Genomic DNA, 143,360 nt, shown 5'->3' with positions numbered 1-143,360 from the left:
TACTTTTAAACATTAATCCTTCCACACCCTTGCTATCAGTAATTGTGGGATGGTTCTTACTTCTGCCCGCTTTGTGTAAATATATTCTGTCTTTTTGTCTCACCCCACTGTAAACCTTTTGAGGAAAGGAACCGTGACTTCTACCTTTTTTTTAAAAAAAGTCATTTGTTAAGTGCTTATTATATGCCAAGCACTGTTCTAAGCACTGGGGTCTATACAAACCAATCAGGTGGGGCATAGTCCATGTCCCACAATGAGGCTAAGAGTCCTAACCTCATTTTACAGAGGAGGCAAATGAGGTATACAGAAGTACACAGATTTACCCAAGTTCTTATTGTACTTCAAATATTTGAGTCTCCTGGTCACTTAGTTTAGTGCTGGGCGTACAGTAGGCATTCAGGGCATACCACTGATAGATGGAGGCAAGTGGATTGCCTTCATCCTTCCTTAGAAAAACAGAAATGGTTTACCTTCCAGTTAAATGTTAATTACCACTTGATGTGATTTACCACTAATAGTATCTCATGGTGACCCTGGCTGAAAAGCTCTGCTCTAGATTGAGGTCTTGAGTCCCTGCCAGCTTCTGGAGCCAGCTGTTGTATTGTACTCCCCCAAGTGCTCAGTACAGTGCTCTGCACACAGTAAGCGCTCAATAAATACCATTGAATGAATGAATGAATGAATGGAGTCCATGACCTCACTAAGGGTCTTTACATTGTGAGCAGATAATGGGTCAATTTATTGTTATAATGTACTCTCCCAAGTGCTTAGTACAGTGCTTTGCACACAGTAAGTGCTCCATAAATACGATTGAATGAACGAATGAATGAATGAAAACAGGATTTTTAATTCTCATTGTACAGAGGTGGAGATGGAAGCACTGAGAAGCTAGGTGACTTGCCCAAGGTCACAAAACTGGTAAGCGGTAGAGCCAGGATTACAACCCAAGGGTCCTGACTTCTAGTTCCATGATCTTTCCATTAAGCCATGATGCCTCCCAATTTAACCAAGTCCAAGAATGGATATATAGCTTTGGCTAGGTAACTTTGAGAAGCAGCAAGGCCTAGTGGCTAGACCATGGGCTTGGGAGTCAGAAGGCCTGGGTTCTAATCCTAGATGTGCCACTTGTCTGCTGGGTGATCTTGTGCAAGTCACTTAACTTCTCTGGGCCTCAGTTAAGCTCATCTGTCAAATGGGGATTAAAGGCTGTGAGTCCCATGTGGGTCAGGGACTGTGTCCAACCTGATTCACTTGTATTTAACCCAGTGCTTAGTACAATGCCTGCTACACAGGAAGTGCTTAACAAATATCATAAAATAAAAATAAAAAAAAAATAGAACCTGGCTTCCTGCTCAAGGAATCAGTCAGAAACCAAGAAATATTTGCATTTGATTTTTTGCACTTTTAGCAGTACAGCTTTATTCCCTCCTATGAGCTTGTTAATAATAATAATGAATAATAATAGCTCTTACTATGTACCAGGCACTGTTCTAAATGCTGGAGTAGATACAAGATAATTGGATTCGACACAGTCCCTGTCCCACATAGGGTTCAAGGTTTTAATCCCCATTTTACAGCTGAGGGAATTGAGGCACAGAGAAGTGAAGTGACTTGTTCAAGGTCACCTAGCAGACAAGTGGCAAAACTGGGATTAGAACCCAGGTCCTTTTAACTCCCAGGCCCGGGCTCTATCCACTAGGTCATGCTGCTTCTCCAAGTTACATATCCAAAATTGCATATCTTACTTATAGTTGTTCTATATTGATTGCTGTTCATGACTATAGTAAACTCGAACTTTCTTTAATTGTAGAAAAATATTTCCAATCTTTTGTTAAAGCAAAAAGCCATATTCCCAGGGGGGAGGGAGGATTCAGAAATCCCAGCATAGTAACAGTTTCTTTGAGGAAGGGACTAAGTTTTCTTCTTCTACTGTACTCTCCCAAGCACTTGGTATACTGCTATACACCAAATACTTACTCAATAAATACCATTGGTTGATTAACTGAATCCCTCCAACCAATTCCCAATTGACCAATTCCTGTCAATCCAACTGATTGGTCAGAGAACATGTTGGATTGACAGTTGATGTCCAAGGGTACTGATAACCCTCTCTTAATGGGGTTATGTCTATGGGAGAAGAGACATGGAAAAACCTGAACTCCTGTGTCAGTTGAGCTGATATGGGAACATCAAGTTTTTTGGAGAGGGTCAGAAGAGAAATTGATGGCAGCCATCTTCTTACCAACAAATTGTCACAGCTCTGCAATGCCAGATCTTGTATGTGAGTAATAATTCGTAATTATGGTATTTGTTAAACACTTACTATGAACCAAGCAGGTAATCAGGCAGGATACAGTCCCTGTCCCACCTGGGGCTCACAGTCTTAATCCCCATGTTACAGATGAACATGTAACATGTTCCCCATGTTACAGATGAGGTAACGGAGGTGCAGAAAAGTTAAGTGACTCGCCCAAGGCCACACAGCAGATAAGTGGTGGAACCAGGATTAGAACTCACATCCTCTAACTCCCAAGCCCATGCTCTTGTCACTAGGCCACTCTGTTTCTCTATCAGAGACTAAGTGGAATCAAACCTCGAGCGGAAATTTCCCCTGAAAAATTCAGGTGGGAAAACTGGCCCTTCCGTAGGCACAGTGTCTTGATAGAGTTCATTCATTCATTCAATCGTATTTATTGAGCGCTTACTGTGTGCAGAGCACTGTACTAAGCGCTTGGGAAGTACAAGCTGGCAACATATAGAGACGGTCCCTACCCAACAGCGTGCTCACAGTCTAGAAGGGGGAGACAGACAACAAAACAAAACATATTAACAAAATAAAATAAATAGAATAGTAAATATGTACAAGTAAAATAAATAGAGTAATAAATATGTACACACATATATGCAGGTGCTGTGGGGAGGGGAAGGAAGTAAGGTGGGGGGATGGGGAGGGGGAGAGGAAGGACAGGGATCAGTCTGGGAAGGCCTCCTGGAGGAGGTGAGCTCTCAGTAGGGCTTTGAAGGAAGGAAGAGAGCTAGCTCAGAGGATGTGCAGAGGGAAGGCATTCCAGGCCAGGGGGAGGACATGGGCCGGGGGTCGATGGCGGGACAGATGAGAACAAGGCACAGTGAGGAGGTTAGCAGCAGAGAAGCAGAGGGTGTGGGATGAGCTGTAGAAGGAAAGAAGGGAGGTGAGGTAGGAGGGGGCAAGGTGATGGAGAACCTTGAAGCCGACAGTGGGAAGTTTTTGCCTGATGCGTAGGTTGATTGGTAGCCACTGGAGATTTTTGAGGAGGGGAGTAACATGCCCAGAGTGTTTCTGCACAAAGATGATCCGGGCAGCAGCATGAAGTATAGATTGAAGTGGGGAGAGACAGGAGGATGGGAGATCAGACAAGAGGATGATGCAGTAATCCAGTCGGGATAGGAAGAGAGATTGAATCAGCAGGGTAGTAGTTTGGATGGAGAGGAAAGGGCAGATCTTGGCGATGTTGCAGAGGTGAGACTGGCAGGTTTTGGTGACAGATTGGATGTGAGGGGTGAACGAGAGAGTGGAGTCGAGGATGACACCAAGGTTGCGAGCTTGTGAGATGGGAAGGATGGTAGTGCTGTCAACAGTGATGGGGAAGTCAGGGAGAGGGCAGGGTTTAGGAGGGAAGATAAGGAGTGCAGTCTTAGACATATTGAGTCAGTGTAGACATACCTTTGTCTAAAAAGAGGAACTGCAAACATCTACAGCACACTTCTAGGTGGTTTCTACCACCTATATCCAATCTGTCATCCATTTTCATTAAGCTTAGGTTGAGCCCTGTCTCCACACTTTGCAGGAGGAAAGAGAATCATCTTTCATCTGAACCTTTCAATTACCAAGGAAGAGTTATCCTAATTACCCAGAGCTAACGGCCATGGTCTATTTTAATTAAAGGCTAAGATTTGATTTCCCTGCAGCCTCCAACTTTAATCACCATGGTTATTCATAGGAAGCTTTATAGGTATGTCCAGAAGGTAAACAAACTGGAACAAACCAGCTTAATGACGTAACTCCATGATTGACAGCCTTCCAGCGCAGGTGTGTGGAGGAATTTGAATCCTGTGAGTGTAACAGAGGACATGGCGGCTGGAGAAAAAAGACTATGATGTAGCCAGTCTCGATCCTTCGACACGTTATATCGTACTCTGTCAGGTGCTTAGTACAGTGCTTTAACACAGTAAGCACTCAATAAATATGATTAATAAAGAATAACATGGGCCTGAGTGATCCAGACATTTCAAGTCAAAGTGGGGAGGGGTTGGGAACAATATACTATAAATTTCTGGTGGGCAGGGAACATGTCTACCAATTCTGTGGTACTGTAATCTAAAGCATAGTGCGGTGGATAAAGCGCAGACCTGGAAGTCAGAAGGTTATGGGTTCTAATCTGGACTCCACCACTTGTCTACTGTGTGGCTTCGGGCATGTCACTTCACTTCTCTGGGCCTCAGTTATATCATCTGTAAAATGGGGATCGAGACTGTGAGCCCGATGTGGAATAGGGACTGTGTCCAATTTGATTTGCTTATTTCCAGCCCAGTGCTTAGTATAGAGCCTGGCACATAGTTAGTGCTTAACAAATACCACGATGATGATGACGATTATTACTATTACCAAGCACTTAGTACAGTGCTTTGCACATAGTAACCCCTCATTAAATGCCGTTGATGAATTCATTGACTGAAAAATCCAAATATTTGCTAGCGTGGACCTGACCATGAAAGATCAGAGTGAATTATACCTACTGTACCATGGGTGTGACCAGTTTAAGATTCACCCACTAGAAAGGGAGAAGCAGCATGGTTCAGTGGAAAGAACATGGGCTCAAGAGTCAGAAGCCATGGGTTCTAATCCAGGCTCCGCTTCTTGTCGCTGTGTGACTTTGAGCAAGTCACATAACTTCTCTGGGCCTCAGTGACCTCATCTGTAAAATGGGGATTAAGACTGTGAGCCCCGCGTGGAACAACCTGATCACCTTGTATCCACCCGCAGGGCTTAGAACAGTGCTTTGCACATAGTAAGTGCTTAACAAATGCCATTATTAATGGAGAGAGCACAGGCCTGGAAGTCAGAGTGTCATAGGTATTACTCTATTTATTTTACTTATTACTCTATTTATTTTACTTATTACTCTATTTATTTTACTATTACTCTATTTATTTTACTTATTACTCTATTTTACTTGTACATATTTACTATTCTATTTCTTTTATTTTGTTAATATGTTTTGTTTTGTTTTCTGTCTCCCCCTTCAAGACTGTGAGCCCGCTGTTGGGTAGGGACCGTCTCTATATGTTGCCAACTTGTACTTCCCAAGCGCTTAGTACAGTGCTCTGAACACAGTAAGCGCTCAATAAATACGACTGAATGAATGAATGAATAGGTTCCAATCTTGGCCACGCCACTTGTCTGCTGTGTGACTTGGGCTAGCCACTTCTCTGGGCCTCAGTTACCTCATCTGTAAAATGGGGATTAAGACTGTGAGCCCCAGGTGGGACAGGGGACTAAGTCCAACCCGATTTGTTTGTATCCACCCAGTGCTGAGAACAGTGCTTGGCACATAGTAAGCGCTTAACAAATACCCTAATTATGAATATAATTATTAGAGGGAGCTGGATGGAGACTGTGAGCCGGCCTGCTTCTTGGGCACAACACTCCAGAGGGCACCGCAATGCCCCCTGGTGGCAGGAGGGTGCTAGGAGTGTGCTCTGATCCATGAAGAGACCCATCGTTATTTGGATAATTTGCTAGTATGGCACATAGACACACTCAATTCAAGACGAATGAAGTTTTTCTAGGGCCCCTCAAGGCCAAGGAGGGAATCCTCTGGACTTCCTCCGTCTCCCAAAGGGTCACCCTTTCCTCTAGTTTCTTCGCTCCTCCAATGCTAACCTTCTCACTGTACCTCAATCTCGTCTGTCTCACCGACGACCCCTGGTCCACGTCCTGCCTCTGGCTTGGAACGCCCTCCCTCCTCAATTCCGAGAAACAATTACTCTCCCCACGACCTTCAAAGTCTTATCGAAAACACATCTCCTCCAAGAGGTCTTCCATGACTAAGTCCTCCTTTCTTCTTTCATTCATTCAATTGTATTTATTGAGCGCTTACTGTGTGCAGAGCACTGCACTAAGCTCTTGGGAAGTACAAGTCGGCAACATATAGAGACGGTCCCTACCCAACAACGGGCTCTCCCTTCTGCATCACCCTGCCTTGCTCCCTTTATTCATCCCCCCAGCCCCACAAGACTTCTGTACATATCTGCAATTTATTTATTTATATTAAGGTCTGTCTCCCTCTAGACCGTAAGCTCGTTGTGGGCAGGAATGTGTCTGACTGTTGTTCTACTGTACTCTCCCAAGTGCTTAGTACAGTGCTCTGCACACAGTTAGTGCTCAATAAATACAATTGAATGAATGAATGAATAGCTTTCCCCACCCCCTCAACCCTAGTTCCACCTCCTCTGGCCATGAGAAGAGAGGCATATCTTTGGCTAGTGTAGTTTTTAATAATTGTGATATTTGTCAAGTACTTACTCTGTGCCAGGCACTGTCACTGGGGTGGATATAAGCAAATCAGGTTGGACCAGTCCTTGTCCCATGTGGGGCTCACAGTCTTAATCCCCATTTTACAGATGAGGTAACTGAGGCCCAGAGAAGTGAAGTGACTTGCCCAAGGGTCACACAGCAGACACAGGGCACAGCCAGGATTAGAACCCATGACCTTTTGACTTCCAGACCTGTGCTCTATTCACAATGCCATGCTGCTTCTGCCTGCTGCCTACATAATAGGACTCCATGACTGAATTTAGCTCTATGTTACCGATGAAAATCTGGTTGTGAATGTGGTTTCTCTGCTGCAGGTGGACCCATGACTTCAGTTTTCCTCAGATTTGTCATCAGTCCACAGCTGATTCAGTAAAGTGGTTAACTGTGCTCTGTGTGTCATTAATAATAACAATAATAATAATAACAGACTTTGTCAAACACTCTGATAAGTGCTGGTGTAGATACCTAAAAGCTAATGAGGATGGACACAGTCTCTGTTCTACATGGGGGCTCACAGTCTTAATCCCCATTTTTACAAATGAGGTAACTGAGGCACAGAGAAGTGACTTTTCCGAAGTCACACAGCACACAGTTGGCGAAGTTGGGATTAGAACCCAGGCCCTTCTGATTCCAAGGTCCTTGCTCTATCCACAAGGCTAGGCTGCTTTTTGGGTGTGCCTGTATGTCATATGTATGCATCAATTCTGGAATGAATGATGCTCGGACCTGTTGGATTGGAAGAATTTCCCAGAGGAGTTGAAGTATATTTTTACACTTGCAATCAGGTTCTTTGCTGAAACCTCCAGGGTGGCTACATAGAATAAATTCAACAGGAGAGGGCCCACTACACATCCCTGCTTTATTGCATCATTTTATGGTTTTTGTTAAGGGTTTATTAGGTGCCACGGACTGTACTAAGAGACAAATGAATCAGGTTGGATACAGTCAATGCCTCACATGGGCCTCACAGTCTTAATCCCCATTTTACAGATGAAATAACTGAAGCACTGAGAAGTTAAGTGACTTACCCAAGATTACACAGTTGACCAGTAGGAGAGCCTAGACTAGAACTCAGATCCTTGCGACTTCCAGGCTCGTGCTCTGTCCATTAGGCCACGGGGATGGGGAACGGATCAGACAGCACACTCTTGACTCTGACAAATTCATCATTAGCTTTGATGAAATTCTCAGGGAAGTCAATAAGTCATAATGAATTTAAACAATATAGTGATAATAGTAGTTGTAAAGCACTTATTATGTACCAAGTACTATAATAATCACTGGGGTGGCCACAAGCTAGTTCATTCATTCATTCAATCTTACTTACTGAGCGCTTACTGTGTGCAAAGCACTGTACTAAGCACTTGGACAGTACAATACAGCAATATATAGAGACAATCCCTGCCCAAAACGGGCTTGCAGTCTAGAGGATAATAGAATTTTTTAAAGCATTTACTATGTGACAGGCACTATACTAAACACTGGGGTGGATACAAACAAATTGGAATGTGCACAGTCCCTGTCCCACATGAGGCTCACAATCCCACCCCCATTTTACAAATGAGATAACTGAGGCACTGAGAAGTGAAGTGACTTGTCCAAGGTCACACAGAGGACAAGTGGCAGAGGCAGGATTAGAACCTATGACCTTCTGATTCCTAGGCACATGCTCTATCCACTGGGCAATGCTGTGTCTCATAATCAGGTCAGACACTGTCCCTGTCCCACACGGGGCTCATGCTTAAGGAGAAGGGAGAACAGGTACTGAATCCCCATTTGACAGATGAAGAAATTGAGATCCAGAGAACTTAGGTGACTCGCCCAAGGTCTTCTGGAATGCTTGTCTTCTGACCCTTAGGCCCGTTTACTTTCCACTAAGCCACACTGCTTCTAGATAACTCTAGTTAAATGAAAGATTTTCCCTGATATATTTGGATTGTTAAATTATTATTATTATTGTAATTGTTATTATGCTATTTGTGAAATCAAAATGAATCCCACAGATAATTGTTACCCAAGAATCTTTAACTCCCACACCTCTTATCTTCCACATTCAGTCTGTCTCTAAATCCTCTTATAAGTGTATTTATTAGCCACTTCTTCTGTGTCCAGTTTTGTGCTAAACACTAGGGTAGACAGAGATAATCAGTTCAGCTATAGTCCCTGTTCTTCTCCCTGTCACAGTCTGAGACTGGGGAAGAGCAGTATTTTATCCCCATTTTACAGATGAGGAAACTGAGGGACAGAAAAATTAATTGACTTGCCCAAGGCCACACATTAGGCGAGTGGCAGAGCCTGGACTAAAGCTAGGTTTCCTGATTCTGTCCTTTCCACTAGCCCAGAAATATTCTGGAGACATCATTTCCAGAATAAAATCTAGTTTTGCTCTCACCCGCTTAAGGAAAAGCAGGGTGTGAAAAATATTAATGACACCTGAAACCTGCAGAAAGATGACTCCCTTGGCAGTCAAGGACATCAGCCTTGGCCTGCGCAACATAGAAACCCTGAGCTCAATTTCTGGACTGTATCTCAGAGTCTGGCAAGACACAATAGCTATTAGATAGAGGGAGGAGGTCAGGAGCCAATGAGAGGGTAGCCTGAGGAAATAATCCTAAAACAATTCTGTCGTCTACTTCTGCTTCTTGTTAGCACCTTGAAAGCAGGGATTGGATTTACTATTGTGCTCTAAATGCAGTCAGCGTTCAATAAATAACATTGATGATCATCAGCATGGGCTTGGGAGTCAGAGCTCTGCCACTTGTCTGCTGTGTGACCTTGGGCAAGTCACTTAACTTCTCTGTGCCTCAGTTACCTCATCTGTAAAATGAGGATTGAGATTGTAAGCCCATATGGGACACGGACCTTGTATAATTTGATTACTTTGTATCTACACCAGTGCTTAAAATAGTGCATGGCACATAGTTAATGCTTAACAAATACCATTATTATATGTTGACTCACGCCAACCTAGTTTTCCCATCCTCCGGGGTTCCAGATGGACCAGTGATATGGCCTAAGGCAGCAGCATGATATAGTGGATAGAGAACAGAACTGGGAGTCAGAAGGTCATGAGTTCTAATTCTGACTCAGCCACTTGTCTGCTGTATAACCTTGGGCAAGTCACTTCACTTCTCTGGGCCTCAGTGACCTCACCTGTAGAATGGAGATTGAGGCTGTGAGCCACACATGGGACAGGGACTGTGTCCAACCTAATTTGCTTGTATCCATCTTAGCGCTTAGTTCCGTAGGGACTGTCTCTATATGTTGCCAACTTGTACTTCCCAAGCGCTTAGTACAGTGCTCTGCACACAGTAAGCGCTCAATAAATATGATAGATTGATTGATTGATAGGCACATAGTAAGCGCTTAACAAATACGACAATTATATCTAGAAGGACCAGTCCAAAACATTCAAATGGACTAGAGACACGACCCATAGGATCCAAACGGACCAGGGACAAAACCTACAGCATCCAGGTGGACGTAGTACCTGAATTCTCTTTGATGTGTTTGCAGCCTTTGCCAGGTTCTCCTCATTCATTCATTCAATCGTATTTATTGAGCGCTTACTGTGAGCAGAGCACTGTACAAAACGCTTGGGAAGTACAAGTCGGAAACATATAGGGGTGGTCCCTACCCAACAACGGGCTCACAGTCTAGAAGGGGGAGACCGACAACAAAACAAAACATGTAGACAGGTTCCAGACACAGCAAACCAGTCTGCAGAACAGCTCTCATTCCGCATTCAGCCCCTGGGGTCTAGCCTGAATATGGGGCTAGGTGGAGCGGGACTTGGCTGAGGTTGGGACTGGAGCTGGATTTGGGTCGGGGCTGGGCCTAGCCTCGGAAAGGACTGGGGCTAGGTTGGGTTGGACTGGGCTAGTCCCAGGATTGGAGTTGGCTTTGGGCTTGGTCTGGGACAGGATTGAGCTTTGGCTGGGCTGCATTAGACTGAATTCTGGATCAGCACTCGGTTTGAGCTAGGGCTGGGCCTGGTCTGGGGCAGGACTGGGGCTAGGTTGTAGAAGACTGGGCTGGGGCTGGGACCAGAGCTGGGTTTTGGTTGGCGTTGGGCCTGGGCTGGGACGAAACTGTGGCTTGGTTGGGCTGGATTGGGTTGAGACCAGAAGTGGAGCTGGATTAGGGCTAGGGTTGGGCCTGGGCTGGGACAGTATTGGGCCTTGGCTAGGCTGGATCTGAGTTTGAGTAAATGCTGGGCATGGGCTGGGTCAGGATTGGAGCTAAATTGGGGAGGACTAGACTAGGGTCAAAATCAAGATTGGAGCTGGGAAGAGTTTTCAGGAATCTTTTTCAGGCCCCTCCCCACACCCCTAGATAGCAATGGGATTGCTATTTTATTTTGTTAACATGCTTTGTTTTGTTCTCTGTCTCCCCTTTCTAGACTGTGAGCCCACTGTTGGGTAGGGACCGTCTCTATATGTTGCCAACTTGTACTTCCCAAGCGCTTAGTATAGTGCCCTGCACACAGTAAGTGCTCAATAAATACGATTGATTGATTGATTGATTGATTGATTGATTGAGCCTCATCATCCCAACTCATCTGACAGCCAGCCCAGCCCAGGATGCTTGGAGGAATCACAGGCTGGTTCCCCTCCTGGACACCCACCCTCATGGTTGGATTTCTCTTTCTCTCTATCCCTTCCCCAGGGGAGAGTTGAGCAGAATGCTTTTAACCCAATTCTTGCCTCTCCCGCTCCCAAGCTGAGATAGTCACTAACTTTCTGTGTGACCTTAGGCAAGTCGCTTAATTTCTCTGTGCCTCAGTTTCCTCATCCGTAAAATGGGAATTCAATACCTGTATCCCCTCCTACTTAGACTGGGTACCCCATGTGTGACAAGGACTGTGTCCAATCCCAGTATTTAAAACAGTAATTGACACCCAGTAAATGCTTAACAAACACTATTATTATTATTATAATTATTGTTATTATTAGGCATTAGGCAGACAGTCCAGGCTGAGGCTGGATTAAAATCTTTAATAATGATGATAGCAGTATTTGTTAAACACTTACTATGTGCCAAGCACTGTTCTAACCACTGGGGTAGATACAAGCTAATCAGGTTGGACACAGTCCCTGTCCCACATGGGGCTCAAAGTCTTAACCCCCATTTTACAGATGAGCGAACTGAGGCACAGAGAAGTTAAGTGACTTGTCCAAGGTCACACAGCAGACAACTGTCAGAGCCAGGTTTAGAACCCAGGCCCTTCTGTCTCCCAGGCCCAAGCTCTCTCCACTAGACCATGATGCTCTAGACCGTAAGTTCACTGTGGGCAGGGAATGTGTCTGTTTGTTGTTATATTTTACTCTCCCAAGCACTTAGTAAAGTGTTCTGCACACAATAAGTGCTCAATAAATTCAGTTTAATGAATAAATGTTTCCCCATTTGAGTCATTCTGCTATCTGAGCCTGCCTTACCACTCGGGACCTCTGTATTTGGAAGAGTCATCAGGATTATTGCTCACTTCTCCACATCATTTGTCCTATGTAGATCTGATCCTGACAGTTGCTTAAAATGGACTTCACTGAAAGTGCCAAGAAATTATCCCTTGCCCCACTCATGATCCTGGAGGCCTGTTCTTCGAACTCTGAGGCTCTCACACTGATGCCTGGAGAAGCCTGCTCTGGTCAGCTGACTTCATGCATGGCTCTGTAGCAATACTGGTCAGGGGCCATTCTCCAGGAATGGATAATAATAATGGTGGTATTTATTAAGCGCTTACTACGTGCAAAGCACTGTTCTAAGCGCTGGGGGGATACAAGGTAATCAGGTTGTCCCACACGGGGCTCACAGTCTTAATCCCCATTTTACAGATGAGGTAACTGAGAAACAGAGAAGTTAAGTGACTAGCCCAAAGTCACACAGCTGACAATTGGCGGAGCCGGGATTTGAACCCCTGAGCTCTGACTCCAAAGCCCGTGCTCTTTCCACTGAGCCACGCTGCTTCCCGTGGATGAAAGTGTTTGCCTAAAGCCACCCAGACCTGAGGATGGAGGGTAAAGCAGATACACTGTAGAAGGGCACGGGCTTGGGAGCCAGAAGGAACTGCATTCTAATACCGGCTCTGCCACTAGTCTGCTGTGTGACCTTGGCCAAGTCATTTCACTTCTCTGTGCCTCAGTTACCTCATCTGTAAAATGAAGATAAGACTGTGATCCCCATGTGGGACAGGGACTGTGTCTTACCTGATTAGCTTGTATCTAGAGAAGCAGCGTGGCTCAGTGGAAAGAGCCTGGGCTTTGGAGTCAGAGGTCATGGGTTCGAATCCCAGCTCTGCCACATGTCTGCTGTGTGACCTTGGGTAAGTCACTTACCTTCTCTGAGCCTCAGTTACCTCATCTGTAAAATGGGGATGAAGACTGTGAGCCCCACATGGGGCAACCTGATCACCTTGTACCCTCCCAGTGCTTATAACAGGGCTTTGCACATAGTAAGCACTTAACAAATGCCAACATTATTTATTATTACCCCAGTGCATAAGACAATGCCCGACACATTGTAAGCACTTAACAAATACCTTTAGAAAAAGGTCTGAGAAGCAGCAGGGCCTACTGGAAAGAGCACAGGCCTGAGAATCAGAGGACCTGGGTTATTATCCCGACTCTGCCACATGTCTGGTGTGTGACCTTGGGCAAGTCACTTAACTACTCTGTGCCTCAGTTACCTTATCTGTAAAATGGGGATTAGCATCTGTTCTTTCCTACTTAGACTGCGAGCCCCATGGGGGACAGGGTCTGTGTCCAACCTGCTTAACTCGTATCTACTTCAGCACCGAGAATAGTGCTTGGCACATTCAAAGTGCTTAGCTAGTGCCAAAATTATTATTATTGTTATTATTGGCCAGCATGGGCTGGCGCAGGAAAGGTGATCAAAGATCTGAAGGGGTGAAAGGTAGGTAGGACACTGCCATTGGACCTGGGGGAGGGGGTGAGGCTTGGGTTGGGGGAAGAGTGGAGGGCTGGAAATGGGGTTGGGGCTGGGGGCTGCAACTGGGGTTTTGCTAAGGCTGAGATTGGGACCAAGAGTGGAGCTGGGCCTGGGGCTGGGTTGGGGGGTGGGGACCAAATTCTTCTTCCAATCAATCTGCCAAACTCACTCTAGGGAACTGTTTTCCAGGATGAAACCCCCAAGGATTGAGCCTGTTTCTTTTTTCTTTTCCTTGTCTTGAATTTTCTAGATCATAATTCTCTCCGGGTGCCCCCAGCTGGAGATGAACAGCTTATACAACATCCATTTCAGTCTTGAAATGATGGTTTTAATAAGTCGAGCTCCATGCAGGTGTCAACAGTAAATAATGGATTTTCCCACCCGGCAAGATGGATTTCTTCCTTGCTCACCGCAGCTAGTAACCCTGAGAAGAGGAGAAATGTTTTTATGTTAGTGATGTTTATTTCTAATCCCTGGATACCACAAATTACCTTCTCCCTCTTCTGACCGACTGTCCCAAGGTTTGGAATGGGCCTGATACTTGCCTTCCCTATCTAAGCCCTTATTTCCTCTTCTCTCACTCCCTTCTGCATTGCCCTTGTACTTGGATCTGCATGCTCTCATTCATTCAATCGTATTTATTGAGAACTTACTGCGTGCAGAGCACTGTACTAAGTGCTTGGAAAGTACAATTCAGCAACAAAGAGAGACAATCCCTGCCCACAACTCACAGACTAGAAGGGGGGAGACAGGCATCAAAACAAGTAAAGAGGCATCAATAGCATCAATATAATAAATAGAATTATAGATATATATATACATATCAGTAATATAAATAAATAGAATTATAAACTCTTTCCTCATCCCCACAGCACTTATGTACATATCCTAATTTATTTATTTAATTTAATGCCTGTCTCTCCTTCTAGACCATAAGATCCTTGTGGGCAGGGGGGAAGCAGTGTGGCTCAGTGAAAAGAGCATGGGCTTTGGAGTCAGAGGTCATGGGTTCAAATCCTGGCTCTGCCACTTGTCAGCTGTGTGACTTTGGGCAAGTCACTTCACTTCTCTGGGCCTCAGTTCCCTCACCTGTAAAATGGGGATGAAGACTGTGAGCCCCTCGTGGGGCAACCTGATTACCTTATATCTACCCCAGCGCTTAGAACAGTGCTTTGCACATAGTAAGTGCTTAACAAATACCAACATTATTATTATTATGTCTACCAATCTTGTTATACTGCACTCCCCCAATTATCATAATTATTATTATGTGCTCTGCACATAGTAAGCGCTCAATAAATACGATTGATTGACTTAGTACAGTGCTCTGCACCCAATAAGTGCTCAATAAATATAACTAATTGATTGATTAATTGAGATTTGGACCTCCACCCCTCCCAAGTCTGCCCCTGCCCCTTCCGTCCCTGTTGTTGCTTCGACCCTCACCCCCTGCCCTTACCCCTGTTCTAGAGCACGGGCCTGGGAGTCATAAGGTCATGAGTTCTAATCCCGGCTCTGTCACATGCCTGCTGTGTGACCTTGGGCAAGTCACTTCACTTCTCCGGGCCTCAGTCACCTCATCTGTAAAATGAAGATTAAGACTCTGAGCCCCATGTGGAACACAGTCCAACCTGATTAACTTATATCTATCCCAGTGCTTAGAACAATGCTTGGCACACAGTAAGCGCTTAACAAATACCATAATTATTATTATTATTGTTACTACCCCTGCTCCTGTCCCTTGCTCTTTCCCCTCCTCCCCACCTCGCCGCTGTTCCCCTTTCCCAGGACCCCCTTGCCAATCTTCTCCTGACAGTCCCTATCCCCGCCTCTCAGCTCATTTTGCCAAGCCCCCAAATCCAGACAAACCCGCCTTTGCATCGAAAACCCACATTAGTGAGAAATTTTAGGTGACAAACCCCACATCTTGAAATAACCGAATAGTTCAGGCCGCGGTGGGTTTGAATGAATCCGAGAACTCACCTGTGCAAACCCGGATTTACCTTCCACAGCCCTGGGAATTTCAGAACTGAACGCTACCAGGCCGGTCTCTACCGACCTAACCATTCGAATCTTTAAGGCAAAACACGGAATTTTTTTCAGAAATTCAGACAAAAAAAGGATTTTCCCCTTCAACTATTTGGATGCTGGGACGGTGCTGAACCAGAAAGGCGAACCAGTCTCTTGGCGAAGGCTTTGGGAAAGATAAATACGGTACACGTCCCCTTTCCGACCACCGAAAGAGGAGCCTCAGCAGGCGGGATTTAGTCCTCAGCTCGTTGTGGGCAGGGAACCTGTCTGCTAATTCTGTTTTGTTGTAATAATAATAATAGTAGTATTTGTTAAGCGCTTACTACGTGCCAAGCACTGTTCTAAGCGCTGGGGTAGATACAAGGTAATCATGTTGTCCCACGTGGGGCTCACAGACTTAATCAGTATGGCTTAGTGGAAAGAGCACGGGCTTGGGAGTCAGAAGACATGGATTCTAATCCGGCCTCCACACCTTGTCTGCTGTGTGACCTTGGGCATGTCACTTAACTCCTCTGTGCCTCAGTTACCTCATCTGTAAAATGGGGATTAAAAGTGTGAGCCCCACGTGATTACCCTGTATCTACCCCAGTGCTTAGAACAGTGCTTGGTACATAGTAAGTGCTTAAAAATACCATAATTGTTGTTATTATTATTATTATTAATAATCCCCATTTTACAGATGAGGTAACTGAGGCACAGAGAAGTTAAGTGGCTTGCCCAAAGTCACACAGCTGTCAAGTGATGGAACCTGAATTAGAACCCACGACCTCTGACTCCCAAACCCGTGCTCTTTCCTCTAAGCCTCGCTATTTCTCCCAAGCGCTTAGTACAGTGCTCTATGTACAGTAGGCTCTCAATAAATAGCATTGATGGGTTCATTCATTCATTCATTCTTTGAAGTTATTTGCTCTACACTTTGCGTCGGCTTCGCTTTCTCAACGAATAAAGAAAGCCTAACTTCTTGAGAGGTAAGGCAGTCAGAATCAAGCTAGGATCCGAAGCCTTGGGGTCCCAAGCCGAGCCAGAGAAGACAAAATCAATCAGTCCATCAGTGGTATTTATTGACCGTTTACTGCGTGCAGAATACTGTACTAAGCGCTTGGGAGAGTCCACTAAAACAGAGTTAGTAGGCGTGTTCTCTGCCCACAACAAGTTTCCAGCCCGTGAAAACTTCCCCCTGAACTCCACCGCTGGCCCAGGGAAATTGAAGGTGGGGGTCGTTGCGGGCTATTGTCAGAATGATCCGCTCTGTCAGTCAGTTAATCGTATGTATTGAGCGCTTACTGTGTTCAGAGCACTGTACCAAACGCTTGGGAAAGTACAACAGCAAACAAGACACATTCCCTGCCCACAACATAAGTGCTGTGGGGCTGGGAACATGTAGAAGGATGGGTGTTAGTGTGTAGAAGAGTGTGTGTTAGCATGTAGAGGGATGTATGTGAGTAGTGGGTAGCCTAGAGGGGGAGACAGACATTAATATAAATAAATAAATTACAGATATAATAAATCACAGATATTATTGTGGCTGTGCAGACCTGCGCCCCCCACCTCACTCCTCCTTTCCTTATCGGGGCTTCTCCAGGCAGGTCGGCACGGCCCCTGAGGGAAAAAGAATTGGCCGGAATTCCCGCCCTTATCCCTTGAGGCTGAGCATGAAAACCTCCTCAGCTCCTCCTCCCTTCCGCCTCACCTCGATTCGCTCCCTTTAATAATGATGGCATCTGTTAAGCGCTTACTATGTGCCAAGCAATGGTCTGCTCTTCCCCCCTCCCCGCCCCTCATCACTTATTCATATATCTATAATTCTATTTATTTATATTGATGTCTATTTACTTGTACTGATGTCTGTTCCTCACCCCCACCCCCCAGCCCCAGACTGTAAGCCCGTTGTGGGCAGGGATTGTCTCTCTTTACAGCCGTATTGGACTTTCCAAGCGCTTAGTCCAGTGCTCTGCACACAGTAAGCGCTCAATAAATACGATGGAATGAATTCTCTTCCGAGGAAGAGCCACTCCAGCCTAGCCCTTTCGCTGGAGACCTCGAGCTCCGTAGTCGTCCATTCCACCTCCTCGCTGGGCCTCCGGAGAGGACGAACTCAGAGGCCAAACAGGGTTGGGGTCGGCATAGCTGCCTTTTTCTACCTTGGGAGGGTGAAAAAGGGGTTATAGGATCGAACCATTTCCAGCTCCCTGTGGTCCTCAGCAAGTCACTTCACTTCTATGTGTCTCAGTTTCCTCATCTGTAAATGATACTAATAATAATATTAGGGAAGCTGCTTAGGGAAGCAGCGTGGCTCAGTGGAAAGAGCACGCGCTTGGGAGTCAGAGTTCAGGGGTTCGAATCCCGCCTCCGCCAATTGTCAGCTGTGTGACTTTGGGCAAGTCACTTGACTTCCTTGTGCCTCGGTTACCTCATCTGTAAAATGGGGATTAAGATTGTGATCCCCTGTGGGACAACCTGATCACCTTGTAACCTCCCCAGCTCTTAGAAAGTGTTTTGCACACAGTAAGCGCTTAATAAATGCCATTATTATTATTAATAGTATTATTATGGTATTTGTTAGGAACTTAACTATGCGCCAGGCACTATAAGCGCTGGGGTGTATACAAATACATTGGGTTGGACACAGTCCCTGTCCCACGTGGGGCTCACAGTCTTAATCCCCATTTTACAGATGAGGTAACTGAGGCCCAGAGAATAATAATAATAATAATAATAATAATGACATTTATTAAGCACTTACTACGTGCGAAGCACTGTTCTAAGCGCTGGGGAGGTTACAAGGAGATCAGGTTGTCCTACGGGGGGGGCTCACAGTCTTAATCCCCATTTTACAGATGAGGGAACTGAGGAACAGAGAAGTTAAGTGACTTGCCCAAAGTCACACAGCTGACAATTGGCAGAGCTGGGATACGAACCCATGACCCCTGACTCCAAAGCCCGGGCTCTTTCCACTGAGCCACGCTGCTTCTCAGAGAAGTGAAGTGACTTGCCCAAGGCCACACAGCAGACAAGTGGCAGAGCTGGGATTAGAACCCATGCCCTTCTGACTCCCAAGCCCGCGCTCTATCCACTATGCCATGCTGTGTCTCTAAATGGGAATTAAGACTGTGAGTCCCATGTAGGACAGGGACTGAGTCCAACCTGATCAGCTTAAACCCACTCCAGCGCTTAGTACAGTGCCTGGAACATAGTAAGCGGTTAACGAATATCACAGTTATTAGTAATAATAATGATAACCCTCCCACCTCCCGAGCAGCGTTGGGCTCTGAAACAAGTCTCTTGCTGGGAGGGGACGCTTCCGAGTGGGGAAAGTTGTTCTGCAATAATAATAGTGATAATGGTAACAATAATAATAGTATTTGTTAAGTGCCTACTGTGTGCCAGGCACTGTTCTAAGCGATGGGGTAGACACAGGCTCATCAGGTTGAACACAATCCCTGTCCAACATGGGGTTCACAATCTTAATCCCCGTTTCACAGATGAGGTAACTGAGGCCCAGAGAAGCGAAGTGATTAGCCCAAGGTTGCAGTTTCTGTCTTTCTGGGTCTGGGCCTGTCTTCCGGGCCTTCTTGGGAGGGACTCCGGGTTTCACTTCTGTCCCCTCTTTCCCACTCCAACACCCTCGCACCCCTGCCCAGAAATCAGCTCCGCAGGGAGTGGGGGGCTCTCACCTTGGAGGCTGAGGGGTCCGGCGCCCCTGACTTCCCAAATGTACAGGGAACCCCCTCCCCTCAACCCCCGTTCCAGCTGTCAAGAACTAGCTGGCTCAATGGGAAAAGCACGGGTTTGGGAGTCAGAGGTCGTGGGTTCTAATCCCGCTCTGCCGCTTGTCAGCTGTGTGACTTTGGGCAAGTCACTTAACTTCTCTGTGCCTCAGTTACCTCATCTGTAAAATGGGAATTAAGACTGTGAGCCCCACGTGGGACAACCTGATCACTTTGTATCCACCCCAGCGCTTAGAACAGTGATTCGCACATAGTAAGCGCTTTACAAATGCCATCGTTATTATTTGTAGCTGCCGCCCTCACCTCGGGTCCCTGGACAGAGCGACCCAAAGAGGCTAGAAAGACCCCAAATCCGCTCTATCCTGCCTTTTTAGCTCAGAGCGGCCTCCCATTCCGCCCCAACCCCGCAGTACTAACTTCCACTAAAACCCCCGACCCCTTTCCTCCTCCCTAACCCCGTGAAACGTGGAACAGTGCCTGGTATACAGTAGGCACTTAATAAATAGTTGGTAACTCTCAGCGTCCCTGCCCACAACAAGTTTACACTAATGTACACATCCCACTAATAATAATAGTGAGAAGCATCGTGGCTCAGTGGAAAGAACACGGACTTGGGAGTCAGAGGTCATGGGTTCAAATCCCGGCTCCGCCAATTGCCAGCTGTCAGCTGACTTTGGGCAAGTCACTTAATTTCTCTGTGACTCAATTGCCTCATCTGTAAAATGGGGATTAAGACTATGATCCCCACGTGGGACAACCTGATCACCTTGTAATAATAATGATGGCATTTGTTAAGCGCTTACTATGTGCAAACCACTGTTCTAAGCTCTGGGGGGGATACAAGGTGATCAGGTTGTCCCACGTGGGGCTCACAGTCTTAATCCCCGTTTTACAGATGAGGGAACTGAGGCTCAGAGACGTTAAGTGACCTGCCCAAGGTCACGCAGCAGATATGTGGCGAAGCCGGGATTAGAACCCATGACTCCCAAACCCGGGCTCTTTCCACTGAGCCAAGCTGCTTCTTGTATCCTTCCCAGCGTTTAGAACAGTGCTTGGCACATAGTAAGCGCTTAACATATGCCATTATTATTATTATACTTATGTTACTTGTTAGGCGCTCACTATGTGCCAAGCGCTGTTCTAAACACTGTCGTCCGGTCCCCTCCTCACCCCGCTCTGGCGGGAGCCGGTCCCTGAGGTCAGACCGAGGAGGAGGAAAGGCCTCTCCCGCCTCCTTTCTCCTCCCAGACCTCTACTCCAGCTTCCAGCTCTCTCCGCTGTCCGGTGGGCAGAGGGGGCCAGAAAATCCTCGCTGCTGCGCACCTGACTGGATATTCTTATAATTCAATCAATCGTATTTATTGAGCGCTTACTGTGTGCAAAGCACTGTACTAAGCGCTTGGGAAGTACAAGTTGGCAACATATAGAGACAGTCCCTACCCAACAGTGGGCTCACAGTCTAGAAGGGGGTCACAGTCTAGAAGGGGAACCTGATAATTGTTCAACCCCCTTCGTCTCCCTTGGTTGCGTGGATCGGAGCTCCGAACTAAATTCCAGATTGCACCAGAAAACCCCAGCCCACCCCGCCGCAATTACCGGGGACGTCTAAGGCAGAAACAAACACCAGGCCCACAAAAAACAAACCACAAAACACTCCACGCCTCTGCCTGGATTAGCCTACTGATTAACCCGCTGACAGTCCAGACAACTCGCCCTTTGGGTCTGAATTTTCCGAGTGATTCATCCGTTTTCGCTTAGATGAAACGCGATCATTCAAACAAACGCGAGCGGGTGTTTCCCCTTCGGAAACTCGGATTCCTGGGTCCGAGATGGCCGCGGAGGAATCTCCAAGGATATTTTGGAAATAACTGAGATCCCCGAGTTTTACCTCGCCTGCCTTGGCCTCCCCTGCTTCCTGCGGGGCCAGGAATGTTTATGGCCCGGACTCAAGTTCGTTGCCAAAAATCCGGGTTCTAGCCGGGCAGCGAAGGGGCCAGAGAGGGGGAGGAGGGGAACAAAGGGGGAGGAGAGGAGGGGCGGGGAGGGAAAATGTCTTCCAATGGGTCCTTCTGGATTTGTAGTTTTTAGAGTACATTGGTGATGCAATGTCTTCTGCACATCTAAAGGAGGAAGTGTGTGTGTGTGTGTGTGTGTGTTAGCATGTAGAGGGATGGATACGAGTCTGTAGAAGCATGTGCATTAGCATGTAGAGGGATGTATGTGTCAGTGGGTACCAATCAATCAATCAATCAATCAATCGTATTTATTGAGGGCTTACTGTGTGAAGAGCACTGCACTAAACGCTTGGGAAGTACAAGTTGGCAACATATAGAGACAGCCCCTACCCAACAGTGGGCTCACAGTCTAAAAGGGGGAGACAGAGAACAAAACCAAACATACTAACAAAATAAAATAAATAGAATAGATATGTACAAGTAAAATAAATAAATAAATAAATAAATAGAGTAATAAATATGTACAAACATATATACATATATACAGGGGTATATATACCGCGGTATGGGTAATGGATCAGCATAGAGAAGCAGCGTGGCTTAATGGATACAGCACGGGCCTGGGTGTCAGTCTAATTCCGGCTCCACCCCAGGTCTGCTGAGTGACCTTGGGCAAGTCACTTCACTTCTCTGGGCCTCAGTTACCTCATCTGTAAAACTGGGGATTAAGAGCACGATCCTCATGTGGGACTGGGACTGAGTCCAACCTGATTGACTTGTATCTACTCCAGGGCTCAGAACAGCGCTTGGCACATAGGAAGCGCCTAACAAGTACCATAAAGTATTAACATTCACTATTATTATTAGTGGGATGTGTACATTAGTGTAAAGTCGTTGTGGGCAGGGAACGTGTGTATCAAACTCTGAGAGTTACCAACTATTAAATGCCTACTGTGTGCCAGGCACTGTTCGAAGCGCTGGAGTAGACACAAGCTCATCAGGTTGAACACAATCCGCCTCCCACATGGGGCTCACAGTCTGAATCCCCATTTTACAGATGAGGTAACTGAGGCCCAGAGAAGCGAAATGACTTGCTCTTCCAAGTGCTTAATATAGTACTCCGCACAGAGTAAGCGCTCAATAAATACCATTAATTGACTGATTGATTGTGTGTAGAAGGATGTGTGGGTTAGCATGTAGAGGGTAGAGGGATGTGTGTGTAGCGTGTTAGTATGTAGAGGTGTTAATTTGTGCATGTTAGTGTGTAAAAGGATGTGCGGATTGTTGTGTGGAAGGCTGAATGAATTAGTCTGTATAGGTCTGGTCTGGGAGTTGGGAATGCCGATGAAGATGCGAACAGCACGTCTTTAGAGGACGTGATTCATATTTAATATGTATATTAACGGATAAGCAAATGTGTCGATACACAGAGCAGCGGACAAAGCTCGGTGGATGCGTCTTGCGGTTGCGGCGGTCAGTGGAGTGTGTGTATTTAGGGGCTTTTGGCGCTCTGAAAAGCCTTTTGTTAGTTTACCTGAGTGGATATGGAGTGAGCACGTGAGTCAAAGGCGAATCGTGGGTATAATTTCTGCTGTATGTATGCAGCGTGGCTTAGTGGAAAGAGCACGGGCTTGCGAGTCAGAGGTTGTGGGTTCTAATCCCGGCTCTGCCACTTGTCCTATGTGACTTTGGGCAAATCACAACTTCTCTGTGCCTCAGTTACTTCATCTGTAAAATAGGGATTAGGATTGTGAGCCCCATGTGGGACAACCTAATTGCCTTGTATCTACCCCAGCGCTTAGAACAGTGCTTGGCACATAGTAAGCGCTTAACAAATACCAACATTATTATTATTATTATGTGCGCATCTATGTTCGAGCGCATGCCTTGGTGGGGGCGGGGTGGATTTTGTGTTTCTGTGTACACACGACACTGAGGAGAGAGATATAAACGGGAAGACATGTGTAGAAACCCGGGAACACGGAACTCTCCAGACCCACGAGACACGTCCACCTCTCTGGGGGTTGAAAACCTCCGAAAGCAGGGAAAGGGCGGGCCGCGGCAGGGCTAGACGGGGCGAGGATTTCGGCAGAGGATGAACTGGGGCAAAATCGGCCGAGAAAAAGGCGGGAATCGTCCCTCTCCAGGTCTTCAGGACTACTGCTGCTGCCGGAAAGGCGAAGTGAGAAGAACCCTTAAAATCACACGCATTCGCTCACGCATATACACAGACAGCCACACACACGCACAAGCAAGCAAGCACACACACTCCGCTCGCACACACACACACGCTCTCGTACACACATGCCCGCTTGTACACATACCCTGCCTTTTCGGAGTAGGAGAGGATTTTCCAGAAAACCCTCCTGGTACGAATTGCTTCCCCCCAACCCCTCGCTCAGCTCTGGGTAGATCAAGAGGATTTCTTTGGAACTTCCCGGAGAAGAAAGGGAGCCAGTTCCTTCGAACTATAAATGAGGAAATTCCCAGGGAGTCTTTCACCTTTAAGAAAAGCATCTCTTTCCAAGAAGCAGCGTCTGGAAGAGTCGGCCGATTTCCCACACTCGAGGTTGCGGTGCGCTCGTTTCCACGGTTGAGTGGGAGACACTATCCTTGGTCCGAGTTTTAGCCCTCCCTGGGAGCCGAGAGGGATCCCCGCGTCGTATAATCTGGGTTCCCGAGTCCTCCCTCTCTCCCGCGGGACGGTTTAGACTGTGAGCCCACTGTTGGGTAGGGACTGTCCATATATGTTGCCAACTTGTACTTCCCAAGCGCTTAGTACAGTGCTCTGCACACAGTAAGCGCTTAATAAATACGATTGATTGATTCCCCCATTGAGCGGGACAGGGTCGCACAGAGCCGCACAGAGCCGGGGACGGCCGTGCCTCTTCCACGCTGATTCTCTTCTATAATTGATAATTATGGTATTTGTTAAGCGCTTACTATGTGCCAGACACTGTACTAAGCGCTGGGGTGGATACAGGCAAATTGGTTAGGACACAGTCTGTGTCTCACTTGGGGCTCACAGTCTCGATCCCCATTTTACAGATGAGGTTACTGAGGCCCAGAGAAGTGAAATGACGTGCCCAGGGTCACACAGCAGACAAGTGGCAGAGCTGGAATTCGAACCCATGACCTTCTGACTCCCAGGACCCTGTTTTACACCATGCTGCTTCACTAGAGAAGTAGAGAATTAATTAGAGAAGCACAGTGACTCAGTGGGAAGAGCCCGGGTTTGGGAGTCAGGGGTCATGGGTTCTAATCCCGACTCTGCCATTTGTCAGCTGTGTGACTTTGGGCAAGTCACTTGATTTCTCTGTGCCTCAGTTCCCTCATCTGTAAAATGGGGATTAAGACTGTGAGCCCCACGTGGGACAACCTGATCACCTTGTATCCCCCAGCACTTAGAACAGTGCTTCGCACATAGTAAGGACTTAACAAATGCCATTATTTTTTTTCATTCTTCTGTGGGGTCTTCACTCAGTCTCCGATCTCCTTCCCTCTCCAGCCTCGCCCCCAACTCCCAGACCAACTCCAGTGGATTACCGGCTCCCCCCTAACAGCCTCTAACCTGAGGAGGCCTCGCCCCACCTCTCTCCACCCTGGTGTCCCTCCCTTTTCTTTCCCTCCTTTTGTGTCGTTCCTCCCTCCTTCCTCCTCCCCCCTCCCCAGCCCGGGAAGGAGTCAGGAGACAGTCGACCCGGGGGAAAGCTTCAAGTTCAACGGCAAATCTTCGTTCCTCCTCCTTTTCTCCACCCGAACCTGATGGCAGAATAAAGGAGCCCCTTCTTCCCTTCATTCCAAAGTCGGCAGACACTATCTTTACTCATTTATCCTCCCCCCACTTCCCCATTTCAGGGAGCTAGTAGAAAAGTGAGGAAGCCCGGGGGCTGGAGAGTAACTCTTTCCCGAAGCTTGAGTTTCCATAAGGGATTGGGAAAGAGCTAGGGACTTGAATGTATAAATCTCCTTTCACTCCCAGGACTTGTGCTCTGGAGAGAAGGCGGTGGGGGCCCGGTTTCGTACCCTGGTTTCGTGCTCTTTCCCGGGAAAGAAACCGGACGTTTTGGTGAAAATCGGAACTGGAAAAAGCATTATTTTCTACAGATGATATCCACGCACTCCTCCCCTCTCGGAGAAGTCTCTGGCCGCGCTTTATTCTGTGAATTACTGGAATTAGTTCGTTTACCCAAGACGTTAGGGCGGTTCCTGGACTCCAGCCGACAAAGCAGAGGCAGAAACGGGGGCGGAGATCTAAAATCAAATTTTAAATATAACAGGATGGGGTGGGGGTGGGGGGAGTCAGTTTCCTTGAGCCCGCAGGTCGGGTTGGGAGGATTTATTGCTATTTTCAGTCACTAATTATTGACGTAGCATCAACGCCTGCAGGCAGCCTCCCTCTCTCCGGCCCTGTTCCTTTACCAGGCTATCTCTGGGTTATCTGCTTCCCTCGAGGGACTTAATGCAGTTCTTCAACGCGACCGAGGGACCCTGCAAACACACCTGTGTGAGTCGGAATACCTCAGCTCCCGGTGGATCCGTAGCTCTGCTTGCAGATCTCAGAATAAAACTAATCATGCCATCAATCAGCGGCATTTATTGAGCGCTTACTGTGTACAGAGACCACTGTACTAAGCGCTTGGGAGAGTACAGTACAACAGAGTCGGTAGACACGTTCCCTGCCCACAACGAACCTACAGTCTAGCGGGAGAGACACATAATACCAAACCGAATCCGTCCCGTTTTTCCAGGGCCCGGAATCCTGAACACGGATCCTCTCTGAACAAGGATCGTGTTAAGGAAGCACCCCGCGTGTGGAAGTATGTCTGTGAATATGTGGGCGTGTAATCATAGAACACTCGGGGTGCAAGTCAAACGAGCTCCGAGCAGTAGAAACAGAGAATACAAATAGGGAGACCGAAATGGGCACGGCAAATCTGGGCTCAGAAAGGCAGGTGTTGGATATGTCGGGACCCAGAAGGAGGAAGGAATGAATACTGAGATCGAATATAGCTGGGCGAGGAACTCCTGTAAGCACACAAAAGGAACTTTCAACTAGGTGCAAATATTCATTCATTCAATAATATTTATTAAGCACTTACTGTGTGCAGAGCACTGTACTAAGCACTTGGAAAGTACAGTTCGGGAAGAGACAATCCCTACCCAACAACGGGCTCACAGTCTAGAAAATGGTGGGCAGAGAACAGCACACAGGAAAGTTTAGCCGAGGGGGATGACATATGCGAGGGATGGGGTGTGGAGAGTGGGTAGTGGGGTGTAAAATGTAGGGGTGGGGTATCACGGAGACATAATTTCTAATAATCGTCGCAAGCTCGTCCTTATCTCCATTTTAGTGTGTGTGTGTGTGTGTGTGTCTCCCGCTCGAAGGACCAGAGGGAAGCTTTCCACGCGTAATGTTTCCTACTCCCGGTGCCCTCGCGGACTAGTAGCCCCATAATTCCTACCACCCGAACCCCTAAAACCAACAGAGAAGCAGCGTGGCTCAGTGGAAAGAGTCCGGGCTTGGGAGTCAGAGGTCATGGGTTCAAATCCCGGCTCCGCCAATTGTCAGCTGTGTGACTTTGGGCAAGTCATTTCACTTCTCTGGGCCTCAGTTACCTCATCTGGAAAATGGGGATGAAGACTGTGAGCCCCCCGTGGGACATCCTGATCACCTTGTAACCTCCCCAGCGCTTAGAACAGTGCTTTGCACATAGTATGCGCTTAATAAATGCCATCATTTATCGAAATACATATTCATTCAAATACGATTGAATGAATCATTTAACAGACCCTCCAGAAAACGAGAGAAATGTTAGATATTCCCTGCAGTAGCGCAACGGAGAGGGCAGGGGGAGCTCGTGTCCTTCGCATGGACTCAAACCACAGTCCCGCCACAATTACAAAGGAGAAAGAAATAATAATAATGATAATAATGATGGCATTTATTAAGCGCTTACTATGTGCAAAGCACTGTACTAAGCGCTGGAAATGAAAGCCGAACTTTAAGGCTGCTTCTGGGGAAAGGCGAAGGATCCAACTCCCCGATGACCCGAGACTTATCCCCCCCGGCCACACCAGAGACCGCCACATTAGAGGTGTCGTCTCCCAATTAGGCCCCTTTCCTTTGTCCACCTTGCCCCTCGCCTTCCGTATTCTCTCGTTTCAATTGCTCTTCCCAAATCACAGCTGATAATTGATTGACTGGTTGATCGATCGGCGAGGTAAAGGCCTAGTTCAGGGCCGCAGCCCGAAGGAGAAGTTGTGTATTTGTTTTTGTGAGTCTTTGTGTGTGTCAGGAGAGGCCAGGCCTAGAGTTTTGTCCAAAAACGAAACAGCACCAAGCGGGCCGGAGCTGAGGGAGAAAATCAATCGCCCTGGATCAGGAATCTCGGCCATCTGAGGACAGTGGGAAAGAACGGTCGCCAGCAGGGAGGGAGGGAGGAGGCCCAATCTACCTAGCCGGGGCCTCTAGGACAAACATCTGGGGAGAGAATCGCTTCCCGGTGTTTCCACCGACAGCCCCGGGGGTGTTGGCAAATGGTTCATCAAAGGAGTAAAACGGAATCGTCCCGGTCCCGGCCCCGCGCCTACCTCCACAATTCCTTCCGGGATGGAAGGGAAAAGGAGACGAAAGGGGTAGTAAATAGGAGTACGAGGAGCAAAAAAAATCAAGCCCCGTTGCTTTGAGTCACCCGTTCCTCTCCTGAGCGGCGCAGAGAGAGAGAACGGGTAGATGGAACCCAGGTTGGGGGAGCCTTAGTCTGGATCCGATCAGCATCAGCGCCTCCCACCCCAGAAACCTCGCCAATTCTTTCGTTTCACCCGCGTGATTTGTTTCGCCCAATTCCTCCGTGTCCCGAAACTGGGCTCTCCAGGGTCTTTCCCATAGTTCGACGCCCGGGTCAGTCCCGGGGCTTCGTGGGTTCTAGCAGAAACGATCAGAAGCCAAATCTACACCGTCACAATGATACGGAGAACTCTGCCAAAACACCCATCGCGGTATCAGCCACCTTTTTTTTTTTACTTTTTACATTTTCCGTATATTTAAGAAAAAGGGCTATGAGGAGGAGGAGAAGGAGGAGAGCTGAATTATGCAGATATTTTCCCAAACCTCCATTTAACTGGGGATGCGTCCATGCGGCCTATCTTCTCCGTGGATTTTACAGGTCGCCAAGGGAGATTCAAAACTAGCAAAATATCCGTGTTTTCCAGTAAAACACGAACATTTCAGGGGGCAAACTGCTTTTCCCGCGGCATCTGGGAGACGGGAAAGGGCGAATTCATACTTGCCGGCGGGTACTCTTTTAGATAAGAACCCTGCCCTTCATTTACCGGCATTGTGGACGCCATCGCGGTATCCCGAATTTCCCCCTGGTCCCAGGAGCGTCGAGGGTAAATCAGGCAATACGGGCCAGGGGGTGGGGGGATATTACCGTGTCAATAGTATTCACGTCGTCAATATTGTAAATATGAATTGTCGCTAGTGTAACTATTAGAATTACGAGCCGCTACTAAGATAGGAAGCGCTCTCCTGCTTCAGACATATAGCGCTATTTTGCAGCTAGTCCCCCCGCCCCCCGCCCTTCTTTTCCCTTCCCCCAGCCCCCCAGGTTAAGGTATGGCGCTGGATTTGACCTTCGCCAGAACTTTCTTCTCCTTGACCCGGCGGTTCTGGAACCAGATGGTGATCTGCCTTTCCGAAAGGCTGGTGGCGGCCGAGATTTTCCGCCTTTTGTCTTTGGTGATGAACTTGCTGGCAGCGAACTCCCGCTCCAGTTCCCGCAGCTGAGCCTTGCTATAGGGGATTCGCTTCTTGCGGCCCCTCCGCAACGAGCAGCTGTCGGGCGGGAGAGGTCCCGCCGTCTCTGGACGGGCAGAGGCGGAGAGAAACTGAGTCAGAGGACCGGACCAGGCCTGGGCGGGGGGGAGGGGAAGGGGGCTGTCCTGAGGGTTCTTCCCACCTTTTCCTCCCTTCATTCATTCAAGCGTATTTACTGAGCGCTTACTGTGTACAGAGCACTGTATTAAGCGCTTGGGAGAGGACCAGCGCTTAGAACGGTGCTTGGCACATAGTAAGCGCTTAATAAATATCATCATTACTATTACAACAATAAGCCGACAAATTTCCTGCCCACAAAGAGCTTACAGTCTAGAGGCGGGGAGACAGACATGAATACAAATAAATAAATAGACAGGTATGTACTGAAGTGTTGTGGGGCTGGGAAAAGATGGGGAGGAAGAACAAAGGGAGCAAGTCAGGGTGAAGCCAAGGGAGAGGTAGATGGGGGGGGGGGGACTCAGTTAGGGAAGGCCTCCTGGAGGAGATGTGCCTTCAAGAAGACTTTGAAGTGTGGGGAGAAAACTGTCGGATTTGAGGAGGGAGTAGAACCCACAATGGGACATAACACACACACACACACACACACACACACACACACACTCACACTCACACACAGTTCAGAATTTAGGCCCGTGGAGAAAGTTAGTGAAGGCAGCAGGCTGCAGTGCGAACCTCCCGAGGATCCAGAAGATTCCCTTGTTCGTCCCCGCCTCCTGCTGTTCCCGACCCAAAGCTCCCAGTGTCCAGCCTTGAAGTCCCCGCTTTCCCCCCTCCTCACCCCGCCAAAGAGAGACCGGACAGGGCCGGGGAGTTGGGGGATCTGGGGTGGGACCAGATCGTAGAGACTGAGAAGGAGTGTGGCTCAGTGGAAAGAGCGCTGGTTTGGGAGTCACAGGTCATGGGTTCTAATCCCGGCCCCGCCATTTGTCAGCTGTGTGACTTTGAGCAAGTCACTTAACTTATCTGGGCCTCAGTTCCCTCAACTGCAAAATGGGGATTAAGACTGTGAGCCCCACGTGGGGCAGCCTGATTACCTTGTATCCCCTCCAGAGCTTAGAACAGTGCTTGGCACATAGTAAGCGCTTAACAAATACCATTATTATTATTATTACCTGCGAAAGGAGGCTTCCAGAAGGGCCCTGCCGGGCTGTGGTCGCTGGGGCAGCACCGCTGACCGTTCCACCCTCCGGCCAGGGCCCAGGGCGAGTAACTGTCCATGGGCAGGAGGGGATCGTGGCGGGGCTCCCCGGGGGGCCCGAGCCCCTGCACTACCGACACGTCCAGGTAGCCGGCCACCGGCTGGCAAGGTCCTGGATAGGCCGGGTAAAAGGAGAACTCGGGGGCCCGACTAGCGTAGTCTTCACCCGCTCCGGAGCCCACCGGGTACTTGTCCGGGGGGAAAGTCGCCCCCTGAGCCGTGGGCTTCAGGGACCCGCGGCCCCCGCGGCAGGAGCAGCAGCCCCCTCCCAAGTAGCCGCAGGGCAGCGGGGCGGGCGGGCCCCCTTGGGGAGCCCCCAGACCCAGATTACACGGCTTGGCCGGTCCTCCGGCTCCGGGGAGCTCCACGGGGGCATAGCCGGGCAGCAGAGCGGGGGCTGCGGGGCTGGCCAGAGTCGAGTGGGCCACTAGGCTTCGGGCCTCGCCGGCTCCCAGCATGGCTTTGGCCTCTTCCATGCTGGCGTAGCCGCCGGGCTCCATGGGGCCGTGGCCCGGAGCATGGGGGGGGGGGGGGGAGCTGTGCCGGGCTGGGGCCGGGTCTGGGGACTTGGAGCTGGAGGCTGGGGGGCCTGGGGAGGTCAAGGATGGGGCTAGGGCTGGGGTCGAGGCTAGGCCTCGGGACTGAGGGGTCCGGGCGGGGGGCTGGGGGCTGCGGACGCGGCCCACACTCCCCTCACCCAGGCCCCTGGGCTCCAAAGCGTTTTAAATCGCAACCAGAAACCTCACAGCCTGCAGCCCGCACCCTTGAGCTCGACACGACAGACGTAGGAGCCCCGCTCTGGCCTCCGATTGGCTGCGGTTCCCTCGCAGCCAGCAGAGAAACTAATAAAAACTTCTGGCAGAAACTGCGAAAATAGTCCCGAGCCCCCCCACCCACCCACGCCCCCTTCCCCAGCCCCTGTTCCCTATCCCCCGCCACAACTCGTTTACTGTGGCAGCAAATAATACGAAAGGGCGGGAGGGGAGCTTCTTTTCCACCTGCCCCTTTAGGAGGGGAGGGAAATGGAGAAAGAATGTGTGTGTGTGTGTGTGTGTGTGTGTGTGTGTGTGTGTGTGTGTGTTGGGGAGGAGGAGGGGGACCCGGAGCTTTGGAAAAGTTCAACGAGAGAATAAAAGTGCAGAAAGTCGGCCCCGCCCTACAAAACAACCACCTCTGGAGAGTAGCGACTCGTAAAGATAACACGGAAACACACTGCTGCAACCCAAGCTGCTGGAAAGATACGGAATGGGGGGGGGGGGGTCCTCCAGGTCACCCCAACAAGTGTGCATCCCCTGCTCCTTGATGGTGAACCCCACCCTAAGGAGTGCCTCAATCGAGGACGAGGGGAGGTAGGAAGGCAGGGAACCAATCTACCAACTCTGTTATACTTACTCTCTCAGGCGCTTCGTATTGTGCACTCGATAAATATGAATGACTGATTGATTGAGGGGAAGGGCAGAGGGTATCACGAGGAGAAAGGACACATAAAGGAGGGGATAGAATGCCATAAGTGCACTTTATGTGTTTTACAGAAGGCAGACAGATAGGCAGCTAGGAGAAAGAGCTAGAGGTGGCCAGGAAACAGGGGGCGAGAAGAGAGAGGCTCCCTGGTTCTTCCATGGAGTTGGGACATGAAGATTCTGATCTTAATTTCCATTTAAACAGGATTTACATGCCCCTAATTATCTGGGTCATTCTGGCCTCCAAACCCCAAAAGCTCATTCGACCAAAGATGAGGCATTGAGAGACACTGAGGTTTCACCTGAACTCAGACCTTGCCCAGGCCATCCCCCTCCCCAGGACCCCGGACAGCAGCCCCTCCCCCTCACCACTAGCCCAGCTTGCCCTTGCTCCCACACCCTGACCAGCCCCAACTCTCAGAGTCCAGTCAGTCGCCATCTCCTGACCCTGGTCATCTTCCCCTGCCAACCCAGTGTCTTGGCAGCCCTGATCTCATCCAGCTAGCCCATGTTTCTCCCCTCTTTTTAAAGGTATTTATTAAGTGCTTACTATGTGCTAGGCACCATGCTAAGCACAAGGGTAGCTACAAGATAATCAGGTTGGACACAGTCCATGCCCCACATGGGGCTCACAGCCCTAATCTCCATTTTACAGATGAGGCAACTAAGGCACAGAGAAGTGAAGTGATTTGCCCAAGGTACACAGCAGATAAGTACTCCCAGGCCAGTGTTCTTTCCACTGCATCACACTGCTTCCCTCCTCTCTGCTTCCCCAGCCCAGAGCTACTTACCCCCAGCGATATGAACCCAAATTTCTCCCTAAAGTACAAAGATGCTGAATACCCCAGGCAGCCAGGCTAGTCTCCACTTCATTCTATCCCTCATAGACCCTAACAGGGGATTCGAGGTCTCTCTCCCTCCAGCTGGACTTCATTTTGGGAAAGTCTCCTTTGCTCCCAAACCTCAGCATGAGTGTTTTTTCAAGCCTGAATGGAAGGAATCCGAGGCCTTTCCCACCCCCACACCACTTATGTACATATATTTAAATAATATATTATAAATTACTTATATTAATGCCTGTCTCACCCCCTTGCCTGTAAGCTCATTGTGGGCAGGTAACATGTCTGCTAACTCTGTTATATTCTCCCAAGCCTTTAGTACAGTGCTCAGCACATCATAAGCACTCAATAAATACCATTGATAGATACTGAGTACCTGGGCCCTAGCTCTGAGCCAGCTTTTAGGGAACAAGATTTAGGTATGGAAAAGAATAGAGAGGAAGAATTGGGACAACCATGACTTTGGGCATCCTGGAAAGGGAAATGGTCAATGCCTGAAGACATAAAAAGTTAAGAAAGGACCAGAGAATTAATCTCTGTGGAAATTAATCTGAAACATTTGGGTGAGAGTTTCAGGCTCAGGTATAATAGTGCAAGTGAGGGATCAGAAGGTAATAGCATTTATTGAGTACTTGTTATGTGCGGCGCACTGTAGTAGCGCTTGGGAGGGTACAATATAACGATTGGAAGACATGTTCCCTCCCATAAGTTTTCAGTTTAGAGGAAGGGTTGAGGGTGAAGAACAGTGAGAGATTCTGCCACCAACACAAAACCTCAGGATGTTTAGGATGAGCAAAGATTACAAGGTAGGACAGGTGAAGACAATCAGTATGACGGAGAGAGTGGGTTGGTGGAGAACCTTGAGGCCAGTAGAATCAACAGCAGAGCACCCCAAATCAACTCAGCTTGAGGTTCAGCCTGGATCTAGGGAGACCAGTAGCAAAGCATCCTGAATCAGCTCAGATTGAGATTCAGCTTGGGTCTATAGAGGTCACCAGCAAAGCATCTCAAATAATCTCAGGCTGGGGTTCAGACTGAAACTTCAGAAGTCAACAACAAAGCATCCTGAATCAGCTCAGAATGGGGCTCATCCTGGCTCTTCAGAGGTAAACAGCAAAGCATCCTGAATCATTTCAGAGTGGGGTTCAGACTGGGTTTATTGAAGTCAGCAGCAGACTGAATCAGCTCAGATTGAAGTGCAAACTGGGCCTACAGAGGCCAATAGCAAAGCATCCTGAATCATCTCAGATTGGGGTTTGTCTTGGGGCTGCAGAGGACAACAGGAAAGTATCCTGCATCAACGCAGACTGGGGTTCAGCCTGGGCTTATAAGAAGTCAGCAGCAAAGCATTCCTGAATCAACTCATACAGAGGCCAATAGCAAACCCTCCCAAATCAACTCAGATTGATGTTCAGACAGTAGAATCAACGGCAGAGCACCCTAAATCAGCTCAGATTGGGTTTCAGCCTGGGTCATCAGAAGCCAACAAAGCATCCCAAATCAGTTCAGATATGGGTTCAGCCTGAGAGAAAGGAGAGATAACTCAGCTCCCTGGGCTCTGGATCCTCATCTGCTATCCCATGTCTGGATTTCCCAACCGCCCCCCCCTCCACACACACACCCCACACAGGAACACACACACTGGGAACAGCCAGGCAATCCTCTTTTCGGCCCCCCGCCCATGCTCCCAACACAAAGCCTCAGGATGCTTCTTTACATACGGGCCAGACACTCTTTGGAGGTCAAGGCCAAGTTGAAAGTTAAGAGTCTGTTTACTTCCAGAACCCCTTCCATTCATCCCAGCCCCATAAACTGGCACTGACCTTTATGGCCCTAACACGCTGCTGAAACCTCGGCCTTTGAACGCTGCCACCCGCAGGGATTCCGGCAGGGCCGTTGGCACCTCGGTGTCAGCAGAGCCAACCATCTCTGAGCCCAGCCTGCTGTGGCAAGCCCCCACTACAGAAACAACATGGCCTAGTGGATAGGGCTCGGGCCTGCGAGTCCGAAGGACGTGGGTACTAATCCCGACTCCGCCACTTGTCTGCTAGGTGACCTTGGGCAAGTCACTTACTTATTTGGGCCTCAGACCTCTCACCTGTAAAATGGGTATTACAACTGTGAGCCCTATGTAGGACAGAGACTGTGTTCAACCCTATTTGCTTGTATCCACCTCAGCACTTAGTATGGTGCCCGGCACATAGTAAGTGCTTAACAATGACCACAGTTATTATTAATGATTATTATTCTCCATTCTGTGGCCAGAGTCAGAGGGCTTGCTTGGTTTGTGCACAGCCAACCAGCTGTCGGAGGGCTGGTGCTTTTTTGTTATTATGTGTCTGGCACATAGTGAGCGCTTAACGCATACCATAATAATAATAATTATTATTATTACTGTTAACCAGTAGAAAATACAATTGGGAAACATTGGGCAGCAGGGGTGGGGACTGTTTTGTTGTTGGGTGCTGGGTTGTGAGGGTTACTACAGCTCTGACTGGGGTGTCATTGCTTCTGTACTGGGGGGTTGTGGGAACTCTTATTTTTGTGTTGTGGCTTTGGGTAACAATAATAGCATTTATAAAGTACTGTGCTGAGCACCTGGGGTAGATACAAGACAATCAGATCTGATATATTCCCAGTCCTTTAAGAACTTCATAATCTAAGAGGGAGGGTGAACATCCACACTTTGTATATGCATTTAATTGAAGACCAGAGAGGTTAAGGGAGGTCACACAGCTGGACAGAGTGGGACTAGAACCCAATTCCTACTTCCAAACCCTCTCCACTAGGCCTTGTCTGTCTCCCCCTTCTAGACTGTGAGCTCGTTGTTGGGTAGGGACCATCTCTACGTGTTACCAACTTGAACTTCCCAAACACTTAGTACAGTGCTCTGCACACAGTAAGCGCTCAATAAATATGATTGAATGAATGAATCAACCAATTAAACAATGCGTTTACTGTGCATTTACTGTGTGCAGAGCACTGTACTAAACACTTGGGAAAAGACAACAGAGTTGATAACCATGATCCCTGTCGAGTTTACAGTCTAGAGGGAGAGACAGATATCAAAATAAATTATGGGTATGGGAAAGAGAAAAGTATAAGAATATTCACATAAGTACTGTGAGGCTGGGGTGAGTATCAAAATGAGCAGTGGGGCTCAGTGTAAAGAGCACGGGCTTGGGAGTCAGAGGTCATGGGTTCTAATCCCGGCTCCACCACCTGTCAGCTGTGTGACTTTGGGCAAGTCATTTAACTTCTCTGAGCCTCAGTTACCTCATCTGTAAAGTGGATATTAAGACTGTGAGTCCCACGTGGGACAACCTTATCACCTTTTATCCCCCCAGCGCTTAGAACAGTGCTTCACACATAGTAAGTGCTCAACAAATGCCATCATTATTACTGTTATTATTATTATTACCCAAGTGTGTAATCGATGGAAAGGGGAGGGCAGATAGAGAAAATAAATGAAATACGATATGATAGAGCTGATAGATGTAATCCCTGCCTGCAAGGAGCTTACGCTCAACAGGGGGAGACAGACATTAAAATAAAAGACAGAAAGGGGAAATATGGGGGAAATAGGTGAAAATTATGTAGGAATACATAAATGTCTGGGACTTGGGTGAGTGTTCTTATGAATCGGGCTGCTGAATTACTACAATTCTCTCTCTCTGAATGCTTGAATGTTTTCCCAATTCTGGAGCAGGATGCGTGTTGTTTTATGTAGTCTCCAGCCTGTACTTTCAGCTTTTCACCGTTATTCCAGGAACTGGGGAGAAAATCCAGCCCTTTCACAAATCTTTCCCCCCGCCCCCGCCCCCCAGCTCATTTCCCGCCTGACCCCATGGGGTTCCTAACTTCCAACTCAGGTTTTGAGGGTTTCCGTGGAGAAATTTATCTGCCTCTCTGTGCCTCTCCCTCATTAACCAGGAAGGCAGAAATGAGCTCAGAGAGCAAGCATTTTGAACAGAAAAAGTGGCTTGTCGGTTCCAGCTTCATTCTTTGAGGGGCGGGGGCTTGATGGGGATTGAGGCGTCAGCAAGCAGCGTTGCCTAGTGGATATATCTCGGGTCTGGGAGTCAGAAGGACCTGGGTTCTAATCCTGACTCCACCACTTGTCTGTTATGTGACCTCGGGTAAGTCACTTCACTTTTCTGGGCCTCATTTACCTCATCTATAAAATGAGGATTTTAACTCCATGCGGGACAGGGACTCCGGCCAACCTGACAAGCTTGAATCTACCCCAGCGCTTAATACAGTGTCTGGGACATTCATTCATTCCTTCAATCTTATTTATTGAGCGCTTACTGTGTGCAGAGCACTGTACTAAGCGCTTGGGAAGCACAAGTCGGCAACGTATAGAGACGGTCCCTACCCAACAACGGGCTCACAGTCTAAAAGGGGGAGACATAGTAAGTACTTAACAAATGCCATTAAAAAAAAAAAAATCCCTGCCATCCCTGAGTCTGGGGCGGGAGTTTTTGAGGCCGAAACACCGGAGGTATCTGAATTTGCGGGATCACGAGACCGAGACCTGTTCATTGCTACTCTTTTTGGCAACTTTTTGAGTTAGGAGAAGGAAGGGATTGGGCGCTGAGTCCTGTCCCGCGTCCTTAAGCCTCTCTGAACGGCAACCGCAGGTTTAAAAGGGAAATAACCACTGGAAAAGCGAAGTTCGAATCATCCACCTCGATGTTCGGAACAATTATGAAAGCCCCCAAATCACCGAGTCGAAAAATCAAGACTCAAAAGTCAAATTCTACCGAAACGATCTATTCCACTGCTTCCTCTTCTAACGGCTAGTTTTCACCAGGGGATGGGATGAATCGCAGAATCGCGGGGTGTACTGAGAGGAGGAATCGCCGACCAACGGGATGGGGGGCGGGAAAGGGAATAGGAGAGGGACGGGAACGGGAAGGGGGAAAGGAACAGAAGCGGGATGGGAGCGGGAACGGAAACGGAAGTGGGAACTTCGGGAGGTGAGCGGAGGGAAGCAGCATGGCCTAGTGGCAAGAGCCTGGGCTTTGGAGTCAGAGGTCGTGGGTTCTAATCCCAGCTGTGTCACTTCTGTGCTGTGTGACCTTGGGCAAGTCACTTCACTTCTCTGTGCCTCAGTGACCTCAGTAAAAAGGGAATTGAGACTGTGAGACCCATGTGAGACAGGGATTGTGTCCATCCTGATTGTCTTGTATCTACCCCAGCGCTTAGAACAGTGCTTGGTGCATAATAAGAGCTTAACAAATGCCACTATTATTATTAGAGAGATAACGGGACAGGAGGTCATTTATTCAATTCAATTTATTCGATTCATTCAATCGTATTTATCGAGGGCTTACTGTGTGCAGAGCAATGTACTAAATGCTTGGGAAAGTACAATACAGTAATAAAGAGAGAGAATCTCTGCCCACAGTGAGCTCACAGGCTAGAGGGGGGGAGACAGACATCAATACAAATAAACAGACATCAAAACAAATAAATACAATTAAAGATATATACATAAATGCGGTGGAGTGGGGAGGGGGAGAGAAAAGGGAGCAAGTCAAGGTGACGCAGAAGGGAGTGGGAGATGAGGAAAAGTATCGGATTTGCCTGGGAAGGCCTCTTGGAGGAGATGGGCCTTCAGTAAGGGAGGAGAGTCATTGTCTGGCAGATTTGAGGAGGGAGGGCAGTAATGAGAGCCTAAAACGGGAAAGGAAGCGAAGCGGGGGCGAAAGCAGAAGCCAACCGTGAGGGTCTGCTTCCCGAGGTGATCCCTGATTGTCAGGGGGCAGGGGGAGAGGACATATAAGGGGAACATGATCTTGTAGCAAACTAACTTCCCTTTCCTCACCCCTGAACGCCCATGATTCCGCAAGCCCCCGATTACTGTGGACAGACAAACGTTGCCCTGCGTGGTAGGGACCGTCTCTATATGTTGCCGATTTGTACTTCCCAGAGATTGATCATTTGGACCCCAAAAAAATTCTTTTGTCGAATAATTCAAAAATAACAAGCGCACATTGACCTCAAGCATCCGGAATTTTAGCATCGTACTAACGGAACCTGTTCCAAGTCCCGGAATTGGGAGAGGGGAAAAAGCGAACGACACTCGGATCGAGAAGGAGTGAGGTTGGTTGAATTTATTATCCGAGACTGAGGCCGAAAAAGACGGGGTTGTAGACCTGAGTTGACCAACCTGCAAGCTCCGAAATCCGGCTTGGAATCCTCGTACGGATCCGGGGTTGGGCTCAGAAAGTCACACCAGGTGAGTTTCTTGCTACCCATGGCTTATCCAGATGGAAGTTATTCGGTAAAAGGTTCTCACTCCTTTCTGCTTCCACAACTCACCCAGAGTGAAGAGAATGAGTGAAGAAAGGAGTTACCCAGATATCTCATCTCCAACCCCCCAGCTTACCTCCTCACATATTGGAGGCCAAAATATCTTTATGAGTTGAATGGTCCAAACAATTTGGTAGTGTAACCTGATTACCTTGTATCTACTCCAGAGCTTAGAACAACGCTTGGCACGTAGTAAGCGCTCAACAAGTATTATTATTATTATTATTAAAACCTCTTCTTTTATTCTTGTTTATGTAAAGGGAAAGGTGATTGAAAGCCAGAATATTTACCTCCTCCTGCTGCCGTAATATTTTCATTCCCTTCTCTTTTTCAGGAAAAAACCAACGATTTTATTTTCGGAGGAATTCAAATCCTTTCTACAAGAGACCGAGGGGAGTTGAGGAGAGAGGTCTTTCGGATTCTGGAGAACTTGCAATGAGAAGTCCGAAAAAGCCTCCCCAGTTCCCCCGCAGTTTCCGGAAAATGAATCGAAATATCCCATGCGATGTGGGGTATTGGGCGGGGCGGGCCATGATGTGGTTTATTCAGAGCCAAGGACCGACAAGGTTGGTTTTTTTTTAAGGTATTTGTAAAAGTTTACTCTGTGCCAGGCACTGTTCTAAGCTCTGAGGTGGAGACAATAGGAATGGACACAGACCCTGTCTCACATAATAATAATAATAATAATAATAATAATAATAATAATAATAATAATAATGTTATTTGTTAAGCGCTTACTATGTGCAAAGCCCTGTTCTAAGTGCTGGATAAGGCTCACAGTCTTAATCCCCATTTTACAGAAGAGGTAACTGAGGCACAGAGAATTTTAGTGACTTGCCCAAGGACACGCAGCTGAGAAGTGGCAGAGTCAGGATTAGACCCCAAGTCCTCTGATTCCCAGGCCTGTGATTTTTCTACTATCTTCTAGGGGCGCCTGAAGCGCAGAAACATTTTCCCTTCCTTCCTCCCTTTCCCCTTCACCTGTTTGCCACGTTTTCGGCTACATTTCTTAACTCCGCCCCTTCAATCAATCAATCAATCGTATTTATTGAGCGCTTACTGTGTGCAGAGCACTGTACTAAGCGCTTGGAAGGTACAAGTTGGCAACATGTAAAGACAGTCCCTACCCAACAGTGGGCTTACAGTCTAGAAGGGGGAGACAGAGAACAAAACAAAACATATTGACAAAATAAAATAAATAGAATACATATGTACAAGTAAAATAAATAAATAGAGTAATAAATATGAACAAACATATATACATATATACAGCTGCTGTGGGGAAGGGAAGGAGATAAGACGGGGGGATGGAGAAGGGGACGAGGGGGAGACAAAGGAGGGGGCTCAGTCTGGGAAGGCCTCCTGGAGGAGGTGAGCTCTCAGTAGGGCCTTGAAGGGAGGAAGAGAGCTAGCTTGGCGGATGTTGGGAGGGATTGGGGGCATTCCAGGCCAGGGGGATGACGTGGGCCGGGAGTCGATGGCGGGACAGACGAGAACGAGGTACGGTGAGGAGATTAGCGACAGAGGAGCGGAGGGTGCGGGCTGGGTTGTAGAAGGAGAGAAGGGAGGTGAAGTAGGAGGGGGCGAGGGGATGGACAGCCTTGAAGCCCAGGGTGAGGAGTTTCTGCCTGATGCGCAGATTGATTGGTAGCCACTGGAGATTTTTTAGGCGGGGAGTAACATGCCCAGAGCGTTTCTGGACAAAGACAATCCGGGCAGCGGCGTGAAGTATGGATTGAAGTGGGGAGAGACACGAGGATGGGAAATCAGAGAGGAGGCTGATGCAATAGTCCAGACGGGATAGGATGAGAGCTTGGAATCCGGAAGGGGAAAAGGGAAGAGGATTAACACTTTATTCAAAAGAATTGCATCCTTTATTCACCCCTCCCTCAGCCTACAGCACTTACATGCATATCCACAATGTATTTATTTATATTAATATCTGTCTCCTTCTCTTGACTGCAAGCTTGTTGTGGGCAGGGAACCTGTCTACCAGCTCTGTTATATTGTACTCTCCCTAGCGCTTAGTACAGTGCTCTGCATATAGGAAATGCTCAATAAAAACAATTGATTGATTGGGGGGCTGAGGGGACGGGGCTGCTGTGAAACAGCAACCAAAGAGCTCAGGGCGGAAATCAAGCGAGGAATTTCCGGGGAACAATCTGATTGCATCTGCCCCCCGCCCCCCCCCCCCCCCCAAATCCGATCATTTGATCAGTGGCAGGGCTACAACAGCAAAAGGGAAAATGGAGATAATTACCTGGGCACTTCAAGCGAAAAAAAATCATGCTTGTCTCGCTAGGTGAAGCAAGTGATTTAACTTCTCTGGGCCTCAGTTTCAGTTGTAAAGTAAGGATTAAATAGCTGTACTCCCTTCTACTTAGACTGTTAGCCCCATTTGAGACAAGGATTGTGTCCGAGATGATTAATTCGTATCTACCACAGCGTATTGAACAGTGCTTGACACATAGTAAACGCTTAAGAAATATAATAATTGTAATAATAATAATGTAACAGTGCTTGACACATAGTAAACGTCTAACAAATATAATAATAGTAATAGAAGAGAATAGAAGAGAAGAAGTATAGCTCAGTGGAAAGAGCACGGGTTTGGGAGTCAGAGGTCATGGGTTCTAATCCCGCCTCCGCCACTTGTCAGCTGTGTGATTTTGGGCAAGTCACTTAACTTCTCTGGGCCTCAGTTACCTCATCTGTAAAATGGGGATTAAGACTGTGAGTCCCATGTGGGACAACCTGATTACATTGTATCCCTCCCCCCCAGGGCTTAGAATAGTGCTTGGTACATAGTGAGCGCTTAACAAATGCCATCATAATTATTAATAATAATAATGTAAAGGGATTATTTGGTCAACATTGTTTCAATTGTTAGTAGAGGCCAATTTATGGAGACGCTGAGTGTCAGGGAAAAAGAAAGAACAAATTCCAGATTCTGCTCGTTCGGTAAGAAGCGGCAGTGCGGTCTAAAGGGAGCGGGAATGAGGGATCCGGATTCTAGTCTCAGCTGTGCTGCTCACCTGCTCTGTGACCTCGGTCATTCATTCATTCAATCGTATTTATTCAGCGCTTACTGTGTGCAGAGCACTGTACTAAGCGCTTGGGAAGTACAAGTCGGCAACATATAGAGACGGTCCCTACCCAACAACGGGCTGACAGTCTTGAAGGGGGAGATGGACAACAAAACAAGACATGTAGACAGGTGTCAAAATCGTCAGAACAAATAGAATTAAAGCTATTTGCACATCATTAACAAACTAAATAGTATAGTAAATATATATAAGTAAAATAAATAGAGTGATAAATCTGTGCAAATATACACAAGTCAAGCTGCTTCACCTCTCTGTTTCCTTATCCCCGATGGGGAGAGTAATACCTGTTGCTCCCTGACAGGTCCACATTAGATGAACGACATTATATAAACGGCTCAGAGCGCTTTTGGGAAACAAAAGAGCGTAGTATCCTGACGGCCCGTGACCGGAATGCAGGGAAAGAAGAATCCCAGGGGCGGGGGTGGGGGGAGGAAAGCGCTTTTTACCAACGAAATAAAAATGAAATTCAGGCTGATCCTCCCGTTCCCGTTCCTTCCCCACTCGGTGATGTGCGAGAGGATGCTCGAGATGATTAAAAACCCGGGCCCTGCCGGGCCGACGGCTGCAAATATATTTATTTATAGTATTTGTTTAAACGTATGTGTCATGCACTGTTCTAAGCGCTGGGGTAGATATAAATTACTCGGGTTGGATACAGTCCCTGTCCCTAATCCCGCTTGGGGCTCACAGTCTTAAGCAGGAGGGAGAACCCCCATTCGAGGAAACTGAGGAACAGAGAAGTTAACTGACTTTCCCAAGGTCACACAGCAAGCGTCTTCTGACTCCCAGTCCCGGAATCCTTCTACTAGGCCACGCTGATTTCCACACCGCTTTCGCCAGCCCTCCTAAACTGGGATCCCGCTCCCAATGGATCGCTTCCCATCGGCTTGTGAAGTATTGTTTCAAGCCTTTAGGGGAGGGAATGGGGCAGGGCCGGTGACCTGACGCCTTGAGTTGGATCCCTTTCGGGGTCTGTCGGGATACGCTCTGGGCATATCACCCCCCTCCTCAAAAATCTCCACTGGTTGCCTATCAACCTTCGTATGAAGCAAAACCTCCTCACTATTGGCTTCAAAGTTCTCTATTTCCTTGCCCCCTCCCACCTTATAATAATAATAATGGCATTTATTAAGCGCTTACTATGTGCAAAGCACTGTTCTAAGCTCTGGGGAGGTTATAAGGTGATCAGGTTGTCCCACGGTGGGCTCAACAGTCTTCATCCCCATTTTACAGATGAGGTAACGGGCACAGAGAAGTGAAGTCACTTGCCCAAAGTCACACAGCTAACAATTGGCGGAGCCAGGATTTGAACCCATGACCTCTGACTCCAAAGCCCGAGCTCTTTCCACTGAGCCACTCTGCTTCTCTTAAGCTCCCTTCTTACCTCCCTTCTTTCCTTGTCCATCCCAGCCCACGCACTCCGCTCCTCTGGTGCCGCTAACCTTCTCACTGGGCCTCGTTCTCGCCTATCCAGCCTTCGACCCCTGGCCCACGTCCTACCTCTGGCCTGGAATGCCCTCCCTCCACACACCCGCCAAACTATAACACTTCTTCCCTTCAAAACCCTACTGAGAGCTCACTTCCTCCAAGAGGCCTTCCCAGACTGAGTCCCCCTTTCCCTCTGTTCCTCCTCCCCTCCCCATTGTCCCTACTCCCTCCCTCTGCTCTACTCCCTTCCCGCCCCAGAGCACTTGTGTATATTTGTACATATTTATTATTCTATTAATTTTATTAATGATGTGTATATATCCATAATTTTATTTATTTATTTTGATGCTACTGATGCCTGTCTACTTGTTTTGTTTTGTTGGCTGTCTCCACCCTTCTAGACTGTGAGCCCGTTGTTGGGTGGGATTGTCTCTGTTGCCGAATTGTACTTTCCAAGCGCTTAGTACTGTGCTCTGGCCACAGAAAGCGCTCAGTAAATACGATTGAATGAATGAATGAATCTCGGGTCTCCTCTCACCATAGCCACTGGTTCTGAGCAATTAGCTCCTCTCGAATTAAATCTCCCAGGTTAAGAGAGCACTCGCGACAAGGCCGGGGCAACTGAATGCTCTCGAAGTTGAGCTCTCGAACGGAAAATGAACTTCAGACCACATATCGCTAACTGAATATTGTGCTACATTGGAACGCACCTTCGGTAGAGTAACCCCACCCACGGGACAGGCCTTCGTTTTCCCTTGGAAAGCAATCGGTAAGTAGGAATTAGCCTCTCGAGGGGGTGGCTCCCTTCCTTCCCGGAGGCGGGCCAGGAAACCAACCTTACCTGGAGCCGAGAAAGGGACTCTTCTTCACCACTCCAGTCCGAGGATGGCGGGCCAAGGTTGCCAGCGATCTCTGCCTGGAAAAAAAAAAGGTCTTTTTCCTCCCGTCCCTCCCGAAACCATCTCCTCTCTCCTAGAAACTTGATTCCGGGAAGGTCTCCTTGCTTCCCTGCTGGTCTCGGGCCCCAGAGTTTGAATCTTCCAGCGGAATTCCCTCATCGTCCCTATCCCTCTTCCCGGCTGAGCCTGGAGACAACGAGGATCTTTATCTTCTAATTCCCGCCGGTGGAGCTGGTTTTGACCGTGGCTCGGGGCTCAGGACTAGGGGGTTCAGCTTTTTGGGAACTCGGAATTCGGGATTCAGCACTCGGAATTTATGTTTGGGTTTGCAAGAGCGCGCAGAGACATACTGGTTTTCGTAACTTTCCCTAACTTGAGAGGAGCCGTTGTTTGAATTACAAAAATGGAGATTGGTGGGGGACTGGAGACAATTACTATTCATTCGTTCGTACATTAAACCGTATTTATGGAGCACTTACTGTGTGCAGAGTACTGGACTAAGCTCTTGGAAAGTACAATTCGGCAACAGAGACAATCCCTACCCAACAACGGACTCACAGTCTGGAAGCGGGGAGACAGACAACAAAACAAAACAAGTGAGCGTCCCGTTACCCCAGACTTTCTTAAATCCAGTTCCAACAGGGCTCGGGCTGGAGTCACCACCCTCGAAGAGAAATCGCCCCGTTTCCGGGGTTCAAAGCGAGATCCGTGACACACCCCGTAGGATGGCTCGGTGGGCGACTGCGACTCCGGTGGACGAATGGATTGAGCTGAAGACGGTGTCGCGACTCCAGGGTTCCATCATCCCGACAGGCGCCCAGTCCCGGTTCTCTTGGAGAATGGGAGAAAGATTATGTCTACACTAGCGAATTTATTGGGATATTTCAGGGCTGAGAAGTAGAGTGGCTTAGTGGGTAGAGAACGGGCCTGGAAGTCCGAAGGAGCTGCATTCTAATCTCTCTGCTCTGTGATCTTGGGCAAGTCACTTCTCTGTGCCTCACTTCCCTCACCTGGAAAATGGGAGTTAAGACTGTGAGCCCTTTGAGGGTATAGGGACTGTGTCCAACCCAATTACCTGGTATCTACCCCAGCGTTTAGTACAGTGCCAGGCACGTAGTAAGCACTTAACAAATACTAGTAGTAGTAGTAGCAGTAGTAGTAAACGTTTTTTAATCCTCTGAAATAAATGATATTTATCATATCATCAGCCCAGAATTGTGGCCGGGGCGACCAAAATGAGTTTCTCCGGAGCCCAAACCTTCTGCCCACGTGAATACTCTTTCAAATCCGACTTCCTGTCCACCAAGCAGCCGAGACTAGTACAGTGCTCTGCACAAAGCAAGCGCTCAATGAATACGATTGAATGAATGAATGAATAAAACCCGTTTATGGGGTCAAAGTGCTCAGTGGGACCAGAATTATACTGAGAGCTAGTTATGTGGATTCCCCCGAGTCTCTCTATAGTGTGTCCCTCCTGACAGGGCACTGGGGAGTTTCTAGGGCATTAAGAGAGTGGAAGCCGGGTATGAGATGAGGCAGATTCGGAGTGGGGTGTAGGACCCGAATTGGGAAGAGGGTTTTTGTTCATGGTCTGTGGCGGGAGCCCTTCTTGCTGTGTGTGTGTGTGAGTGTATGAGTGTGTGTGGGGGGAGAGGGGAGGGAGTCGGTCTGTGTTTCTAGTATGTGGGATTGAATCCATGTGGTAGATCCGAGGAAATGAGGCAAAATCCGAAACCTCTGAATCAGGGATTTTACCGATTGTAGTTTCCGACCAAGTTCCCCGTTAACAAACGGGACACACTATTAGAGAGACTCAGGAGAATCTACACTAACTAGCTGTCAGTATAATTCTGGCCCCACTGAACACTTTGACCCCATAAACGGGTTTTATTCATTCATTTATTCAATCGGATTTACTGATTCATTTATTATGAACAAAATGAGGATTTTCATTTTATTTTATTTTAATTTTTTTGGCTAATGGGGTGGTAGAAGCAGGGGAGAGGCCGCTGTATTATCCATTGTCTATGAAGTCCTCTTTTCCGATCACTCTTTTCCGTGTCGACCAGTTTCAGCGAACATGCAGATACACCCCCATGACAACGACGAATTTATCCGGAGGCCGAGGGGGAAAATGGCCTGGCCTTTCAAATTCCGCCCTCCCCAACCAAGACCCCCGTGTAGGTTTGCTCAGGGAGGAAGATGAAGAAGAGAGGGAGGAGAGGGAACAGTCCCCGACAGCGCTGACCCCCGCCACCCCGAGCCCCTTGGAGCCTTTAAGCCCTTCAGGACAGTCAGGAAGATCCAGGCTCGGGAATATCCCAACCTTCCAGGGCCCAGCGGACATGGCGTTTTCCCCTCCTTCTCCGACTCGGGGAGGCCAGAGAAGTCCGAAGCCGTCGGTTTTAGGAGACTTCCACTCCAGGGCGGAAAGATCTATATGTTCTATATGTAGATGTTCTTTATATATCTAAATGTTCTATATATATCTATATGTTCTATATGTGCCAATTTGTACTTCCTAAGCGCTTAGTACAGTGCTCTGCACACCGTAAGCGCTCAATAAATACGATTGATTGAATGAATGAATGAAAGATCACTTTCTCCATGGCCGGAGGAACCCGGGAGTCTTTGCAAGTCTACGCAGCCAGCAAGGCTTAGGAAATTCAACCCGACCCCGCAAATTCAACTAACCGAATTACGCAGATAATGAGGTGAAAGAGACTTATTTTAAGGGTGAATCACGCGCATGAGTATCCGCTTCACTTGAAAGGCCCGAGCTGTGGGGACCTAACCTGAGGTAGAAAGCAGGTTGGGAGGGGTTAGGGGTTTAGTTTTCCCCCCAAAGATAATAATAATAATAATAATAATAATAATAATAATAATAATAATAATATTTGTTAAGCGCTTACTGTGTGCCAAGCACTGTTCTAAGCGCCGGGGTAGATAAAAGCTAATCAGATTGTCCCACGTGGGGCTTACAGTCTTAATTCCCATTTTACAGATGAGGGAACTGAGGCACAGAGAAGTTAAGTCACTTGCCCAAGATCACGGAGCAGGCAAATGGAGGAACTGGGATTAGAATCCGTGACCTTCTGAATTCCAGGCCCGTTCTTTATCCACTAGACCATATTGCTTCTCCTAAGCACTTGATATCTTCCCCACCACCACCCCCGACTCAGCCTCACAGCACTTACATACATAGCCATAATTTATTTTAATGTCTGTCTCCCCCTCTAGGCTGTATGCTCCTTGTGGGCAGGGAACATGTCTATCATCTCTGTTGCATTGGACTCTCCCAAGTGCTTAGTACAGTGTTCTGCTCACAGTTAGCATCCAATAAATACCATTTACTGGTTGATTGATTGAAGACTCGACCTAAGAGGTCTCGTGGTTTCATTCCATGCTCTCTCTCCTCCCAAAGCTCAGCTCTACCAGGCTTATGCCAAGGAACAGAATAGTTCTTGGGGCTTCTGTCCTGGGACCGGCCCCTCCTTCTCCTCCTTCCTCCCATCATCTTCGCCTAAGGGGAAACTGAGGCACAGAAGGAGGAAGAGCCTGACGGAGTTCGCTGGAGACAGTTTGGCACCACCAACCTCGGCAGCAGTAACACAGAAGACTGGTGAGATAAGCAAGAACGAGGTATCCCAAAACTTGTGGGTCTAAATGCTTCTCCTCTCTGTTATGTTTGGGGTCCATACCTACATTATTAATAATAGTAACAATAATAATAATGATATAACTATAGCATTTGTTAAGTACTTATTATGTGTCAAGCGCTGGGATGGATACAAGTAAACAGGGTTGGACACAGTCACTATCCTACATGGGCTCATAGTATTAATCCTCATTTTACAGATAAGGTAAATTAAGTGACTTGCCCAAGGAAACACATTGAAAAAGGGAAGCAGGAAATCGAGTAATCCAGTTACCCGGCTGCCCAGAAAAGCCACTTTTTCCTCAGCCTGGATCTTCACCAGCAAATCACCAGACTGTTCTGGATCTGGTCTTGATTATCCCAAGTATTTAAGGGCAAAATAATCCAAATTCTGACTAAAATATCAGTTAAAATGTATTTTGAGGCCCAACATGCAGATAATTTCTGGTTATTTTAGGTGAATACTGGTTGGGATTTGAACCTGAATTATTCAGATCTTTGCCTTTATTTTCCATCATCATCATCATCGTCATCTACTCAGTGTCTACTGTGCACAGAGCTCTGTATAGTGTTGGGAGTTTGGGAATAGTCAATAACCTTTTTTAAAATAAACAACTCCAGTCTCTGCCCTTGAGGAGTATACAGTTACATTGTTTTCAAAGTAGTAGTAGTAGTAGTACTACTACTACTACTACTAGTAATATTACTATTACTACTAGTAATACTACCACAACTACTACTACTACTAGTAATAATAATAATAATAATAGTGGTATTTGTTAAGCGCTTACTATGTGCGAAGCACTGTCCTAAGTGCTGGGGGGATGCAAGGTGATCAGGTTGTCCCACATGGGGCTCACAGTCTCTTAATCCACATTTTATAGATGAGGTAACTGAGGCCCAGAGAAGTTAAGTGACTTGCCCAAGGTCATACAGCTGTAGTAGTAGTAAGCAGTATGGTATAGTGGATAGAGCATGGGCCTGGGACTCAGACGGTCATCAATCAATCAATCAATCAATCGTATTTATTGAGCGCTTACTGTGTGCAGAGAACTGTACTAAGCGCTTGGGAAGTACAAGCTATGGGTTCTATAGGTCATGGGTTCTAATGCTGGCTCCATCATTTGCCTGTTGTGTGAACTTAGGCAAGTCACTTCACTTCTCTGTGCCTCGGTTACCTCATCTGTAAAACGGGGATTAAGACCGTGAGCCCCACATGGGACAGGGACTGTGTCCAACTTGATTAACTTGTATCCACCCCAGCGTTTGGTACAGTGCCTGGCACATAGTAAGTGCTTAATAATAATAGTAATTATTATTATTACAAATAAGTAGTTTATTACAAATAATAATAATGGTAGTAGTAGTTGTAATAGTGGTAATAGTAGTGTGAGCTCCTTCTAGACTGTGAGCTCATTGTGGACAGGATATGTGTCTACCAGCTCTCTTATATTGTACTCTCCCAAGCATTTAGTGCAGTACTCTGTGCATCGTAAACAATCAATGTCTGTCTCCCCCTTCTAGACTGTGAGCCCGCTGTTGGGTAGGGACCGTCTTTATATGTTGCCAATTTGTACTTCCCAAGCGCTTAGTACAGTGCTCTGCACACAGTAAGTGGTCCATAAATACGATTGAATGAATGAATGAATGAATAAAAGAAATGATTGATTGCTAGTAGTAGTTATAGCAGCATTAATTGAGCACCCACGTTTTCAATGGTATTTGTTAAGTGCGACCCTGTTCTAAGCACTAGGGTAAATCAATCAATCAATCGTATTTATTGAGCGCTTACTGTGTGCAGAGCACTGTACTAAGCACTTGGTAAGTACAAGTTGGCAACATATAGAGAGGGTCCCTACCCAACAGTGGGCTCACAGTCTAGAAGGGGGAGACAGAGAACAAAAACCAAACATATTAACAAAACAAAATAAATAGACTAGATATGTACAAGTAAAATAAATAAATAGAGTAAATAGAGTAGGCCTCAGTCACCTCACCTGTAAAATGGGGATGAAGACTGTGAGCCCCCCGTGGGACAACCTGATCACCTTGTAACCTCCCCAGAGTTTAGAACAGTGCTTCGCACATAGTAAGCGCTTAATAAATGTCATTATTATTATTATTACATTATTAGTCCTGGCTCTGCCATTTTGTCTGCTGTGTGACCTTGGGAAGTCACTTCACTTCTCTGTGCCTCAATTACCTTATCTGTAAAATGGAGATTAAGACTGTGAGCCCCATGTGGGACAGGGACTGTGTCCAACATAATAATAATAATAGTGGTATTTGTTAAGCATTTACTATGAGCCAGGCACTGTTCTCAGCACTGGGGTGGATACGAGCAGATCGGGTTGTACACAGTCCCTGTCCCGCGTGGGGCTCACAGTCTCAATCCCCATTTTACAAATGAGGGTAACTGAGGCACAGTAAAGTGAAGTGACTTGCTCAAGGACAACAGTAGACAAGCGGAGGAGCCAGGATTAGAAACCATGACCTTCTGACTCCCAAACCCGTGCTCTCTCCACCGTGCCATTGTGCTTCCCCAACCGGATTGGCTTGTAATTACCCCAGTGTTTAGAACAGTGCCTGGCACACAGTAAGCGCTTAACAGTTACCATTAAAAAAAACCCTAGAGTGGTCAAAATAAATTAATCGAGCAGACCTGAAGGCACGAGGATGTAAACCCTCGTTATTGCTGTATTGCTGCATTGTATATTCCAAGCGCTTCAATTACCCCAGCGCTTAGAACAGTGTCTGGCACATAGTAAGCGCTCAACAGTTACCATTAAAAAAAAACATAGAGTGGTCAAAATAAATTCATCGAGCAGACCTGTAGGCACGAGGATGTAAACCCTCGTTATTGCTGTATTGCTGTATTGTAGTTTCCAAGCGCTTTAACTACCCCAGCGCTTAGAACAGTGCCTGGCACATAGTAAGCGCTTAACAATCACCATTATAAAAATAGAAACCTAGAGTGGTCAAAATAAATTCATCGAGCAGACCTGTAGGCACGAGGATGTAAATCCTCGTTATTGCTGTATTGTAGATTCCAAGCGCTTTAATTAACCCAGTGCTTAGAATAATAATAATAATAATAATGGCATTTGTTAAGCGTTTACTCTGTGCAAAGTACTGTTCTAAGCGCTGGGGGGATACAAGGTGATCAGGTTGTCCCACATGGGGCTCACAGTCTTAATCCCCATTTTACAGACGAGGGAACTGAGGAACAGAGAAGTGAAATGACTTGCCCAAAGTCACACAGCTGTCAAGTGGCGGAGTAGGGATTCGAACCCATGACCTCTGACTCCAAAGCCCATGCTCTTTCCACTGAGCCACGCCGCCTGGCACATAGTAAGCGCGTAACAACTACCATTACAAAAAAACTAGAGTGGTCAAAATAAATGCACTGAGCGGACCTATGTGCTCGAGGATGTAAACCCTCGTTATTGCTGCGTTGCTTTATCGCTGTACTGTTCTTTCCAAGCGCTTAGTACAGTGCTCTGCCCACAGTAATACGATCTAATAAACCCGCCCCCTCAATCCCCCGGGGGCGAAGCAGCAGAGACCCGAGGGCGTTGGGGGAAAGCAGAGGGAGGAGGACTGACTGAAAGAGGAATCCGAAAGAAAGTCAGCAAGAAGTTAACGATGTTTTTCAGTCTCGGATCTGCGGGCCGGGCGGAAGGCAGAGTCAACTTTGGACTTGAAAGGAGCCGTCCCACTCCGGGGATCCACCGGGCCAGAGCCCCAGGCGGGGTCCTATCATGCAGCTGTGCCCCTTTATAGGGGCAGGGGGGCTGCTTTTCTCGTCCTCATCCGGGCCCCGGGGCAGGGGGAGCGTCCTAGTGAAGCATTAACCCGGCTCTCCTCAAACCTCACTCCCGGGGACTACACACACGGCGGTCCGAGCCAGTCGGAGGCACTCAGAAGGTCGTGGGTTCTAATCCCGGCTCCGCCGCTCGTCTTCTGGGTGACCTTGGGCAAGTCGCTTCATCATCATCATGGTCATCAATCGTATTTACTGAGCTCTTACTATGTGCAGAGCACTGTACTAAGAGCTTGGGAAGTACAAATTGACAACATATACAGTCCCTACCCAACAGTGGGCTCGCAGTCTAAAAGGGGGAGACAGAGAACAAAACCAAACATACTAACAAAATAAAATAAATAGAATAGATAATCCCGGCTCCACCATTTGTCTGCTGTGTGACCTTGGACAAGTTACTTTACTTCTCTATAATAATAATGATGATGGTATTCGTTAAGCGCTCACTATGTGCCAAGCATCACCATCATCATCATCAATCGTATTTATTGAGTGCTTACTATGTGCAGAGCACTGTACTAAGCGCTTGGGAAGTACAAATTGACAACATATAGAGACAGTCCCTACCCAACAGTGGGCTCACAGTCTAAAAGGGGGAGACAGAGAACAAAACCAAACATACTAACAAAATAAAATAAATAGAATAGATATGTACAAGTAAAATAAATAAACAGAGTAATAAATATGTACAAACATATATACATATATACAGGTGCTGTGGGGAAGGGAAGGAGGTAAGATGGGGGGGATGGAGAGGGGGACGAGGGGGAGAGGAAGGAAGGGGCTCAGTGTGGGAAGGCCTCCTGGAGGAGGTGAGCTCTCAGCAGAGCCTTGAAGGGAGGAAGAGAGCTAGCTTGGCGGATGGGCAGAGGGATTGGGGGCATTCCAGGCCCGGGGGAGGACGTGGGCCGGGGGTCGATGGCGGGACAGGCGAGAACGAGGTACGGTGAGGAGATTAGCGGCGGAGGAGCGGAGGGCGCGGGCTGGGCTGTAGAAGGAGAGAAGGGAGGTGAGGTAGGAGGGGGCGAGGGGATGGAGAGCCTTGAAGCCCAGGGTGAGGAGCTTCACTTCCCTGGACCTCAGTTCCCTCATCTGGAAAATGGGGATTAAGACTGTGAGCCCCATGTGGGACAGGGACTGTGTCCAACCTGATTTAATAATAATAATAATAATGGCATTTGTTAAGCGCTTACTATGTGCAGAGCACTGTTCTAAGCGCTGGGGGGGATACAAGGTGATCAAGTTGCTCCACGTGGGGCTCACAGTCTTAATCCCCATTTTACAGGTGAGGTAACTGAGGCTCAGAGAAATTAAGTGACTTGCCCAAGGTCACACAGCAGACATGTGGCGGAAGCGGGATTCGAACCCATGACCTCTGACTCCAAAGCCCGTGCTCTTTCCACCGAGCCAATTTGCTCGTATCCATCCCCTGCTCTTTGGATAGTTTGGATTAAGACTGTGAAAATGGAGATTAAGATTGTGAGCCCCATGTGGGACAGGGACTGTGTCCAACCTGATTTGCTTGTATCCACCCCCAACGTTTAGGACAGTTTGGATTGAGACTGTGAAAATGGGGATTAAAGACTGTAAGCCCCATGTGGGACAGGAACTGTGCCTAACCTGATTTGCTGGTTTCCACCCCCAGATCTTAGAACAGTGCCTGGCACCTTGTAATAATAATGATAATAATAATAATGACATTTGTTAAGCGCTTACTAGGTGCAAAGCACTGTTCTAGGCGCTGGGGAGGATACAAGGTGATCAGGTTGTCCCACGTGTCAAGTCATCAGAATAAACAGAAGTAAAGCTAGATGCACATCATTAACAAAATAAATAGAATAGTAAATATTTACAACTAAAATAGAGTAATAAATCTGTACAAACATATATACAGGTGCTGTGGGGAGGGGAAGGAGGTAGGGCGGGGGGGGATGGGGAGGAGGAGAGGAAAAAGGGGACAGCATTGCACTACTAATAATGATAGTAATTATTAAGCGCTTAGATATAAAAAATTAGAGTGGTCAAAAATCAAATGCATTGAGTGGACCTGTTTTTTTTTTTAAAAAAGAGCTTATTATGTTTCCAACATTGTCCTAAACGCTGGGGTAGATACAAGCTAATCAGATTGGACCTAGTCCCTGTCCCACATGGGGCTCACAGTCTTAATCTCCATTTTACAGATGAGGTAATTGAGGCGCAGGAGTGGAAAGGGTGGAGGCTACCAGGTGTAAGGGTGGGCGCAGAAGTTTACATCAACCCCAGTTCTCACAACAGTGCTTGGCACATAGTAAGCGTTAACGAGTAGCAAATAATTATATCCACACCTAGGTTCTGAGAACAATTGCAACACCCAGGATCACACTTCCGAGCCTCCCACCTTGGCACTGAAGTTTCCGTTTTGCAGTCACCTTGCTACTAGTTAGTTGCCCACCCGCTAGCCCTCTGAGACCCCTCCTCTTCATCATCATCATCATCATCATCAATCGTATTTATTGAGCGCTTACTGTGTGCAGAGCACTGTACTAAGCGCTTGGGAAGTACAAGTTGGTAACATATAGAGACGGTCCCTACCCAGAAGTGGGCTCACAGTCTAACAGGGGGAGACAGAGAACAGAACCAAACATACTAACAAAATCAAATAAATAGAATAGATATGTACAAGTAAAATAAATAAATAGAGTAATAAATATGTACAAACATATATCCTCTTCTCCCGTGAATTCTTCTGGGCCCAGCCAGAGGACAAGCAAGAAGTAGGGCACCTCTTTCTAGGATTTACCCACAACTTTTCACCTCTGTGTCTTCACGTCCTCCAAGCTTCTGACCGCATTAAGGTGTCGTGGAAAAGGGAATTGAAGGACTTGGGTTCTAGTCTCAGCTCTGCCTGCCGTGTGGACTTTGGGCAACTGACTTAATAATAATAATTATGGTATTTGTTAAGCGCTTACTATATGCCAAGCACCGTTCTAAGCACTGGGGTAGATACAAGGTAATCAGGTTGGATACGGTCCCTGTCCCACATGAGGCGCACACTCTTAATCTCCATTTTGCAAAAGAGGTAACTGAGGCACAGAGAAGTTGTGATTTGCCCAAGGTCCCCCAGCAGACAAGTGAGCCCGTTGTTGGGTAGGGATCATCTCTATATGTTGCCGATTTGTACTTCCCAAGAGCTTAGTACTGTGCTCTGCACACAGTAAACACTCAAAAAATACGATTGAATGAATGAAAGTGGTGGAGACGGGATTAGAACCCACGACTTCTGACTCCCAAGCCTAAATTCTCCTCGCATCAGTTCCCTCTTCTGTAAAGTGGAGGTAATAATACCTGCCTTTTCCTAACTCCTAGGGAGATTGCGAGACTAAAAAATGAGATAAATAATGTGAAAGGGGTCTGGGACTAAAAAGCGCTTTATAACATAAATTTTAATGGTCAGAAGGAGGGAGGGCCCTTTCGATAGGTGAGGGTTTGTCACGCTTTGGTTTCCCCCGGAGTCAGTGATTGGTGCTTAGTAAACGGTCTGGTTTCATGGCGCCTAGAAAACCAATATCTGGAGGAGAGATTGTGGGCTCTTTCATTGGTTCAGTAGAATTTATTGAGCGCCTACTGTGTGCAAAGCACTGTACTAAGCGCTCGAGAGAGGTACATACAACAATAAACGGGAGATCCCCAGACAGGACTGTCCGGAGCCCCGTGCCGGGAGATGAAGCATCGTGGCTCAGTGGAAAGAGCACGGGCTTGGGAGCCAGAGGTCATGGGTTCTAATCCCGGCTCCACCACTTGTCAGCTGTGTGACTTTGGACAAGTCACTTAACTTCTCTGGGCCTCAGTTACCTCATCTGTAAAATGGGGATTAAGACTGTGAGCCCCACGTGGGACAACCTGATCACCTTGTATCCCCTCCCCAGCGCTTAGAACAGTGGTTCGCACATAGTAAGCGCTTAACAAATGTCATTATTATTATTATGAAGGAAGGTCAGCGCGCTGAGCCCTCCAGGGAAGGGTGGAAGAGACGGATGGAGGCGGGGCGATCTCGTCCATCACGCCGCCGACCGTTCTCCCACATCCTACCTCTGGCCTGGAACGCCCTCCCTCATCATATCAGACAGATAATTGCTCTCCCCTACTTCCAAACCTAGTTGAAGGCACATCTCCTCCAAGAAGCCTTCCCTGACTGAGCAAACCTAGTTGAAAGCACATCTCCTCCAAGAAGCCTTCCATGACTGAGCCCTCCTCTCCTCTTCCCCAGCTCCCTTCTGCGCCGCTCTTACTTGCTCCTTCATTCATCCTCCCAGCACGTATGTATATATCTGTAATTTATATATTTATTTATCTACCTGTCTATTGGGAAGCAGCGTGGCTCAGTGGAAAGAACAGGGGCTTGGGAGTCGGAGGTCATGGGTTCTAATCCCGGCTCCGCCACATCATCATCGTCATCATCATCATCAATCGTATTTATTGAGTGCTTACTGTGTGCAGAGCACTGTACTAAGCGCTTGGGAAGTGCAAGTTGGCAACGCATAGAGACAGTCCCTACCCAACAGTGGGCTCACAGTCTAAAAGGGGGAGATCTGCTGTGTGACCTTGGGCAAGTCACTTAACTTCTCTGGCCTCAGTTACCTCATCTATAAAATGGGGATTAAGACTGTGAGCCCCACGTGGGACAACCTGATCCTCCCAACGCTTAGAACAGTGCTTTGCACTTAGTAAACGCTTCACAGATGCGCTTAACAAATTATTAATGTGTGTACCACCCTCTAGACTGTGAGCTCGTTGTGGGCAGGAATGTGTCTGTTTGTTGCTATATTGTACTCTTCCAAGCGCTTAGTACAGTGCTTTGCACACAGTAAGCGCTCAATAAATATGAATGAATGGATGAATGAATGAATGAGAGGGGCAGGCAAGGGAGGGGGTCGAGAAGACGGGGAAATCAGGTCAGGGGCGCCCCCTTGCGCTGCTGAAAGGAAACTGCCGGCGAGTGATGGCGAACGAGGAAGACAGAGGGAGGGAGAAAAGGCCTTCTAGAACATGAGGGTGAAGGGTGATCAGGGTGTTTTTGAAACCCTGTCTACAAGGGAAAATTAAAATAGACGGACAAACGATCCTGTTGAGCGTCAAAGACATCCCTCATTCCGCACTGCACTTCTGTACGTATGTCTATATCTATAATTCTATTTATATTGATTTCTGTTTATTTGTTCTGATTTCTGTCTCCCCGCGCCCCCCAGACTGCAAGCCCGTTGTGGTCAGAGATTTGTCTCTCTTTATTGCTGTATTGTACTTACAGGCGCTTAGTACAGTGCTCTGCGTATAGTAAGCGCTCAATAAATACGACAATGAACGAATGAATGAATTCCCTCTCCACCCTCCTCAACCAATCCCGATCCCTCAGCAGGGATTTCTTCTGGCTTGTTTTCTGGAAAGTTGCGCCGACTCTACCTGCGTAAAACCCGCCAGAGAGGAATCGAGTTTTTCAAAACCTCAGGCAGCATTGCGATATTAATAATTATTTGTTCAGTGCTTACTACATACCAGGCAGGTTTATTAAGCACTGGGGTGGATACAAGCAAATTGGGCTGAACACAGTCTCTGTCCTAGATGGGGCTCCCAATCTCAATTCCCATTTTACAGATGAGGTAACTGAGGCCCAGAGAAGTGAAGTGACTTGACTGAAATCACCAAGCAGACAAGTGGCAGAGCCTGGATTAGAGTTTACAACCTTCTGTCTCCCAGGTTCGTGCTCTGAACAGTACACATGCTGCTCCTCATATTAGCTATTCCCACCCTGGTGGGGTTCTGTTCCCTAACCCTAAACCTGCATCTGGAGGGACCCACTGCTGCTTCCCTGGAAGGATATTCAATCTATCTCCTTGCCACCTCATTTCCTAGAGAGACTGGGAAGTCCAGCAAGGGTCAGGGAATACCACTAGCCAGGAGACCTGGAAGTGCCTGAGAACTGGTTCAGGGGGAGAGGAAGGGATTCATTCATTCATTCAATCATATTTATTGAGCGCTTACTGTGCGCTGAACACTGCCATAATAATAATAATAATGTCATTTATTAAGCGCTTACTATGTGCAAAGCACGTTCTAAGCGCTGGGGAGGGTACAAGGTGATCAGGTTGTCTCACGGGGGGCTCACAGTCTTCATCCCCATTTTACAGATGAGTGAACTGAGGCACAGAGAAGTGAAGTGACTTGCCCGAAGTCACACAGCCGACAATTGGCGGAGCCAGGATTTGAACCCATGACCTGACTCCAAAGCCTGTGCTCTTTCCACTGAGCCATGCTGCCACAAGCCCAGCCCCCAGCATCAAATAAGCTATGCATTCAATCGTATTTATTGAGTGCTTACTGTGTGCAGAGCACTGTACTAAGCACTTAATGATGGTATTTCTTAAGCGCTTACTATGGGCCGAGCAGTGTTCTAAGCACCGGGTTGGATACAAGGTTAACAGTTTGTCCCACTTGGGGCTCACAATATTAATCCCCATTTTACAGATGAGGGAACTGAGGCCCAGAGAAGTGAAGTGACTTGCCCAAAGTCACACAGCTGACAAGTGGCGGAAGGGGGATTCGAACCCATGACCTCTGATCCCCAAGCCCCTGCTCTTTCCACTCAGCCACGCTGCTTCTCATAAGCTATGCCACCCAGGGGCCTGGGTCAGATGTACCAATGTGGCCCTATCTGGGCACCGCCCCTGTTTATATTGGCAACTTCACAGGGATTTCAGAGGCTGCCAACAGGATTTCAATATTGTCCTCCTGCCTGGTACAGCCAAGGGCTCAGGCCGGACCGTGGGCACAGATGGCATGGGGAAGTCAGTTGGCACTTCACGGGACAGCTTCTCTAGGGTCTGAGGGGAGGGGAAGTGAGTCAGCAAGACATTTAACTTCTCTGCCTCAGTTTCCTCATTGGTAAAATGGGGATTAAATATCTGTCCTCTTTCCCCCTTAGATTGGGAACCCCGTGTGGGACAGGGACTCTGTTGTACGGCATCAACCCCAGCGCTTAGCCTATAGTAAGTGCTTAACAAATTACCCAGTTATATCTACCCCAGGGCTTAGAACAGTGCCTGGCACATCGTGAGCACTTAACAAATACCGTTAAAATAATACCGCACCTATTATTATTGCTATCTCTGAGCCCTGTGGTTCAGGGAGTGATGAGGGAACATGGCTTGGAGGGTAAGAAAACATGGCTGCTGCTAAACCATGGCCTAGAGTTGCTCTATTGGCTGGGTCCCACTTCCAGAAGCTTCTTGTGGGCAGGGAAAATGTCCTCTAACTCTGTTTTATTGTACATTCCCAGGTGCTTAGTACAGAGCTGCACTCCCAGAAAATGATCAATAAATACCATTGGTTGATTGACTGATTGACCAGCAAGCTGATCATTCATAGTTAGGCCTGCATCTTCAGCACAGCCAAGGAAGTGGGGTTTTGGGGGTCACACCTCTCCTAAAGTGATCGACATCTCCATTTCCCTGGGGCTTCCAACTGGTCCGGCTCACTGGTTCCTTAAGCAGATAGGCCTTTATATCCAATTTTTCCAGGCCCTCCTTTGTTGTTTCTTGCCCTAAACAGGGAACACCTGCCTTGGGCGGTCCTTTGGCCAGGAGTGGGGTTGAAGTTGGGGACACAGTGAGATGGAGTGATACCTCCAGGCCACAAGGCGGGCCGCATGGAATACCCATCCCTGGAGAGTCCTATTGGCATTGGGAGTTAAAATGGGTGAGGGAGCAAGGGGTTAAAGAGGCAGGAAGGGGAAAGTTAGGGAGAGGGGCCCTGCCAGCCCTATGATGGTATTTGTTAAGCGCTTACTAGGTGCCAGGCACTGTATTAAGTGCTGGGGTGGATACAAGCAAATGGGGTTGGACACAGTTCCTGTCCCATGTGGAGCTCAGATTCTCAATTCCCATTTTACAGGTGAGGTAACTGAGGCCCAGAGAAGTGAAGTAACTTGTCCAAGTTCACACAGCAGACAAGTGGCAGAGCCAGGATTAAAGCCCATGAACCCTATGATCATGAACTCACTGTGGGTCCTTCCTGGGGAGCAGGGGCTAGCAGAGAAGCCAGAATGCTGGCATGAGACCAGAGTCTGACTCCATCCTTGTTGCTCCGGCCAGTGAGTTTGCACCTTCCCCACACTCCTACCCCTCCCTCCCCCACAACTCTATTTGCCCTTCAGCTTCCACAGTGATAAGAAAATCAGTTTATTTACAAGTAGGTGAGGGGGCATAGGGTCGCTGCCCAGCTTGACCCCGGGAAGGCCTCAAGACTTCCGAGGACTGGCAGCCATCTGGCCTGGGCCCTGGAGGAAGTCATCAGGCTGGCAGCTGGGAGACAGGTTTCCTGAGGCTAGAGCTGCAGAGATCGTGTCTGGCTCTAGACCTGCTGTCCCCAATCATCGAAGTCGATCTCAATCCCTCCTCCGGCCTTGACGTTGCCTGCAGCCCACCCGGCCTGCCAGTCCCCCGCCTTGGTTCCTGCCAGAACAAGATCCTGTAGGGTCTCGGGACCTCTCTCCCTTCCTGGGCCCGGCAGGCAACTGAAGGTTGCTTTGGGCAAGGTAACTGATCAGGAGAGCCCCATCCCTCTTCCCTTCAGACTGCCCCCACAACAGGACCCCAAAATAGGACAAGCCCACAGTAACAGTCCTGCTGGGGAGGGGCCGGCCAGAGGGGGATGAAAAGAAACACCAAACTCCAGTTGATTCTCTCCACAGAACAGCAATGTCAGGAAGAATGCATCGGGGTTTTCCAGAGAGCAGTGGGGCTGGAGGGCAGCCGGGCCACGATCAAACCCTGAAAACCAACAATAAGGCACTGAAGAAGCGAACCAGATCCAGCAGTCTCCCCTCTAAGTTATCGCATCAGCCTCCTCACTGGTCTCCCTGCCTCAAACCTCTCCCCCTTAGTCTCTACTGCGCTCTGCTGTGCAGATCATCTTCCAAAAATGTCAGCTTCTATTTGCAAAATCCAGTTCAATCTATAGTAGTCACTGGGAACCTTCATGTGCACCAGTGTATTTCTCCATGTGCTAGAAAAGCAGCATGGCATAATGGTTAGAGCACGGGCCCGGAAGTCAGAGGACCCAGGTTCTAATTCGGGCTCCCCAACTTGTCTGCTGTGTGACCTTGGGCAAGTCACTTAACTTCTCTGTGTCTCAGGTCCCTCCTCTGTAAAGTGGGAATTAAGACTGTGAGCCCCAAGGGACAGGGATTGTGTTCCTCCCGATTTGCTTATAAAAATAATTGTGGTATTTGTTAAGCACTATGTACCAGACACTGTGCTAATGCCCACTGGGATGTCCACACCACCTTGATTAATAATAACCGTGGCATTTGTTAAGCACTTACTATGCGCCAGGCACTCAACTAAGCACTGGGGTGGATACAAACAAATCAGGTTGGATGCAGTCCCTGTCCCACGTGGGGCTCACAGTCTCAATCCCTATTTTACAGTTGGGGTAACTGAGGCCCAGAGAAGGGAAGTGACTTGTCCAAGGTCACACTACAGACAAGTGGCGGAGCCGGAATTAGAACCCATGACCTTCTGATTCCCAGACCTGTTCTCTATCAACTAGGCCACGCTGCTTCTCACTTGATTGATTGATGGAGGCCCCGCGGTCCTCCTTGATTGATTGATGGAGAGCCCAGGGTCCGGAGAGGGGCTCTGATGACCCTCCTCCGGACTCCCCAGAGCTAAGTTCCCGTACCTGTCCGTCCTACTGTTTCTGGGTGGAGCTGCGTTGCTCCGGCCAGGTCTCTGATCCAGGTGCACTGGGGTGGCGACTACCAACAGCTCCTTCAGATGCTCTTGGTGGGAGTTGGGCCTCTGAACGAGCAGCTGGAAAGTGGGCAGCTCGGCCTGCCTCTTGTCTACGCAGCTCCTACTCCTGGGGAGGGCACTCTGGGGCAGGGACGTGCTTTCTGGAAAGGCAAAATTCCTCCTTTCATTCATTCATTCAATCGTATTTATTGAGTGCTTACTGTGTGCAGAGCACTGGACTAAATGCTTGGGAAGCACAAATCGGCAACATATAGAGATGGCCCCTACCCAACAACGGGCTCACAGTCTAGAAGGGGGAGACAGACGACAAAACAAGTAGACAGGTGTCAATACTGTCAGAATAAATAGAATGATAGCTATAAACACATCATTAATAAAATAAATATGGTAAATATGTACAAATAAATAGAGTAATAAATTTGTAGACGTATATACAAGTGCCCCCACTGAGGGCCTGGATTCCCTGGTGGCCCCAGGCCTAAAGGCTGCAGAGGGAGTTGGGCGGGGAAAGGGAGTGGGTTGGTTTCCAGCCCTTGCCACTTAATTCAATTCAATTCAATCATATTTATTGAGTGCTTACTCTACGCAGCGTAAATTGCATATATTGCCAACTTGTACTTCCCAAGCACTTAGTACAGTGCTCTGCACACAGTAAGCACTCAATAAATACGATTGATGATGATGATGATGCAGAGTAGTGTACTAAGTGCTTGGGAGAGTACAATATAACCATAAACAGACACATTCCCTGCCCAAAGTGAGCTTAGTGGGGCTCACTGTGTGGCTGAGGGGGGGTGGTTTGGTCTGGAACTTGGCAGGGCTGCCCAGAACCCCGGAGAATGACCGGAACTGGGACCAGGTGACCCCGGGGGACGGGGGGAACACCCGCCGAGGAGGCCTGGAAAGAATCAGTTTCCACAGTCTGGGAAGGGCTGATTCCCACTGGGTCCAGCCTGGGAGTTACAGGGGCCCACCTGTCCAGCTGGTGGTTAGAAATGAATGGGTTCTTCCCTCCTTCGCCTCCTGTGAGAAGCCCAATGCTTGCATTCCTAGCCAGGGTCAGCCCCGTGGACCCAGTGTTTGCTGGAAGCCTGGCACGGGGGCTAAACGCTAGCAGTGGGATGGCAGGGATGAACAGCGGAGAAGAGGCAGGGGTGACGGAGTAGGGCCTAGTGACAAACATGACGGGACCACACCCCAGAGGGGCACACCAGGGATCGGACACTCACGGGTCTTGTTGCCCTGTTCCATTTGGGGCTGGGAGTTAGTCGGGAGCATGTGGAAGGGCTGGGGCAGCCCTAACACCTTGGGAGCCTTGTACTCCGGGTCCAGGAAGCCCCACGCTTTGCGGAGGCTTGGCACTAGGCCGGATGGCCTCCGGTCCAGGGCCTGCAGCCTGGCTTTCTCCTGGACGCAGGGCTGCAGCGGTAGCTGTGTCCACTGGGCAGTGAAGGATGCCAGGCTCTTGGACCCAGGATGGCCACAGCAAGCTGACCCTGGGCTGAATGGAAGGAACACTCTGGGCAGGGGCTTTGGGGGAGGAAGTCTCCGCGGGATGGGGAAGAACTCCATCGGTGTCGGCAGCTGGAAAGGAAGAAAACTCATCAAGCTGAGGTGGGGGAAGGCAAAATGATTCCTTCCTGTCACCCCAGGTGCTTATGCTAGTAATAACTGTGGTATTTGTTAAGCGTTTACTATGAGCCAGGGACCGTACTAAGCGCTGGGGTGAATAAAAGCAGATCGGGGTGGACATAGTCCCTGTCCCACATGGGGCTCCCAATCTTAATCCCCATTTTACAGACGAGGTAACTGAGACCCAAAGAATAATAAGGCACTGTTCTAATAATAATAATAATAATGATAAGGCAAGACACTGCTCTAAGCCCTGGGGAGGTTACAAGGTGATCAGGTTGTCCCACGTGGGGCTCACAGTCTTAATCCCCATTTTACAGACGAGAGAACTGAGGCCCAAAGAAGTGAAGTGACTGGTGCAAAGTCGCACAGCTGACAATTGGCGGAGCTGGGATTTGAACCCATGACCTCTGAGTCCAAAGCCCGTGCTCTTTCCACTGAACCACGCTGCTTCTCAGCTTCTCAGAGAAGTTAAGTGACTCTCCCAAGGCCACACAAAAGACCAGTAGCAGAGCTGGGATTAGAATCCATGACCTTCTAACTCCCAGGCCTGTGCTTTATCCACTCTGCCATGCTGCTTCCAGGAGGGATTCAGGGTAGTCCTGAGGAAGGGCAGGAGAGTCAGTAAGATCTAAGAATCATTGAGAGAGACCTGAGAAATCTCCAGCCCCAAAGAGCATCAAAAATGGAGCCTGCTGTCCATAGCCATGTGTCTTCAAGGGTTTAATCAGTCAATCATATTTGCGGTCTTACTGTGTGCAGAGCACTGTAATAAGTGCTTGGAAGAGTACAATAGAACAATAAGCACACACCTTCCCAGTCCACGAGTTTGTAGTCTGGGGGGGAGACAGACATTAATATAAATAAATAAATTACAGGTATGTTCTTAGGCATTTACTGATCTGGAGGCAGGAGGCTGGACCACAAGACTTTTTGAGGTGGGATTTTCAGATGGAGTTTTTTTCTTCTTTTATGGTATTTATTAAGTGCTTACTATATGCCAGGCACTGTAGATACAACTAATCAGGTTAGACACAGTCCCTGTCCTACATAGGGATCACAGACATCCCCATTTCACAGATGAGGGAACTGAGGCATAGAGACGTTAAATGACTTGTCCAAGGTCACACAGCAGATATATGGCGGAGCTGGGATTAGAGCCCAGGTCCTTCTGATTTCCATGCCCATACTCCATCCACTAGGCTGTGCTGAACACCATGTGGGACATGGATTGTGTCCAACACGATTATCTTAAATCTACCCCATCACTTAGAACAGTGCTTGGCATATAGTAAGCACTTAACAAATACCATAAAAAAAAGGCAAACTGGCAGAGACAGGGATGGACCAGGCTACCACTTGCAGAGAACACTGTTTTCAGAGGGTGACCAAGTGGGAAAGAACTGGCGCCTGGGAAGTAGAACATCTGAGTTCTAAACCTTGCCTGTTGTGTGACCTTGGGCAAGTCACTTCACTTCTCTGTGCCACAGTTTCCAGATGACACGCAAATTCGTGAAGTGTTCCATATTTTTCCCTCTGCCTATCCGCCAAGCTAGCTCTCTTCCTCCCTTCAAGGCCCTGCTGAGAGCTCACCTCCTCCAGGAGGCCTTCCCAGACTGAGCCCCTTCCTTCCTCTCCCCCTTGTCCCCGTCTCCAACCCCCCATCTTACCTCCTTCCCTTCCCAACAGCACCTGTATATATGTATATGTTTGTACATATTTATTACTCTATTTATTTATTTTACTTGTACATATCTATTCTATTTATTTTATTTTGTTAGTATGTTTGGTTTTGTTCTCTGTCTCCCCCTTTTAGACTGTGAGCCCACTGTTGGGTAGGGACTGTCTCTATATGTTGCCAATTTGTACTTCCCAAGCACTTAGTACAGTGCTCTGCACATAGTAAGCGCTTAATAAATACAATTGATGATGATGATGATGATGATGATGATCTGTAAAATGGGGATGAAATATCTATTCTCCCTATGTAGACTGTGAGCCAGCCCCACGTGGGACAGGGACTGAATCTGACCGGATTACCTTGTATCTACCCCAGCGCTTAGTACAGTGATTGGCACATAGTAAGCACTTAACAACTACCACAGTTATTATTATTCAGGACAAGGGCAAAGCCAACCCAATACGCCAAATCGAGCAGGAAAGGGTGGCCACTTTGCCCTGCTGAGCCCCAAGGGCCAATGTGATAAGCAGGAGGACATTATTTTTGCATTGCCAACTTTTCCTTTCTCCTCCCATCCCTGAGTTCCTAAAATCAGTGGGAGGGGGGGAAGGGGGAGGGATCATGGAATCCCTCTCTCTTCCTGACCCCTGGCTCACTGGTGGAGCCCCCCCACACCCCCACCATCCTGGGGCAGGTCAGCCGGCACCTCGGCTTCCATCCCTTCTGCCTGTAGTTGTCCGGCGCTGGGCCTGGTCGCTACAGCCTTCATCTGCTTCTGCCACTGACTCCGGCCCCTCTCGCCCACCAGCTCTCCCTGCGGCTCGGCCCTCTTCTTCAAGTGGGCGGCTTTCTTCTCCTGCTTCTGCTGAAGCTCCCGCAGCTGCTGCCTGGGGGGAGAGGGTCGGGTGAGGCCTGGGAGGTGGTGGGGTGGGACAGAAGACGATGCCTCAGGAGCCGCTTTCCTGGCTCACGGAGAGGGTGTGGTGGTGGTCTGTGGAGAATATGTCAACCAGCTCCCACAGAGACCAGCTTCTACCTAATAATAATTGTTATTATGGTGTAAGCTCTTAGTATCTGCCAAGCACTGTTTTAAGCGCTGGGGGAGAACAGCAGAAGAGAAGCAGCGTGGCTCAGTGGAAAGAGCCCGGGCTTTGGAGTCAGAGGTCATGGGTTCAAATCCTGGCTCCGCCACTTGTCAGCTGTGTGACTTTGGGCAAGTCCAACTTGCACTTCCCAAGCGCTTAGTACAGTGCTCTGCACACAGTAAGCGCTCAATAAATACGATTGATGATGATGAAGTCACTTCACTTCTCTGTGCCTCCGTTACCTCATCTGTAAAATGGGGATTAAGACTGTGAGCCCCATGTGGGACAACCTGATCACCTTGTGACCTCCCCAGTGCTTAGAACAGTGCTTTGCACATAGTAAGCGCTTAATAAATGCCATTATTATTATTATTATTATTAAGAACAGTGCTCGGCATATAGTAAGCGCTTAACAAATACCATCATTATTATACAAGTTAATCAGGTTGGACACAGTCCCTGTCCCACAAGGGGCTCACACTCTCAATCCCCGTTTTAGAGATGAGGAAACTGAGGCACAGAGAAGTGAAGTGACTTGTCCAAAGTCACTCAGCAGACATGTGGCAGAGCTGAGATTAGAACTCAGGTCCTTCTGACTCCAAGGTTCATGCTCTATCTGGTAAGCCGCGCTGCTTTGGCTATGGAGGCCAACTTCTGTGGGCCTACCTGTCTTGCCTCACACCTGCTCTCAACCATTTAGGGCAGACCTTAGGGCCCAGGTAGCTGGGCGGTCCCCAAGAAGGCAGAAGTGCAGCATTTGCCGGACACCCACATCCCACCCAATCCCCTGTCGGTTGCTGGGGCTGGAGCCACAGGGAGGATGCTGGAGATTCCGGTCTCTGGTCCCCTTTCCCTGCCCCTAAAATACTGGGTTGGAGACTAGATCTGGGGCCCATGGTAGTGGCAACTCTTCAAAGGGCACTTGGTGGTCCCAGGAGACTGGCAGGACCCAGGAAAACTGGTGTCATGCAACTTGCATCGCACATACACGTGCACAAGCACACTCACGCAGCGTTGGTCAACTTCGGTGCCGGCAGCCAAGTTTATTCCCAGCATCTCATTCTGGCCTAGCCGCCCCACCAAGGTCCCAGCAACCTTTGTGGGGCCACGGTTTCCCTGGGCACTGCCTAGCTGGGCCTTGATAATAATAATAATAATAATGGTATTTGTTAAGCGCTTATTATGTGCCAGGCACTGTACTAAGCTCTGGGCTGGATACAAGCAAATCAAGTTGGACACAGTCCCTGTCCCATGTAAGGCTTACAGTCTCAATCCCCATTTAACAGATAAGGGGACTGTGGCCCAGAGAAGTGAAGTGACTTGCCCTAGGTCACACAGCAGGCAAGCGGTGGAGCCGGGATTAGAACCCATGATCTTCTGATTCCCAGGCCCATTCTCTATCCACTATGCCATGCTGCTTCTCATTAACCCCTGTGTGACTTTGGGCAAGTCACTTAACTTCTCTGTACCTCAGTTCCCTCATCTGTAAAATGGGGACGAAAACTGTGAGCCCCCCGTGGGACAACCTGATCACCTTGTAACCTCCCCAGCACTTAGAACAGTGCTTTGCACATAGTAAGCGCTTAATAAATGCCATTATTATTATTATTATTATTATTAACCCATAGGCCCAGGGAGGGTGAGTGACTAGTTCAAGGTCTCGCAACAGCCTGCTGGCACTGAGCCCCGTCCCTGCCTCTCTAAGGTGCTGCCTGGGGCCTCCTGGTTCCCATACCGGGCGTGTTCCTCCCGGGCTCTGGAGGCCACCGTGTCCTGGAAGAGCGAGTTGTTGTGCTGGAAAAACTGCTCATATTTCTGCAGGCCGGCCCGGGGGTAAATCTTCCGGAAGTCCCCTGCGTTTTTCTCCTCATATTCCTCCGCTCTCTCCAACCACATCGTTTGGCAGTTCCCGGACTCCTCGAGCCTGGGAGAGAGCATAGGCCTGGCGATCAGGTCACAGTGACCAGAGTTCCCAGTGCTTTGCTCTGAGCTGGGCCCAGACTGGTCCTCCAGGGGTCATGGGTGGGGATTGTCTCTATATGTCGCCAACTTGTACTTCCCAAGCGCTTAGTACAGTGCTCTGCACATAGTAAGCGCTCAATAAATACGATTGATTGATTGATCTGGTCCACTCCCCAGCCTCCATGCACGCCTCCACCTAGCCCTGCCCCGGAGCTTCAAAGCAGGCCAGGCCACTGGACATTTAAAAGAGAAGCAACATGGCCCACTAGATAGAGCATGGTCCACCACTTGTCTGCTGTGTGACCTTGGGGAAGTCACTTCACTTCTTGGTGCCTCAGTTACCTCATCTGTAAAATGAGGATTAAGGCTGTGAGCCCATGTGTGACAGAAAAAGTGTTCAACCTGATTAACTTGTTTCTAGCCCAGCGTTTAGAACAGTGTTTGAAGCAGCGTGGCTTAGTGGAAAGAGCCCGGGCTTGGGAGTCAGAGGATGTGGGTTCTAATCCCGGCTCCGCCACCTGTCTGCTGTGTGAGCTTGGGCAAGTCACTTTTAACTTCTCTGGGCCTCAGTTACTGCATTGTAAAATGCGGATTAAAACTGTGAGCCCCACATGGGACAACCTGATTACCTTGTATCTACCCCAGAGCTTAGAACACGGCACATAGTAAATGCTTAACAAATACCATAATTATTATTATTATAGTAAATGCTTAACAAATACCATTAATATTATTATTAAAGGTCTCAAGGCTTGGTTGGGATCCCCTTCATGGCTCCTGGGCCAGGATATAACCATCTGCTGCTGGGCTTGGGAAGTTCTTTAATAATAATAACAATTATGGAATTTGTTAAGCACTTACTATGTGCCAGGCACTGTACTAAGCGCTGGTGTGGATACAAGCAAATCGGGTTGGACACAGCCCCTGTCCCATAAGGGACAGCGCTTAGTACAGTGCTCTGCACATAGTAAGCGCTCAATAAGTACGATTGATGATGATAAGGGGCTCGCAGTCTCAATCCCCATTTTATAGATGAGGGAACTGAGGCTCAGGGAAATGAAGTGACTTGCCCGAGGTCACACAGCAGACAAGTGGTGGAGCCGGCATTAGAACTCCTGACCTTCTGACTTCCAGGACTGTGCTCTATTCACTCCGCCATGCTTCTTCTTTCCGAGTCTTTCTTAAATCTCTCCTGCTGCAACTTAAGCCTCTTGGTTGCTCAGCGTATTTCAGCTGGAAGTTGGAGTTACCCTCCAGTTCCTCCAGCACCGCTCTCCTAAAGCACTTAGTACAGTGCTCCACACCCAGTAAGTGCTCAATAAATACTTTTGATTGATTAATTGATTGATTGATGGGTGACTAACAATCCTTGGGCTTCCCTAGGTGGGGAGAGTCGACACCTGGTATCTCGGGTCCGAAACTGTTGCAAGAGCTTCTCCCGACGCCTCTCCTCCTCCAAGACCTTCCTCTTGTCGCAAGCCCCCAGGTTGGCCAGGACCAGGGTGTCGTACAGCAGGCTGTCCTTCACCTCTTTGTCTAAGGGTGAGTCGGTAGAGAAACTCGGGGAGTGATTAACCTGCAACAGCAAGGCGTCAACTTTGGTACCAGTGGGCCAGAGGACACGGGAGGAACGGAAGAGGGAGTGGGGAACTGGAGCTACCCTTCATTCATTCGATCAAATTCGTTGAGTGCTTACTGTGTGAAAAGCACTATACTGAACGCTTGGCTACCAGAAGTGGGAAGTCATGGGCCAGGGTGGTCACCCCATTGTGAGCTCCAAGGTGCTCCAGGTGACTGAGAGACTTAGAGAAGCAGCGTGGCTCAGTGGTAAGAGCCCGGGCTTTGGAGGCAGAGGTCATGGGTTCAAATCCCGGCTCTGCCAATTGTCAGCTGTGTGACTTTGGGCAAGTCACTTAACTTCTCTGGGCCTCAGTTATCACATCTGTAAAATGGGGATGAAGACTGTGAGCCCCCTGTGGGTTAACCTGATTGCCTTGTAACCTCCCCAGTGCTTAGAACGGTGCTTTGCACATAGTAAGCGCTTAATAAATGTCATTATTCTTTTAGACTGTGAGCCCACTGTTGGGTAGGGACTGTCTCTATATGTTGCCAACTTGTACTTCCCAAGCGCTTAGTACAGTGCTCTGCATAAAGTAAGCACGCTCAATAAATACGATTGATTGATTGATTGACTTCACTCCTGAAGAATTCTCAGAGAACGATTTCCCCTTGTAATATTCTTCGCTGAATTTAATCAATCAATCAATCAATAATATTTATTGAGCACTTACTAAGTGCAGAACACTGTACTAAGCACTTGGAAGAGTACAATACAACCGAGTTGGTAGGCACATTCCCTGCCCATAATGAACTTACAGGTTAGAGAATCCTGGGTTTTCATAGCTCCTGTTGCTTACAACTGATTTCCGGTTCCTTATTCATTCATTCAATCGTATTTATTGAGCGCTTACTGAGTGCACAGCACTGTACTAAGCACTTGGAAAGTACAATTTAGTAACAGATAGAGACAATCCCTACCCAACAACGGGCTCACAGTCTAGAAGGGGGAGACAGACAACAAAACAAAACAAGTAGACAGGCATCAATGTTTCTTGGATGGTGAGCCCCTTATGGGACAGGGATCAAGTCTGAATTAGCGCTTAGCACAGGTCTCATTACATAGGATGTTCTGAATAAATACCATAAACTATCCATCAACCCCAACCCCAGTGACTACCTATCTCATCTGTAAAATAGGGGGTTCAATACCTGTTCATTCATTCATACAATCAATCGTATTTATTGAGCATTTACTGTGTGTAGAGCACTGTACTAAGTGCTTAGAAGAGTAAAATCAATCAATCAATCAATCAATCAATCGTATTTATTGAGCGCTTACTATGTGCAGAGCACTGTACTAAGCGCTTGGGAAGTACAAATTGGCAACACATAGAGACAGTCCCTACCCAACAGTGGGCTCACAGTCTAAAAGGGGGAGACAGAGAACAGAACCAAACATACCAACAAAATAAAATAAGTAGGATAGAAATGTACAAGTAAAATAAATAAATAAATAAATAAATAGAGTAATAAATATGTACAACCATATATACATATATACAGGTGCTGTGGGGAAGGGAAGGAGGTAAGACGGGGGGATGGAGAGGGGGACGAGGGGGAGAGGAAAGAAGGGGCTCAGTCTGGGAAGGCCTCCTGGAGGAGGTGAGCTCTCAGCAGGGCCTTGAAGGGAGGAAGAGAGCTAGCTTGGCGGATGGGCAGAGGGAGGGCATTCCAGGCCCGGGGGATGACGTGGGCCGGGGGTCGATGGCGGGACAGGCGAGAGCGAGGTACGGTGAGGAGATTAGTGGTGGAGGAGCGGAGGGTGCGGGCTGGGCAGTAGAAGGAGAGAAGGGAGGTGAGGTAGGAGGGGGCAAGGTGATGGAGAGCCTTGAAGCCCAGGGTGAGGAGTTTCTGCCTGATGCGCAGATTGATCGGTAGCCATTGGAGGTTTTTGAGGAGGGGAGTAATATGTCCAGAGCGTTTCTGGACAAAGATAATCCGGGCAGCAGCATGAAGTATGGATTGAAGTGGAGAGAGACACGAGGATGGGAGATCAGAGAGAAGGCTAGTGCAGTAGTCCAGACGGGATAGGATGAGAGCTTGAATTAGCAGGGTAGCGGTTTGGATGGAGAGGAAAGGGCGGATCTTGGCAATGTTGCGGAGCTGAGACCGGCAGGTTTTGGTGACGGCTTGGATGTGAGGGGTGAATGAGAGAGCGGAGTCGAGGATGACACCAAGGTTGCGGGCTTGTGAGACGGGAAGGATGGTAGTGCCGTCAACAGAGATGGGAAAGTCAGGGAGAGGACAAGGTTTGGGAGGGAAGACAAGGAGCTCAGTCTTCGACATGTTGAGCTTTAGGTGGCGGGCGGACATCCAGATGGAGATGTCCTGAAGGCAGGAGGAGATATAACAACCTATTCACTTTAGATTGTTAGCCCTCTGTGGGGCAGGGCTACTGTGCCTGACCTGGCTATCTTGTACTTTCCCCAGTGCTTAAACACTAAAGAAATACCATTATTGTTATTATCCATAGCCCCGGGGGGACTATGGGAAAGTGGGGAAGGCAGGATGGCCTTGTGGATAGAGCACAGGCCTGGGGGTCAGAAGGTCATGGATTGTAACCCCTGCTCTGTCACTTGTCTGCTGTGTGAACTTGGGCAAGTGACTTCACTGCTCTATGTCTCAGTTATTTCATCTGTAAAATGGGGATTGAGATGGTGAGCCCCACATGGGACAGGGACTGTGTCCAACTTGATTTGTTTGTATCCATCCCAGCGTTTAGTACAGTGCCTGGAAAATAGTAACCTTTTAACAAATGCCGTAATTATTATTATTATTATTATTATTATTACTATTATCAAGCGTGGGTTGGGAATCAGAGGTGAGGCAATTCCCTGCAGTCTATCGCCCCCTGGTGGTCACCTGCGGGCCAAGCAGGAGGATGGAAGAAAAGAAGAGATGCCTCAGTCCTGGGGTGGTGAAGGGTATCAATTAATCAATCGATCAATGGTATGTATTGAGCGCTTACTGTGTGCAGAACACTGTACTAAGCGCTTGGGAGAGTACAGTACAACACAGTTGATAGGCGGTTCCCTGCCCACAGTGAAGCAGTGTCAGCAGTCGTATTTATGGAGTGCTTACTGTGTGCAGAGCGCTGTACTAAGCTCTTGGGAGAGTACAATAGAACAATAAACAGACACACTACCTGCCCACAACGAGCTTACAATCTAGAGGGCGAGACAGACATTAATAGAAATGAACAAATTACAGATTTTACATGCCTAATGGAAAGAGCACTGGTCTCGGAATCAGAGGACCAGCATTCTAATCTGCCAACTGCTTGCTGTAAGACCTTGGCTACGTCACTTAACTTTTCTGTGCCTCAGTTTTCTCAACTTTAAAATGGGGATTAAATGTTTGTTCTCCCTCTTACTTAGGCTGTGGACCCCATGCAGGGCAGGGACTGGGACCAACCTAATTAACTTGTACCTATCCCAGTGCTTAGAATGGTGTTTAACACATAGTAAGTGCTTAAAAAATACCATAAAAAGTTTACATCTTCGGTGTGAGCAAGAGAGATGTGGGAGGGTCCCTTGGGCTCATGGGGCTAGGAGGTCCCCCTCCCCGCTATGCCCCCTCCCCCCCCAAACTGTCCCTTCCAGCTTGACATTTACCTCAAGGAGCCAGGGTTTGAGTTTATGATCCAGAAGGATGTCAAAACCCAGGATTTCAAAGCAGGCGCTGCTCATGGTGTGATTGGGGAAGCAGGTGTGATAGTTGTGCTTGATGACCGGGTGGGCCGAGATCAGGGTCTTAATGATGATGTCCTCCATATCCTTCCACACCTGCACGGTGTCACAGCCGAGCTCCTCCAGGCTCTTTTTGAAGGTGGAGAGTTTCCTATAGGGGAGTCAGGGTGGGGGGCATCCCCACCTTCAAAGCCTTATTAAAAGCACCTCTCCTCCAAGATGCCTTCCCTGACTAATCCCTCATTTCCTCTTCTCCCACTCCCTTCTGCGGTCACCCTTGTATTTGCACCCTTTATTCACCCTTCCCTCAGCCCCACAGCAGTTAGGAACGTATACACAATTCAATTATTTATATTAATGTGTCTACCAAGCTGTGTGACCTTGGCAAGCCACTTAACTTCTCTGGGCCTCAGTTACCTCATCTGGAAAATGGGGATTAAAACTGTGAGCCCCACGTGGGGCAACCTGATTACTCTGTATCTACCTCAGTGCTTAGAACAGTGCTTGGCACCTAGTAAGCACTTAACATATGCCATCATTATTATTATTCTCCCAAGTGCTCAGTAAAGTGCTCTGCACAAAGTAAGTGCTCAATAAGTACCATCGATTGATTGACCGTCTCTTGGCTTCTGAGAGCTCTGGCTGGACCCTGAGACGAGATGGGGCTGCCTGAGCTCTTTGGAAAGAGGGAAAAGGTTGTAGAGCTACAGGAATGGGCCTCCTCAGGGATCGGGAAACAGGACTATGCATCATGGGAGTAACTGACTTCCAAATCCCAGGAGTTTGACAGGCAGGGTCAAGAGAATGTGAATGGTTCTGGGCCAACAACTGATGCTGGAATCATTTCCAACATATGATTATTATCCCTGAAGTGTCAGGATGTCATTCATTTATTTATTGAGCACTTACGCTGGGTGGAGCACTAGGGACAGTAAAAGTGCTTAGTACAGTGCTCTTCACACAGTAAGCACTCAATAAATACGATTGCATGAATAAAATACAACAATAAACAGACACATTCCCTGCCCATAGCAAACTTACAGTCAAGAGGGGGAGACAGACTTTAATTAAATAGATAAATTACGGATATGTACATAAGTGTTGTGGGGCTGAGGGAGGGGTGAATAAAGGGAGCAAATCAGGACCACACAGAAGGGAGTGGGAAAAGAGAAAATGAGGGCTTAGTCAGGGAAGGCCTCTTGGAGGAGATGTGCCTTCAGTAAGACTTTGAAGGTGGCAAGAGTAACTGTCTGTTGGATATGGAGAGAGAGAGCGTTAGAGGCCAGAGGCAGGATGTGGGCGAGAGGTCAACGGCGAGATAGACGAGATCAAGGTACAGTGAGGAGGTTGGCATTAGAGGCACAAATTGTGTGGACTGTGTTGTAGAAGCAGAACAGCGAGGTGAGGTAGGAGGATGCGAGGTGATTGAGTGCTTTAAAGCTGATGGTAGGGAGTTTCTGTTTGACATGGAGGTAGATGGACAACAACTGGAGGTTCTTGAATGGTGGGGAAACATGGACTGAACGTCTAGCCAGGGAAGAAGGCATAAAGTAATTTTCAGATAGAAGATAATGGAAAAGGTATACATAGATGAGTAAGTACTTGAGCAGTAGGGACTGTAAGGTGTATGTACGAGGGCTGTGGGTGGGTAGGAGTGAGAAATAGCAAGACCTAGTGGAAAGGGGATTCATTCATTCATTCAATTGTATTTATTGAGCGCTTACTATGTGCAGAGCATTGTACTAAGCGCTTGGGAAATACAATTCAGCAACATATAGAGACGGTCCCTACTCAACAACGGGCTCACAGTCTAGAAGGGGGAGACAGACAACAAAACAAAACATGTGGACAGGTGTCAAGTCACCAGGATAAATAAAAATAAAGCTAGATGTCCTGCTCAAGGAGAAACTCTCCCTGCCACAAGACTCTAAGCTCCTTGTGGGCAGGGGATGTGTCTATGAGATTGTTCTATTGTCATTCATTTGTCCTAGGATGGCCCTAGGAGTCAGACGACCTGGGTTCTAATCCCTACTCCACCACTTGTCTTCTGCTGTGACCTTGGGCAAGTCACCTCACTTCCCTGTGCCTCAGTTGTAAAATTGAGGATCTGTAATAGGAAGTTTATCTGTAATCTCACCTGTAAAAAGGGGATTAAGACTGGGAGCCTCATGTGGGACCCGGACTGTGTCCAACCTGATTAGCTCGTATCTACCCAAGCACTTAGTATAGTGCCCGATACATAGTAAGCGTTTAATAAATACCACTGGAAAAAAACCAGTGGATAGTGTGTAGTTGTTGCAGGAGTGTTGAGATGGTGGTTGGGGTGGGGGAGAATACGACCTAAGTATGAGATGAAGCGGTCCATTATGGAGGTGGCTCTGGTCTGCTTCCCTCTGGGGAAGGGGCTGGGATAAGAGGCCCGGGAGTGAGTCCCCTCCCTGCTCTTTTCAACCACACCCCTGGCCCAGCTTGCCCCCAAGAACCTGGTTATCTTAGGCCCAGGTTGCCTCGGTGGTGGGGTAGTGGGGAGAGAGGAAAAGAGGATGGGTTGAGTGAGGGCAGTTTCAGAATCCATCTTGAGGAAGGCCGCGTTTACCTCTTCTCCATCTGCCCCGGCTTAGGTTTACAATCTGGAGCTTTTTGAAGAGTTTCTGCCCGGGGGAGCCCAGGAGTCACCACTCCAGGCTTGGAGGCATCGATGCAGAACTGGGGGTGGGGTGGGGAAGAGGGAGGGGAATGAGCCAGCTGGGAGGACCAGCAGAGGTCCAGAAAGATCCCTCCTACCTCTTACTGCCGGAGTTTTCATCCCAGATGAAGTTGGCACTGTGTTTGTTGATGGAGTAGTTGGTCAGGTGCATGCAGATGTCATCCTGGAAAAGAACAGCCAATCAAGGAGGCTAGAGACTTTCTCCAATCTTGCAGCTCAGGGAGATGACGGGACTACCTAGGCCATCCCATCCTGTTCTCTAGATCACCCCACAGCTCCCTGGGAACCCCCTTAATAATATGACATGTAGTGAAGAGAATGAGCACAGCAGGATACCCAAACAGTTGCAGAATGGAGAACTGAAATTGGGAAACTGAGAGCCAGGAGGACGGAGGAAACGTTTTATGGACACGGTCAAGTCAAGCGTAGGGCAATTCTGCATCCCTGCTGAAAACTGAGAGTCAGTTACAAAACACAGATGAGTGTGGTGCACTGCCATCAGGAAAGGAATGACTCTTTATGAACAAAAGTTTTGTAGAGAGAGAAAGAAAGGGAGGCAAGGGCTCCCTTGCACTGAACTCTGCAAACATCAAACATGACAGCACAAAAAGGAGCAGCTTTTTAATGTGCACACGTGATTGGGACTGGGGGGTTCACATTGGCCACTGCTGTCACACGTCTATTTGTTGTCACATTGCACTTTCCAAGTGCTTAGTTCAGTGCTTTACAAACAGTAAGCACTCAATAAATGCAATTGAATGAATGAATGAATGCATTTCTAAGTGAATTTCACCAAATCCAATACAAGAAACAACTATATAGATAGATTTAGAAATAAAACAATTTGCCATCCTCTACAACAGGTCTCAGCTTGGCCAGTGCTGGCGCAGTGGGTGGGCCTGGCTTTAAGTGGGTCTAAGCGGAAGCATCAGACAAAGCTGGTTCACCTGTGCTGGGCAGCAGCGGCATGGGAAAGAGTCAAAGGCGGTTGATCAGTTGATCAAAATGTTGATCAAAGACAACGTCAGAGACTCAAGCTTTCACTGCACGGAGGGAGGCAATGGTAAACCACTTCTGTATTTTTACCAAGAAAACTCTATGGAGAAGGAAGAACCATTAGAAAGGTTGCAGATTATGGCAAAGGACAGGATGATCTAGAGAAAGTATATCCATGGAGTCGCTATGAATCAGAAATGACTCAAATGGCACATAATAATAATAATAATAATAATAATAATAATAATAATAATTAATGTGGGTTGCTCTGAATTTCAGTTCTGGTCCTATCATTCCCTCAGCAGGAATCAGTCAACTCACCAGGTTTCTCAAGCAGGGATAAGAGTAAGTTGTGGTTGCAAACCGGGCCAGCCCCTCGTTGTACACAAAGATCCTCAGAGGGTCACAGGAGGTTACCAGCACATAAATCCTCAGGTCAAATTTGAATCCATCCATAACGAAAGGCTGAAGGAGAAGAAGCAGCCGAGTAACACCAGTGACCCAAGAAGAATAAAAATAAGCTCTAGAATCCTTGAACTCTGGCAGAGACCATTAGGCCAGTAGTCAATGCTATTCATTGAGCACTTACTGTGTGCAGAGCACTGAACTAAGCACTTGGGAGAGTACAAGAGTTGGTAGGTACATTCCTTGCCAGGAGCTTATGGTCTAGAGGGGGAAACAGATATTAAGCTCATTGTGGGCAGAGAATGTGTCTGTTTATTGTTATATTGTACTCTCCCAAGTGCTTAGTACTATGCTTTTCACACAATCAGCACTGAATAAATATGATTAAATGAATGAGCCCCTCTTCTAAACCGTGAGCCCATTGTTGGGTAGGGATTGTCTCTACTTGTTGCCAAATAGTACTTTCCAAGCGCTTGGCACAGAGCTCTGCACACAGTAAGCGCTCAATAAATACAACTGAATAAATGAATAAGTGAATAATATAACTAAATAAATTACAGATATGTACAAAAATGCTGTGGGGCTGAGGGTGGGGAGAATTTCAAGGGTACAGATCCAAGTGAATCATACTATCAATCCCCCTGCCTCCAGACTCCACTAAACCCATTTCACACAGATGGGAATCAAGCCTGGGGGTTACCTAATTTCCTGGGCCAAAGACTAAGCTTTGTCATCAGATCAAATCTGTGAGTACATTGGCTTTACAGGAGAAAAGATAAATAAGGGGGAGAGAGTTGAATTAGTGTCTTAAAACCAATGGTCAGGAGTGTCTGCTTGATGCGGAGAGGAATGGGCAACTACTGGAGGATTTTAAAGAGTGGGGAGACACGCGCAAAACACTGTTTTAGAAAAATCATCCAGGCAGCAGAGTAAAATGTGGACTGGAGAGGAGAGGCTGGAGGCAGGGAGGTCTGTGCTAATAATAATGATGGCATTTGTTAAGGGCTTACTATGTGCCAAGCACTGTTCTAAGCACTGGGTAAATACAAGGTAATCAGGTTGTCCCACGGGGGGCTCACAGTCTTAGTCCCCACTTTACAGATGAGGTAACTGAGGCACAGAGAAGTTAAGTGACTTGCCCAAAGTCACATAGCTGACAAGTGGCAAAGCCGGGATTCGAACCCACGATCTCTGACTCTCAAGCCTGGGCTCTTTCCACTAAGCCACGCTGCTTCTCTGAGGCTGAAGTGGCTGAACAGCTCCTCCTGAATGAAGCAGTATAGCCTAGCTCTAAGATCCTGGGCCTGGAGAGGTTCAGAGGACCTGAGTTCTAATCCCAGCTCCACCACTTGCCTACTGGGTGACCTTAGGCAAGTCACTTCACATCTCTGTGCCTCAGTTTCCTCATCTGTAAATGGGACCCAATACCTGTTCTTCCTCTCCTTTAGACTATGAGAACAACATAGGGCAGGGACTGTGTCCAACCTGATTATCTTTTACCTACCCCAGTGCTTAGTACAGAGCTTGGCACATACTAGGCAAATAACAAATATCACCATTTTTTTGGCCCACCAGAACTTCAAACTGAACATACCTATCACAGTATCCCTCAACCTTGCTGCTCAATCACAAATAACAACAACAATAATAATAATTGTAGTATTTCTTAAGCACTTATATGTCAAGCATTATACTAAGTGCTGGGTAGATACAGGAGAAGCACTGGGGTAGATACAAGCTAATCAGGTTTGTCTCCCCATTTTACAAATGGGGTAACTGGGGCAGAGAAATGAAGTGACTTGCCCAGGGTCACAGAGGAGACAAGTGGTGGCGCGGGATTAGAAGCCAGGTCCTTCTGACTCCCAGTCTCTATACACTAGACCATTCTGCTTCCCTAATGCTTTTCCTTATTGGAAGCCTCTGGGAGAGGACATTATAACAGAGTTGGTAGACATGTTCCCTGCCCACAACAAGCTTTCTTCATCTTTCCCCACCTTTCCAACTATTCAATCAATTGATAGTATTTATTGAGCGCTTATTATGTGCAGAGCACTGCACTTGGGAAAGCATAACATAACAGAGTTGGTAGACACGTTCCTTGCCCACAAGATTACAAAAGTATCCTCTTCTAGGGAGAGGATACTCACCCTCTCTCAACCAGTCAATCAACAGCATTTGCTGAGTACAGTAAGGAATCCCAGTGGGGAGGATTTACCTTTGAAATATAGAGTTGGCAAATCAGATCCTCCCCGGGTTTCAGGTCCTTCACGGATCTTGTGATGAATATGCCTCGCCCTTGGCAGCTGGAGTCTGGCTTACAGATGTACGTCTTATATTTTCTTGACCTGCTGTAGGACTGGAGATCCCCCCAGCTAGCGGGGATGGGGAGACGGGAGATGAGGGAGGCCAGAAAACCAGGAGACGGAATAAGATAAGTATCTGCAGGTCAATTAGTCTCAGTGATATTCATTGAGCACTTACTGTGTGCAGAGCACTGTACCAAGCACTCAATAAATACCATCAACTGGTCAGCTAATAACACATCCTACCCCTTCTTCGGTAGTCCTGAACTAATGATGAATTTTTCTATGTTCCAAACCCCGGGGTTGCCAATGAACCAGAAGCAGTCAGTCAGTCAATCCTACTTATTGAGCGTTTATTGTGTATCCAATTTGTGTTTGCAATTTGCCAGGCACTGAACTAAAAGCTTGGGAGAATACAATAGAACGATAAACAGGCCCATTCCCTGCTCACAGTGATCCTACACTCTAAAGGGGGAGACAGCATTAGTATAAATAAATAAATTACTGATATGTTCATAAGTGCTGTGGGGCAAGGAGGGGGGATGAATAAAGGAGCAAGTCAGAGTGACGCAGAAGAATTGGGAGAAGAGGAAAGGAGGGCTTGGTCAGGGAAGGCCTCTTAGAGGAGATAAGCAGCATAGCCTAGTGGAAAGAGCACAGGGTTGGGAGTCAGAGGACCTGGGTTCTAATCCTGCTCCACCACTTGCCTCTTGTGTGACCTTGGGCAAGTCATTTAACCCTTTGGTTCTTGTTACCTCATCTGCAAAATGGGGATTAAGACTGTGAGCCCGATGTGGGACAGAGACCGTGTCTGACCGGATTAGATTAAATCTACCCCAGTGCTTAGTTCAGTGACTGGCAAATTGTAAATGCTTAACAAATACCATCACAAAATAAAATGGGCCCCTGGGGAGAGCTTCGCTGGGGGAGCTCAGGTAAGCTTGTCAGCGGAGAGAGGTCCAGAGCTGGAGAATCAATCAGTGGCATTTATTGAGGGCTTACTGTAGACAGTCAGTCAATCACATTTATTGAGAGCTTACTCTGTGCAGAGCACTCTACTAAGTGCTTGGGAGAGTACAATATAGCAGAGTAGGTAGACACATTCCCTGCCCACAGCAAGTTTACGGTCTCTCAGCCACCCCTTCTCCTTTCATTTCCAGAAAGCCGAGGGGGGAGGAAGAGGAGGAGGAACAAATGGAGGGAAAGACTGATAATGTCTGTCTTCCCCACTAGACCTGTTGTGGGCACAGAATGCACTGACCAACTCTGTTATTCTCTATATTCTTCCACGCACTTAATACAGTGCTCCGCACATAGTAAGTGCTTAATCAGTACCATTGATGCATTGATTCCTTAACTGATAAGGGGGTGAAGATGGAGGAAGCTTTTTGTGGGCAAGGAATGTGTCTACCAACTGTTATATTGTCCTCTTCCAAGCACTTAGAACAGTGCTCTGAATTTACTCATTCCACTATATTTATTGAGCACTTGGGAAAGTACAGTACAACAATAAACAGTGACATTCCCTTCCCACAACAAGCTAAGGCTGCACATAGTAAGCACTTAATAAATACCATCGATTGATTAATCGATAAGGGGGAAAGATGGATGAAGCTCACTGTGGGCAGGGACCATGTCTACCAGCTCTGTTATAGTGTCCTCTCCCAAGCGCTTAGTACAGTGCTCTGCACATAGTAAGCATTCAATAAATACAATCTGTTGATTGAGTAACCGATAAGGGGGGAAGATGAAGGATGCTACATGTGGGCAGGGAACGTGTCTGCCAACTCTGTTATGTTATACTTTCCCAAGTGCTTAGTACAGTGCTCTGCACACAATAAGCGCTCAACAAATACTATCAATTGATTGAATAATTGAAAACGGGGGGAAGATGGAGGAAGCCTGTGGGCAGGGAATGTCTCTACCAATTGTTATGTTATACTTTCCCAAGTGCTTAGTACAGTGCTCTGCACATAGTAAATGCTCAATAAATACTATCAATTGATTGAATAATTGGTAAGGGGAGACAAATGAAAGAAGCTTGTTGTAGGCAGGGAATGTGTCTACCAACTCCGTTATACTGCCTCTCCCAAGTGCTTAGTGCAGTGCTGTGCGCACAGTAAGCACTCAATAAATACCTCTGACTGATTGAGAGCAGGAGGGAAGGAAGAGGAGGTGGGCACTAACAGAAGAGAGCGCTCACAGGAAGACTCACTCAGCTGGAAGACACCACGTCCTGGGGAAAAAATGAAACTCCTTGGGGAAAAGCTTGAGCATCCGGCTCATGTTCCTGGCCAGCAGGTCCTTCCGGCAGATCTCACTCATCCCGGGGAAGTGATTGATTTTCTGCAACAAAGCAAAGGGTGGGAGGAGGCTCTCACATGTCTCTGATGACAACACAAGGGACGTGGGTGAGTTCCCCCTCCATTGACGAATCCCGGCAACGCTAACTCACTCAATTAAATTTATTGAGCACTTACTGTGTGGAGAGCACTGTGTTAAGAATAATAGTAATGATGGTATTTGTTAAGCCCTTACTATGTGCTAAGCACTATTCTAAGCACTGGGGTAGATACAAGGTAATCACGGTGCCCCATGTGAGGCTCGCAGTTTTAATCCCCATTTTACAGATGAGGGAACTGAGGCACAGAGAAGTGAAGTGACTTCATCATCATCATCATCATCAATCGTATTTATTGAGCACTTACTATGTGCAGAGCACTGTACTAAGCGCTTGGGAAGTACAAATTGGCAACATATAGAGACAGTCCCTACCCAACAGTGGGCTCACAGTCTACAAGACTTGCCCAAGGTCACACGGCAGACGAGTGGCGGAGCCGGGATTAGAACCCGTGACCTCTGACTCCCAATCCTGTGCTCTTTCCACTAAGCCATGCTGCTTCTCTGCACTTGAGAGCTTATAACAGAACAATAAACAGACACATTCCCTGCCCACAACGAGTTTACAGTCTACAGGGAGACAGATAAATAAATTATTATTTTCAAAGGCCATCGAGTCGTTTCCGATTCATAGAGACTTTATGGATGTATTTTCTCCAGAAATAAATTGCAGATGGATAAATACATATAGATTAAACATAGATAAATTAATACATATAAATAAATTGGGCAAGTCACTTCACTTCTCTGTGCCTCAGTTCCCTCATCTGAAAATTGGGGATTAAGACTGTGAGCTCCCCGCGGGACAACCTGGTAACCTTGCATCTATCTCAGTGCTTAGAACAGTGCTTAGCACATAGTAAGTGCTTAACAAATACCATCATCATTATTATTATTAATTTAAAAATATGTACATAAGTGCTTTGGGGCTGGGAGGGGTTTATGAGAAGTGCAGTGACTCGGTGGAAAGGGCAAGGGACCTGGGTTTTAATCCCGGCTCTGCCATATGCCTGCTCTGTAACCTTGGGCGAGTCACTTAACTTCTCTGGGCCTCAGTTACTTCATCTGTAAATTGGGGATTAAGATTGTGAGCCCCATGTGGGACACGGACTGTTTCCAACCTGATTAGCTTGTATTTACCCAGCACTTAGTACAGTGCCTGGACCCACAAAAAAGTCACTTAATTTATCTGGGTTTCAGTTTCCTCAACTTTAAAATGAGGATTAAGTTTCTGTGTTTCTGTATCCACGCCCCCTTAGGCTGTGAGTTCAACACCAACTCTCTCCTCGACCCCCTCCAGTCTGGCTTCCGTCCCCTTCATTCCACGGAAACTGCCCTCTCAAAGGTCACCAATGACCTCCTGCTTGCCAAATCCAACGGCTCATATTCTGTCCTAATCCTCCTCGACCTCTCAGCTGCCTTTGACACTGTGGACCACCCCCTTCTCCTCAACACGTTATCTGACCTTGGCTTCACAGACTCCGTCCTCTCCTGGTTCTCCTCTTATCTCTCCGGTCGTTCTTTCTCAGTCTCTTTTGCAGGCTCCTCCTCCCCCTCCCATCCTCTTACTGTGGGGGTTCCCCAAGGTTCAGTGCTTGGTCCCCTTCTGTTCTCAATCTACACTCACTCCCTTGGTGACCTCATTCGCTCCCACGGCTTCAACTATCATCTCTACGCTGATGACACCCAGATCTACATCTCTGCCCCTGCTCTCTCCCCCTCCCTCCAGGCTCGCATCTCCTCCTGCCTTCAGGACATCTCCATCTGGATGTCCGCCCGCCACCTAAAGCTCAACATGTCGAAGACTGAGCTCCTTGTCTTCCCTCCCAAACCTTGTCCTCTCCCTGACTTCCCCATCTCTGTTGATGGCACTACCATCCTTCCCGTCTCACAAGCCCGCAACCTTGGTGTCATCCTCGACTCCGCTCTCTCATTCACCCCTCACATCCAAGCCGTCACCAAAACCTGCCGGTCTCAGCTCCGCAACATTGCCAAGATCCGCCCTTTCCTCTCCATCCAAACTGCTACCCTGCTCATTCAAGCTCTCATCCTATCCCGTCTGGACTACTGCACCAGCCTTCTCTCTGATCTCCCATCCTCGTGTCTCTCTCCACTTCAATCCATACTTCATGCTGCTGCCCGGATTATCTTTGTCCAGAAACGCTCTGGGCATATTACTCCCCTCCTCAAAAATCTCCAGTGGCTACCAATCAATCTGCGCATCAGGCAGAAACTCCTCACCCTGGGCTTCAAGGCTGTCCATCCCCTCACCCCCTCCTACCTCACCTCCCTTCTCTCCTTCTCCAGCCCAGCCCGCACCCTCCGCTCCTCCACCGCTAATCTCCTCACTGTACCTCGTTCTCGCCTGTCCCGCCGTCGACCCCCGGCCCACGTCATCCCCCGGGCCTGGAATGCCCTCCCTCTGCCCATCCGCCAAGCTAGCTCTCTTCCTCCCTTCAAGGCCCTGCTGAGAGCTCACCTCCTCCAGGAGGCCTTCCCAGACTGAGCCCCTTCCCTCCTCTCCCCCTCGTCCCCCTCTCCATCCCCCCATCTTACCTCCTTCCCTTCCCCACAGCACCTGTATATATGTATATATGGTTGTACATATTTATTACTCTGTTTATTTATTTCTTTATTTATTTTACTTGTACATTTCTATCCTATTTATTTTATTTTGTTGGTATGTTTGGTTCTGTTCTCTGTCTCCCCCTTTTAGACTGTGAGCCCACTGTTGGGTAGGGACTGTCTCTATGTGTTGCCAATTTGTACTTCCCAAGCGCTTAGTACAGTGCTCTGCACATAGTAAGCGCTCAATAAGTACGATTGATTGATTGATTGATTGTGGGACGAGGACTGTGTCTGATCTGACTGTGTTGTGTCAGATCAGTGCTTAGCACACAGTGAGAGCTTAACAAATACCACTACTTTTATCATTGTTATTGTTGGCCTAGGGAGAGGACTCGGAGATCCAGACACCCTCAGAAACCCCCAGCCACCTTGCTCCCTCCTCTCGGATAGAGCATGGGCCTGGGACTCAGGAGGGCCTGAGTTCTAATCCCAGCTCCAATATCTGTCTGCTGTGTGACCCTGGGCAAGTCACTTCACTTATCTGGACCTCAGTTCCCTCAGCTGTAAAATGGGGAGTTAGACTGTGAGCCCTGCATGGGACAGGGACTGTGTCCAACCCAATTTGCTTGTATTCACCCCAGGGCTTAGTACAGTGCCTGGCACATAGTAAGCACTTAACGAACACCACTATTATTATTATTGTAATAGTCTCAGTTACAGTGTCTCAATTTCCTCATCTGTAAAACGGGGATTCAATACCTGTTCCCCTTTCTACTTAGATTGCGAGCGTACTTTGAACAGTGTCTGACACCTAGTAAGCACTGAACAAATACCACAATTATTATTACTATTATTATAGTATATTATAGTATAGTATATATAATTAATAATAACAGTATAGTATATTATATATTATAGTACAGTATACTATATATAATTAATAATAATAGTTATAATAATTGTATTTGTTCAGCACTTACTAGCACTGTTCTAAGCACTGGGGGAGATACAAGGTAATTAGGTTGTCCCACATGGGGCTCACCGTCTTAACCCCCATTTTACAGATGAGGTAACTGAGGCACAGAGAAGTTAAGTGACTTACCCAAAGTCACACAGCTGACAATTGGCGGAGCCAGGATCTGAACCCATGACCTCTGACTCCCAAGCCCGGGCTCCTTCCACTGAGCCACGCTGCTTCTCACTGCGGTCACTATTACTACGGTCCAGCTCCGCTCACCTGGTAGCATTTCATCTCCATCACCCGATCCAGGGAGACCGAGAAGTCCGTCCAGTAGAGAGTCCACTCTTCGTGATCTCCTCCCTCTCGCAGGCCGACCCGTTGGGCAGCTCGCCGCACTGAGTCGGAGACACGGAGTCCCAGCAGCAGGTGGGCCCGAGAAGCGGGACAGAGGTCAGAGTTCAAAGGCGCAAAGGGGAGTCGCCCCCGTCCCACCACCGCCGAGAAAGGGTGCGGAGGGTTGAGGGAGGAGGATGTCTTTTGTACTCAAGCGCCAGAGGCTGCTCTCCCCACTCTCCCAGTATCCCCACTTTGGATTTCTTGGAACTCACCGCTCTCATACCGGCAGCTGGAAAGGTTGATCACTGATCTGGGCAAGAGATAAAAAAAATAAAGAACAGCAAGACAGGGGCCCCCTCTCAGGGTCGCACCTGGAGAGTTTCCAGTACTTCACCAGTCTCGACTACTGGAGGACAAGTCCAGCAGAGGCATGCCCATTCCATTCCTAGCTTGGGCAGTGGCTAGCGAGTGGAAGGCAATCTGCTACAAGTCAAAATAATAACAACAATAATAATAATAATAATAATAATAATAATAATAATAATGATGATGGCATTTGTTAAGCGCTTACTATGTGCAAAGCACTGTTCTAAGCGCTGGGGAGGTTACAGTGTGATCAGGTTGTCCCATGGGGGGGCTCACAGTCTTCATCCCCATTTTCCAGATGAGGGAACTGAGCCTCAGAGAAGTGAAGTGACTTGCCCAAAGTCACACAGCCGACAAGTGGCGGAGCCGGGATTTGAACCCATGACCTCTGACTCCAAAGCCCGGGCTCTTTCCACCGAGCCACGCTGCTTCTCTTAAAACTCCCCTGTTCCGGGCAGCAGCGGTACGGGAGAGAGTCGAGGGCGGAGACTCAAGTTGACTGCACGGAAGGAGGTGATGGTAAACCGTTTCTGGATTATTACCAAGAAAACTGTATGGATACGCTACCAGAATTATTGCAGACGGGGATGGGGCAGTCTGGGAAAGATGTGTCCATGGCGTCGCTGTGGGTAGGAGATGACTTTGACAGCGTAAGACAAGGCACAAGACGGGCCAGAATCAATCAATCAATCAATCAATCGTATTTATTGAGCACTTTCTGTGTGCACAGCACTGTTCTAAGCGCTTGGAAGTACAAGTTGGCAACACATAGAGATGGTCCCTACCCAACAGTGGGCTCACAGTCTACAGAAAACCAGTGATAGGCAGCCCTGGGTCAGGGGGTTAGCCTGTCCTTTCATTCATTTATTCAATCAAATTTATTGAGTGCTTACTGTGGGCAGACCACTGTACTAAGCGCTTGGGAAGTAGTCTTGGGCCTAGTCAACAGGCTCTGCCTGGGATGTGGGGGGAGGTTTAGAACAGTGCTTGATACATAGCAAGCACTTAACGAATACCATTATTATTATTAGGTTTAGCCACAGTGACGACAGGGCAGAGAGTCCAGAAAAATAATTGGGAACATGGAACTGAAGTGGACAAGGGCCTGCTTTTCCCGGGTGATCCAAATTTTTGAGGATCTGAGCAAAAACGAGTCCTGTGGGAAGTTAACGTACCCTGCCAGCCCTCGGGAGCACCCATGTGCTGAGGTAGGACTTTTATCCCAGGGCCTGGGCAGACTGCCCTCCAGACTTGCCTGCTTTGTGACCTTGGGCAAATCAGTTTACTTTTCTATGCGTCAGTTTCCTCAACTGAAAATAATAATAATAATAATGTTGGTATTTGTTAAGCACTTACTATGTGCCAAGCACTGTTCTAAGCGCTGGGGAAGATACAAGGTAATCAGGTTGTCCCATGCCGGGCTCACAGTCTTAATCCCCCTTTTACAGATGAGGGAACTGAGGCACAGAGAAGTGAAGTGACTTGCCCAAGGTCACACAGCAGACATGTGGGGGAGGCGGGATTCGAACCCGTATGACCTCTGACTCCCAAGCCCGCGCTCTTTCCACTGAGCCACGCTGCTTCTCTCTGGGGATTCAATACTTGTTTTAGCAGCGTGGCTCAGTGGAAAGAGCCCGGGGTTTGGAGTCAGAGGTCGTGGGTTCAAATCCCGGCTCTGTCACTTGTCAGCTGTGTGACTTTGGGCAAGTCACTTCACTTCTCTGGGCCTCAGTTACCTCATCTGTAAAATGGGGATGAAGACTGTGAGCCCCCTGTGGGACAACCTGATCACCTTGTAACCTCCCCAGTGCTTAGAACAGTGCTTTGCACATAGTAAGCGCTTAATAAATGCCATCATTATTATTATTATTATTACTTCGACTCAGAGCCCCACTTGGGACCTGATGATATCGTATCTACCCCCGTGTTTAGTACAGAGCTTGGCCAATGGCACAGGATCTTTGGAGGAAAGGAAGGGGCTAATAATAATAATAATAATAATGGTGGTATATATTTTTTATATTTGTCAACCACTTACTATGTGTCAAACACTGCTCTAAGCACTGGGATAAGCACAAGTTAATTAGGTTGGACACATTCCCTATCCCATGTGGGGCTCACACTCTAAGTAGGAGGCAGAACAGGTATTTAATCCCCATTTTACAGTCGAGGCAACTGAGGCACAGAGAAATGATGCATCTTGACCACGGTCACACAGCAAACAATTGGTCGAACCGAGATTAGAACCCAGGCCTGGAATGCCCTCCCTCTGTCCATTCGCCAAGCTAGCGCTCTTCCTCCCTTCAAGGCCCTGTTGAGAGCTCACCTCCTCCAGGAGGCCTTCCCACACTGAGCCCCTTCCTTCCTCTCCCCCTCGTCCCCCTCTCCATCCCCCCATCTTACCTCCTTCCCTTCCCCACAGCACCTGTATATATGTATATATGGTTGTACATATTTATTACTCTATTTATTTATTTATTTATTTTACTTGTACATATCTATCCTATTTATTTTATTTTGTTAGTATGTTTGGTTTTGTTCTCTGTCTCCCCCTTTTAGACTGTGAGCCCACTGTTGGGTAGGGACTGTCTCTATATGTTGCCAATTTGGACTTCCCAAGCGCTTAGTACAGTGCTCTGCACATAGTAAGCGCTCAATAAATACGACTGATGATGATGATGAGGTACTCTAACTCCCAGGCCCATGCTCTTTCCATTACACCTTGCCGCTGCTCCATATTTTAAGCACTTACTTTGTGCCAAGCACTGGCCAAAGCGCTGGGGTACACAGAATACCGGAACATCAAACACAGTACCTGCCCAACACGGGGCTCGCAGTCTAAGAGGGAGGAAGAATGGGTTTTTAATCCCGACTATACGGATTTGGAAACTGAGGCACAGAGGCATTAAATGGTTTGCCAAAGGGAGCCAGGACACAGGCCCAGGGCTTAGGGTTCACTGGACCAGTTGAGCATCCAGGACCCCTGCGTCCTTCTGCAGGGGGTTAGGAGGCTGCAAAACTGCAGCGAGGAGCAGAAATCAATTCACCAGAAACAGCACCAGAAGCAGTGTGGCCTAGTGGATAGAGCATGGGCCTGAGACTCAGAAGCACCTGGGTTCTAACCCTAGCTCTGCCACTTGTCTGCTGTGTGTATGTGTGTGCAGTGTAGTACACTGGAAAGAGCCCGGGCTTTGGAGTCAGAGGTCATGGGTTCAAATCCCGGCTCCACCAATTGTCAGCTCTGTGACTACGGGCAGGTCTCTTGACTTCTCTGTGTCTCAATTACCTCATCTGTAAAATGGGGATTAAGACTGTGAGCCCCCGGGGAACAACCTGATCACCCTGTAACCTCCCCAGCACTTAGAACAGTGCTTTGCACATAGTAAGTGCTTAATAAATGCCATTATTATTATTATTACAGGATGAGTCCTGTCCTAGGCCCTTGGGAGAGTACAATACAACAATAAACAGCATACTCCCTGCCCACAATGAGCTTACAGTCTAGAGGTGGGGATAGATAGATATGAATCAATCAATCAATCGTATTTATTGAGTGCTTACTGTGTGCAGAGCACTGTACTAAGCACTTGGGAAGTACAAGTTGGCAACATATAGAGACAGTCCCTACCCAACAGTGGGTTCACAGTCTAGACAGATATGAATAGAAATAAAGAAATTACAGATATGTATATAAGTGCTGTGGAGCTGTGATTAGGGGTGAATAAAGGGAGGAAGTCAGTGACACAGAAGGGAGTGGGAGAAGAGGAAAGGAAAGGCCTTAAAACTTTGAAGGAGGGGAGAGTGTCTGTCAGATTTGAGGATGGAGGGCATTCCAGGCAAGAGGCAGGATGCAGGCGAGGGGTCCGCGGTGACGTAGATGAAATTGAAGTACAGAGAGAAGGTTAGCATTAGAAGAGTGAAGTGTGGCCGCTGAGACAAGAACCAGGGGAGGGTGAGGGAGGGAGAGGACTTGGAACCAGAAAAGCTGGTGGTTTCCACCAGGACACCCCTCCTACCTTCCCCCCTCACCCCCCCAAACCCAGCATGTCTTTCTGCCCAATCCCAACCCAGGACCCATCCAAAACAGAGCCTCGACTCCCACCTCCCCACTCTGTTTCTGACCTTTTTCTCCTCTTCTTCCTCCTGGGCTGGGGGTCATCCTGGGGCCTCTCCGCCAGCTCTGGATACTCAAGCACGGAAACCCCGGCCAATCCTTGTTCTTCTCTCGATTCTTCTGGCAACACATCCTCTTTCTCGTCTGACTCACCCCCCTCTGGCTCCTCTCCTTCAAAGGCCAGGTAGTCCTGCAGCATCTCAAGGAAAGGTCCACCTTGGGCGAGTGGAGGGAGAGTCAGTAGTGACAGCAGCAGCTGGGCTCGACCTCCAGGAGAACCTTTGGAGGGAAGGAAGCAGCTTGGCTTAGTGCTAGTGCACGGACCCGAGAGTCAGAGGGAACTGGGTCCTAATCCCAGCTCTACCACATGTCTGCTGGGTGACCTTGGGCAAGTCACTTCACCTCTCCGGGCCTCAGTTCCCTCATCTGTAAAATGGGGATTGAGACTGTGAGCCCCATGTGGGACAGGGACTGTGTCCAACCTGATTAACTTGTATCTACTCCAGGACTTAGAATACTGCTTGGCACATAGTAAGCGCTTAACATGTAACGTTATTATTATTATTATTAAGGAAGATGGGGGGGATGCTCAGGTAGCCGATTCCCCTTCACCGGATATACTGATCTAGTCCATGGTCAGAAAGTGATTAACTTGTATCTACTCCAGGACTTAGAATACTGCTTAGCACATAGTAAGCGCTTAACATGTAACGTTATTATTATTATTATTATTAAGGAAGATGGGGGGGATGCTCAGGTAGTCGATTCCCCTTCACCGGATAGACTGATCTAGTCCATGGTCAGAAAGTGATTAACTTGTATCTACTCCAGGACTTAGAATACTGCTTAGCACACAGTAAGCGCTTAACATGTAACGTTATTATTATTATTATTATTAAGGAAGATGGGGGGGGATGCTCAGGTAGTCGATTCCCCTTCACCGGATAGACTGATCTAGTCCATGGTCAGAAAGTGATTAACTTGTATCTACTCCAGGACTTAGAATACTGCTTAGCACACAGTAAGCGCTTAACATGTAACGTTATTATTATTATTATTAAGGAAGATGTGGGGGATGCTCAGGTAGCCAATTCCCCTTCACCGGATAGACTGATCTAGTCCATGGTCAGAAAGTGATTAACTTGTATCTACTCCAGGACTTAGAATACTGCCTAGCACATAGTAAGCGCTTAACATGTAACGTTATTATTATTATTATTAAGGAAGATGGGGGGGGATGCTCAGGTAGCCGATTCCCCTTCACCAGATAGACTGATCTAGTCCATGGTCAGAAAGTGATTAACTTGTATCTACTCCAGGACCTAGAATACTGCTTAGCACATAGTAAGCGCTTAACATGTAACGTTATTATTATTATTATTAAGGAAGATGGGGGGGATGCTCAGGTAGCCGATTCCCCTTCACCGGATAGACTGATCTAGTCCATGGTCAGAAAGTGATTAACTTGTATCTACCCCAGAGCTTAGAATAGTGCTTGGCACATGGTACGTGCTTAACAAATACCATTATTATTATTATTAATGATTAATAATAATAATAAAGTGCAGGCTTGCAGGGCACTGGAGGGTTTTGGTCCAATCCCATTTGTCCACTCACTCACTCTAGCACCCTGGGTGCCGGCTCAGCCAATCAGCGCTCTGATTTTCCCTCCGGGGTTGGTGTTGCCAGGGCCTAGCCCGTGGTCCTGATCCTGGAGAGATGGCTTCATTTGGTAAACACACTCAGACAGTAACTTTGAGGACCCTTGTGGGGTTGTCTTGCCCCAGCGAATGCTATGAAGATGAAGAAACCAATGGTGGAATTTTATCGCTTATGGAAAAGGAGTGATGGAGGACCTTCTGTCATTAACCATAATTAAAAGGATGTGGGGGTGTCTTCAACTGAAACTTAATAACTCAAGGGGACTCAGCTCATCTTCTGGGATCCAATTTAGTTAGCCCACTCATCTAGGGGGAATAAAAAAGAACGCCAATTCCCTTGAATCAGGGGGAAGGGTGGGAAGCTAAAATGTTCAACTAGTTGGCAGACTGTATGAATCCTGAGGTTGAGAATTAATTTGAAGAGTTAGTCACTGGGGTCAGTCAATCAATTGTATTTACTGAGTACTTACTGAGTTCAGAGCATTGTAATAATAATAATAACAAAAATAATATGATGGTTTGCTTACTATGTGCCAGACTCCTTGGTGGATACAAGCAAATAGGGATGGACACAGTCCCTTGTCCCACATGAGGCTCACCATCTCAATCCCATTTTACAGATGAGGTAACTGAAGCACACAGAAGTTAAGTGACTTGCCCAAGGCCACAAAGCAGACAAGTGGCAGAGCTGGGATTAGAACCCAGGTCCTTCTGACTCGCAGACCTGTGCTCTGCCCACTACGCCATGCTGCTGGGAATGTACAATCCAATAGAACTGATAGACAAGATCCCTGCCCACAAGGAGGGACAGGTGTTCAAATAAATTACAGACGGGGAAGGTGGTGGGAATAGAGCGCTAACAAGAGAAGAGGAACATGTACATGGATTACCAACTCCTTTCTTCCAAGAACTCCTCTCTGGCCCCGGACTAAATTTCACAGATCTGGTCTGAGGCAAAGAAACCATCAGAGTAACAGAACTCTCGCCTCGTGTAATCATAATTGTGGTATTTGTTAAGCGCTTACTACCTGCCAAGCACTGTACCAAGCACTGGGGTAGAGAAAAGATAATCAATCAATCAACTGTATTTATTGAGCGCTTACTGTGTGCAGAGCACTGTACTAAGCGCTTGGGAAGTACAAGATGGCAACATATAGAGACAGTCCCTACCCAACAGTGGGCTCACAGTCTAAAATATTTAGGTTGCACGTGGGCTTGTGGGCTAAGCAGGAGGGAGAACGGGTAGTGAATCCCCATTTTGCAGATGAAGGCAGTGAGGCTCTGAGCAGTGAAGTGACTCACCCAAAGTCACACAGCACACAAGTGGTGGAGCCAGGATTAGAACCTCGGTGCTCTGATTCCCAGACCGACGCTCGACCTGCTAGTCCACGCTGCTTCTTGGGCATCAGCTGTGCCCTAGTAAGTGAAGGCTCTTTATCTTAGATCTCCTTATCCCAGCTCCCAAGACCCAGATTCATTCATTCGTTCATATTTATTGAGGTTCTTACTGTGTGCAGAGCCCTGTACTAAGCGCTTGGGAGAGTCCAATATGAAAATAAACAAAAACATTCCCTGCCCACAGTGAGTCTGCAGTCGAGAGGGGAAGACAGATAATAATATAAATAAATTACAGTTACGGACGTAAGTGCTGGGGGCTGGGAGGAGGGATGAATAAAGGGAGCAAGTGAGGTCATTGCAGAAGGGAGTGGGAGAAGAGGTAAGGAGGGCTTAGTCAGGGAGGGCTTCCTGGAGGAGATCCTCCTCTCCTGCCTCCCACCTAACCTGGGGAATCTTGGGCAGGTTTCTTGGTGGTGAAGACGCCCTGATTAGTGGATCAGCCCAGATTACCTTAAGCACTTGAAAATGTACTCAATCAATCAATCGTATTTATTGAGCGCTTACTGTGTGCAGAGCACTGTACTAAGCACTTGGGAAGTACAAGTTGGCAACATATAGAGATGGTCCCTATCCAACAGTGGGCTCACAGTCTAGAAGGGGGAGACCGAGAACCCACAGCCCTTCAAACTCTGTTGCTTCCCCCTACTGTAATTTGTTCTAATACCTGTCTCCCCCACTAGATTGCAAGCTCCTTGAAGGCAGAGACTGTGTCTACTAACTCTATTGTACTCTCCCAAGGGCTTAGTACATTGCTCGGCATAGAGTAAGCGCTCAATAAATACTACTGATCAATTTAATGCAGACCCCTGAGTTTTAAGACTGTAGGCCCCACGTGGGACAAACTGATTACCTTATAGCTACCCCAGAGCTTAGAACAGGAAGTTTCCTCCAGGAAGCCTTCCCTGACTAAGCCCTCCTTACCTCTTCTCCCACTCCCTTCTGCGATGACCTGACTTGCTCCCTTTATTCATCCCCCCTCCCAGCACTTATGTCCATAACTGTCATTTATTTATATTATTATCTGTCTTCCCCTCTAGATTGCAAACTCATTGTGGGCAGGGAATGTTTTTGTGTATTTTCATATGGTACTCTCCTAAGCGCTTAGTTTGGCACATAGTAAGCGCTTAACAAATGCCATCATCATCATCCTCATTTTCTTTTCTAGCAGGTCTGGGACACCAAGGGCAAATTCACTGCCCTTCTCTGGGCTGCAGATTCCCTTCCTCCTTAAAGAGGGAATAGCAGTTCCTTTGGACAATTTCTCTTTTGCCCTCGGCTAACGGAGGCTTAATTAATTTGTGTCTGTGATGCTATGAGCAACTTTATAGCAGGGAAATTGAGAGGTAGGGACCCCACCATTCTACACTTTATGGACATAGTCAGTCAACTGTATTTATTGAGCACTTACTATATGCAGAGCACTGTACTAAATGCTTGGGAGAGGACAATATAACAATAAACACACATTCCCAGCCCACAGCGAGCTTACAGTTTAGAGGGGGAGACAGATATTCATAGAAATAAATTACATATATGGACATAAGTGCTGGGGGAGAGCTCAGTCAATCATATTTATTGAGCACCTACTGGGTGCAGAGCACTGTACTAAGCGCTTGGGAGAAGACAAAATAACAACAGATATATTCTCTGTCCACAACGAGGTTACAGTCTAGAGGGGGAGACAGCCATTAACAGAAATAAAATTACAGATATGGACATAAGTGCTGGGGCTGAGGTAAGTCAGTCAGTCGTATTTATTGAGCGCTTACTGTGTGCAGAGCAGTATACCAAGCACTTGGGAGAGTACAAAATAACTACAGACATATTCCCTACCAATAACTAGGTTATTATTATTAATAATAATAGTGTTGGTATTTTTTAAGCACTTACTATGTGCCACGCACTGTTTTAAGCGCTGGAGTAGATACAAGGTGATCAGGTTGTCCCACGTGGGGCTCACAGTCTTCATCCCCATTTTACAGATGAGGGAACTGAGGCCCAGAGAAGTGAAGTAACTTGCCCAAGGTCACACAGCTGACAATTGGCGGAGCCGGGATTAGAACCCATGACCTCTGATTCCCAAGCCCGGGCTCTCTCCACTAAGCCACGCTGCTTGGGGGAGACAGATATTAACAGAAATAAATTACAGATTTGGACATAAGTGCTGGGGGAGAGCTCAGTCAGTCAATCGTATTTATTGAGTGCTTACTGGGTGCAGAGCACTGGACTAAACGCTGTGGAGAGGACAATTTAACAGTATAACAGACACATTCCCTGCCCACAACGAGGTTACAATCTAGAGGGGGAAACAGACATTAACAGAAATAAAATTACAGATACGGACGTAAGTGCCGGGGAGAGCTCAGTCAGTCAATCGTATTTATTGAGCGGTTACTGGGTGCCGAGCAATGCACTAAACGCTTTGGAGAGGACAAGGAGAAGCAGCGTGGCTTAGTGGAAAGAACCCGGGCTTTGGAGTCATAGGTCATGGGTTCAAATCCTGGCACCGCCAATTGTCAGCTGTGTGACTTTGGGCAAGTCACTCAACTTCTCTGGGCCTCAGTGACTTCATCTGTCAAATGGGGATGAAGACTGTGAGCCCCCCGTGGGACAACCTGATCACCTGATCAGAGAAGCAGCGTGGCTCAGTGGAAAGAGCCCGGGCTTTGGAGTCAGAGGTCATGAGTTCAAACCCCGGCTCCGCCAACTGTCAGCTGTGTGACTTTGGGCAAGTCACTTCACTTCTCTGGGCCTCATTTACCTCATCTGTAAAATGGGGATGAAGACTGTGAGCCCCCCCGTGGGACAACCTGATCACAGAAGCAGTGTGGCTCAGTGGAAAGAGCCCGGGCTTCGGAGTCAGAGGTCATGAGTTCAAACCCCGGCTCCGCCAATTGTCAGCTGTGTGACTTTGGGCAAGTCACTTCACTTCTCTGGGCCTCAGTTACCTCATCTGTAAAATGGGGATGAAGACTGTGAGCCCCCCGTGGGACAACCTGATCACCTTGTAACCTCCCCAGCGCTTAGAACAGTGCTTGGCACATAGTAAGCGCTTAATAAATAATAATGACAACCTGATCACCTTGTAACCTCCCCAGTGCTTAGAACAGTGCTTGGCACATAGTAAGCGCTTAATAAATAATAATGATGGCATTTGTTAAGCGCTTACTGTGTGCCAAGCACTGTTCTAAGCGCTGGGGGATACAAGGTGATCAGGCTGTCCCACGTGGGGCTCACAGTCTTAATCCCCATTTTACAGATGAGGTAACTGAGGCCCAGAGAAGTGAAGTGACTTGCCCAAGGTCACACAGCAGATAAATGCCATCATTATTAGGAATTGTTATTAATTTAACAATATAACAGACACATTCCCTGCCCACAACGAAGTCAGGGGCGTCAGTTTGTAGGGGAGGGAGTCTGGAAGGAGCAGGGGGACCGGAGGGGGGGCCTCCTTCCCTTCCCCACAGCACCTGTATACATGTATATATGTTTGTACATATTTATTACTCTATTTATTTATGTATTTATTTTACTTGTACCTATCTATTCTATTTATTTTATTTTGTTAGTCTGTTTGGTTTTGTTCTCTGTCTCCCCCTTCTAGACTGTGAGCCCACTGTTGGGTAGGGACTGTCTCTATATGTTGCCAATTTGTACTTCCCAAGCGCTCAGTCCAGTGCTCTGCACATAGTAAGCGCTCAATAAATACGATTGATTGATTGATTGATTGACCCCTCTTACCGGCATCTCCGGGCCGCCTCCCGGGGCAAGGGGCCTCCGCCCTCCCATTGGCTGCAAGGCTCCCCCTAGTCCCGCCCCCCGGGCCGCGGGCCCCCAGGCCTCGCCTTCCCATTGGCCCCGCCGGATGGCAGTCACAGCTGCGCCCTCTGATTGGAGGACAGGGAGGGTTGTCACGGGCGACGCCGGGACGCTTTGGCTTGGGGCCGGGACCCACCGACAAAGGGGGTGGGGCGCGGGCCGCTCTCCCTCCCTCCTCCTCCTCCTCCTCATCAATCGTATTTATTGAGCGCTTACTATGTGCAGAGCACTGTACTAAGCGCTTGGGAAGTCCAAGTTGGCAACATATAGAGACGGTCCCTACCCAACAGTGGGCTCACAGACTAAAAGGGGGAGACAGAGAACAAAACCAAACGTACTAACAAAATAAAATAAATAGAATAGATATGTACAAGTGAAATAAATAAATAGAGTAACAAATATGTACAAACATCTATCCATATATACAGGTGCTGTGGGGAAGGGAAGGAGGTAAGATGGGGGGGGATGGAGAGGGGGACGAGGGGGAGAGGAAGGAAGGTGCTCAGTCTGGGAAGGCCTCCTGGAGGAGGTGAGCTCTCAGTAGGGCCCGCCCTCCTACAAGCCAGAAACCATTCATCCATCCATCCATATATATGTATATATGTTTGTACATATTTATTACTCTATTTATTTATTTATTTATTTTACTTGTCCCTATCTATTCTATTTATTTAATTTTGTTAGTATGTTTGGTTTTGTTCTCTGTCTTCCCCTTTTAGACTGTGAGCCCACTGTTGGGTAGGGACCGTCTCTATATGTTGCCAACTTGTACTTCCCAAGCGCTTAGTACAGTGCTCTGCACATAGTAAGCGCTCAATAAATAGGATTGATTGATTGATTGATCCATTCATTCATTCATCCATCCATCCATCCACCCACCCACCCATCCATCCATTCACCCACCCATCCATCCAGCCATCCACCCACCCACCCACCCAACCATCCATTCACCCACCCACCCATCCATCCATCCATCCACCCACCCACCCACCCACCCACCCATCTATCCATCCATCCATCCAACTCTCTTCCTCCCTTCAAGGCCCTACTGAGAGCTCACCTCCTCGAGGAGGCCTTCTCACACTGAGCCCCCTCCTTCATCTCCCTCTCCTCCCCCTCCCCATCCCCCCCACCTTACCCCCTTCCCCTCCCCACAGCACCTGTATATATGTATATATGTTTGTACGTATGTATTACTCTATTTATTTATTTTATTTGTACATATTTATTCTATTTATTTTATTTTGTTAATATGTTTTGTATGGCACGCTCAGAGAGAGAGGCAAAATGAGAGGAGATGGTGTGTGGCCCATCTCCTTTTCATTTCTCCTTCTCTTCCTTTCTTCTTCTCCCACTCCCTTATAAATCGCTCTGACCTGCTCCCTTTATTCATCCCCCACCTCAGCCCCACAGCACTTATGTACATATCCGTGATTCATTTACTTCTATTAATGTCTGTTTCCCCCTCTAGACTGTAAGGTTGTTTTGGGCTGGGAATGTTTCTGTGGTATTGTGCTCTCCCAAGTGCTTAGTACAGTGTTCTGCATACAGTAAGCGCTCAATAAATACGACTGACCGATTGATTAGCGACCCTCCATCCCAGTTCCTCGCCGGTTGGCGGATGGGTGCGGTTGAGGCAGGCCAAGGGGCTGTTCTGGGGCCTGTATGCTGCAGGATTTGGGCTGAGTTGGCCCGGACTCGGGTCACTCGGGTCAGGGCTCCTCTGGGACAAAGAATCTTTTCCTCATTGGGCCGGAAAGCTCTGGACATCCGTCTGACGATTACTGCTGGGGGGACAGAGGGGCACATCTGTCTCTCTCCCTGGGGTTACATTCTCTGCCCCCAACTTGCCGCAGGCCTCTCACTGAATCACCCCTCCCCCCCGACAGGGACTGAAATGACCCAGGTGACACTTTCCACTGGCCACCCAGCAGATGCTGCCGAAAGACCAACTGTTCCAGCCACTACCTCCCCACCATCCCCAATGTCCCGGGAGTGCACACACACAGATGCATCTCTGTTCCTATCTCCCTCTTTCCCACTCTCTCTTTCTCTCCCTCTCTCTCTCTCTCTCTTTCTCTCTCGATCGCTCTCTCCGTCTCCCTGGTGTCCTACCAATTTAGACATCCAGGCACACGCTATCGCCTGAGATCCCACTGGAGCGATATTGTCATGGAAATGAGGAGGGGATGCAGGCCTGTGACAACCAGATTTACGGCTCACAGAGGGTTTCCATTAAACCTTTGACAGCCGGTTATTTATGAGTGGCCAGAGAGACTCAGCTAATACCTCCGGCCCGGGCCCCGTTCTACTTTCAAGGATGCTACAGGGAACAGCTAAAGCCGTCTCAGACAGTGAATAGACGGCGAACCCATCGACCCGCAGAGAGGGGCATCAGCTCAGATATTTACTCCCAGGGGCCTCCATTCGAGGCTATGAAGCATCTGTGCTTTCGCTGAACAAACGAACAGAGAGAAAAACCTTGTGGCATCTGGGGAGTTGGCTGGGGGGAGGGAGGGAGAGGGGGAAGGCTGGAGGGAAAGGGGAGAGGACTGGAATAACCCTAGGCTGGTCAGCTGCAGGCCTGGACAGTGTTGGTGGAGGGGAGAGTTGAATCCTGGTAGGGCCAGCAAAGCAGAGTCAGTGTTCCCAAGATGGTGGTCCTGCCCTTGCTGTTCTCCTGCCTCAGTGAAAGAGGAGCAGGAATACGAACTTAAATCTAGATTCACTCTCCCTATACTTGGAACCCTAAACTGTCCAGAATGGGCACCCATTCATTCAGTCAGTTGCATTTACTGAGCACTTACTGTGTGCATAACACTGTACTCAGCTCTTGGGAAAGTACAACAGAACAATAAACAGTGACATTCCCTACCTACAATGAGCTTACAGTCTAGAGAGGGGGGAGACGGACATCACTACAAATAAATAAAATTACAGATATGTACATAAGTGCTGTGGGGCTGGGAAAGGGGAAGAGCAAAGGGAGCAAGCCAAGGTGATGCAGAAGGGAGTGGGGAGAAGAGGAAAAATGGGGGCTTAGCCTGGGAAGGCCTCTCGCACAAGTAGGTCTTAAGGACGCATCTCCACTTCATTCAATCATTCAGTCGTATTTATGGAGCACTTACTGGGTGCAGAGCACTGTACTAAGCACTTGGGAGAGTACAATATAACAACAACCACAGTCCCTGCCACAATGAGTCTAGAGGGGGAGGCAGACATTAATAGAAATAAATAAATGACAGATATGTACATCAGTGCTGTGGGGCTGGGAGGGAGGATGAATAAAGGGAATCAGCGCAGTGCACAAGGGAGTGGGAGAAGAGAAAATGCTCCCCTCACCTCTCTGGGCAAGGGATCAAGGATAAGGAATTATAGGTGGTGGATCATCCTCCTGATTAGAAAACAATGGTTCATTTCCCACTGACATTTCCGTGTGTCCATACAGAGAGGAGAGGATGAAAGGGAACTTGGGGGTTGGGAAATTCCATCCAAGATTGACCAGTTGACCCACCTAGGCCCCCTGCGGGATATAGTGCACCTTCCATATTGATCCTTTTGAACTGGGCCCAGGGTCCTGGGAGCTCCATAGATTATCTGTGGGGATTTTACTCTCATTCATTCATTCAATCATATTTATTGAGCACTTACTGTGTGCAGAGCACGGTACTACGTGCTTGGGAAGTACAAGTTGGCAACATATAGAGACGGTCCCTACGCAACAACGGGCTCACAGTGTAGAAAGGGGAGACAGACAACAAAACAAAACATGTGGACAGGTGTCAAGTCGTCAGAACAAATAGAATTAAAGCTAAATGCACATCATTAACAAAATAAATAGGATAGTAAATATGTACAAGTAAAATAAATAGAGTAATAAATCTGTACAAACATATATACAGGTGCTGTGGGGAGGGGAAGGAGGTAGGGTGTGGGGAGGAGGAGAGGAAAAAGGGGGCTCAGTCCAGGAAGCCTCATGGAGGAGGTGAGTTCTCAGTAGGGTCTTTGAAGGGAGGAAGAGAGCTAGCTTGGCGGAAGTGTGGAGGGAGGGCATTCCAGGCCAGGGGGAGGACGTGGGCCAGGGGTCGACGGCGGGACAGGCAAGAACGAGGTACAGTGAGGAGGTTAGCGGCAGAGGAGCAGAGGGTGTGGGCTGGGCTGGAGAAGGAGAGAAGGGAGGTGAGGTAGGAGGGAGTGAGGTAATGGAGAGCTTTGAAGCCGAGAGTGAGGAGTCTTTGCATGATTCGAAGGTTGATAGGCAACCACTGGAGATTTTTGAGGAGGGGAGTAACCTGCCCAGAGTGTTTCTGCACAAAGATGATCCGGGCAACAGCGTGAAGTATAGACTGAAGTGGGGAGAGGCAGGAGGATGGGAGATCAGAGAGGAGGCTGATGCAGTAATCCAGTCGGGATAGGATGAGAGATTGAACCAGCAAGGTAGCGGTTTGGACAGAGAGGAAAGGGCGGATCTTGGTGATGTTGCAGAGGTGAGACCGGCAGGTTTTGGTGACAGATTGGATGTGAGGGGTGAACGAGAGAGCGGAGTCAAGGATGACACCAAGGTTGCGGGCTTGTGAGACGAGAAGAATGGTAGTGCCGTCTACAGTGACGGGAAAGTCAGGGAGAGGTCAGGGTTTGGAAGGGAAGTTAAGGAGTTCCGTCTTGGTCACATTGAGTTTTGGATGGCGGGCAGACATCCAGATGGAGATGTCCTGAAGGCAGGAGGAGACATGAGCCTGGAGGGAGGGAGAGAGAGCAGAGGCAGAGATGTAGATTTGGGTGTCATCAGTGTAGAGATGATAGTTGAAGCCGTGGGAGCGAATGAGTTCACCAAGGAAGTGAGTGTAGATAGAGAACAGAAGGGGGACCAAGAACTGACCCTTCAGGAACCCCTACGGTAAGGGGGTGAGACCCACGTGGGACAACCTGATTGCCCTGTGGCTACCCCAGCGCTTAGAACAGTGCTTGGCACATAGTAAGCTCTTAACAAGTACCATAATTATTATTATTATTATTATTATTATTAAAAAGCTAGGGAGGATTGCCTGGTAAAGAGGACTACAACTCCCAGCAGCCTCTGGGGTGACGTACCGACGCACGGGGCGGAGTCGGAGGCGCCACGGAGTTCAGCCGGCCCCGCCCCCCTTCCCCACGGGGCCCCGCCCCTCCCCCCACCCGGCTCCGCTTTTTTGCGTCGACGCCACCGCCGTCGGTGAGTGTCTGAGGCCTGAGGCCTGAGGCGATGGTCTGAGGAGAGGGCTGGTCTGAGGGGATGGCCTGAGGAGGATGACCTGAGGAGAGGGCTGGTCTAAGGGGATGGCCTGAGGAGGATGGTCTGAGGGGAATGGTATGAGGGGATGGCCTGAAGAGAGAGCTGGTCTGAGGGGATGGCCTGAGGAGGTTGATCTGAGGAGGATGGTCTGAGGGGACGACCTGAGGAGAGGGTTGGTCTGAGGGGATGGCCTGAGGAAGATGGCCTTAGGGGATGGCCTGAGGAGAGGGCTGGTCTGAGGGGATGGCCTGAGGAGGATGGTCTGAGGGGAATGGTTTGAGGGGATGGCCCAAGGAGGATGACCTGAAGAGAGGGCTGGTCTGAGGGGATGGCCTGAGAAGAGAGCTGGTCTGAGGGGATGGCCTGAGGGGGACGGTCTGAGGGAGATGGTCTGAGGGGATGGCCCGAGGAGGATGACCTGAGGAGAGGGCTGGTCTGAGGGGATGGCCTGAGGAGGATGGTCTGAGGGGAATGGTCTGAGGGGATGGCCCGAGGAGGATGACCTGAGGAGAGGGCCGGTCTGAGGGGATGGCCTGAGAAGAGAGCTGGCCTGAGGGGATGGCCTGAGGAGGGTGATGGTCTGAGGGGGATGGGCTGAGGGGGATGGGCTGAGGGGATGGGCTGAGGAGGATGACCCGAGGAGAGGGCTGGTCTGAGGGGATGGCCTGAGGAGGATGGGCTGAGGAGAGGGCTGGTCTGAGGGGATGGCCTGAGAAGAAAGCTGGTCTGAGGGGATGGCCCGAGGAGGATGATCTGAGGGGATGGCCCGAGGAGGATGACCTGAGGAGAGGGCTGGCCTGAGGAGGATGGTCTGAGGGGAGGGCCTGAGGAGGATGGTCTGAGGAGATGGCTCGAAGAGGATGGTCTGAGGAGAGGGCTAGTCTGAGGGGATGGTCTGAGGAGAGGGCTGGTCTGAGGGGATGGCCCAAGGGGATGACCTGAGGAGAGGGCTGGTCTGAGGGGATGGCCTGAGGAGAGGGCTGGTCTGAGGGGATGGCCTGAGGAGAGGGCTGGTCTGAGGGGATGGCCTGAGAGGATGGCCTGAGGAGAGGGCTGGTCTGAGGGGATGGCCCGGCGGAGAAGGGAGTACCTGGCCCTGGAGGAGACCCTCAAAAGACTTTCACTTTTACTTCCCCCTCAGGGCTTGTCTTTCCTCGCGGGCGGTGTGGGTGTGTGGAGGGAAGGATGGTATAGATGGGGAGCCCCCTTCTCGGCCGTAAAGGGGGTGCAAACCCGGCTGCTACGACCCCAGCCCCGCTCAGTGGTATCATGACACAACGCGTCAGTGACGCCGTGGCATGTCGGTTGTCACAGTGGTCAAAATGCCAGACGGGAGCAGCAGGCCCTGCTCTCTTACGTTGTCATAATAACAATAATAATAATAATAATGATAATGGCAGAGAAGCAGCGTGGCTCAGTGGAAAGAGCCTGGGCTTTGGAGTCAGTGGTCATGGGTTCAAATCCCGGCTCCGCCAATTGTCAGGTGCGTGACTTTGGGCAAGTCACTTCACTTCTCTGGGCCTCAGTTACCTCATCTGTAAAATGGGGATTAAGAGTGTGAGCCCCTTGTGGGCTATGGACTGTGCCCATCTCAGTTACCTTGTATATACCTCAGTGCTTAGAATAGTGCCTGATATATAGTAAGTACTTAACAAATTCTATTCTATTCTATATTAAATGCTATTATATTATAAAGAAAAAGTTTCAGGATTCAAGATAAGTGATCAGCTTTGAGGATTTCCTCTACCACACAGCTCCTCGCTGAAGTTTTCTTCCACCTCTGTGACAGATGGTGAGGAGAGGAGCAACCCAGGATTTGCCGTCACCTACTAGTGAGCTGCTTTTGCGAAAAATTATTTTGTTCTTACATCTGTCGTGGAGAGACTTGGCGATCTCGGACCAGGTTTTACAATGACCCGTGTTTCTTAGCCTAACTTTCTCTTGTTCCAATTGTCCAGATCTCTGAGGTAACAACGCTCTCTTGCTCTAGGAGCCTTTGGTCAGTTAGTTTCGTTTCCTCAACATCCTTCCCTTTGTGGTTGGGAAAGGGCGGGGTTAGGAAATGCCTCCCTGTGTAGCTAGCAGTTTTTTCTCCCACGGTCCCCTAATCGCTTTTTTTAAAAATGGTGTTTATTAAGCACGTACTATGTGCCAGGCACTGTTCTAAGTGCTGTAGATACCAAGTAGTCAGGTTGGACACAATCCTGTCCCACATTAGGCTCGCAGTCTTAATCTCCATTTTACAAGATAAGGTACCTGAGGCTCAGAGAAGTTAAGTGACTTGTCCAGGGTCACACAGCAGACAAGTAATAATAATAATAATACTGGTATTTGTTAAGCACTTACTATGTGCCAAGTACTGTTTTAAGCACTGGGATAGATACAAGTTTCATTCATTCAGTCGTATTTATCGAGCGTTTACTGTGTGCAGAGCACTGTACTAAGCTCTTGGGAAGTACAGGTCGGCAACATATAGAGACGGTCCCTACCCAGGTTGTCCCACCGTGCCTCTGTTCTCTCATCTGCAAAATGGGGATTCAATGCCTGTTCTCCTTCCTACTTAGACTGTGAGCCCCATGTGGGACCTGATTATCTTGTCTCTCCCCGCACTTAGTACAGTGCTTAACAAATGCCAAATTCTTATTATTAAACTCATCTTTCACACTATAGAGGATTGTTTTGGCACTGGGGTCACTCTCTGGGGAATTGACCAAAATCCTTCAGTCTTTGTCAATCAATCAATCGTATTTATTGAGTGCTTACTCTGTGCAAAGCACTGTACTAAGCGCTTGGGAAGTACAAGTTGGCAACATATAGAGACAGTCCCTACCCAGCAGTGGGCTCACGGTCAAAATCAATCATCATAGTCATGGTATTTAATAAGCATTTAATATGTGCCAAGCTCAGTGTTAAGCACTAAGGAAATAATCGGTTAAGGGCTTACTATGTGCCAGCATTGTAGTAAGCACTGGAGTAAGAACAGGATTATCGGGTCATCCACAGTCCCTGTCTCACATGGGGCTCACAGTCCAACAACAGGTATTAATCCCCCATTTTACAGATGAAGAGACTGGCCCAGAAAAGGGCCGTGACTTGCCCAAGGGCACAGAGCAGGCAGGTGGCAAAACTGGGATTAGAACCCAAATCTCCTGGCTTCAGATCCGTACTCTTTCCACTAGTCCACACAGACGGCCGTAGTCCCTGACCCCACCCAGGATTCAATCAGTCATTAGTATTTTTCAAGCACTTACTCTGCACCGAACACTGTACTAAGTGCTTGGAAGAGTACAGTTGAGTTAGTAGCATGATCCAAGTCTTTTTGCCAGGGATTGTTTGGTCAATTGTATTATACACTTATTGTACCACTGTGCTAAGCACTGGGGTAGGCACTGTTGGAACTCTTAAGAAACTGACAAATCCAAAATTATGTAGATTAAACAGGAAAACAGTTCTTGGAGGAGAGATCTTTAGGAATAATAATAATAATACCCAGACTGAGCCCCCTCCTTCCTCTCCCCCTCCTCCCCCTCTCCATCCCCCCCGTTTTACCTCCTTCCCTTCCCCACAGCACCTGTATATATGTATATATGTTTGTACATATTTATTACTCTATTTATTTTACTTGTACATATCTATTCTATTTATTTTATTTTGTTAATATGTTTGGTTTTGTTCTCTGTCTCCCCCTTCTAGACTGTGAGCCCACTGTTGGGTAGGGACTGTTTCTATATATCCCGACTCTGCCACATGTCTGCTGTGTGACCTTGGGCAAGTCACTTCACTGAGCCCCAGTGACCTCCTCTGTAAAATGGGGATTAAGACTGTGAGCCCCACGTGGGACAACCTGATCACCTTGTATCCCCCCAGCACTTAGAACAGTGCTCTGCACATAGTAAGCGCTTAACAAATGCCATTATTATTATTATTATATGTTGCCAACTTGTACTTCCAAGCTCTGCACACAGTAAACGCTCAATAAATACGATTGATTGATTGATTGATTGATAATAGTGATGGCATTTGTTAAGAGCTTACTGTGGGCCAAGCACTGTTCTAAGCACAGGGGGGGATACAAGGTAATCAAGTTGTCTCACATGGTGCTTAAGGCCTGAATCCCCATTTTACAGATGAGGTAATTGAAGCACAGAGAAGTTAAGTGACTTGCCCAAAGTCACACAGCTAAGTGGCGGAGCCGGGATTAGAACCCATGACCTTCTGACTCCCAAGCCCGGGCTCTATCCACTGTGCCATACTGCTTGCCCTAGGAATGACAGACGCCCTCGCATAGCCCCGAACTCCCTTTTTGGATCCCTCTGGAAAATGACAGGTCTTTTGAAGGGGCGGGGCGGGCCCCCGGGGACAGGTAGGGGCAAGAAACCGGCCATGGTGTCCGCCTGGTCCCAATCCCGGGGCCGCGAGACTGTTGACTCCGGGATGTGCCGTTGCCGTGGTAGAACAGGAAGCGGATTGTGTGCTTTCTGCCCAGCTGTCAGGCCTGGGCCTCCCAGGGCTTGGACAAAATGTTCCCTGGGCCAGAGCCCAGACTGCTCGGCAGCCCCGCCCCTGCTTTCCCAGCCACCACGGCTGCCGTCTCACTGCCTTCCTGTGTCCCGTCCCCTGCCAGGCCCCGGCCATGGAAGGGGCCGAAAAGGAGCCCCCAACATCAGCAGTCCTGCTGGACTCCTGCCACTTCTCCCAGATCATCTTCAACAATGTGGAGAAGTTCTACATCCCGGGAGGGGACGTGACCTGCCGCTACATCCTCACGCCGAGCATGGTGCCCCGCCAGAAGGACTGGGTGGGCATCTTTCGGGTAAGGCCCACTTCGCCACCCCTTCCCCTCGGGCGGCAGTGGCGGAGGGTGGTGTCGACTGGCTGGCCGGCTGCTTTAAGCCCTCAGCAAGTCATCATCATCATCAATCGTATTTATTGAGCGCTTACTGTGTGCAGAGCACTGTACTAGGCGCTTGGGTAGTACAAGTTGGCAACATATAGAGACAGTCCCTACCCAACAGTGGGCTCGCAGTCTAGAAGGGGGAGGCAGAGAACAAAACCAAACATATTAACAAAATAAAATAAATAGAATAGATATGTACAGGTAAAATAAATAAATAAATAGAGTAATAAATATGTACAAACATATATACATATATACAGGTGCTATGGGGAAGGGAAGGAGGTAAGATGTCTCTCTGTGTTGCCAACTTGTACTTCCCAAGCGCTTAGTACAGTGCTGTGCACACAGTAAGCGCTCAATAAATACGATTGATGATGATGATGGGGGGAATGGATAGGGGGACGAGTGGGGGGGATGGGTAGGGGGACGAGGGGGAGAGGAAGGGGCTCAGTCTGGGAAGGCCTCCTGGAGGAGGTGAGCTCTCAGTAGGGCCTTGAAGGGAATAGATGATTCAATGTGTCAGTTTATTGTTATATTATACTCTCCCACGTGCTTAGTACAGTGCTGTGCACATAGTAAGCACTCAATAAATACAGTTGAATGAATGAATAGCTCCTTGAAGGCAGGGTTTGTGACTACTTAATAAGAATTATCTTATTCTTATAAGATAAGAGAGGGGGAGGAGGAGGGGAGGAGGGGGAGAGGAAGGAGGGGGCTCAGTCTGGGAAGGCCTCGCTCCGGGGGTCACGTAACTAGTCCCGTTACTCCAGCTGGGATCGTCGCTTGGGAAGTCAGGGTAGTCCCGAGTCCCATTGGGTCCAGCCTCCATGCCCCAAACAGTCTGAGTCCCAGAGTTCCAGGGTGAGTTGCTCTGACTGACAGGAAGCGTGGCGGCTCAGAGCTTAACCTTTGACTCCGGCCGATTTGCATATTGAGGAACAAGAGAGTAGAATCAACTCTGACTAATGACCCCGCGTGGCTGCAAAAGCTTGACCTTTGCTTCGACGGCAGCAGTTGGGTGCCGTTGTGCTTCCCATTTAAACCGAGGTTCGGGGTGTGACCTTCTCCGTCCTGCCCCTTTCATGGAATCATCAGGGAAGCCCCTTAGGAGCCCCCACCCCAAGCTCCACCTGTTCCAGCCCTTTCCACCCATTAAGCAGAGAGTTAGAGACCTGGGAGAGGATATTAGACGGGGCATGGCTTCCTGATTGGGAGTCACTTTTCCCTGCTCCCCCCCCCTGCCCTCAGGTTTCCATCCAGTTGTCAAAAGCCTCCTTATCTCCACCCCTCGCTGACCCTGGAGGTTGGAGGGGGGCAGAGTAAGATGCGCAGTCCAGCCCTGGAGCCCAGTGGGGTGAAAGACCCCCAGTCAGAAACAAGCCCCGAAACCCCTGAAGCCCCATGAGACTCAGTGGTCCTGGTCACCACCAGGGAGCACCGGCCTGTCAGCAGGGAGCAGCAAAGAGCTTGAGAGGCAGAGGACCTGGGTTCTAATTCTGCCCCTGCCACTTGTCTGCTGTGTGTCCCTGGGCAAGTCACTTAACTTCTCTGTGCCTCAGTTACCTCATTTGTAAAATAGGGTTTATTATCATTAATAAAAATAATAACGGTATTTGGTAAGCATCATCATCAATCGTATTTATTGAGCGCTTACTATGTGCAGAGCACTGTACTAAGCGTGTGGGAAGTACAAATTGGCAACATATAGAGACAGTCCCTACCCAACAGTGGGCTCACAGTCTAAAAGTAAGCACTTACTATATGCCAGGCACTGTACTAAGCGCTGAGGTGGAAACAGGCAAATAATCTTGGGCACAATCCCCGTCCCTCATGGAGCTCACAGTCTTAATCCCCGTTTTACAGGTGAGCAAACTGAGGCACAGAGAAGTGAAATGACTTGCCTAAGGCCACACAGCAGACCAGTGGCAGAGGTGGGATTAGAACCCGTGACCTTCTGACACCCAGGCCCGTGCTCTATCCACTATGCTAAGACCGTGAGCCCCATGTGGGACATGGACCATGTCCAACCTGATTACTTTGTGTCTACCCACCGTTTAGTATAGTGCCTGGAACGTAGTAAGCTCTTAACAAATACCATTAACAACAACAAAAAGAGCCACCATCTTGGCTCCACGCCAGCTCCAAGGGGTGGAGCAGGCTAGCTATGGCTGCCCTACTGGCCCCAAAAGCGGTGGCGGAAAAACTAAACTCCCATTTTCCCCCAGGAAGGGCACATGTTGTCCCGTTGGTCAAACGGTCTCTCGGGGAAGGTTATTAGGCTCTGAGGGATTCTTCAATCAATCAATCAATCAATCGTATTTATTGAGCGCTTACTATGTGCAGAGCACTGTACTAAGCGCTTGGGAAGTACAAATTGGCAACACATAGAGACAGTCCCTACCCAACAGTGGGCTCACAGTCTAAAAGGGGGAGACAGAGAACAGAACCAAACATACCTACAAAATAAAATAAATAGGATAGAAATGTACAAGTAAAATAAATAAATAAATAAATAAATAAATAAATAAATAGAGTAATAAATATGTACAACCATATATACATATATACAGGTGCTGTGGGGAAGGGAAGGAGGTAAGACGGGGGGATGGAGAGGGGGACGAGGGGGAGAGGAAAGAAGGGGCCACAGATGGTGATTCGAGCAGAGAGCAGAACCGGGGGAAGATCCCTGAATATTCTCTGATCTCCACTCCACCCCAGTGGGACCTGCTTTTTATTGCCAGAGGGAGGGGCCGGCGGGGGAGCCAGCAGAAGCTGGTTTGCAGCCACGTGGCTGAGGCTCTCTCTGCTGACTCGTCCCCAAGCCAATCATTCATTCAGTCGTATTTATTGAGCGCTTACTGTGTGCAGAGCACTGTACTAAGTGCTTGGGAAGTACAAGTCGGCAATATATAGAGACGATCCCTACCCAACATCGGGCTCACAGTCTACAAGGGGGAGACAGACAACAAACCAAAACATGTAGACAGGTGTCAAAATCGTCATAACAAATGTAATTAAAGCTATATTGAGCATCTACTGTGTGCAGAGCCCTGTATTAAGCGCCCGGGAAAGAACACTCCAGTAGAATTGGTAGACATGATCCCTGCTCACATGGAACCTCCCTAAACCAAATCAGTCATGGGCTCCTCCTCTGCCTCCAATCCCCTAACTCTGGGCTCATTTCTCAGCCCTTTTATTCCCCATCTACACCCACACCCTTGAAGAACTCACTTGCTCCTATGACTTCAACTACCACCTCTGTGTGGATGATTCCCAAATCTACATCGCCGTTACAGTTGGATCTGTACCCTTTATTTCTCCCTCCCTCTGCCCCATAGCGCTTACATGTCCGTAATTTATTTATGCTAATACCTGTGTCCACCTCTAGACTCTCAGCTCACCGTGGGCAGGGAACGTGTCCACCAACTCTGTTAAATTGTGTTCTCCCAAGCACTTAGTTCAGTCCTCTGTACACAGTAAGTGCTCAGTAAATACGATTGATTGAGGGTTTACTGTGTGCAGAGCTCTGTACTAAGCGCTTGGGAAAGTACACTACAGTGGAATTGGTAGACTTGATTCATCATCATCATCAGTCGTATTTATTGAGCGCTTACTTTGTGCAGAGCACTGTACTAAGCGCTTGGGAAGTACAAGTTGGCAACATATAGAGACAGCCCCTACCCAACGGTGGGCTCACGGTCTACACAAGATGCTTACAGTCTATGGGGGCAGAATAGACATTAAAATAAATTACCAGATAGGGCAAATAGTAGTTTATAAAGTAGTAGTTTATAAAGATATGTGCTATAGGGCTGGGGTATTAGATTGCCTAAGGGGTAAGTGCTCACTGAAGGCGGGGAGGAGAGTGAAGGGGTTTGCCCTCTCACCTGCCCACTTCTTAGCTCGCTCAGAAGGACAGAGACACCGAGGTGAGACAGAATGCTTTAGTCCATCCAAGCGCTTAAAACAGTGCTCAGCACTTGGTAAGTCCTCAGTACCGTAGATTGAAAATACTGTTGATTGACAGGGAGCACCATGGGTCAGAAGCCTGGTGCTACCTCCTTCAGAGCCCCACCCGGCCCCCTCCGTTCTGATTTCCGAGGCCCAACCTCTCTGCGGGGGGGAAAGGCCCCTCTCGGCCGCAGGAGCTGGTCGGGGGCAAGGGACCGTCTCAACCCAGTGGCCACCGTTGGCGACTTGGGGCCGGCTGGAAGCGCCTCACCCGTCTTCCTCTCTTCGCGGCTGTAGGTGGGCTGGAAGACCGTCCGCGAGTACTACACCTTCATGTGGGCTTCTCTGCCCAGGGACCTCCACAGCGAGTCAGCCCGGCAGCAGGAAGTGAAGTTCAAAGGTCAGATCCCGGACGGTCAGGCTCCTCCATCAGGACCTCAGTCAAGAGTCCCCTGGGCAGTCTGGTCCCTGGGAACCCACTGGGTGCCTCTCTTTTTGCCCTGTCCTGCGGAAGTGGCCCAGGGCTTGCCGGGCTTGCCCTGCCAAACCGGTATGGCCAGTAACGTTCCACGATTCAGTCCCTGCTCTTTCTTCTCCAGCTGTGGGTCAATAAACTACGTAAACTCCCAGCCTGGGTCTGTGGGGGCCAGCCAATGACACCGGGGCTGCTCTTAAGGGCAAGTTCTGGAATCAGTGTGGCCTAGTGGAAAGCGCACAGGCCTGGGCGTCAGGGGACCCAGGTGGCCACTTGCGTGCTGGAATCACTTCGGTTCTCTGGACCTCAGTAACCTGTAAATGGGGCCCCAAGAAACCAATACCGCTTCCCTCTTTGACTGTGGGCCTCGGGGTGGTGCAGGGTCTGTGTCCAATCTGATGGTTAGCGTCTACAATAATAATAATAATGATGATGGCATTTATTAGAGAAGCAGCGTGGCTCAGTGGAAAGAGCCCGGGCTTTGGAGTCAGAGGTCATGGGTTCGAATCCCGACTCTGCCACATGTCTGCCGTGTGACCTTGGGCAAGTCACTTCACTTCTGTGAGCCTCAGTGACCTCATCTGTAAAATGGGGATGAAGACTGTAAGCCCCATGTGGGACAACCTGATCACCTTGTATCCCCCCCAGCGCTTAGAACAGTGCTCTGCACATAGTAAGCGCTTAACAAATGCCATTATCCCCACAGCACCTGTATATATGTTTGTACATATTTATTACTCTATTTATTTATTTTACTTGTACATATCTATTCTATTTATTTTATTTTGTTAGTATGTTTGGTTTTGTTCTCTGTCTCCCCCTTTTAGACTGTGAGCCCACTGTTGGGTAGGGACTGTCTCTATATGTTGCCAATTTGTACTTCCCAAGCGCTTAGTCCAGTGCTCTGCACATAGTAAGCGCTCAATAAACACGATTGATGATTGATGATTAAGAGCTTACTATGTGCAAAGCACTGTTCTAAGCGCTGGGGAGGATACAGGGTGATTAGGTTGTCCCACGTGGGGCTCACAGACTTAATCCCCATTTTACAGATGAGGGAACTGGGGCACAGAGAAGTCGAGTAACTTGCCCAAAGTCACACAGCTGACAAGTGGCGGAGCCGGGATTTGAACCCATGACCTCTGACTCCAAAGCCCGTGCTCTTTCCACTGAGCCACGCTGCTTCTACCTAAGCGCTTGACACACAGTAAGCACTGCATAAACGTCCTCATCACTATTAATGATTTTCAGTGAAACCCACAACGGGACTGGGCCGTGAGAGGGTGAGGGGCCTGCGCCGACCCCCGGTCTGCCGCGTTTGGTTCCGATCCCCGGGGCTGGCGACGTTTGGCCTGTGGCACGGGCCAGCCCAGAGCGGATGTTCAATTTGGACAACTGTAAAACATTCCTCCTTGACCAAGCTTCGGCTTCCACAGGCCCGGTCGCCCAGCTAGGCCCCTGATTTGAGTCGGGCGCCTGCTTTTCCCAATCAGGATCTCCCCACGGGAGCCCCTCCTGAGCCCGGGATCGTTCGGTTGTGTTTTCAGCCTACTACCTACCCAAGGATGACGAGGATTACCAGTTCTGCTACGTCGACCAGGATGGAGTGGTCCGGGGGGCCAGTGTCCCCTTTCAGTTCCGGTTCGAGAGTGAAGATGGCATCCTGGTCGTGTCTACTCAGGTCTGCTGATGGAGGGCCACCCCTCCAACTCTTTCTGCTCGCTCTCCCGGCCCGCGGGATTCAGAGGGTTGAAGGGGGTGCGAAATGGGAGATCACTTGGGTAGGGAATGGGGTGGAGGCTGTTGCCCAGGTTCAAAGAGAGGCAGCGTGGCTTAGTGGATAGAGCCCAGGCTTGGGAGTCAGAGGTCATGGGTTCTAATCCCAGTTCCGCCACATTCATTCATTCATTCATTGTCATTCATACACCTGTATATATGTATATATGGTTGTACATATTTATTACTCTATTTATTTATTTATTATTTATTTTACTTGTACATTTCTATCCTGTTTATTTTATTTTGTTGGTATGTTTGGTTCTGTTCTCTGTCTCCCCCTTTTAGACTGTGAGCCCACTGTTGGGTAGGGACCATCTCTATGTGTTGCCAATTTGTACTTCCCAAGCGCTTAGTACAGTGCTCTGCACATAGTAAGCGCTCAATAAATACGATTGATTGATTGATTGATTGATTGTCGTATTTATTGAGCGCTTACCATGTGCGGAGCACTGTACTAAGCGCTTGGGAAGTACAAGTTGGCAGTATATAGAGACGGTCCCTACCCAACAGTGGGCTCACAGTCTAGAAGAGAAGTTAAGTGACTTGCCCAAAGTCACACAGCTGACAATTGGCGGAGTGGGGATTTGAACCCTTGACCTCTGACTCCAAAGCCCGGGCTCTTTCCACTGAGCCACGCTGCACTTGTCAGCTGTGTGACCTTGGGCAAGTCACTTCACTTCTCTGTGCCTCAGTTACCTCATCTGGAAAATGGGGATTAAGACTGTGAGCCCCATGTGGGACAACCTGATTACCTTGTATCTCCCCCAGCACTTAGAACAATGCTTGGCACATAGTAAGCACTTAACAAATACCATAATTAATTATTATTATTATCAATCCCAGCTCTGCCACATTCATTCATTCAGTTGTATTTATTGGGCACTTACTGTGTGCAGATGTCTGCTGTGAGACCTTGCGCAAGTCACTTCACTTCTCTGGGCCTCAGTTACCTCATCCATAAAATGGGGATTAAGAGTGGGAGCCCTTTGTGGGACGGGGACTGGGTCCAACTGGACAAACTTGAATCTATCCAGGTGCTTAGAACAGTGCTTGGCACATAGTAAGTGCTTATCACGTACCATAATTATTAATTATTATTATTATTATTAAAGAGAGCCGGTTGGCCCGGGCTTCTTTTGCCACGGCGGCACGGGCCAGCCCAGAGCTGATGTTTGACTTGGACAACTGTAAAACATTCCTCTGTGACCACGCTTGGGTTCCCACAGTAGACTAGGATGCTCCCTGGCTAATTCTTCAGTCTCCAATCTCTGCAGGAAAGAGGTTTTTGGGGGTCCAGCACTCTTGGGGAGCTCGCAGTCAGATAGGGGAGGTACGGACCAGTAAATGCAATGGGTTGGGAGCAGTTTGATCAGGAGGAGCAGGTCGGGAATTGCACCAGTTTAAGGGGCCAACTGGTGGGGTCCATTGGGGAGAACCGCCCTAAGCTACAGTTGTAAAGGGGAGGGGTATGGTGAGGGGGGTTGGCCTGCTTGGGGCTGCCCGCCGACTGACACCCGCTGCATCCCGTCTTGCAGGGAGAGGTGGAGGAGATCGAGCAGCGCAACCAGAAGCTGCAGGAGGAAAACCAGGAACTGCGGGACAACTGCGGGAACCTCTTGGAGCAGAAAGAAGAGCTGCATAAGCAGTTGCAGAGGGCCCAGGTAACTGCCGGTTGAAAAGGGACAAGCCCAGGGTTTGCCCTTGGCACTCCCTGCCTGGGCCTCTCACCGCTCCTTGCCCGCCTCTACAGTAGCCCAGTATCTCCCACTTGGGAGTGAGGAGGAGCCTGCCGTTCAAGCCCCATCCCCTCAGTAATAATAATAATAATAATAATAATAATGGCATTTGTTAAGCGCTCACTATGTGCGAAGCACTGTTCTAAGCGCTGAGGGGGATACAAGGTGATCAGGTTGTCCCACTTGGGATTTACAGTCTTAATCCCCATTTTACAGATGAGGTAACTGAGGCTCAGAGAATTTAAGTGACTTGCCCAAGGTCACACAGCAGACATGTGGTGGTAGAAATGCCCTCCCAATCAAGCAGTGATGGATCAATCAATCCTCCTTTGCCAATCCACAACCCTCGCCTCCTCTAAAGCCCTTCTACCAAATCCACCTCCACCTGGGGACCTGGCCTGATTAACCCTCATGGTCCCCCATTTCTCATGTATTTATTTGTCATGGACTTATTTATCCTCTTCTGCAGGTTTATTGCTGCTTGGAGGCTCTTACTTAGCACTTATCTTCCCCAATAGATTTCAAGCTCCTCAAAGGCAGGGATCACCTTTTTTTACTACTCTGTGTTCCCATGTGTAGCTCTCTGCCCACTATAGGCGCCCAGTACAGTCCTCTGCCCATAGTATGTACCCAGGGCAGGACTTTATGCAAAGTAGCACTCAATAAATAACTGTTGATGGTGGAAGATTGAGTCGACGAGCAGAGGTCATTATACAAATTTGGTTCTGCATGGGTTTTTTTCCAGTAGTAGGAACATAGTTTGTCTCTGCAAAGCATCAACTTCATTATTGAAAAGCACTCATTAAGCATTCCCTTGGCTCAGTGGTCAGATTTCCTGCCCTTATCCCTGCTGGTTCAATCTCTCATCCTATCCCAACTGGATTACTGCATCAGCCTCCTCTCTGATCTCCCATCCTCCTGTCTCTCCCCACTTCAGTCTATACTTCACGCCGCTGCCCGGATCATCTTTGTGCAGAAACGCTCTGGGCATGTTACTCCCCTCCACAAAAATCTCCAGTGGCTACCAGTCAACCTACGCATCAGGCAAAAACTCCTCACCCTGGGCTTCAAGGCTGTCCATCCCCTCGCCCCCTCCTACCTCACCTTCCTTCTTTCCTTCTCCAGCCCAGCCCGCACCCTCCGCTCCTCTGCCGCTAACCTCCTCACTGTGCCTCGTTCTCACCGTCGACCCCCGGCCCACGTCCTCCCCCGGGCCTGGAATGCCCCCAATCCCTCCGCACATCTGCCAAGCTAGCTCTCTTCCTCCCTTCAAAGCCCTACTGAGAGTTCACCTCCTCCAGGAGGCCTTCCCAGACTGAGCCCCCTCCTTCCTCTCCCCCTCCCCATCCCCCCCGCCCTACCTCCTTCCCCTCCCCACAGCACCTGTATATGTGTTTGTACATATTTATTACTCTATTTTACTTGTACATATTTACTATTCTATTTATTTTATTTTGTTAATATGTTTTGTTTTGTTGACTGTCTCCCCCTTATAGACTGTGAGCCTGTTGTTGGGTAGGGACCGTCTCTGTTTGTTGCCAACTTGTACTTCCTAAGCGCTTAATACAGTGCTCTGCACACAGTAAGTGCTCAATAAATACTATTGGATGAATGCCCTCCAGGACAAGGCAGAACACCCCTCATATTCAGGATGCTTCTTCCTCTTCCTGGGCTTTTTCCCAGCCTGGTGCTCTTCCCTCAACCATCCTGCCCCTCGCTGACTTGGCAAAGTTGCCATGTTTAAGGCAAGGCCTGGCAGGTGTATGTCAGATGATTGAAATGCACAGGTAAACCCAAACATCCCTGTCAGACCCTCTCAGGGGGCAAGAGGATCGATTTGGCTTCTTTTTCTTTTTCCAGCGGTCTACAAGTGGCATTTATTGAGCACCTACTGAGTGTGCAGTACTGTACCGAGTGCTTGGGAAGAGTACCACAATGGCCCAAGGCCTGTTCCCTGCCCTCAAGGAGCGTGTAATCCAGAAATTCAAAGGGCAAGTGGGCAGGCATATACCGGACCTAGATAAGAATAATGATAATAATTATGGTAGTTAAGCATTTTCTATGTGCCAGGCACTGTGCTAAGAACTGGGGTAGGTGCCAACTAATCAGACGGACACAGTCCCTGTCCCGCGTAGGGCTCACAGTCTTAATCCCCATTTTACAGATGAGGTAGATGAGGCACAGAGAAGTAAAGTGACTGCCAAGGCCACACAGAAAAGTTGGGAGCCAGGATTAGAACCAATGACCTTCTGATTCCCAGGCCCGGGCTCTATCCAGTACACCATGCTGCTTCTCTTAGCCTGGATGGGTAGTCGAGGATGACTGGAGTTCAGGTTCGGCTGAGGCACTCAGGCTGGGCCGCCTTGTATTTTCCAGGAGAAAGTGAAGGAGTTGGAGGGAGAGATAGACTCCCTGAAGATCGGAAACTCTGAGCTCCAGAGAGCTCAGGAAACGCAGAACTGGGAGATGATGTCTGCCCAGGAAGGACTCGTCTCCGTGCAGGAGCAGACGGAGAAGCTGGAGAAGGAGAACCAGGTACTGGAAAGCTCAGGGCCAGAAGAGGAAGGGGAGTCAACCCTTTACTCTCCTGCCACTGGGCCACCATGTGCTGTGCACTGTATTGGTTCCCTCTTGGCAACACCCCCCGACTCTCCCCAGCCCAGGCCAGCCCCGTGGCCCATCTGGCCCTATGCTCTGTCTTGGACATGGTAGCAGGGCGTTAGGAGGAAATGGAGTGTTGGTTGTTCTCCTGTACATCCACTACCGTGGCTAGAGATGGACTAGCTCATATCCCTAATTCTGACTTCTCTGCACCTCATTTTCACTACGGTGACCCACCACGCACCATTCAACACCTCTGACTCTTCCTTTTCCCTCGCTGGGTTCTGTCCCAGGGACTCAACAGGGATCATCCAACACCCCCCGACTCTCCCCTCAGTGACCCATCAAGGACCATCAGCCACCCCAACTCTCCGGTCTCCATCCCTGGACTCTGTCCCAGTGAGTCAGCACAGACCGTCCAACACCACTGATTCTCCTCTTTCCATCCCTGCCTCTTCCCCAGTGACCCAGCAAGGACCATCCAACACCCCTGACTCTCCCCTCTCCGTCCCTGACTCTCCCTCCTGTGACCCAGCATGGACCAGCCAACACTCTAGCTCTCCCTCCCCGTCAGCCCCTCCTGGTGCTCCGGAGTCTCTCCCTTTCCTCTCCCCAGGCCTCTCCTCCCCTTGGCGAGGACCGCAAGGGTTCGAGGTGCCCTGGAGAAAGATGAGGAAGCCATCCAGGCAGGTCTTCCGGCTGGCAGTGAACACCTCACGTCCCCCGTGTCTGGTCTGATTCTCCAACTTCCTGGCTGTCCCTTCGTAGGAGCTGAAGGGACAGCTGGAGTCCCTGGTGGTTATCAGGAAGACACTGAAGCAGCAAGTCTCCTACTTGAAGGAAGAGAACAAACAGCTGGAGGAGGACAAGGCCCACGAGGACGAAGAGCGCCAGCGGTGAGGGTCTTCCACTTCCCAGGGAAGCCGGCCGGCCCAGAGTGGGAAGGGATGGGGCCCAGCCACTCAAAGCCCTTGGAAGCTGTGTAGGGAAAAGTTAGGCCCTTGGAAGCTTTCTTGTCATCCCACTTGCTGGGGTCCAGAGCGTGGAGCCCGACCGTACTGTGGAGGCTCACAGAGGAAGCCCAACCTTCCTCTGTCCTGCGCTCCTAGTCCCTCCCTGCCCTATCTCACCCCACCCGGTCCCCGGAGGCTTGCAGACAAAAGTGGAGCCAAGGCGGGACCCCCCACAAAGAACACTGCATTTTGTTAGACAAATGGCAGGACTGAAGAAACATCCGACTTGTCAAAGGGAAACCTGAGCTTGGAAGAGCTGGAGAGACAGGATAGCTGGGCGGTTTCCGGCCCCTGGAAGTAATTCCAGAGGACCAGAGGGAAGGGAGGACCAAGGGTAGTTGCCAGGGAGCCCAGTTGGGCCTAGGGTGGAAGCGCTCAGACATCCTCTGGTCAGGATGCGGCCCACCGACCTTCAGCGCCCTGGGGATTCATAGGAAACCAAGGTCCGTGACCACAGCCGTGCTCTGCCCCCTCAGGATCCGAGACCAGGCCTGGCAGCTGTTGGCAGAAAAGAAGCAGTTGGAAGTCAAGCTGAAGAGCAGCCTGGACCAGTTGGATCAGCTCCAGGTAAGCACTGTGAAGAGGAATAGTGGGAGGAAGAAGCTCTGAAGGGCGCTTGATGACCATAGTGCGTCCTAGGAAGGGCAACTGTGCCGTTGGGTCTGTGCTGCCTCTTCCTCTTCCTTTTCATTCACTCGCTCGAATTTATCGAGTGCTTACTGTGTGCAGAACACTATACCAAGTGCTTGGGTAAGCATAATACAACAATAAATAGACACATTCCCTGTCATTCATTCATTCATTCAATCGTATTTATTGAGCGCTTACTGTGTGCAGAGCACTGTACTAAGCACTTGGGAAGTACAGGTTGGCAACATGTAGAGACGGTCCCTACCCAACAGCGGGCTCACAGTCTAGAAGGGGGAGGCAGAGAACAAAACAAAACATATTAACAAAATAAAATAAATAGAATATGTACAAGTAAAATGAATAGAGTAATAAATACGTACAAACATATATGCATATATACAGGTGCTGTGGGGAAGGGAAGGAGGTAAGGCTGCGGGTTCTAATCCCGACTCCGCCGCTTATCAGCTGTGTGACTCTGATCAAGTCACTTCGGTTCTCTGTCTACAACGACCTTATAGTCTAGAGGAAGGGAGACAGCACCCACACCCACAGCACCTGTATATATGTATATATGTTTGTACATATTTATTACTCTATTTATTTATTTATTTATTTATTTTACTTGTACATATCTATTCTATGTATTTTATTTTGTTAATATGTTTGGTTTTGTTCTCTGTCTCCCCCTTTTAGACTGTGAGCCCACTGTTGGGTAGGGACTGTCTCTATATGTTGCCAGTTTGTAGTTCCCAAGTGCTTAGTACAGTGCTCTGCACATAGTAAGCGCTCAATAAATACGATTGATGATGGTGATCATGATGACAAACATCAATAAAAATAAATAAATGACAGAGTTGTACATAAATGCTGTGGGGCTGGGATGGGGGAGGAGTAAAGGGAGCAAGTCCGGGTGATGCAGAAGGGAGTGGGAGATGAGGAAAGGTGGGGGGTTAGTCTGGGAAGGCTTCTTAATAATGGCGTTTATTAAGCACTTACTATGTGCAAAGCACTGTTCTAAGTGCTGGGGAGGTTACGAGGTGATCAGGTTGTCCCACGGGTGGCTCACAGGCTTTACAGATGAGGGAACTAGGCGCAGAGAAGTTAAATGACTTGCCCAAAGTCACACAGCTGACAATTAGCGGAGCTGGGATTTGAACCCATGACCTCTGACTCCGAAGCCCGTGCTCTTTCCACTGAGCCACGCTGCTTCTTGGAGGAGATGTGCCTCCAGTAAGGCTTTGAAAGTGGGGAGAGTATTCATCTGTTGGATTTGAGGAGGGAGGGCACCCCAGGCCAGAGACAGGACATCGGTGAGAGGTCGGTGGCGAGACGGTGAGAAGGTTAGCACTAGATGAGTGAAGCTGGGGAAACAGTGTGGCATAATGGGTAGGCCACAGGCCAGGGAATCAGAAGGTCATGGGTTCGAATCCCAGCTCCACCACTTGTCTGCTGTGTGACCTTGGGCAAGACACTTCACTTCTCTGTGCCTCAGTTGCCTCACCTGTAAAATGGGAATTAAGACTGTGAGCCCCACGTGGAATATGGACTGTGTCCAACTTGATTTGCTTATATCTACCTCAGCGCTTAGTACAGTGCCTGGCACATAGTAAGCTCTTATCAAAAACCGTAATTATTCCTTTCCCATCCCCCCGCCCTACCTCCTTCCTCTCCCCACAGCACTTATATATATTTGTACAGATTTATTACTCTATTTTACTTGTACTTATTTACTCTTCTATTTATTTTGTTAATGATGTGCATATAGCTATAATTCTATTTGTTCTGACGATTTTGTCACCTGTCTACATGTTCTGTTTTGTTGTCTGTCTCCCCCTTCTAGACTGTGAGCCCGTTGATGGGTAGGGACCGTCTCTATATGTTGCCAACTTGATGGGTAGGGACCGTCTCTATATGTTGCCAACTTGTGCTTCCCAAGCGCTTAGTACATTGCTGTGCACACAGTAAGCGCTCAATAGATACGATTGAATGAATGAATGAAGTCCGCGGGCTGGGTTGTGGAAGGAGAGAAGTGAGGTGAGTTGGGGGGGCAAGTTGATGGAGGGCTTTAAAGCCAATGATGAGGAATTTTTGTTTGATGCGGAGGTGGATGGGCAACTTCTGGAGTTTTTGCCCTGCCTCACTCACTCCTCCGCCCCCACCCACCCTTCTCTCCCCAGTCTCGTTTCTCCATTCAAGAAAAAGAGATAGAAAAAATGTCTCAGGAGGCCCAGGACAAGACAAGGAACCTGGAACAAGTGAGGAAGGAAAATGAGCAGCTGCTCCTCCGCCTGGCTAAACAGGTAAAGCTGTGAGGGAGGAGGAAAGTGAGGGGCCCGGGTGAGTCGGGGAAAGTCCTATTTCCCTCCCCTCCTTCACCTTGAAACCTTCCTAGCCCAAGGGCTGGGCTGAAGTGTGTGTATGTGTGTTTCTGTGCAGAAGGAAGAACAAGATCGTCACGTGGAGGAGCTGAAGCAGGAAACATTGCTGACAACACAACAGCATGTGGCATGTTCCCCCCGGGGGCTTCTGGGCAGGGGCTCCTTGGGGCCCGGGATGAGATGGATTGGAACTATGTAGTGCGGGTGTGGGCCGAAGGGCAAGTGTGGAGGGGTGGATTTTCATGGCCCACCCAACGGGAAAGTGGTCCCGAGGCGACTTGTGCCCTGGATCCATTTTCCTCCCCCTGGGGAGGATGGAGGGGGTTCACCTGGGCCAACGTGTCCTATGCTCCAGCGGCCCGAGGCCAGGAGAGTGGCCTCGGAGAACCAGTTAGTGAAGGAGGTGGAGCGGCTCAAGTCCAACGTAGAGGCTGGGAGGGTCTGCTTCCTAGCCAAGTACAAAGAGTGCCAACAGCTGCACAGACAGATCAGGCAGCTCAGGGCTGGTAGGTGTCCTGAGGGGAGGACGGGGAGGCTTGTGGGCCCCTGGGGCAGAACCCGTACTCTCTCTCCAACCTCCCTCTGTGCCGCAGCTGCACAGCTGCTAACTCTGAGCTCTGTGTTGGGAGCTGCCGGGACTGACCAGACCCCACTGAGGAGTTTGGTGTGACGTCTAGGGCAGGAAACTTGCCACCCGGGCTCCCAGGTCCTAGTTCGGTCAGCCACCGGAGACCCGCTCAAGCGGAGAAACACCTGCGCTCAGAGGGAGGAGACCCCACATTGCAATACCTACATACCGGGTGACCTCGAGCAGGTCACTTACCTTCTCTGGGCCTCCACTTTTCTGACAGTAGAGGAGCCCCGAGGCTCCTGGCTGATTTTCTGGGGGTGGTAAGGGGACAATGAGATACCAGATAGAAATCTGAGGCATTATTTGGTGGCAGTTCTAAGCTCCCTGCTTCCAGGCAGCACGGGAGAACTGTGCTGGGTGTTCACATGTTCAGCGATGCCACAGGAAGGGCAAAGGGAGTCAGGTCAGCACGGCTTTCTTTTAGCGCTGGCCGGGACATTCAGCTGTAACTCGGCTCTGCCCTGGGCTCCTGCGGGGATCCCAAACTAGTCTTTTCCCTCCAGTGCTTCGGCCAAGTGAGGGGAAGAGGATCCCAGGCCCCACTGAGCAGGCTCAGGCGATGCTTTCTTGTGTCTACCTTTCCGAGGGTCTGCCCGGGGACCGAGAGCAAGTGGAGAAAAGCCCGCAGGATTACACAGGGCAGGGGAGCCCGGAGTCTGCACGCTCCCCAGCCATCGGGTAGCCCCAGGGCCAGCTGAAGCCATGGCGGGTTGACCACCCGCATGCCAATAAACACCTGAGAAACGGAGGATAAGCTGGAGTGTTTTGCGCTGGGCTGCTCGGGGCGGGGCTGCAGGGTTGCGGCGGTAGCAAGTGGGAACCTTGTGTTCCAGGGCTGGGGTCCAGTTGGGGTCACCCCCCTGGGCCATTCCTATTCTGGTTCCCAACGCCGACTCTGATGGGGAAACACCCCCGCCCGCCTCACCCTACTTCCCCATCTCTGGGTTCCCCGCCGTCTCCAGGAGACATTAAATTAGCGCTCTCAGAATGTGTACTCCCGGAGGGCAGGGAATGCATCTGGCTTCTGGTGTACTTTCCCAAGCGCTTAGTACAGTGCTGCGCACTCAACCACCAGTGATGATGCTCCCAACCCTCACTTTGCCTCGGGCAGTAGCATCCTGGGGACCAGCTGCATGGGAGAACAGCCCTTTCGGGGTTTGGTCGCTGCGGATGCTCCTCCCTTGCCCGCTTCCCCTCTCTGCGGGAGGGCTACGGTGGGCATGCAGACAGATCCTGCACATTAGCGGTCAGCTCCTGGCATCCGCTGGGGCGAGCCTCGGCCTGCTGCTTCAGGAGGGATTGCAGGGGTCCGCTGGTCTTGGGTCCCTGGCACAGGGTGACTCTCGCCTGACAGAAGCGGGAGGGAGCGCGAAAGCCCATCGCTTTCACAGCAGTAGGGCCTGGGGGGTCTTGAGGAGCTCACCCGGACTGGACCGGAGTTGGGCACATACCCCGTCCCCCCTCCTCCCATGAGCGGCTAGTTAAGAAGAGTCCGGCCAAATATCCGGCCGGATAAAGGGGAAGCAGCATGGCTCAGTGCAAAGAGCACGGGCTTTGGAGTCAGAGGTCATGGGTTCAAATCCCGGCTCTGCCACATGTCTGTGAGCCCACTTTTAGACTGTGAGCCCACTGTTGGGTAGGGACTGTCTCTATATGTTCCCAATTTGTACTTCCCAAGCGCTTAGTACAGTGCTCTGCACATAGTAAGTGCTCAATAAATACGATTGATGATGATGATGATGTCTGCTGTGTGACCTTGGCAAGTCACTTCACTTCTCTGAGCCTCAGTTACCTCATCTGTAAAGAGGGGATTAAGACTGTGAGCCCCACGTGGGACAACCTGATCACCTTGTATCCACCCCAGTGCTTAGAACAGTGCTTTACAGATAGTAAGCGCTTAATAAATGCCATCATTATTATTATTATTACATCCAACGCCAGTGTTTTTCCTCTGAATGTTCCGGTCTTCTAGGGCAGACGGGTGGCCGAAAGTCAGTGTGGAGAGTCTCTGAGCCACTTGTTCCCTTCAATCAATCAATCAATCATATTTATTGAGCGCTTACTATGTGCAGAGCACTGTACTAAGCGCTGCGCTTACTATGTGCAGAGCACTGTACTAAGCGCTTGGGAAGTACAAATTGGCAACACATAGAGACAGTCCCTACCCAACAGTGGGCTCACAGTCTAAAAGGGGGAGACAGAGAACAGAACCAAACATACCAACAAAATAAAGTAAATAGGATAGAAATGTACAAGTAAGATAAATAAATAAATAAATAGAGTAATAAATATTCCCCACCCACACCCTCAGCAGGACCAGCTGTGGCCCCCAGGCTCGCCGCTAGCCGGCTCTGCAGCTCCTTCATCATCATCATCAATCGTATTTATTGAGCGCTTACTGTGTGCAGAGCACTGTACTAAGCGCTTGGGAAGTACAGCTCCTTGTCCTCCTCCTTCCCTGGTGCTAAGCTGCTTTCCCGCTCGCTCACCCTCTCCCCATTGCCTCCACAGCAGCAGATCAGCGACCTGACCCAAAGGCTGGCAGAGAGTCAGCAGGCGTGTCGCCAGTTGCAGAGGGAGAAGGAGAACGCTGAAGGGGAGAATGAAGTGAGGAGATGGAGTGGGGCTGATGGGGAGGGATGGGGGGGGACAAGACCTTAGAGTGGGGAGTATATGTTGCCAATTTGTACTTCCCAAGCACTTAGTACAGTGCTCTGCACATAGTAAGCGCTCAATAAATACGATTGATGATGATGATGATCAGAGGCCCCACAGAGTTTGCTCCTGCAGGTCTAGCTCGAGGCATCTGGTCGACCCAGGCCTGAGGTCTCCAGTAATAATTATTATTAACAATAATGATAATTAAAATAGTGTATTTAAATGCTCACTATGCACCAAGCATCGTACTAAGCGCTGGGGTTAGTACTCCCCACTCCCTCTCTAGACTGTGAACTCGTTAAGGGCAGGGAATATGTCTGGTTTTTGTTGTATTGTGCCCTCCCAAGCGCTTAGTGAATTGCACACGGTAAGCGCTCAATAAATACGATTGCATGAATGAATACTAGATAATCAGGTGAAGGAGTGGATAGAGCATGGGCCCGGGAGTCGGAAGATCATGGGTTCTATCCTGGCTCCGCCCCTTTTCCGCTGTGTGACCTTGGCCAAGTCACTTCACTTCTCTGTGCCTCAGTTCCGTGATCTGTAAAATGGGGGTTGAGACTGTGAGCCCCACAAGGGACAGGGAGCGTGGCTCAGTGGAAAGGGGCTTTGGAGTCAGAGGTCATGGGTTCAAATCCCGGCTCCGCCACATGTCAGCTGTGTGACTTTGGGCAAGTCATGTCACTTCTCTGGGCCTCAGTTACCTCATCTGTAAAATGGGGATTGAGACTGTGAGTCCCCCGTGGGACAACCTGCTCACCTTGTATTCTCCCCAGTGCTTAGAACAGTGCTTTGCACATAGTAAGCGCTTAATAAATGCCATCATTATTATTATTCAATCAATCAATCAATCAATCGTATTTATTGAGCGCTTACTATGTGCAGAGCACTGTACTAAGCGCTTGGGAAGTACAAATTGGCATCACATAGAGACAGTCCCTACCCAACAGTGGGCTCACAGTCTAAAAGGGGGAGACAGAGAACAGAACCAAACATACCAACAAAATAAAATAAGGATAGAAATGTACAAGTAAAATAAATAAATAAATAAATAAATAGAGTAATAAATATGTACAACCGTATATACATATATACAGGTGCTGTGGGGAAGGGAAGGAGGTAAGACGGGGGGATGGAGAGGAGGACGAGGGGGAGAGGAAAGAAGGGGCTCAGTCTGGGAAGGCCTCCTGGAGGAGGTGAGCTCTCAGCAGGGACTTGAAGGGAGGAAGAGAGCTAGCTTGGCGGAGGGGCAGAGGGATTGGGGGCATTCCAGGCCCGGGGGATGACGTGGGCCGGGGGTCGATGGCGGGACAGGCAAGAATGAGGTACGGTGAGAAGATTAGCGGCAGAGGAGCGGAGGGTGCGGGCTGGGCTGGAGAAGGAGAGAAGGGAGGTGAGGTAGGAGGGGGCGAGGGGATGGACAGCCTTGAAGCCCAGGGTGAGGAGTTTCTGCCTGATGCGCAGATTGATCGATAGCCATTGGAGGTTTTTGAGGAGGGGAGTAATATGTCCAGAGCGTTTCTGGACAAAGATAATCCGGGCAGCAGCATGAAGTATGGATTGAAGTGGAGAGAGACACGAGGATGGGAGATCAGAGAGAAGGCTGGTGCAGTAGTCCAGACGGGATAGGATGAGAGCTTGAATGAGCAGGGTAGCAGTTGGGATGGAGAGGAAAGGGCGGATCTTGGCAATGTTGCGGAGCTGAGACCGGCAGGTTTTGGTGACGGCTTGGATGTGAGGGGTGAATGAGAGAGCGGAGTCGAGGATGACACCAAGGTTGCGGGCTTGTGAGACGGGAAGGGTGGTAGTGCCGTCAATTATTATTGTCTTCTGTCCACTCCAGCACTTAGTAAAGTTCCTGGCGTTCAGTCATTCATTCAATCGTATTTATTGAGCACTTACTGTGTGCAGAGCACTGTACTAAGCGCTTGGGAAGTACAAGTTGGCAACATATAGAGATGGTCCCTACCCAACAGTGGGCTCACAGTCTAGAAGGGGGAGAAAAGGACAACTGTTGCATTGGCCGGGAATCGAACCCGGGCCTCCCGCGTGGCAGGTGAGAATTCTTCCACTGAACCACCAATGCTCACATTGAACCACCAATGCACTTAGGAAATACCACAATTATCATTACATGGGACTCAAGAGTCTAAGTAGGAGAGTGAATAGGCATTGAATCACCATTATGCCATTACTGAGAGCTCACCTCCTCCAGGAGGCCTTCCCAGACTGAGCCCCTTCCTTCCTCTCCCCCTCGTTCCCCTCTCCATCCCCCCATCTTACCTCCGTCCCTTCCCCACAGCACTTGTATATATGTATATATGTTTGTACATATTTGTTACTCTATTTTACTTGTACATATCTATTCTATTTGTTTTATTTTGTTAGTATGTTTGGTTTTGTTCTCTGTCTCCCCCTTTTAGACTGTGAGCCCACTGTAGGGACTGTCTCTATATGTTACCAACTTGTACTTCCCAGGCGCTTAGTACAGTGCTCTGCACACAGTAAGCGCTCAATAAATACAATTGATGATGATGAAAGGGGAAGTTTGAAGCCATTAGGTGGGTGCCGGAGCTTGGAATGGGACCACCACTCCCTAGAGTCCATCCCCAGGGGTCCGGAGGTTCTGGATTACCCAGGGCCTCGTCCCCCCTCTGGATCGGTTCTCTCCCTTGCCCGTCTGCCTGACGGACGGGCTAGAGAGAGGTCCGGAGGGAATTAAATCTGGCAAATACAAATCTGCGTCATCACGTCTGAGTATTCCTTTTCAGCTCCTGCAAGCTGAGAACAGGAGACTGCTGAGCTATGCTAATCGGGACCCGGGCAGTTATCCCTTCGATGACCCTGTTCAAGCCCAGGGGCCTCCTTGGATGGACCCTGAGCCGGGATTTGTCTTCAGTAATCCTTACTCCGGTACGACTCTGGTCCACGGCCAGTGGAGGGGAAGCGCTCAGGGTGGGGATTTGTTGAGTATCTACTGTGTGCCGAGCACTGCACTAGACTTGGGGAGGGTGAGATCATTAGTAGACCCTGATCCCTGCCCGTAAAGGGCTTATGATCAGGGCTCGGCCTGGCTGGAATTCTGGTCGGAAGAGCAGCTATCATCTGGAATTTGTGGCCAGAGGCAGGAGCCAGGGACCTAAGGAAGCCGTCTTTGGTAGAGACTCTACGCGACCCCAGGAGAAACTTGCCAGGTGAACTGACCATGGACGGCAGAAACACCCAGAGACTTGGAGCTCAGAAAACGATGCCCAGAGACAAAAAAACTGTGGAGAGAACACAACAGAATTAGTGTGCTCCACATGGAGTGTGTCCAACCCGATTGCTTTGTATCTACCCCAGCACCTAGAACAGTGCCTGGCACATAGTAAGCGCTTAACACATCCCTTTAAAAAAAAAAGGAAAAGAAAAGTGTTCAGTACTGGTCTCTGCATGCAGTAGGTGCTCAATAAATGCCATTAATTTAGTTGACTGGGGACAGAAATCAGGCAGGCCAGCCCGGGAAGTCAGAGTTGAAGTTGCTAGAACAGTGCTTGGCACATAGTAAGCACTTAACAAATACCATCATTATTATTCAGTGGGTGAGACTTTTCTCTCTTTTTTTTTTTTTCTCTCCTGCAGCTCCCCAAGACTTTGCGACAAATGATCCGGTACGTGAGTGACTGATTTTTTTTTTTTCCTCCCCTCTCCCTCCAAGTTAGCCCCCAGGGCACTTGGCTCCCAGCCCTGCCTGGTGGGACCCTGAAATACCTCCTGGCAGAACGTGGAGTTTTCTAGCTGGGGTCACCCCTCGTCCTCTACTCCCTAAGGGCCCCGAGCTGCTCACTGCCCTGTCCTTTAATTCCTCCCCAGGGCTGCGGGCAGGGTCAAAGCAGCCCTCACAGCCACCAGCCCAGAGGGATTCTCCCGCCGTCCCGGAGGCTCTCAGCTGGCCCGGTCGCTGGACGTAGGGGATTTGGCTAGTAAGGGCTCAAGTAGGGGCAACTGCACATCGAAAGCCCCCACAGAATGCAGAATGTGGTGTTGATGCTCGTCCTGATGGCTCCCACCCTCAGCGAGCCCGCCCACCCTGCCTCTGGCCGGCAGGCGCCAGGTGGGAGAGGGAATGCAGGAGGAAAACAGGAGACTCCTTGGTTCATCATCATCATCAATCGTATTTATTGAGCGCTTACTATGTGCAGAGCACTGAACTAAGCGCTTGGGAAGTACAAATTGGCAACATATAGAGACAGTCCCTACCCAACAGTGGGCTCACAGTCTACGGGCTCCCCCACCAGTCTTGCCCCAAGTTCTCACCCTGCCCCTGGCACAGCCCAGCCCAGTTGGGAAAGCCTCTGGGCCCGCTCCCCAGCCTGAAAGGGGGGCAGAGACGGGTGGGAATGAGGGACCCCAAAACCCTGGGGTGGTGATGGACAGAGGGATGTGCCAGTCTGGCCAGACCAGGGCTGAGACCACCAGAAGGACCTTGGCCCCGATCCCGACCCGTGTCCAGAGGGATCCGTCGGTCATTGGGCAGGGGGCTGGGCCCCCGCGGGCCACGTAGCGCTGGCCCCGGCCCCCTCGGCCACCTTCTCCCCCTCCGAGGCCGGGCTTGAGGGGTTCGGCCTTGCCCCCTCCAGCCCTCCATGAAGACCTGCCCCGTCTGCTGTGACGTCTTCCCGGCCGGCATCTACGAGGAGCACGTGAGGAGCCACACGCTGGACTGCCCCATCTGTGACAAGAGCTTCTTGGACACCAACCGACAGGTCTTCGACGACCACGTCTTCTGCCACTCCCTCTAGAGAGAGGCTCCCTGCCGCTTGGGTTCTCGTAGCGGGACCGTGACTGGGCTCCAGCGTTGACCTCCCCCACACCACCCTCCCTCCAGGCCAGCCCCTCCCCGCCCCAGACTAGACCCCATGACTACAGTCGGCGTGGTCATAATAATAATAATGACGGCATTTATTAAGCGCTTACTATGCACAAAGCACCGTTCTAAGCGCTGGGGGAGATACAAGGTGATCAGGTTGTCCCACGGGGGGCTCAGTCTTCATCCCCATTTTCCAGATGAGGGAACTGAGGCCCAGAGAAGCGAAGTGACTTGCCCAAAGTCACGCAGCTGTCAAGTGGCGGAGCCGGGATTTGAACCCATGACCTCTGACTCCAAAGCCCGGGCTCTTTCCATTGAGCCACGCTGCTTCTCGTTACAGCAGTGTGATACAACCAAAGAGAAGATGACCTGTGGCGCCCTGACCTCAGTGTACTTCCCAAGCGCTTAGTACAGTGCTCTGCACACAGTAAGCGCTCAATAAATACAATTGATTGATTGATTGATTGATTGCTCAGACCCAGCTCTGCCTGATGCGCTAGCCCTTTCGGGAGGTACCTATTCCTCATGTCCCTCCTCCTCAATCATTCATTCGTATTGAGTGCTTACTGTGTGCAGAGCACTGTACTAAGCGCTCGGGAAGTCAAGTTGGCAACATAGAGAAACGGTCCCTACCCAACCACGGGCTCAGAGCCTAGAAGATTCATTCAAGCGTATTTATTGAGTGCTTACTGTGTGCAGAGCACTGTAGTAGGCGCTCGGGAAGTACAAGTGTACAGAGAAGCAGCGTGGCTCAGTGGAAAAGAGCCCGGGCTTTGGAGTCAGAGGTCAGAGGTTCAAATCCCGGCTCTGCCAACTGTCAGCTGTGTGACTTTGGGCAAGTCACTTAACTTCTCTGTGCCTCAGTTACCTCGTCTGTAAAATGGGGATGAAGACTGTGAGCCCTCCGAGGGACAACCTGATCACCTTGTAACCTCCCCAGCGCTTGGAACAGCGCTTTGGACATAGCAAGCGCTTAATAAATGCCATTATTATTATTATTACAAGTCGGCAACATATAGAGATGGCCCCTACCCAACGACGGGCTCACAGTCTAGAAGGGGGACCACAAAACGAAACATGTGGACAGGCGTCAAGTCGTCAGAACAAATCGAAATAAAGTTCCTCCCCGTCCCCCGCCACCGTTGCCTCATATAGGACAGGCAGCCGGCCTTGATTTTCTCCTCGAGCCCTAAATCGGGAGGTCTTCGGCGTCTGCTGCCTTGCTCGGGCCCCGCAGCTCCTCTCCTGGGTCTCATCCCCGACCCGACGAGCCCCGACGAATTTGGCCCCGTAGGCTTGGTCTGCTGCTTTACCAGGTGAATTCTAAGCTTGGGACTTGCTCCCCTGAGCCCTTTGCAGGGAGAGCAAGAATAAACAGATGATTTTTTTCCACGCTAAAGCCGATGTCGTTCGTTTCCCGGGCCTGCGCCTGCCGAGAAACCCGGGCTGACTTCTCTTTTCATTCATTCATTCGTATTTATTGAGCGCCGACTGTGTGCGGAGCACTGGACTAAGCGCTTGGGAAGTCCAATTTGGCAACATCTAGAGACGGTCCGTACCCAACAGCGGGCTCGCAGTCTAGAAGGGGGAGACAGACAACAAAACAAAATAAAAGAAATAGAATAAATATGTACAAATAAATAGAGTAATAAGTACAAACATAAATACAGGGGCTGTGGGAGGGGAAGGCGGGGAGGATGGGGAGGGGGCTCAGTCTGGGAAGGCCTCCTGGAGGAGGTGAGCTCTCAGTAGGGCTTTGAAGGGAATAATAAATGCCGTTATTATTGTGTTGTCTGGGTGACCCGGTTGTCTGAACCCGTTGGTCCGGTCTCCTGTTTGAGGGATGGGGTAAAGCAGAGGTTCCTGAGACAGGAAGGGCCCGTCCATCCTCCCGCTGCCAGCCAGCCGGGGCCCGGCCGTTGGGAAATAGCCCGGCCTTGGCTCCCCTGCTTTCCGCCTTTTGGTCAGTGTCAGCGCTGCCCACAGAAGGCAAGAAGGAGAGGAGAGGCACAATCAGACCCTGTGTTTCCCTACGTGGAGCCGTCTTCCTAAGGGCTGCCAGGAGAAGCGTGACGTTGTAGCTGCAGGGTCTAGAAACAGCATGGCCTAGTGGCTAGAGCACCAGCGTGGGAGTCAGAAGGGCCTGGGTTCTAATCCCGGCTCCACCATTTGTCTGCTGTGTGACCTTGGACAAGTTACTTTACTTCTCTGTAATAATAATGATGATGGTATTCGTTAAGCGCTCACTATGTGCCAAGCATCACCATCATCATCATCAATCGTATTTATTGAGCGCTTACTATGTGCAGAGCACTGTACTAAGCGCTTGGAAAGTACAAATTGGCAACATATAGAGACGGTCCCTACCCAACAGTGGGCTCACAGTCTAAAAGGGGGAGACAGAGAACAAAACCAAACATACTAACAAAATAAAATAAATAGAATAGATATGTACAAGTAAAATAAACAGAGTAATAAATATGTACAAACATATATACATATATACAGGTGCTGTGGGGAAGGGAAGGAGGTAAGATGGGGGGGTGGAGAGGGCGACGAGGGGGAGAGGAAGGAAGGGGCTCAGTGTGGGAAGGCCTCCTGGAGGAGGTGAGCTCTCAGCAGAGCCTTGAAGGGAGGAAGAGAGCTAGCTTGGCGGATGGGCAGAGGGATTGGGGGCATTCCAGGCCCGGGGGATGACGTGGGCCGGGGGTCGATGGCGGGACAGGCGAGAACGAGGTACGGTGAGGAGATTAGCGGCGGAGGAGCGGAGGGTGCGGGCTGGGCTGGAGAAGGACAGAAGGGAGGTGAGGTAGGAGGGGGCGAGGGGATGGATGGACAGCCTGGAAGCCCAGGGTGAGGAGTTTCTGCCTGATGCACAGATTGATTGGTAGCCACTGGAGATTTTTGAGGAGGGGAGTAACATGCCCAGAGCGTTTCTGGACAAAGATAATCCGGGCAGCAGCATGAAGTATGGATTGAAGTGGAGAGAGACACGAGGATGGGAGATCAGAGAGAAGGCTGGTGCAGTAGTCCAGACGGGCTAGGATGAGAGCTTGAACGAGCAGGGTAGCGGTTTGGGATGGAGAGGAAAGGGCGGATCTTGGCAATGTTGCGGAGCTGAGACCAGCAGCTTTTGGTGACGGCTTGGATGTGATTTGTTAAGCACTTACTATGTGCAAAGCACTGTTCTAAGTGCTGGGGAGGATACAGGGTGATCAGGTTGTCCCACATGGGGCGCACAGTCTTAATCCCCATTTTACAGATGAGGGAACTGAGGCCCAGAGAAGTTAAGTGACTTGCCCAAGATCACACTAGCAGACATGATGGAGTTGGGATTCGAACCCATGACCTCTGACTCCAAAGCCCATGCTCTTTCCACTGAGCCACGCTGCTTCTCAGTAATCCCGGCTCCACCATTTGTCTGCTGTGTGACCTTGGACAAGTTACTTTACTTCTCTATAATAATAACAATACTAATGGTATTTGTTAAGTGCTCACTATGTGCCAAGCACTGTTCTAAGCGCTGGAGTAGATACACGGTGATCAGGTTGTCCCACAGGGGGCTCACAGTAATAATAATAATAATAATAATTGGCATTTGTTAAGCACTTACTATGTGCAAAGCACAGTTCTAAGTGCCGGGGAGGATACAGGGTGATCAGGTTGTCCCACATGGGGCGTACAGTCTTAATCCCCATTTTACAGATGAGGGAACTGAGGCCCAGAGAAGTTAAGTGACTTGCCCAAGATCACACTAGCAGACATGATGGAGTCGGGATTCGAACCCATGACCTTGGACTCCAAAGCCCGTGCTCTTTCCACTGGGCCACGCTGCTTCTCAGTAATCCTGGCTCCACTACTGTGTGACCTTGGACAAGTTACTTCTCTATAACAATAATAATAATAATGGTATTTGTTAAGCGCTCACTATGTGCCAAGCACTGTTCTAAGCGCTGGAGTAGATACACGGTGATCAGGTTGTCCCACAGGGGGCTCACAGTAATCCCGGCTCCACCATTTGTCTGCTGTGTGACCTTGGACAAGTTACTTCTCAATGATAATAATAATAATAATAATAATAATAATAATAATGGTATTTGTTAAGCGCTCACTATGTGCCAAGCACTGTTCTAAGCGCTGGAGTAGATACAGGGTGATCAGGTTGTCCCACAGGGGGCTCACAGTAATCCCGGCTCCACCATTTGTCTGCTGTGTGACCTTGGACAAATCACTTTACTTCTCAATAATAATAATAATAATAATAATAATAATAATAATAATGGTATTTGTTAAGTGCTTACTATGTGTCAAGCACTGTTCTAAGCGCTGGAGTAGATACAAGGTGATCAGGTTGTCCCACAGGGGGCTCACAGTAATCCCGGCTCCACCATTTGTCTGCTGTGTGACCTTGGACAAGTTACTTCTCTATAATGATAATAATAATAATGATGGTATTTGTTAAGCGCTCACTATGTGCCAAGCACTGTTCTAAGCGCTGGAGTAGATACAAGGTGATCAGGTTGTCCCACAGGGGGCTCACAGTAATCCCGGCTCCACCATTTGTCTGCTGTGAGACCTTGGACAAGTTACTTTACTTCTATATAATAATAATAATAATAATTAATAATAATAATAATAGTACTTGTTAAGCGCTCACTATGTGCCAAGCACTGTTCTAAGCGCTGGAGTAGATACAAGGTGATCAGGTTGTCCCAGAGGGGGCTCACAGTAATCCCAGCTCCACCATTTGTCTGCTGTGTGACCTTTTACAAATTACTTTACTTCTCTATAATAATAATAATAATAATGGTATTTGTTAAGCACTCACTATGTGCCAAGCACTGTTCTAAGCGCTGGAGTAGATACAAGGTGATCAGGTTGTTCCACAGGGGGCTCAAAGTCTTCATCCCCATTTTACAGATGAGGGAACTGAGGCCCAGAGAAGTGAAGTGACTTCCCCAAGGTCACACAGCTGACAAGCGGCGGAGCAGGGATTTGAACCCATGAACTCTGAATTCCAAGCCCGGGCTCTTTCCATGGAGCCAAGCTTTGCCTCAGTTCCTTCATCTGTAAAATGGGGATGAAGACTGTGAGACCCCGTGGGACAACCTGATCGCCTTGTAACCTCCTCAGTGCTTAGAACAGTGCTTTGTACATAGTAAGCGCTTAATAAATGCCATCGTTATTATTTTTATTATTATAGAAGAGGGGGCAAACAGACATCAATACAAATAAATTCCCCCTTCTAGACTGTTATCCAGTTGTTGGGTAGGGACAGTCTCTATATGTTGCCGATTTGTACTTCCCAAGCGCTTAGTACAGTGCTCTGCACACAGTAAGTGCTCAATAAATACGATTGAATGAATAAATGAATAAATAAAATTACATATATGCGTAAGTTCTGTGGGGCTGGGTGAGGGGGGAAGAGCAAAGGGAGCAAGTCAGAGCGACTGGGAGTGAGATATTCATTCATTAATAATGATGGCATTTATTAAGCCCTTACTATGCACAAAGCACTGTTCTAAGCGTTGGCGGGCACAAGGTAATCAGGTTGTCCCCATTTTACAGATGAGGGAAGTGAGGCCCGAAGAAGTGAAACGGCTCGCCCAAAGTCACACAGCTGACAATTGGTGCAGCGTGGCTCAGTGGAAAGAGCTCGGGCTTTGGAGTCAGAGGTCATGGGTTCAAATTCCGGCTCCGCCACTTGTCAGCTGTGTGACTTCGGGCAGGTCACTTCACTTCTCTGGGCCTCAGTTCCCTCATCTGGAAAATGGGGATTAGGTCTGTGAGCCCCGCGTGGGACAACTTGATTACCTTGTATCTACCCCAGCGCTTAGAACAGTGCTTTGCATATGGTAAGCGCTTAATAAATGCCATCATTATTAAGCGCTTAGTACAGTGCTAAGCACTTAGTACAGTGCTCTGCACATAGTAAGCGCTCAATAAATACGATTGATGACGATGATGGAGCTGGGATTTGAACCCATGGCCTCTGACTCCAAAGCCTGGGCTCTTTTCACTGAGCCATTCAATTGTATTTATTAAGAGCTTACTGTGGAACACTGTACTAAGCGCTTGGGGAAAAAAGTACAATACAGTAATAGAGAGTTGACAATCCCTGCCCACACCGAGCTCACAGTCTAGATGTGGGGAGTTGGACCTCAATGCAAATAAACAGACATCAGCGGCTCAGTGGAAAGAGTCCGGGCTTTGGAGTCAGAGGTCATGGGTTCAAATCACAGCCCTGCCACTTGTCAGCTGTGTGACTTTGGGCAAGTCACTTCACTTCTCTGGGCCTCAGTGACCTCATCTGTAAAATGGGGGCTGTGAGCCCCGCGTGGGACCACCTGATCACCTTGTAACCTCCCCAGCGCTTAGAACAGTGCTTTGCACATAGTAAGCGCTTAATAAATGCCATTATTATTATTATTATTATTATAAATAAATACAATTACAGATAATTCATAAGTGCTGTGGGTTGGGGAGAGGGGGTAGATGAGGGATCTCATCTGTAAAATAGAGTTTTTGACTGGAAGCCCAATGTGGGGAAGGGACAGTGCCCAATCTGATTATGTTGTATCTACCCCAGTATTTAGAGCAGTGCTTGGCACATAATAATAATAATAATAATAATAATAATAATAGTGGCATTTGTGAAGCACTTACTATGTGCCAAGCACTATTCTAAGCCCGGGGCGGGGGGATACAAGGTAATCAGGTTGTCCCACATTTTCATTCATTCAACTGTATTTATTGAGCGCTTACTGTGTGCAGAGCACTGTACTAAGCGCTTGGGAAGTACAAGTTGGCAACATATAGAGATGGTCCCTACCCAACAACGGGCTCCTAACTGTGGAACCTCTTAATAATAATGATGATGGTATTTGTTACACGCTTACTATGTGCCAAGCACTGTTCTAAGCACTGGGGTGATAATAATAATAATAATGGCATTTATTAAGCACTTACCATGTGGAAAGCACTGTTCTAAGCGCTGGGGAGGTTACAAGGTGATCAGGTTGCTCCACGGGGGGCTCACAGTCTCAATCCCCATTTGACAGATGAGGGAACTGAGGCCCAGAGAAGTGAAGTCTTCTTCTAGACTGTGAGCCCACTGTTGGGTAGGAACTGTCTCTCTATGTTGCCAGCTTGGACTTCCCAAGCGCTTAGTACAGTGCTCTGCACACAGTAAGCACTCAATAAATACGATTGATTGATTGATTGATGTGACTTGCCCAAAGTCACACAGCTGGCAAGCGGTGGAGCCGGGATTTGAACCCATGACCTCCAACTCCAAAGCCCGGGCTCTTTCCCCTGAGCCACGCTGCTTCTCTTGATGCTTGACAAATACTGTAATAATAATAATAATTGAACCCAGAACTGCCCGTCTATGCCCAGCGGGCATTCAGTACAGGAGTTGTTGCGCCCCTGTTTCCCCAGCCTCTGGTTGGAGTCCCGAAAAGGAAGGGTCCGGCCCATGAAAATCAATCAATCAATCAATCAAGCGTATTTATTGAGCGCTTACTGTGTGCAGAGCACTGTACTAAGCGCTTGGGAAGTACAAGTTGGCAACATATAGAGACAGTCCCTACCCAACAGTGGGCTTGCAGACAGGACGTTTGCTGGGGGGTAGGGGAGGCCCTGGTTTAGGAGTGGCCACTGGAATCCATGCTATATGTGGTCGACTTGTCCTTCCCAAGCGCTTAGTACAGTGCTCTGCACACAGTAAGCGCTCAATAAATACGATTGAATGAATGATGTGCGGGAGGGAAAGGCCAAGTGTGGTATGAGGCTGCCCTCTAGAGGTTGCTCTGGGAGGTATAGGAGGTGATCCTCTCTCATTATTATTATTATTATTATTATTATTATTATTATTATTATTATTATTATTATTATTATTATTATTATTATTATTTATTGTTGTTATTGTTATTGTTAATATTGTTGTTGTTGTTGTTGTTGTATACAACCATGTATATGTGGTTGTACATATTTATTACTCTATTTATTTATTTATTTATTTTACTTGTACATATCTATCCTGTTTATTTTATTTTGTTGGTATGTTTGGTTTTGTTCTCTGTCTCCCCCTTTTAGACTGTGAGCCCACTGTTGGGTAGGGACTGTCTCTATGCGTTGCCAATTTGTACTTCCCAAGCGCTTAGTACAGTGCTCTGCACATAGGAAGCGCTCAATAAATACGATTGATGATGATGGTGATGTTGTTATTTATAATATTATTATAATAATATTAATGTTAATATTGATAATAATGGCATTTATTAAGCTCTTACTGATGGGGGCCCCCTCATGCACCATGGAAAGGTTGCAGATAACTTGGTGGCCATCCGGAGCAACCGCCGCCATCACTTACTATGTGCAAAGCCCTGCTCTAAGCGCTGGGGAGGTGACAAGGTGATCAGGTTGCCCCTCGGGGGGCTCCCAGTCTTCATCCCCATTTTCCAGATGAGGGAACTGAGGCCCAGAGAAGCGAAGTGACTTGCCCAGAGTCACACAGCTGACAGTTGGTGGAGCCGGGATTTGAACCCATGAACTCTGACTCCAAAGCCCGGGCTCTTTCCGCTGAGCCATGCTGCTTCCTAATAATAATAATAATAATAATAATAATAATAATAATAATAATAATAATAATAATAATAATAATAACATTAGAGGGGGTACCTGGCACATAGTAAGCGCTTAACAAATACCATTATCATCATAAGTGCCCCACAGCATTTAAGTCCATATTCATTCGTTCAATCGTATTTACTGAGTGCTTACTGTGTGCAGAGCACTGTATTAAGCGCTTGGGAAGTACAAGTTGGCAACATATAGAGACGGTCCCTACCCAACAGTGGGTCACATATCTGTAATTAATTTATCTTTTTCTATTCATGTCTGTCTCCCCATCTTTCAATCGTATTTATTGAGCGCTTACTGTGTGCAGAGCAATGTACTAAGCGCTTGGGAAGTACAAGTTGGCAACATATAGAGACGGTCCCTACCCAACAGTGCGCTCACATATCTGTAATTAATTAATTTTTTTCTATTTATGTCTGTCTCCCCATCTTTCAATCGTATTTATTGAGCGCTTACTGTGTGCAGAGCACTGTACAAAGCGCTTGGGAAGTACAAGTTTGCAATGCATAGAGACGGTCCCTACCCAACAGTGGGCTCACAGTCTAGAAGGGGGAGACAGACAACAAAATAAAACATATAAACCAAAATAAAATAAATAGAATAAATATGTACAAGTAAAATAAAGAGTAATAAATATGTACAAACATATATACATATATACAGGTGCTGTGGGGAGGGGAAGGAGGTAAGGCGGGGGGGAGGGGGAGGGGGAGTAAGCTCATTGTGGGCAGGGAATGTGTCTGTTTATTGTTCTATTGTACTCTCCCAAGTGATTAATAATAATGAAAGCATTTGTTAAGCGCTTACTATGTGCAAGGCACAGTTCTAAGCGCTGGGGAGGATACAAGGTGATCAGGTTGTCCCACGGGGGGGGCTCACAGTCTTAATCCCCATTTTACAGATGAGGTAACTGAGGCACAGTGAAGTGATAATAATAATAATAATCAATCAATCAATCAATCGTATTTATTGAGCGCTTACTGTGTGCAGAGCACTGTACTAAGCGCTTGGGAAGTACAAGTCGGCAACACATAGAGACGGTCCCTACCCAACAGCGGGCTCACTGTCTAGAAGGGGGAGACAGAGAACAAAACCAAACATACTAACAAAATAAAATAAATAGAATAGATAAGTACAAGTAAGATAAATAAATAAATAGAGTAATAAATCTGTACAAACATATATACATATATACAGGTGCTGTGGGGAGGGGAAGGAGGTAAGATGGGGGGATGGAGAGGGGGACGAGGGGGAGAGGAAGGAAGGGGCTCAGTCTGGGAAGGCCTCCTGGAGGAGGTGAGCTCTCAGTAGGGCCTTGAAGGGAGGAAGAGAGCTAGCTTGGCGGATGGATAATTATAATAACAATAATAATAATAATAATAATAATAATGGCATTTGTTAATCGCTTTCTATTTGCGAAGCACTGTTCTCAGCGCTATGGGGGGTACAAGGTGATCAGGTTGTCCCACGTGGGGCTCACAGTCTTAATCCCCATTTTACAGATGAGGTAACTGAGGCTCAGAGAAGTGAAGTGACTTGCCCAAAGTCACCCAGCTGACAAGTGGTGGAGCCGGGATTAGAACCCATGACCTCTGACTCCCAAGCCCGGGCTCTTTCCACTGAGCCACGCTGCTTTTGGGGGGCTTATTCTGGGGTTGGAGGCCTTATCTTTGTCCAAAAGTGCAGTCGGAGCCAGCCCCAGGACCAGTAAAGGTAATGGAGCGGTGGGGGTGGGGGGCGAGCCCTGAAGTCTGAAAGCCCAGATTGGGAGGGTGCCCCAGCTCTGCACACAGTAAGCGCTCAATAAATACGATTGATTGATTGATTGACCTGTATATATGTATATATATTTGTACATATTTATTACTCTATTTATTTATTTATTTATTTTATTTGTACATATCTATTCTATTTATTTTATTTTGTTAGTATGTTTGGTTTTGTTCTCTGTCTCCCCCTTTTAGACTGTGAGCCCACTGTTGGGTAGGAACTGTCTCTATATGTTGCCAATTTGTACTTCCCAAGCGCTTAGTACAGTGCTCTGCACATAGTAAGCGCTCAATAAATACGATTGATGATGATGATGATGATGACCGATTGATTGATTGATTCCGGGGTGGAAGCGTCTATGGCGGCCACGTTCCTGGGATTGTCACCCCCATTCGTGCCCTCTGAGAGGGAGGAGGGACAGGCCAACTCACCAGACCCAGCAAGGCTTAAAAGAAGCAGCGTGGCTCAGTGGAAAGAGCACAGGCTCTGGAGTCAGAGGTCAGGGGTTCGAATCCCGGCTCCGCCACATGTCTGCTGTGTGACCTTGGGCAAGTCACTTCACTTCTCTGAGCCTCGGTTACCTCAGCTGTAAAATGGGGATTAAGAGTGTGAGCCCCATGTGGGACAACCTGATCACTTTGTATCCCCCCCCCAAGCGCTTAGAACAGTGCTTTGCACATAGTAAGCGCTTAACAAATGCCAACATTATTATTATTATTATTAAAAACCACACCCGCCCTAATTGTGGGCAACTGGGCAACAGGGAAAAGGCCAGAAAAATATCTGAACCTCACCAGGACAGCTTTTCCCCCAACACCCTGCCCCATCAGGTACAAGAAGTGTCATGGAACTGTGATTTCACTCAGAGACATGTTTCCAGGGATGGGGACGGCAGGGGCCATTTGGCTTTCCGGCCTGCACTCTCAAATCAATTAATCAATCATATTGACTTTTTTAAATGGTATTTCACCCCGGAATCAAGGGCTGGGGCACCCTCCCAATCAATCATTTTTACTTTTTTAAATGGTATTTGTTAAGCATTTACTATGTGCCAGCACCGTACGAACTAGAAGCGGCGTGGCTCATTGGAAAGAGCCCGGGCTTTGGAGTCAGAGGTCATGGGTTGACACGCAAGTCTGTGCGTGTCACACACTGTTGGGTAGGGACTGTCTCTATATGTTGCCAACTTGTACTTCCCAAGCGCTTAGTACAGTGCTCTGCACATAGTGAGCACTCAATAAATACGATTGATGATGATGCTCTGCACACAGTAAGCGCTCAATAAATATGATTGATTGATTGATTGATTGATTGATTGGTTCAAACCCCGACACCGCCAATTGTCAGCTGTGTGACTTTGGGCAAGTCACTTCACTTCTCTGGGCCTCAGTTACCTCATCTGTAAAATGGGGATTAAGACTGTGAGCCCCCCGTGGGACAACTTCATCACCTTGCAACCTCCCCAGAGCTTAGAACAGTGCTTGGCACGTAGTAAGCGCTTAATAAATGCCACCATTATTATTATTATTATTATTACTGGGGTAGATACAAGCTAATCAGATCAGACACGGCCCACGGCCCACACGGGGCTCACAGTCTTAATCCCCATTTAATGGTTGAGGAAACTGAGGCCCAGAGAAGTGAAGTGACTCACCCAAGGTCACACAGCAGATAAGTGGCGGAGCGGGGATTAGAACCCAGGTCCTTCTGATTCCCAGGCCCATTCTCCATCCACTGGGCCACGCCACTTTTACTGAGTGCTTACTATGCGCAGAGCACTGTGCCAAGCTTTCGGGAGAGTAAAATGCAATAGAACTGGTAGACATGATCCCTGCTTTCCAGGAGTTTAGAGTCTAGAAGAATATGAAGTTCATCTTCCCCGCCTATTGGTGCACTTCTCATGAGGTCTGCATCCCACAGCACCTGTCTATATGTTTGTACGTATTTATTACTCTTTATTTATTTTATTGGTACATGTTCTATTTATTTTATTTTGTTAATACGTTTTGTTTTGTTCTCTGTCTCCCCCTTCTAGACTGTGAGCCCCCTGTTGGGTAGGGACCGTTTCTATATGTTGCCAACTTGGACTTCCCAAGCGCTTAGTACGGTGTTCTGCACACAGTAAGCGCTCAATAAATACGATTGAATGAATGAATGAATGAATGAATGAATCTGGGGGAGTCGTAGAGGGTGAGGGGAGGCCTATCCTGGGTCACTGCCCTCACTGGCTTTCCTGGCAGCATTTCAAAGTGGTCCCCATCCCCAGGGACAGAGTTGGGGAAGGCTGATTTATAATTCAGGGAAGAGAGGCCCGTCAGTCGGTCAGTTGATCAATCATATTTATTGAGCACTTACTACGTGCAGAGTACTGTACGAAGCGCTTGGGAGACTACAGTGTAACAATAAAGCAGACCCATTCCCTTCCCTAGCCTTGACTTTGCCACTTGTCTGCTATGTGACAAGTCTCTTCATTTCCCTGGGCCTCAGTTATCTCATCTAGAAATGGGGATTAAGGCCGTGAGCCCCACGTGGGGCAGGGATTGTGTCCAGTTCGATTTGCTTGTATCCTCCCCAGTGCTTAGTACAGTTCCTGGCCCATAGTAAGCGCTTAACAAATGCCATTATTATTTTATTTCTACGATAAGCTTACAGTCTAGAGGGGGAGACCGACATTAATAGAAATAAATTAATTACAGATATGGACATAAGTGCTGTGGGGCTGGGGAGGGGGATGGATGAAGGAAGGAAGTCAAGCCTGGTGGGTAGTAGTG

General features: G+C 48.6%; 3 protein-coding genes and 2 non-coding genes across 7 annotated transcripts; 2 read left to right on the top strand and 3 right to left on the bottom strand.

Annotated features, from left to right (window-relative positions):
• Positions 1 to 28,853: 28,853 nt before the first annotated feature.
• HOXB13 (homeobox B13) lies at positions 28,854 to 30,780 on the bottom strand. The gene is made up of 2 exons (XM_038754837.1): positions 30,195 to 30,780; positions 28,854 to 29,107 (listed from the first exon to the last, which is right to left on the bottom strand). The coding sequence occupies exons 1-2, from the start codon at positions 30,778 to 30,780 to the stop codon at positions 28,854 to 28,856; spliced, it is 840 nt and encodes a 279-aa protein (XP_038610765.1).
• Positions 30,781 to 60,004: 29,224 nt separating this feature from the next.
• Positions 60,005 to 90,701, bottom strand: TTLL6 (tubulin tyrosine ligase like 6). The gene is made up of 14 exons (XM_038754185.1): positions 90,437 to 90,701; positions 86,221 to 86,258; positions 85,889 to 86,007; positions 81,899 to 82,029; positions 79,596 to 79,752; positions 77,297 to 77,440; positions 76,057 to 76,142; positions 73,198 to 73,423; positions 69,364 to 69,539; positions 67,737 to 67,925; positions 65,623 to 65,803; positions 62,833 to 63,187; positions 61,530 to 61,743; positions 60,005 to 60,616 (listed from the first exon to the last, which is right to left on the bottom strand). Exons 1-14 carry the CDS (start codon positions 90,625 to 90,627, stop codon positions 60,610 to 60,612), a joined length of 2,214 nt encoding a protein of 737 aa, XP_038610113.1. The 5' UTR covers positions 90,628 to 90,701; the 3' UTR covers positions 60,005 to 60,609.
• Positions 86,302 to 86,439, top strand: LOC119935274. Its single transcript, XR_005453161.1, has one exon. It is a non-coding gene; the product is annotated as a small nucleolar RNA SNORA7 (small nucleolar RNA).
• Positions 90,702 to 102,456: 11,755 nt separating the features above from the next.
• CALCOCO2 (calcium binding and coiled-coil domain 2) lies at positions 102,457 to 130,237 on the top strand. Of its 3 annotated transcripts, XM_038753966.1 has the most exons (14): positions 104,376 to 104,545; positions 107,203 to 107,391; positions 111,724 to 111,826; positions 113,449 to 113,582; positions 115,216 to 115,341; positions 117,793 to 117,951; positions 118,786 to 118,913; positions 119,507 to 119,597; positions 121,838 to 121,960; positions 122,097 to 122,165; positions 125,181 to 125,276; positions 128,099 to 128,240; positions 128,949 to 128,977; positions 129,947 to 130,237. In XM_038753966.1, the coding sequence occupies exons 2-14, from the start codon at positions 107,212 to 107,214 to the stop codon at positions 130,106 to 130,108; spliced, it is 1,542 nt and encodes a 513-aa protein (XP_038609894.1). In that variant the 5' UTR covers positions 104,376 to 104,545; positions 107,203 to 107,211; the 3' UTR covers positions 130,109 to 130,237. The 3 variants fall into 3 exon arrangements, with proteins under 3 accessions (XP_038609893.1, XP_038609892.1, XP_038609894.1); XM_038753965.1 differs by lacking the exons at positions 104,376 to 104,545; positions 129,947 to 130,237 and adding an exon at positions 102,457 to 102,518 and having other exon boundaries at positions 128,949 to 129,432; XM_038753964.1 differs by lacking the exon at positions 129,947 to 130,237 and having other exon boundaries at positions 104,354 to 104,410; positions 128,949 to 129,432.
• TRNAG-GCC lies at positions 127,343 to 127,413 on the bottom strand. Its single transcript has one exon. It is a non-coding gene; the product is annotated as a tRNA-Gly (tRNA).
• Positions 130,238 to 143,360: the final 13,123 nt, after the last annotated feature.

Source organism: Tachyglossus aculeatus, chromosome 11 (assembly GCF_015852505.1).
Source record: "Tachyglossus aculeatus isolate mTacAcu1 chromosome 11, mTacAcu1.pri, whole genome shotgun sequence".
In the NCBI taxonomy this organism is placed as follows: domain Eukaryota; kingdom Metazoa; phylum Chordata; class Mammalia; order Monotremata; family Tachyglossidae; genus Tachyglossus; species Tachyglossus aculeatus.
This window is presented reverse-complemented; position numbering and strand designations above follow the sequence as displayed.

Excerpts from the sequence above, each read along its gene's own strand:
- HOXB13 (XM_038754837.1), bottom strand. The coding sequence starts at position 30,780 with ATGGAGCCCGGCGGCTACGCCAGCATGGAAGAGGCCAAAGCCATGCTG. Across the intron at positions 29,108-30,194 it reads CTGGAAGCCTCCTTTCGCAG|AGACGGCGGGACCTCTCCCG; the intron begins GTAATAATAATA and ends CTGCCCGTCCAG.
- TTLL6 (XM_038754185.1), bottom strand. The coding sequence starts at position 90,627 with ATGCTGCAGGACTACCTGGCCTTTGAAGGAGAGGAGCCAGAGGGGGGT. Across the intron at positions 69,540-73,197 it reads TCAAACCCTGGCTCCTTGAG|GTTAATCACTCCCCGAGTTT; the intron begins GTAAATGTCAAG and ends TTGCTGTTGCAG. Across the intron at positions 67,926-69,363 it reads TTTCGGACCCGAGATACCAG|GCTCGAGGAGTCCGGGAACT; the intron begins GTGTCGACTCTC and ends GCTCTCTCCCAG.
- CALCOCO2 (XM_038753966.1), top strand. The coding sequence starts at position 107,212 with ATGGAAGGGGCCGAAAAGGAGCCCCCAACATCAGCAGTCCTGCTGGAC. Across the intron at positions 118,914-119,506 it reads GAGGACGAAGAGCGCCAGCG|GATCCGAGACCAGGCCTGGC; the intron begins GTGAGGGTCTTC and ends CTGCCCCCTCAG. Across the intron at positions 125,277-128,098 it reads ACGCTGAAGGGGAGAATGAA|CTCCTGCAAGCTGAGAACAG; the intron begins GTGAGGAGATGG and ends ATTCCTTTTCAG.